Below are 144,179 nucleotides of genomic sequence, written 5' to 3'. Positions count from 1 at the left end.
GTAGACCATGATTTCCTATCAAGGGAAGTGGGGGGGGGGAGAGAACAAGCACTAATTTTAAATGTTCTCACTTGGTTTATGAAATGCAACACTATGAGAAGCACAATCCTGAAAATGCAAGAAATGCTTCTTTCCATGTTACCTGTGTAAGGACTGCTATGCTGATATCATGGCCACTGGCTTCATAGATGAGTTTTGTAAGCTCCTCAGGTGGCAGTGGGCTAAAAAGAAATGAACCAATAAATAAAGATTGCATGGGCAATGCTTTGGGCACTCAGGAACGAAGATCCAAAAGACACTGCAGAAACAATCCAGTTCGCTATCACTTTAACTGCCCTGGCTCAATGCTAGGGAATTCTGGGAATTGTAGTTTTGTGAGACATTTAGCCTTTCCTGTCAGAAAAAGTTCTGGTGCCACAAAAAAAACTACAATTCCCAGGATTCCCTAGAACTGAATCAAGGCAGTTAAAGCAGTCTCGAACTGGATTATTTCCAGATTGTGTTTTGGACCGAAGTCCAGCCAGCAATTCCAGCCACTCTACCTCAGCACAGACAACATTCCATGATTTAAACTATGATCAGGTAATGCCATCAAATACAATGTCCAAAAAGTGCTCATAATGATAGCTTCTAGAATATAATGTGGCTCAAAGATGAGCCCAGTCTAGAATTTACAGGTGTCAAATATATTCTGAGTGCATGCTATATAGTCTTGAAACTGTCTTCAGCTATTTCACCTCTGGCAAGGTGAAATTTGTGTATTAATTTCTCAAACAATGCAAGGGTCCAAAAACTTTCTAAACAACGATTAATGTCTAAACAAATGTCTGTCTAACTAACAAGCAATTTTCTATAATGTTTTTTATTGTAGTGTTGTCCTAAAGGACGAAGTTAGCAGTTTGGGAGTGCTCCTGGACTCGTCTCTACAGTTGTCATCTCATGTGGAGGCGGTGGCCAGGAGTGCTTGGTACCAACTTTGGTGGATACGCCAACTGCGTCGCTACCTGGCCCAGAGGGATCTTGAAGCAGTAGTACATGCTCTAGTAACCTCTCCCTTAGACTTCTGTAATGCGCACTACATGGGGCTACCTTTGTACTAAGTTTGGAAGCTTCAATTGATCCAAAATGCTGCAGCCAGATTGGTCACGGGAACATTTAGATCAGACCATATCACTCCAATATTAAAATCTTTACATTGGCTGCCAATCAGCTTCTGGGCATAATATAAAGTGTTGGTCATTACCTTTAAAGCCCTATATGGCTTGGGTCTGTGTTACTTAAGGGAACACCTCTCCCTACACAATCCGCCCCGCATGCTTAGAATATCAGGGAAGAAACTACTGGAATACACGAAAACCAGATGAGTTACAACTTCCCATAAAGCTTTCACAGCCGCAGCTCCTGAACTATGGAACACCTTGCCAGAAGAGATCTGCCTTATAACTACACTGGAAGCCTTTAAGAAGGCACTTAAGACAGATCTCTTCCGGCGGACCTATCCATTTGATCTGCTATTATTGATCCTAAAGAACACCCCCACTTCTGACTCAATAGTATGGGAACAGACGACAATTGGATATTTTAATGATTGGTAGCAATATTGCTGACCGTTTTATTGTTTGTAATTTTAAATAACATTGTACTGTATTTGCATTTTGTATTGTTGAATTTTTTTTGCTGTAATCCCACCTCGATCTGCAGGGAGAGGAGGGAAATATAAATTAAATTTATTATTATTATTATTATTATTATTATTATTATTATTATTATTATTGTCATTCGTCTTGGAAAATTATTTCATTGATCTCCTTGCAAAAAAGACCACCAAACTTTATTAGCCTGCCAAAATAATAATAGTAATAAACCAGCCTGCTAAGGGGCAAATAGCCTGTGTAATGTAATGTGGTGTTTGGATAAATATACGACTTCTATACGACAGCTGGGAACAGGGAAAGATGACTCTCCCCCACTGACATGGTGGCAGCAACAATTTTTCTTTAAAGTACTTCCTCAGTTTTCCTTTAAAGCAATGTGCACAAAAGTATATGCCTCATTTCCAACTCTGCAACTGCCAGAAGAGCTATAGCTTGAAATATGCTTCCCAAAGAGCTTGTCAGTTTGAAGCTATCCCATCTAAAAATTGGGATGGGGGGAGAATCACTGTGGCCATTCAGCAGAACCAGGAGGGGGGGCAATGTTTGCATCCCAGTAATGGCCCACCCCTATGTAAAAACAAAAAAAGGTGCTATAATTCCCAGAAAAGGCTGATTTATCCATAATGCATCTCAATCCAGTTACCCTGGATTAAATTGCAGTTACACAGCAGAAAGAATGGGAACCAATAGATCCATGTTATTCTTTGTGCACTAAATGATAACCATGCTGTTGCTAATAAAGTTTATTTTATTCTTCTTGCCTTGTGGCACTGTTCTTGCTTCCCAAGTGTTTAACAAACTTGCTGAGGTCTAATGTAATCCCTGTGCTGCACCCAGTATTGTAGAGACAATCCAAAACACTACTTTTACTACATCTCTGCCACAAAATCCTAAATACAGTGGACCCTTGTTATACCCTGGAGTTTGGTTCCAAGATCCCCCGTGGATAACAAAATCTGTGGACGCTCAAGTACCATTAAATATAATGACATAGCAAAATGGTATCCCTTATAATAAATGGAAAATCAAGGTGTGATATTTGAAATTTATACTTTTTTTGAACATTTTCAAACCGTGAATGCTTGAATCCGTGAATAAAAAAAATTGTGTATAAGAAGGGCCGACTGTATATCTTTGCCTCAAAATATCCTCCAGTATATAGGGTCATATCATGTATTCGGAATGTAATGTTTCAGCTTACTTTTTAGACAAAGAAAATCAAAACAAACTGAAAAGTAGGGTGAGAAGCAATGCCACAGTTTGAGAGCAATATGTTAACTATTGGGGTTTTTTGTGAATTTTTTGGGCTACGTGGCTGTGTTCTGGAAAAGTGATGTTTTGCCTGCATCTGTGGCTAGCATCTTCAGATGCAGGTGAAACGTCATTTTTCCAGACCATGGCCACATAGCCCCAAAAAACTGCAAAAAACTATGGATGCCGCCATGAAAGTTTTCAACTTTACAATATGTTCACTTACGCAATAATTGTTTTTTCGCGAGGTTCAGGAGGCAAACCAACAGTTAGTTGCTTCTGATGTGAAAGGAGGTCTGTGCAAGCCTAGTATGGGATAAAGAAGAGAGCAAGCAAAGCCAGTAGGTTCATTATACAGCAACCAAAACAGTCTATTAATTTGGATTACATTACATTTCAATAACATTTTTATAATAACAATAATATTTTTAATAACAATAACATTTCAATAATTTTTTAAAAAACAGAGTTTAGGAAAGTTATTTTTTCAGACTTCAACTCCCAGAACATCCCAGCAAGCATGGCTAATGCCATGCTTTTCCAAGTTTGCAAAACAACGGTTCTGTAGTTATTCCATGTAGTTATTTCTGGATGCACTCTTCTCTCTGTTTGGAAGAGCTTGGAATAATTACTTTTTGGACTACAACTGCCAGAATATGACTAGCTTAGCCAAATGCCATTGATATGGCTCTCCAGAGCAGGGGTAGGCAACCTTTTGGAGCCGGGGGCCGGGTTGCTGTCCCTCAGACAACTGGGGGGCCGAAGCCAAAAAATAAATAATTAAATAATTTTTTTTAAAAAAAATTAAATAAATAAATAAGCTGGGACAAATATAGGACAACATTTTCAAATGGAGGACACGCAAAAAAATTTGCTGATTTTTAAAAAAATGTTAATATAAATGCATGTTTCTTAGGCGTCTATAGACAATTGCCCCCCCTTGCTCCTGCGCGCGAGAGGCAAAAGGCCCCAGCGGCAATCGGCGGCAGGACCGGGCTGGGGCTGGTCCCAAGGCCTTGCCGGGCCGCATCCGGCCCATGGGCCGCAGGTTGCCTACCCCTGCTCCAGAGGTTGTTCGACTGCAATGCCCAGTAGTCCCAACCAGCACAGTCAATGGTGAGGAATGTTGAGAGCTAGAGAGCTGCCTCATACACATGATACTCTTACATTAGGCACAGGTATCTGTTAAAATACAGAAGTAATTTATATTAAAAAAATAAAATAAACAAAATGCCCATTATCAGTGGCATACTCACCTGTGGTATCACCTGGTGGGGTCCGCATCTCCTGATACCCTCTAGTGTTGCCACTGCCCATTATTTCAGTAACCTAGGAATGTTCCCTCCCCTGTTTCAGGCAGAGAGGAGAGGAACTGGAAAGGGCTATTGAGGTAGGCAACTGAGTGCTCTCAAGACATTTTTGACTACAAGTTCCATAATCCCTAACAGCTGGCCAGGCTAAATGTAGCCATTAGGATTTGTAGTCCAAAATCAGAAATGCACCAATTTGCCTAACCCTGGTCAAAGATATATACTTGTTTTGTACCTCAGCCAGGACCTCCACTCTTTTTTTTAGTATGCCAGAAATATAGCGAATCAATCCCCATTCTTGGTTCAGGCCTGCTTTGCTGTAGAGCTCATTGAGGAGGCAATGAACTGTGACTCCACCTTGACCATAGAGCTGTGTTTCCCAGTCAAGACCTCTTCAGACAGAGAGAGAGAGAGAGAGAGAGAGAGAGAGAGAGAGGTGACATTAGTGGTTACATATATTTTTCAGAAAAGCTGCAAACACATTGAGATATTTTCTTCAGAGAGACTAGGGAAATAGCTGAAAGCTCCTTCCTGAAATTTACAAAAACTGTATTTTTTGAAGTCTCTTGACAAATCAAGTCAGATTAAATATTAATAGGTTTTTGACATTTAACTTCCCACAGTCCCTTTGAAAACCCCAGCAAGCTGTTCTTGATTAGGCACATGAACAATTCAATGAAGCCGAGAGCATTACTCATTGCTCCAGTGTTGAACAGGCACTTGAACACTTTCTCCATTCATGTTCAAAAGATCTTTGCTTGAATGTAGCCCCAAATCCCAAAATAGCAACACAAGAGAACAGTAAGTAGCTGTAACACTTTAATTGTGTACTGTGCTGTCAGGTGGAATGGCCAGTTCCACAAATTAGCATGGAATATTTGAATAAAAACCAGGTGTCACTTCAAATTATTTTATAGTGGTGTTAAAAAGCAAAAGTTCTGGAACATGATTAATAGATAAATTAATTTGAAGGCTATAACGTCAGGGGCCAGCAGGCATTAAACTTTTTTACTGGCTGAGAAGAACGAAAAAGATCTCCACAAAGCCCCTGCAGGCACATATCTGCTCCCAACCATGAAAGGCCAGAGAAAAACAGTGTGGTTGCAGCTGTCAGGTTCATGTGTAAAAGCAATCTCACATTAAATAAACATGGTTTGGTTCTTTTACTTCCTGCAAACACCACAGTTAAAAAAATAAATGCAGAAATGTTTATGAAATATAAGAAGAAACATACTTTAATAGATACAAGATGTATAATATATCCGCCTGGTCATGTAAAGTAGAACATTCCTTTAGCTGCCCAACTAATTTCTCACAGTCCAAATCTCCATGTGCATCCCTGGGCAAATGAAGAATATTTGGAGAATGCTGAAGAGCATTCGCCCCTGGCTCCTGTTAATCAAAGACAAGCATCAAATGACTAAAAGTCAAAATGGCCTGAACATGAAAGCCTACTCCATAACTCATTAGCTCTGGTTGAACTCCAGAGAACGTGAGCGGCATAGAAATGTAGTTAAACACTAGAAAAAGATTTTTATCATATCAGCCAGCTATCTGGGAAGCTCAAAGTTGAGTTAAGATGTTGTGGTTTTCTTTTGCTCACCCTCTGATCCCTGACACTGTCCTCCCTCCTTCTACAGTCAAGTTGGGATGTGTAATATATTTTAAAAATTGATGCATTTACCAAAATAAAATAAAATAAAATAAAAATAAGAAAATGTCATAACCATTAACATTAAAAGAAGCCAGATACATCTCTAGAGTAAATAAACAAATAAATAAAAATTAATGTTTTTATAATTGGAAGGAGAGATGGAGTTTTGCGGGTTTTAATTGTATTTCTTAAATTGTATGTTATTTTATTACTGTAATCCATTTTGATTCCTTTTGAGAAAAAGCAGAATATAAATAAATACAGTACTATTATTATTATTAAAAAGATGGAAAATCTTATTCAAAGTGCTGATATTACCTATATACAGCCTAACTGTTATCTCTCTTTATGGACTTGCCCAAGTTATGAGAATGTCAGGGGAGGACTATCATTCCCACTACTGTCACAGGCAATATCAGTGAAGCACGTGAGAGGGCTTTTGTGGTGGCTGCTCCCAATCTGTGGAACTCCTTCCCATGGAAATATATGCTGCCTCCCTCTCTGCAGGCTAAGGGCTTTTTTATTTAGGTTACAGTGGTGCCTCGGGTTACGAAATTAATTCGTTCCGCGGCTAATTTCGTAACCCGAAAAACCTTCGTAAGCCGAATTGCCATAGGCGCTAATGGGGAAAAAAGCCGCGGCTCCGCCCAGCTCCATTTAAAACAGCGCCGGAGTTTTTTCGTAACCCAAAAAAACTTTCGTAACCCGAAACAATAAATCCCTATGGGATTTATTCGTATCCCGAAAAATTCGTAACCTGGGTATTTCGTATCCCGAGGTACCACTGTATTTGTAAGTACCCTTGGATCCCATAATGAAAGAAAAGCAGGATATACACGAAATAAACACAAATAAAATTGCATGTAAATTCTATTAAGTTGAAAACACAGGTAGTGCCTGCTTCCATTTCTTCATATTGCTATGAATTATTTCTTTCCAGAAAGTAACATTAAGAGCTTGGAATCAACTAGTTACATGTATTTCATTCATTTTTGTGTTACCTAAGGCAGAGTTATAGTGTACCTAAATAGAGTTATAATGTAACAAGAGATACTTGTAAATTAAAACATAGTTCTATGATTATATGTTTCTAATGTAATATAGCTAAAATAAAATATAAATAGTATCTTCCCTCTCAGACTAAATCTGAGCATGGCACTATTTTTCTAAACACACACACACACATATATATATATGAGAGATACTGTGATCATTGTAATGCTATACTACTAAAGAAAGATAGCTACATTGTTTATCCGTGAGCTGTGGTTTGATGTCCCTATGCTTTTTTCACCCAAGTGCAGTATTTACTGTGATAAAAACAGCCTCTACCTAATGAAGACTCAGTCTTAGTTGTGGCTTTTAAAGCCACCTATCCTGAACAGCTGTTTACAGTTTGGGGTTAAACACAAGAGAATGATAAACATATGTTTGTCACATGCTCTGAAATAGAACAGAGTGGATATGGCAAGGAAAGGTACATTGATGACTTATTCCAAAGAAGAAAACAAAAGATTGCAATGTATTTTTAGGGTGTGAGTCTGAATCATAGCTGCTTTTTTATACTGCACACCCCTTGAAAGTGAACTGTGTGCCAACTATTCAGTTTTACAGAAGTAATCTTTCTAGCCTTAAGGAATCATTATAGATCCTCACCAGAGTTCTTAGAATCTGAGTATCTGTCTTTAGTGGTTGGCTTGCCTGAAAGCAAGGAATGAATAGCTTGCACATGCATTGGTCCACCTTTTTATCATGAAGGAAACAGTGTTCTAAAAGCCATCACTGCTCCATTGATTGATTAATGGATTGGCTTTTTAGCAACAGACTAAGAGTGCAACTATTTTCTCACATCTTAGCATCAGAAGAAGTTTCATCTTCTTTTTATGCTTAACATCCAGACCTGGACCAAGACATTTTCCTGTGTGACACAAAGGGCAAGATGGTGCTATCCTCCAAGTTCACAGAAGCTGAATGAAATGGCAGATGAATAATATTTCAACACACTAGCAATGAAACAATGCCACCCACCAAGCCTGAGGGAGATGGATTGTTTAGGAGGCCAGGTCAGGTTGTACGGCATAGGCAACCCATTTCTCCAATAGGACTCCTAGAAAGTTTATGAGGAACATGTGGGAGATTGTCACTGTTTTCCCCCACATGTGCTGCTTGAGGTAAATGTCTCACTCTGTCTAATGGTAGGGCTGACCCTAATAAAAAGCCATATTGAGAACACATTTTGGCAAGAGCAATTCTAATTCAATAATAATTCTGAATCTTGCACAATTAAAATGAAGCTTAAAGCTTTTTAGGTACTTTTTTCTCTTTCAAGGCCAAAGCTTTCTAAAAAAGAATCACTACACTTTGCAAATCTAACTATTATAGCAAGTTACCTTGTCCACCAGTGGATGTGGAGAGTCAACTAGGTTTAGAGATTTCCGATGGGTGTTTAAAACCTTTGTAGGCAAAGACATTGAAACATCTGAAAAGGAAACAAACGAGACCATTCTGTGTCTACAGAAGCACTACAGTAAAAATCCAAAGTCTTCCAGAATTCAAAACATAAAATGATATTGAGGATCTAATAATATGACACAGTTAAATGTGTGTAACTGATTGCCACTGGACTTTTCCTCAAGAGAACCTAATTAAAGAGATTTTAAAAGCAGCTGCAAGAAGTGGGGTAATAGTCATGCATCACTTTTAAGTCTGCTCATAATCAAATATTTCTGTGTAGCATGCAGCTAGGCAAAGAAAGCAGTTTTTCCCACTTAAAATCAGATCACTGGTGTACACTCTGGAAAAATATAACATATTAATATATAACATTTTTGTAATGTCAGCTTACTTTCATTTGCCACTGGGAAAAATGCTAATCATCAGGTATATGTACTCCCAGATATGTCCATATAATTTCAATTTTCACCTTGGCCACATTCACACACAATGCTAAAATTCAGTTTAATATTACATGCAAGACCCAAAGAGATGAGTGGGACCCAATTTTAGGGATTCTGGCACCATTTTGTTTTGCTGTCCCAGAACTGTGGCTTATTGTGCTTTCTTGTCTAGGTAACATAGAGCCTGTACACACTGGCCTGAAAGGCCAGATGGGGGTCAGAGTCGGGGCGTAGCGTCTCCACAACACATGCCCAGGCTCCACTCTCAGCGTGCCATGATGCTGCGTGCCACACCACAAGGCACACGGCATTCCTCTGGCGCTGCATCCACACGAGGCAGCCCCAAAGGAGTGCCATATAGCCACACCGCTGTGGCTATTGTGCCTTTTTCAGGATGCAAAAAATAGCCACTTTCTGCAGCTCCTTTTCCTGCCCTGCACTGTTGCACTGGAGGACCTAGAGATTCCTAGAGAGGTGTCCTTTCAGGCAAAAACAGTGTTTTTGTTATTTGCGGTTTTCCCATATTCATGGGTGTCTTGTTCCACTAACCCCAGCGAATATGGAGGAACAACTGTATATGCATATTGTTGGCATTATCCATGAAATGTCATGCTCATTAGCAGTGATTATGGATTGCCAAAAAAAAAAAAAAAAAACCTGAAAGTAAATTGCCCAATCTGAATACTGTATATGCCTTACTATCAACTCCAATCACAGAACTTTGTTTGGTAGTGAGATATTATTTATACTATTATCAGAAAGCAGTATACTTTGTAAGAATAATACCATAATAGCACCTGACAAAAATAATTAGCGTGGGATAACTTTTCTTGGTCATAATAGCATTTGGCATTTATAGATGTCCCACCTGTGGAAAAAAATGGGAAATGGTGCAGAAACTTACTTGGAACATCCAGTCCCTTTGTCTTGGCCATGATTGACAGAATTTCTCTAGTAGAATGAGCAGCACTAAACACACAGGATGAGCCAGAGACTTTTGTGACCGGAGGCAAGTATGATTTGAGAGCAGTACTCTGTAACATGTTGTGTATATACTGGTCCAGTTCATCCTGGCTTTCTGTGAAGACATGCAAAGGAAGAAAGAGAGAAAAGGCATGAAAAAGAGAGTTGATCTTTGTTTTGTTCCAGTTGTCATTACCTTTTAGGTAACAAGAAGAATACAATAAAATGTAAACTGCTAAATAATAGTCACAAAGTTCTCTGCTCAAGAGAAAGGGTAATTTGACAGGGAAGCTGAAGGTGTAGCCCCCTGACACTGTTGGACTGCAACACTGATCAGATCACCTGGTGTAGCCAATAGTGAGGAATTCCAGCCCAACATCTGGATGGATGATTTTACCATCCCTGGTTTAGTCAGACCATAGTAGGATATTTTATTTAGTGACAAACTTGAAAGCCATATCATTTATATAATCTGAGTCAGGTAATAATAATAATACATGTACTGCATAGTAATCCAGGTTACTGAATTAGTGTTCAGACTATACACATACATATACCGTTCTAAAATTAGTTATTGTGTGTCTTTGAACAGCTGAAATAATTATGCAATATATTGGTGCCTATTGCCTTTGTACCACTTCTGCTGTGTTAAAGTGCCCCATTATCTTAAGCACCTACTGTATTTGTAGCCACCCCTGCAGAATATATTTGTCACCTATGTCTTACAGAGTATTGCCCTGCACGCTGAAGGATTCAGGTGGTTGTAGTCCAAAACAACTTTTCCAAGCACTGGACATGTAGAGCTAAATTTCATGCAGCAAAGCAGAAGAAGCAGTTGGCTTAAGTGATTAAAGAGTAGCACATTCATACTTCACTTTCCCAATGATTCAATATTTCCGCCTAAATTTATGTAATACAGTGGGCCCCCAGTATCCGCAGGTTCAACATTTGCAGATTTGAGCAACAACAGACTGAAATGAAGAAACATTTAATTGTTTTTAATGCAATGTCCAGGCTGAGAAGCAGTCCCAGGGCAATAGTGGAGGCTGCTGCAGCAAGACCTGGGCAAGCTAATACCTCCTTCCCCCAAGGAAGTCAATCCCACCACAAAGCTACAGTCTGAACTTAAACTTCTTCCTCACTCTCTTTCCTATCTTTACACCACAAGGCTGCTGCCAAATTTAAACCGTATTTCTTTACATTTCCCACCCTCTCACATAGAAGCCTCTGCCAGAATTTAAACTCCTGTCTCACTCTGTATCCCACCTTCCCACTGAGATGGATCAGTGGCAAAAGGGTATAAAATCTAGCAGAGGCTATGTGATGGGAAGGTCGAGAAGGCAGGAAACATAATCAGGAAAGGGTTTGAATTGTGGCAGAACCTTCATGGGAAACAGTGCAGGAAGAATGCCTTCCTGGTGCTCAGTAATTTTAAATGTTAAATACTGACTTGAGGATCCATGATTTTTTGTATCTGCAGGGGAATGCAGTTTCTGGAACCAAACCTCTGCAGATACTGAGGGCTCACTGCATTTCCTCACTCAGACATCTAAGTGACAATTCAAGAATAGCATGAAGCTCTCCACAAAACCAGCCATAACAATTATTTCACCATGTAATTCAAGGTATGTTATTCTGCTGTAGCTCTGAGATATACTTACTCAAGCAGTAATGTATATAAATTGAAACAACCCACTAATAAAGTAAAAAGCAAGTTATTACCTTTGTCGCAGAAGTCTGCATAATCTTCTAGTTCATAGCCACTTTCTGGGCTAGAATAACCTTCACTGTCATCATCAAATAGTTTGCCATCACAATCAGGATCTAGAAAGCTCAGGTTTGTGTAGAATGAAGTAGTCAGAAAGTCTGAGAGTTTGCCCAACTTCACTCTGAGGAAGAGTAAAAGAGAAATAGATTTCAGAATTTTATAGGCATGTTTATTAATCTTTTAAATAAATAGAAATAAATGCAGTGTTTACCCTAAAAGATAGGAAAACATTTTTAGATGGCAGATGCAAGATGGCAAGCAGTGTTTTTGACTGTTAAGAGATCATTCACAAGTAATTTTCATTTTAACATATGCTCTCTTTCTTGTCAGTTACTCAGGAACTTCTGAGTGGCTAAGTAGAGACAAAACAAAATCTGAGGAAGATCATAAGCCATCTAGTACACTACTGGCTTATCATAGGCAACTGTGGTTCTGTAGATATTGTTGTACTGCTGTTCTCTTACTATGATGGGCAATGCTGGATACAAATACTGGGGACTGCAGTCCAAAAATATCTAGAGAGCCATAATTGCCTGCTTCTGTCCTAACTGATTGGAAGCACCTCTCTATGGCTTTTCACAGCATTACCTGTAGACTCCTAGGACTCAACTTTTTGCTACTTTCTCTTCAAATAAAATGCAATTAAAAATACATCACTATAATGTTGTATTTAAAAATATAATTAATACACACTTTTGCAAATATAAAATGCACATATTTCAGTAATATTTTACTGTTTAAATTTTTTTTAAAAAGATCACTTACGAAACAGGAAAGTCTTGAGACCTTGTGCCAAAACCAGAGAAAGAGGAACAGTGTCACTCATCAACTAGTACTAACCTGGCCCCTCCAAAGTATCCATCCCCAAGTTTTCTCACAGTAGCAAGAATTGCTGGATCAATATCAGAGCCATCATCAACTAAAAAAAGAAGTAAAAATGCATCTTAATAAAAAGGATTCTTCATCAAGATGTTTAAAAAGCATAAGGTATCACATATGGCAGTGCAGGTTAAAAAATATACCTGTGCGTGTGTTGCATGTTTCCAACTTATGGCAACTCTAAGGCAAACCTATCATGGGGTTTTCTTGGCAAGATTTGTTCAGAGGTGATTTGCCATTGCCTTCCCCTTAGGCTGAGAGCATGTGACTTGCCCAAGATTCTCCCAATGGGTTTTATAGCCAAGCAGAGAATTAAACATACGTATCCCCAAATAAGTCAGCTATACTTGAAATATATCATTGACTAAAATAATTGCCCTGTTTTACCTGGTTTAATTTCTTGGAAACTCCACCAGACACTTCCCTAAAGTGGATTCTGTGTACATCACATAGGCTGTATTTTAAGTCAGGCCACCCAAACATACTAAAAAAAAAATGGCACTAATCCACATAGTTGCCTCTGATGAAGTTAATGGGTTGCCACATCAAGGACTTATAAAAACTGGATTTTGCAGATGCGACATAGCCTGCATGTAAATTACAACTTCCCATATACCCCTTAAATTTGTTACCAATCCCTCCAACTGTTTTTGATTAAAACTAGTGGGATAACCTGCCAGGAGCTCTCCTAAAGTGAATATGGTGTATGCCACATAGGTCCAAAACACATTGCAGAAATAATCACGTTTGAAACCTCTTTAACAGCCCTGGCTCAGTGCTAGGGAATCCTGGGAATTGTAGTTTGTTGTGGCACCAGAGCTCTCTGACAGAGAAGGCTAAGTGTCTCACAAAACTACAGTTCCCAGAATCCCCTAACATTGAGCCAGGGCAGTTAAAGCAGTCTCAAACTCTATTATTTCTGCAGTATGTTTTGGACTTAAAAATACACAGATGATTCAGCCACAAGTTCCCTAAGTAGGAGCACACAGTGGCCAAAGTAACTTTCAGCTTGAGAAAAGTAAAGTTCATTTCAAAAAGTTATGAAAAACCTGTTTCTTTGCTCTCTGATGTCTGAATTCAGCAAGGCACATAGCATAAAATAGGAGAAGCAGTTCTTGCATATCAAATGAATTTAAAGAAGGAGGGTCAATTCTTTGGTAGAAGGCAATGTGTTACTGACCAAGCATTGTGTTGGTGATCGGGAAAGTGAGGGTTGGTCTTCCTGTCATCCTCCAGCAGGAAGTGAGATAAGCCAACTCAGTTCGCAGCATCTCCACAATCATGCGATTGTCTAATGCCAGGTAGAAGTGATGCTGATCTGTAAACTGGAAGGCAGTAAATTAAAAGGTAGCCATTACAAGATTTCATTCTCAGTAATGGCTTTGGCACAGTGACTTTAAACATATCATCTAAACTAGGGGTGGGTAAAGCATGGCCCGTGAGCCACATACATTCCCTGGACACTACTTGGATATGAAGGGTCTACAGTATTAGAAGAAAATAGCAAGGCCTTGGAATGATTATTAATGAAAGTTAAAGAACAAAAGTGCAAAACTGGAGTTATGACTGAATATTAAGAAACCAAAAATAATGACCACAGAATATATTCATAACTTTAAAACAAGTGACGATGACACTGAAACTTAAAATTCCATCCCTTGGTTCAGTCATTAATAAAAATAGAGACCATAGTTAAGTAATATGAAAGAGACTAAAATTTGGAAAGGCAGCTATGAGGAGCCTAGACAAGATCGTCAAGTGTAAAGCTATATAACTGAATGCCAAAGTCAGGAACACCCATGCTATAGTAATAGTACCAATTTCTATGTATGGGCCTGAAAGCTGAACAGCAGAGAAAGCTGAGAGAGAAAAACTGAAATGTGGTGATGAAGGAAAGTTTATGGATACTACAGGCTGCCAAAATGACAACTAAATGTTGTCTATCAGTATTCCTGTTTTACTGCCATGTACTTCCATAAACAGTGAAAACAAAGTGCAGATTTATTCGACCTACATTAGGTCAAAAAATGATATAGGAGACAAAGGCAATTAGAAAAGAGGGCAGTTTTCCTCTTGGTTTTACACACTCACCTGAGGAGTAAAAGTAAATGTTTGATTTCTTATTACATATAGTTTGGATGTTCCTAGGACACCAATATGTCTGTAGGGTCTTCCACTCAATTTCAGGCTCTTATTGCGTCCTAGGAGAACAAAACAACACACTGTTTTCAATATTCACTCATCTCCAAAAATAGGGGGGAAATGCTCACTATTGTTATTTTATTTCTGTTACTGCCTCCTTCCTTTATCTAATTGTAATCAATAAATCTATAAACTGTATTATCAGTGGTGTCAGTGTGAACCTTAAATCTAAAGTAAGTAAAACATAAATGGATCAGGCCCTCTAGAACATTTTACAGCTTATTTCTTTATTTCAGAACAAACTTCTCCTCTACCATAGTATATGTTAGCAACTCTTCACCACTCCCAGTTGCCAATTAACCATTACCTGTTCATGCAATTTCATGATGAACTAATAAGGCAGTGCTATATTTTCACATATAGGTTTATCTGGGTAGCACAACATGAGACTCCAGAATGCCAGTGTTTGAATCTCTGCTTTGCTATGAAAACAGTAACACCCTCTCAGCCTCAAAGAAAGGCAATGGCACACCTTCTTGGAACAAATCTTGCAAACAAGATCCTCTGATAGGATCATCTTGGGATCACTATAATAAACTTGAAGGTATACAACAGCAGCAACACACTTCAGCTGTGTTTACTTTAGTGCTTTCTTTTGATATTACTTAGGTAGGGAAAAAAGCACAGAAATTAAAACTCAAGGCTTTTTGGTAGATGCTCAGTTATCTGCTTGATCGCCAAATTACAGTTGAGAAAAACGTATGTATACAAACCATTAAATGCTAGCTTACCCTTCAGGTCTTTGTTCAATGTGCACAGAATGAAGGAGCTAGAACTAGAAGGACAACCTCTTCATATGAGTAAACCATGAAGGAGAATTAAGCTAATGATGCTGAGTTCCCATCATGGTGCAAAAGAGACACATTCTTCACCACAAGGAATAGAAAGAACATGGAATTCTATTTGTATTTTGGAGCCCTGGGGAAATTTGGACTATGCCATTTATAATCTCCATGATTTCCATTCAAAGCATGACTGGAATTGAAACTTCCATAATACAAACAAAAGAGAGAGATGAAGGGAAACACTGGAAAAGCAAGTAAGGTGTTGCAGTGCCTACCAAGCTTGGCATAGAGGTTGCTTAGAATCCGTGCTGGCTGCACTCTAATAGGATTAATATCAGCAATGCTCTGGACATTGATTCCATGATGTTTCAGAAGTTTCTTAATTTCATTTGTCTCTGCTAGAACATTTACTACAAGAACAATGAAAAGAGCAATAGTTACTTTGAACAGAATTTCTCTTTGGGAATACAGTACATATACACTAACAACAACAACTTATTATAATCAGATTCATCTTCATCTTGTGATTGGACATCTGACTGCCTAATGCAAGCAACTTATATATAAAATTTACATTTCTGGACATTTTGTAATGGAAAAATGGAAAAGTAGAATTGGCAATGAAAATGGTCAGGGCAGGAGAATTTCCTATTTGACCAAAGCATACAGTCTTCGGGACTATTTACACGGGACAGGACAAATATAAAATTCTGTATAATATAGAAAAAGTGAACAGGGAGATTGTTTTTCTTCCTCTTTCCTAATACTAGAAATGGAAGTCTTTCTCCACAGTGTATTATGGACTTTGTGTATGAAGGAGTGGTGGTCAGTAAATCAGCCAGCTTTATTTAATAGGAAATAGACTTTTTTGAGGATAAGTCATCCATAGCTACCAGTCATTATGCTATGGACAGAAACAGAGTCAGCATGCCCCAAAATGCCAGTTACGGAGGAACTACAGAGGAAAAGATCTACTGCATTCATGACCTGCTTGTAGGGTTTCTTTTAGATACCTTATTGACCATTGTAGGAGACAGCCTGCTGAGTAAAGATAGGCCTTTGGTCTAATCCATCAGGGCTCTGCATATGTTCTTACTAATCTATTCACCTCACACAACACCCTAAATCATACACAGCAGTTGGGAGTTAGAGAAGCAAACCCTTCTCTTTTCTTTCCAAATACATATTACTATAGCAACCACACATACAATGCAGCTAAAGCCACTCAAGACTGAGTGCCCTTGACACCAATGCAACGTATCAGTTGCAACTAATGTCTACCTGGAATAGCACTGGGGCTTCTCTCTTTCCTTCATCTCAGCAGGTGCAATGCCAATGCAGGCATGTCACTCAAAAATACTGTAGATGCTTTTTTACCTCTAAACATGTTGCAAGATTCTGATACAGACACTTTTGAATAAGAATTCCCCAACAGGCCTTGTAGATATAGTAGACCCTGTGAATGTATCAGAAACCAGTTGCATTCAGTGCTAGGCTACTCAAAATTGTAAAACAACTGGCATTATTCCACTAGCAGTGTCAGACAGTTACACAGCTGGGACGGAGTCACTGCCTCTTACTCCAAGTCCTTTTGACCAGAGGATACTGCTGTACCTAGCAGACTCATCAGATTCAGAGAATGTTCTTTGATTTGTAATTATTAAAGAGGCAAAAATGCATAACAATAGCCACTAACCTTGAACAACTACGTCAGGCTTAAAAGCAGTTGAAAACCTTCTGTTTAAGGGATCAATTTCACCAGTTGCCAGAAATCCCTGAGAAAGGGGGAAGTAGGAGAAGAGAAAGAAAAATCAAGACAGATTTTATTGGCTACAATCTCACCTCCTGAGTAGCATGTAGAGGGAAATTTGTTTGCACTTAGGAAACAATTTAGGTGGAATTGCTCCTATATAGATCAAGAAGATCCCTTCCACAAAGCAATGGAATTTTCAACATTACAAGTTAGGATAATGGCAAAGAAACAGGTGAAAAGATGGTCACCAATGTGTAAATGGCAGAATTACCTCTGCTAAGAGGGCACTCAAAATGTATAATGACTGGCCCCACAGATGAGGAAGCTTTCCAGCTGGGACACGGTCCACTGTGTGAGGATTTTCATACTCTTCATTGACCTAGGTGAGATAAAGAATAACATCTGGACAAAAAACCATCTGCATTACTCAATGAGAGAGCCAGCATGGTGTAGTAGTTTGAGTGTTAGAGGGACTCTGGGACAACAGAGTTCAAATCCATGCTCAGCCATGGAATTCCCATGGCTACTTTCAATCAGAACAGACCAAGAGAATCAGCTGGTGAACAGTAAGTAAACACATAGGTAAAGCACATTAATTTAATGGGCCTCCCCTACTTGAAACTAAAAATTGTATTTAGGTTAGGGTGTCTATATTTTATATGAAATGAACCTTATCATCCTACTACTAAAAATAATTTTCTTCCCAGATTGGATTCATTTCTGGTATGAGAGAGGAAATATTCACTTCTGGAAGAAACCACATTGAAGCAAGAGTGAAGACGGGAAGGATGCATTCATTTTGTTTATTCAGTTTAATGTAAAAAGGCTTTCACTCTGTAAGTATGTCACTTTAATCAACACAGCTCCTTCTCAAATTTTCTTTGACCAATCAGGTAACTATGGCATATGAGGAGATATCCAATAAGTGGCAATGTATATATGTGCTGTACTCTATGAATTCTCTATGAAATAATCTCCAGCTCCAATTGTTCTTTTCAATAGTCCAACACATGTATTAGGCAATATTATTGTTAAAGCCAATATCCAAAAACAATCCCATATATAAATCATACACAATAAATAACAAAAATGTAAAAATACTCTTGCTACATATTTGGCCCACAACACATTATGACAGGCCTTTCAGGCATGTTTTACTTTACTGTCATACCTTATCTGATGGAACAGCATACAGTTCTGGCATAAGAAGAATTCCATTCTTTTTTCTAATAAGTATACCCTCCAAGGCCTCTCTGTATTCTTGCACCTGGAGAAATACAAAACAAGGGCTTAAAATCAATGTTTGCGTCCAATTGCAACAGGAGAAAAAGATCTATTAAAGGTATAAATAGTAATAGAATGTGAATCCTAGAAAATTCTGACAGTTGTAGTCCAAAAAGGCAACTTTACTAAGCTCTGACTACATGAGATCACAGACTGACATAATCAAATTCTTATTTATCCTAAGTATGAGCAGCTCTCCAAAATCATGAACAGATTTTTTTTTGTCTCTCATTTTAGTACTGTATACAAATTCCTTTAAGGCTACAATCATGTACCCATTTACCTGAGAATATGCTTCAGTGGAATAAATGGAACAAGCAGATAAGAATGAAAGGCTGTGATTTTAAATAGAGATTGAAAGGAATGCCCCAGTTGGCAACACAAGATAGGGAAACCATCCACTACAGCTTAGTTGATGTGTGGTTAATAGCCACAATCTTCCTAAAAGCCTCACTTATATTATTACCCTTATATTTCAGCCTTATTTATATTATTTCCCTTACCTGAATTCTGTCTCCGTTGAACACACCATCAATTAGGAAATAGGTCCAGAATACAGGCCACTCACATTCTATGTTCTCAAACAATTTGAGCTCAGCAGGATCATAGTGCAATCTATTTGGATCCTAGAAATACAAGTGTTCATTGTATGTTTTATTATTACTATTTCTCCCCATTGTACAAAGCATTCTATTGTGCAGGATATTATTACTGTTCCAAAATATTGCCCTTCCTGCTGATTCTTGAGGCAGTCTAGTATAAACAATATAAACCATAATTTTGTTGTACATAGCACCAAGATTTTAAGGAATTACATAAATTCCAACATCTGAAATAAGTCTAGAAATCCAAACATAATAATGTCCTTAGGGCACTTATTTTGTATATTTTTAATTAATATGTCCATTTTTAAAAGTGGTTCTAAGAGAGTCCAATAAGAGTTAGAACTGTCATGAGGCAGAAGATTTAAAAAAGCAAGATGGTCTGTTCAGTTGTGGTATCAGTATTCTGAACTGAAATAAAGACAGGTTTGTGTGGAAGCCCTGTGGAGAACAGAAAAAACAGCCCCAGTCAAAGGTGCTGGGCTATTTTTTTCTTTAAATTTGGATTTTGTATTCTATTAAAACACTTCACAGTGACTTTGAATTTGACATCCTGACTTCATTCCATTTACATTTAATTCAATCAATTAATTGTAATTAAATATTTTTATGATGTGAAATATTAGTATCTGGTATTTAATATGAGTCAGTTTAACAGTCAGTTCACTGTGGGAAAACTGTAGATAAAATTAAACAATAACATTTTAAATAGTTTCAGAAACATGACCTCTCTTGGTGTTTTATAGCCATCTCGAAGAAAACGACAGCAGCCATACCGTCCCTGAAAAGATGAACAACATTTTCAGATACAATCTTTCCTTCTTAATCACACAGAAAAACTCCATATCCTTCTTTAGTAACAGAATAACCCAAGATGGCCCATAAAATTAAACCCCAAATTAAAAAGTCTTACTTGAAGTTTGGTAATAATTTCATTTTTTGTTGCATTAACAATATTCATATCTTCTACGGCAAAGGCTGGATAGGAGATAATGGACAAGAGTCCAGCATCAATCTCTTTTGATGTAGATGCCCTTGGCAACATGGAGTATAAAATAGACTGAAAAGAACATATATAAGCACCCATGAGAAAAAAGACAGATCAAAGATAAAATAAAAATTAATCTTATTCCAAGATATTTCATCAGATATAGAAAGAATGTCTTGCTCAAAACCGAAACGCAAGTATTAACTACTTTACAATAAATTAACTTACATGAAAAGGGTAGTGTATTTACTATTCACAGATGTCTACATTATTCATTACTATAATCTATCTTGGTATCTGCTGGGGTTTGGTTTTGGGAGCCCTGTGGATACCAAAATCTGTAGATACAGTACTCAAGTCCCGTTAAATACAATAGCATAGGAAAATGGTGCTACTTATATAAAATGGAAATATTAAGTTTTGCTTTATTTATCTAATTTATCTATTTTTAAACCAAGGATGCTTGAAATATTTTCAAGCCATGGATGCTTGAATCCATGGATAAAAATGGAAATGTGGAAATGGAGGGCTGACTGTACTATCATCAATGCCTAACATACCTGTTAACAGAACTTGGTTATCTACCATAGCTACTGAAAACTATGAGCACTGCTAGGGTTTTCCTATTGTTAGATAATGAAGTGTTTGTATGCACTGATCTTTGCTTCCTATCATCAAAAATACCATCTGCTTGGATCTGATCTAGACCTGGGTGGTGGATTAGAAGCTAAACTTGATATATGTAGAGCTGGAAGACCTAAAGTTATGAAATATTAATACCTGCATGAACTGGTAACCTCAAGGCTGAACTTTTGCAATGTGCTCTACATTTGGCTACTGTTGTACCAGGTTTGGAAACCTCCATTAGTTCAAAACACTACAGTCAGATTAATTACTGGCTCATCTAGAAGTGATAGCATCACACCAAATCCACTGGCTGCCAGTTAATTTCCAGGTAAAATACAAAGTGTTGGTTATTACCTTTAAAGCCCTACATGGTTTGGGTCCAGGTTACCTATGGGATTGCCTCCTTCAGTACAATCTGTCCCATACACTCAGATCCTCTGGGAGACATTTACTTCAATTAGCCAGAACTAGACTGGCAACTGTTACTCAGAGAACTTTTTCATCTGCTGCCCCTAAACTATGGAATGACCTCCTGGGGGAGATCAACCGCTAAATATACTTCCACTATGCCTACCTAGTTCATTTTAAACTATGAATTTTAAATTATGCTAGATGATTTTAATGTGTCCTGTGCTCATGTGTTTTAATAGTAGTTTTTTGTGAGTTTTTTGGGCTATGTGGCCATGTTCTAGAAGAATTTATTCCTGATGTTTCGCCAGCATCTGTGGCTGGCATCTTTCTCTGAAGATGCCAGCCACAGCTGATGGCGAAACATCAGGAATAAACTCTTCTAGAACATGGCCTCATAGCCCAAAAAACCCCACAAAAAACTATGGTTGCCGACCATGAAAGCCTTCGACTTCACATGTTTTAACAGTATTTGAATTATTTTACGTGTTTTAATCTATGCTGTACCTGCCTTCAGCCTTGAAGACAGGTGGGTAAGAAATACAATTTATTATTGTAGTAGTAATATATAAAGATAAAGATAGACAGTCTGTTCAGAAACAGCAGCTCTCCCAAACCTAGTATCTTCCAGACTGTTGGACTACATATGTTTTCAGGCTAGGGATGATGGTAGTTGTAGTCCAACAAACCTCTGAAAGCCACAGGTTGGAGATTTAAATTCTTTAAGAACTGTGTATGATTTCTTGTAGTGTTTTGTGATTTCCTACCAAAACAATTTGAGATTTACCTGACAATGCTCAACTTCATCTGGAAGGACATGAATCACTGACTTATGTCCTCCTGCAGCTCCAAAAAGGTCCAATTCATCAATCGCTTCCAAAGCAGCCTTCAGAAACAAACATGCAAGTAGAGCCAACTTGTCATGTATCACATAAAACAATAACCATATACTACTACAGGGCACAAAAGCTTTTCCACTCTTTATCTCACTTTTTCTTGCAATCATCCTAAGAGACAAGTTTCTGTTTTTCCCTTTACAGGAGACTGACAGTTGTTCTTAATAACCTATCCTAAGGAAATTCAACCAGAAGCAGGTTAGACATGTTTTATATCTTGCCATCCTAGTCCACTGAGTCCTCTACATCAGAGACATTTTAGTGACAACGTAACAGATATTCAGTTTTCAATTCAACCTATTCTACCATTGTCACTTTTCAGTTTCATCTAATACTTCTTGTTCTTGTATGTTTCTAGTAAGACATGAATCTTTTTTTAACAACAACAAAAAGAACAGAAAGAGGAAGGAGAGAAAAGCAAGTGAGCTCTAGCAAGTTAGTTCTGCTAAGTCCATGGAATATTTAATGCCTTAATAACATTAAGTACTTTCACTTGTTCCTTCAGTTAAAATATATTCCACTTCCAGAATTCTATCCAACATAAACACATATGCAGTCAGCAATAAAGAAGGAACTTTGGTACCAATTTCCAACTGGTATAATTGTACTGATACGATGGTGCATTTAAATGGGGTGTATTAGTATCCCATCCCAAGATACAAGTTTGTGAGTTTGCATGTTTTTTCACTCTCATATCCTAGCACCCATTTATCACCACAATATTAGGCTGTGAATGCTTAAAATACACATAGGCACGTGTGTATTTATAGTCGGCCTTGAACTTTCATGGGTTTAACATCTGTGGATCTGATTGTTTTCAAGCTTGTAGTCACTGCTTAATTAGTTTACACAGCAGCTATCTGCCCTCCTTCCACAACAGTTAGTTCATACCATACATGCTGGCCTTGTTCTCCTGTTTCCTATGACTTGGTGACACTAATAATGGGAGTGACAGAAGGAGCTGCTCCCAGGGGCCACTGGCTCTGCCTTCCTCCCTTCTGCTCTTCATGATGCTGCTATTCCTCCACTTGCTTCATGGGACTCTGTTAAGCCTAAACTTCCAAGGCTTTGCAAGCGGCAAGAAAAAGAAGACGAAGACCTACTACCACCCCTGTCATAAGATCGAGATCTGGGAGACCTTGCAGGGTCAGACCAGCAGTGGCAGCTTGTCCTCATCCTCTTCCTCCAGATCTCCCTTCCTGCCAACAGCCCTGGCCCTACTTTTTGCCTTGATTTGGCACTATGATGTTGTCACTTCACTCTGAGGCCACTTCTGCTGGACCTCTGGCACTTTCACTTGTCTCCAGTCCTTCCCTTCTGTACTCCTCCATGGCATCTAGACAGTGGAAAGGCTGGTGCAAAATTCCCCTTCAGTGTTGTGGTTCTAGGAGGCAGAGGTGGGAACACTTGGAAACGAGGGAGGTAACAAGAGGTCTGGTGGTGTCGTGGTACCAAAGTGACATGACTGTTGGTAAGAAAGGAGATGGAGAGGAGAATGAGGTGCCATCAGCCCAACCCTACCACAGTTGCTGTGAAAATCTCCTTCATTGTCACTGTTGCCCTTCTCCTAGAAAATGATAATGCTGAAGAAGATTTTTGCAGCAGCAGCTGGGAACTGTAATCTGTAGCAAGCATGTTTTGGGATATTCATAGTTTATGCTTTCACAAGGGTCCTGCACCTCCAACCCCTGCAAATGTGGAGGTCTGATTTTATATAAGAAAAAAATGTACTGGGCAAAATGTTGATTAGTATCTTGTATACTTTATTGTTGAGAAAACAATCCAGATATTCTTGAAATCCATAATAAACCTAACTTTTACTGCAAAAGAGTGATCTGGAATCAACAGTGTGCATATTGAGTTCAATGGAATTTACTCCTTGGTATATGTGAATAGGATAACAGCCTAAGTATCACAGAAACTTGTACTTTTTTAGTAGAAGTACAGGAGTGCAACAAAGCAACCAAGTACATTACAAAACTATTAATCTATGTATAGACATAGTTTTTGGTGGGTTTTTCGGGCTATGAGGCCATGTTCTAAAAGAGTTTCTTCCTGACATTTTGCCATCTGAAGATGCCAGCCACAGCTGCTGGCAAAACATCAGGAAGAAACTCTTCTAGAACATGGCCTCATAGCCTGAAAAACCCACAAAAAACTAAGGATACCGTCCGTGAAAACCTTCGACTTCACATATGTATAGACACAAAACAAAAAAATCCTCACTTTGGCCATTCCTATAGAGCTTGCATTCAGTTCAGGGATACCCTGATTAGTCTTATCACCACGTTCCCACATGCCATAATCCTGAAACAAAAGAGAAAAGCAGAAATATTTTTAGAAGAGATATCTTTAGCTTTGAATCAGTAACAGGGACATGTCCATGCACTATTACAAACAGAAAGGAAAAGCTATGCAAGCAATACCTAACTTGGTTTGAAAATTAGAATTCTGTGCCTTAATCTGAAGACATTTCTTGGCTTCTTAAACTAATATGCATAACCCTGGAGCCCTCCTTCCTCATGCTTCCATTTTCCTGCTTGACACATCATGAATCAATAAATCCAGGGTCAATTAACTATACAGTAGTTCTTTTAAATTTGAGCCAGTTATCAGGAGCAGAAGAATCCAGAATCTTAAATTGCTTAAGATCCCAACTTCTTGTGCTCCAGGTCCCTGTAGTTTCCTGGTTCAGAAATAACAGGAAATTGTTAATTAACCCAAGAAGCTGAACCATGATATGCTGACGTAGGGAAGGAGCAACACAAGAAAGGAGTGTGCAAAGGCTTATGAAGCTTGTCTTAATAAGGCAATGTATATACTGTACTTCTCAAACAGGCTCGTGTATACTGATAGCAAAAGTACTGCCATTTGCAGCAATATCTTTTCCAACAAGTACCTTCATTCTGAAAAAAAAGTTTTAACGAATATCAATTTCAAATGATTTACCATTTCTTGGCTTGTTAAACTCTCAGGCTTTAAGAGGTTTACTTCCCCTTTTATCACATTTTATTAATGTACGTATTGTTTTATTTAAGTAAATTGTGCTGGAAGTTCCACTGAAGCATAAATCTAAACAAAGCACTAAACTGAATTACATTTTCTTTGACAAATTAGGAAATGATGAGTACTGTTATCTTCATTTTGATCATTTTTCATCACCGCCAGGATAAATAGCGAGCAATTTTAAAACCTTTTTCAGTATGGTAAAAATCACAGCACACATTACTGTCAGTGTCTTCAACTATTTATATAACAAAAAATAAATAAAACCCAAGAGACAAATTGTATTGTACGCCCTCAAGTTGTTTCCAACTTATGGAGATCCTATCACAGGGTTTTCTTGGCAAGGTTTGTTCAGATGGGGTTTGCCTTAGCCAACCTGTGAAGATGAGAGAATGTGACTTGTCCAAAGTCACCCAGTGGGTTTCCATAGTTGTGCAAGGATTCAAATCCTGGCCTCCAGAATTCTAGTCAACATTCAAAATTACTAGATACTAGACAATATTTTCTAGGAAGTGGTTGTAGATTCACAATGTGGGTAATAAAGTTTATGGATATAAATTATATATACTTACAGCAACTTTGTACGCTGCCTCTATGTAAAACACAAGATTCTGTATAAAGGCAACTTCATCAAGGGTGAAAATAATGCGCAATCCTAATTACAAAAGAAGGACCATCATTAGATTGCAGTATATCAGCTGTAGTTACAATAATAAGAGATTAATTTAAACAGGTCTACATTCCTGGTTCAGCCATGTAAAGTGAAATAAGGAAACATTTGCAAGGAGTTTCTGTTACCCTCCCCCCAAAAAATATTGTATCTAAAAAAGTACTGATTATCGTGTGTGTGTGTGTGTGTTTATATATGTATACACACACACACATACTTGACACTAAGGCTGGAATTCTGCTGGTGCCCAGTGACAACATGTCTGCAAAGGCCAAGCACTAACAGCAGAAATGGAAAAGCTAGGAGCCTAGTAACAGTGAAGGAAGTAAGGTATCAGAGACACAGACTGCATGGAGCAGGCAAATTTTATTCGCCTTCTCTCACAACTGATATGTAACCTTGTGACCATTGGAAAAGGGCAACTGGTATCCTAGGATGTATCCGCCCTGCAGAAATAATCCGTTTTTACACCACTTTAACTGCCATGGCTCAGTGTTATGGAATTCTGGGATTTGTAGCTCTGCTCTGGTGCCACAACCAACTACAATTCCCAGAGTTCAATTGCACTAAGCCTTGGTAGTTAAAGTAATGTCAAAACTGATTATTTCAATGGCTCCAATGTGTACCAATAGGATTCCATCCCAAAAACGCACCTGCAATGAGTGCCTTTTCAAACTCATGTAACACAATTCCAAAGCATATTATCTATTATGATTATTTGAGGCAAATTCTCTATTTCTCCATGCCTTTTCACCAACATTTATGCATTGCTAAACAAAAAGCAAAGAAAGAAGATTCCAGCATCAATATATGTTTTACACTGGGAACAGTGCAAATAAAATGTGTGTTCATTTCTTAGGCAGGAAATGATGTTTTGCCTGTAATTCTTTTCTGTTAACTTCAGGCCCTGGGGGATATAGCTGTATTTCCCCAGACCCTCTCCTTTACCCCCCACCCCCACCCCTGTGTTTGGTCAAAGGCCAGATAAGCATGTAACTAAGGCTATAAATATACTTAGGCAGTACAGAGGTTTTTTTAAAGGGCAGATAATCAAGTGCTGAAATGACTTTCTGCTTTGTGAGTAGTCAGTCAACCATCTGTTGGACAAGTGAAAGAAGTAATTGTTTGAACTACAACTCCCAGAAACCCCCCAACTAGCATGGTCAATATAGCAGCTTGCCTGCACACAATCAGATTGCTGTTGTGTCTTAAAGTCATTTTTATCTTATGGCAACCCTAAGGCAATCCTTTCACAGGGGTTTTTTTTTTGGGGGGGGGCAAAATATGTTCAGAGGGGCTTTACCTTTGCTTTCGTCTGAGGCTGAGGGAGTGCCACCCAATGGGTTTCCATGGCTGAGCAGGGTTTGAACCCTTATCTCAGAGTCATAGTCCAACAATGAAACCACTACACCATGCTGGCTCCTATAGTGCTGACAATGGTTATATTTGCAATCATAATATTTTATATTTTGCTGATTATAACAATGTTGGACTCTTCCTTGAAAGAACTACTGTGTGTTTCAAAGCAGCTTACCTGATGCTGTCATCTCAGCCAGGAAGAGAAGGTAAAGGGAAGTTGCATCTACTTGTAGATGTCCCCATTCATCATCACCAACTACTGTCCCACAAGTAGCCGTGTTATACTTGGCATGCAAGCAGTCCTTGGTACTTTGTGTGTGCTTGAACTTTTCCACCTTATCTACCTAAGAAAAACGTGCAAGATTTTGAAAGTGATTCCAGAAGCCTGGACATTTTGAAGAACACAATATTGTTTAAGTGTCCAGTTTGGGATACAATTAAAATTCATGGTTCCGAATTTAGCAAAACAATTGAAGTGAACAATGTTTTTACTTTTACAATGAAAAAGCAATTTTGACTGAGCAAATCTTTATACTAGTCTACATCTTGAATTCATTTAAAAGACAGCTAGGAACTGAGAAACAGAGTCACTCGATCAAGAGCAAAATGTGGCCCTGGAGCTGCATATGTTCCCCCAAGGCCCTTCGCAGCCCTTGACCCCTCCAGATCAATCCTTTTCGTGCCAAAAGAACAAGGGAGTCCTTGTCTTTCTTGAAAGCAAGTCACCTTTTAGATATTTTGCCACACCTTCTGAACTTTTTAACAGAAAAATACAAAATTTTCAAAACCAGATGTGAATCTCCAGCCATTTCCAGGATATTTTTTTTTTGGGGGGGGGGGGGATATTGGGCAGCCTCACGAACAAAAAATTGCCCCCTGGACATTTTAACTGCCCTGGCTCAATGGTATTGAATCCTGAGAGTTGTAGTTTGTTATGACACTACAACACTCTGACAGAGAAGTTTAAATGTCGCTCAAAACTACAATTTCCACAATTCCATAGCACAGCAGTAAAGCCATGTAAAACTGGATTATTTCTGCAGGGTGGATGCAGTCTACCTCACACAAGATCCTCAGGCATTCTTGGGAAACCTTATAATACATTGCAGAAATATTGCAGTCAATATCCAGGGCTAGAAGATCTATGTGGAACTCTCATTAACCACATAGGAGTCTATGGCCTGTTACAGACTGCCAAAATAAAGCTGCTTCAGGTCTCTTTGGAGGTATGCTATTTAAATGATGCATGGGTCCTGAGGTCACGCCAAAGCCACACTCCATTCCTAAGAACTTAGATTGTAAGTTAATGTTAGATTGTAAGCCTGAGGGCAGGGAACCATCTGACTAAAAGATTGTATGTACAGCGCTGTGTAAATTAACAGCGCTTTATAAATAAAGGTTAATAATAATAATAAGGCCTTCTCTGCTGTGAGACACCAGCTATGAAACCTACTACCCTTAGAAGCTTATCAGTGCCAACACTGCTGTCATTCCAGTGTCAAGTAAAAACATGGTTGTTTAGTAAAACCTCTAGGGCCTAACTAGTTTTATACAAATTAACACAATGTTGTTGTTGTCTATCCACTTATTAAATTGTTTAATATGTTTTTAGACTTTTAAAATCTTGTTATTGTTTACCTATTTTAAGTTAGCCACGTTGATTTTATTGTAAACTTTCTTGACATCTTTAGATAGAGGGGATCTTTTATTAGTATTTTCTGGATCTCAACTACCAGCGGAATCCCAGCAAGCACATGGGATCATGGAAGTTATGGTCTAAAAAGGATTTTTTCTAAGCTTTACTCCTCCTTCAGCCCCTTAAGCATTCTTATTCCTAGTAGAACAAGAACACATGCAATATCACACAAATATATAACTGCCCCCTCCCAAAAAAAGCATGTCATATACTCACTTCAAATAGTTTTTTTTATTAACAGCCATTTATGTCAGGCTGCTTTTAAAATTATTTTAGCAAGGCTCATTATTTATCATCATTTATGATTTATGTACAAGGTCCAAAATGTACTTTCTAACCTGAAATGGTTTCAGGGGAACTGCTGAGAAAGAATTTGACAGGCACAAGGACTGCTTGACATTATCCTGCTTCTTCTTATGTGTCACCCCACAAATTAGGTTTAGTTGTGCAACTGAAAATAATAATGATGTCAATCTGTTTATTATTACCTGTCTCATCATACACTGCAGAAGTCCTCGCATCAGTTTCACAACATTCTGTGAGAACGTAAGGAGGGGGAAAAATCAGTGATCAGTCAACTTTATACTTGTATCTTCCATATGGAGCCAATATGTAAAATAATTTTTAAGAACAGTGCATTTGCAGAACTAGAATTCTTTGTATATAAATAACACTTTGTTCATAGCTTGTGACCCTTAGTACAATGTGCTATTACCTTACATGACTCCTAGAAGTTAATGGGTTGTCACAGAATTAAACAAAACTGTGCTTTTAATATTGCACTGTGAAAAACATTTCCCCTCCAAGGACACACAGAGTGGTCATTAGGTAGAGAGATCTTATAGCACCTTTGAGACTAACTGAAATAAAGTAATTGGCAGCATGAGCTTTCGTAGACTTCAGTCTAATCTGAGGAAGTAAACTGAAGTCTACAAAAGCTCATGTTGCCAACTTATTTATTTCAGTTAGTCTCAAAGGTGCTACAAGATCTCTCTACATACTGATTCTAAAGCCTAAAACAGCTATATCTTTGAATCCAGAGCAGTCATGTGCTCTTTCTGTTTCACTGGTAAACATGTATGGAAAGTTAATGCTAAAAATTAGAAGCTGTAAGTATGAACATCTCCAATTGAGAACTTTTCACTAATTACAAGGCAAATGCTGAATGTTTCTGACTACTGGGTTCAATTTTCAATTAGTTCATTCCTAGTACCAATATTATTTCTTCCCATCATCCATGACATTCCCATGACAGGTTTCTTGCAGTATTTTCCTTTAGAGAAGAATCATCACACCCTGAGGCTTCTGGATGCAGTCATTTTCCACTGTAAACTGAGTATTTTTTCCTTGATGGGTAGAAGATCTGGGGTAGGCCATGCCAGTTTAAGAGAGGATTAACATCTGTTGCAAGTTAAGGGACTGCTTCCTAAATCCCACCCCTCAAATAATTTTTCCAGTGCCTCCCAATTAATCCATGGGTACTTGGGGCAATTTCCCCACATTGTGGAAGGCTGCAGTTTCCCCACCCCAATCTAAGACTAAGTAGTAAATAAATTTTCTATCATAATATTGCATTTCATCTCATCCATAGATTATATACAAGTAGGCTTGCCATATCCCATCTGTGGGCGGAACTTTCCCAGTTTTGGGCAGGTCCGCACGGTCCCGCGCTGGGTTGGCCCCGCCCCTGGGATTTCCCTGCCCCCAGGCTTTGTTGCAAAGTGTGCAACAGCGGTGGCGGGGGAAAGAAAGCTTCCCTGGGGACAGATTCCTTCTCCGCCTGGGCTGCATCCAACGGAGCCCAGGCGGAGAAGGAATCCTCCCCTCAGCGAGGATTCTTTTCCCCCTGGGCTCCGTTGGCAGAAACGGAGCCTAGGGGAGAAAGAAAGCCTCCCTGGGGGCGGATTCCCTCTCCGCCTGGGCTGCGTCCAAGGGAGCCCAGGCAGAGAAGGAATCCTCCCCTCAGCGAGGCTCTTTTTCAAATGTAGCCCCCCCAAAAAAGTCCTACATTTGAAAATTTTGTCCTACATTTGTCCCGGTTTCAAGGTCCTGACTAATGGCAACCCTATATACAAGGAAATAAATAAGGATATAAAGACATACCTGCTCCAATTCATATGCTTTGGCTTTATCTTCATCCCGATCTGCATTCTTCCTGTAGGCCATCCCCAGGCCCCACACAGCCAAAATGCTATATATATTATCTCGTACCCAAGCATCCTTTTGTTCTGTGCTGGCAGACAGCAGCCCTGTAACGGGGTTCTTAAAAACAAGCACTGTTTATCAAAAAAGAGAACAAAGGAATAAAAAGCAGAAACAAAATGCCTTTATCTTTATCAGAGGTTCCATAGTGATTAAGAGACTGAGCTGTAAATCAGGAAGTAGTCCACTTTCGAATCTCATCCCTATAATGAAATCAGATGGGTTTGCCCACACTGCTATTCTATAACTTCAGCACTATATACCCTGTCTTTATATGAAGATGATACTGGATAACATTTAGAGAGTAGATGTAGGGACTGTTAATACAAGTTTATACTTTATTTGAAATGCTTGAGACCAGAAGTGTTTAGGATTCTGGGAGTTTTCAGATGTTGGAATATACATATATAAAATGGCATAGGGCAGCAGTGCAGGTGGTGGCAAGCTCTAGATTCCAGGCTCCTCTGCCTCTGGGAAAAGGAGAGGAGTTGGAGGGAGGGAAAAGGCGTGGCTGAGTTTGCAGCTTTGCCCAAATTTTACACAAGTTTCAAGGCAGAAGTTGAAACACTCTCGCTCAATTTCCAGCATCCTTCTCCAGCTACATCACTCTCCAGTCTCACTGGAGAACAAGCAGGAACACTGTAGCTGTCTCTCTGAAAGCAGAAGTATACAGCCAGCAGCTCCACAGCCACCAGAGTTGGCTGCAGTTACTGGGTTCCCATCTGCAGTAGACCTGGGTAGGAAAGGCACTGAATGGACCCAGGCTCCAGCGGTAGAAACAGGGGTGGAGAGCAGAAGGGGGCTAGTTTTTGGCATTGAACTTTCTTCTGGTCCAAGGAGATGGTTGTCAGTAGCCATCACTCCATAACTCCCTTTGACTGGGTGGTGGTGGTAGAGGAGCAGCAGCAGTCACCATCACAGCTGCCATTTTTTCAAAGTTTGGCTGTGAACATAGCTGCATTATCTCCTTCCTTCTCACTCCTCTCTCCACTGGCAAGGGAGAAAGCACACCTGGAGGCCAGGGCTTGCTGCTGCCCTGTTATGTCAGCACTCAAAATGATACGGATTTTGGAGCATTTCAGATAAGGGATACTCTACCTGTATATGTGAAACACTCTGACCATTCTAAACAGAGCAACCCAAGGCACTTTGGCTGCATCCGCACTGCAGAATTACTCTGGTCTGATACAACTTTAACTGCCCGAGCTCTGCTCTGGTGCCACAACAAACTACAATTCCCAGAATCCTACAGCACTGAGCCATAGCAGTTAAAATGGTGTCAAACCAGATTATTGATGCAGTGCAGATGCACCCTTTATTCCCTCAAACAAACAACTCTGTCCTCCAATAGACAGCCAGGAGGCTTCCATACTGCTCCTTCCTGACCATCCCATATCTGCTGCCTGAGGCAACTATCCCACTTTGTCTAATGGTAGGACCATCCCTGATTCTTACCTCTGTATATGTTAAAGTATAAAATCACTCCTCTGTTGTCTTTGATCCTGGGGATGTTGAAACAATTTTTATTTTAATTTGTTAATATAGATGTAAAGTAAAGTAAAGTAAAAAATTTATTCGGTCATTGACCAATACAAAAATTAACAAGATGTAAAGTAAATTTAGACCCTTTGGCAATTTTTTGTTTTGTTTTATTGTTTCTATTTTGTATTTAGTGCCAAATGTTAATGTTATTCTGCCATTTGGCTTTTATTTAAAGCATATGGTATTATGACGGCATAGCTTTTATCAATAAATAAAGTTCAAGTACTAGAAATAGTCACTCCACCTCTATTGCTCCTCCACTGAGATCTGCAGCATTGTTTTAAAAGATGAACAGACCACACCTTTCCAGAAAAGAGAAAAGCTGCTTTGTGTCATGCTTATTTTGCCCAAAGGCAATCTTAGGTGTAGGTGTACCTCAATCAGAGCATTAATTTCTTGCTGTGGAGAGAAGGAGAAGGAGGGTTGGTTTTTTTATTATTATTATAGCAGTTTTGGCCTGGGCTGGGTGCCAGAGAAGCAAAGGAACATTCAAAGAACATTCTGGAGAATCGTCTCTGCAAAGGCTCCAAGGTTTAAAGAGAAGCATGTTGTGAAATCCTACAGAGCCACAACTGCTATTAGGAACTGTCTTACTGCATCAAGAACATTGCTACAGTGCATTTCAGTTTTTTCCTAGTACACTTTTTACATATAAAACAAACATAACCACTCATTTGGAGTAAGACAATATAATTTTGAAATGTTGAAGAATGGCTGTATTTATGTATAAAAACAATAGCTACATTCAGAACAATTTCAAACAATGTATTTAAAAATAGGGGGTAGTATAGGGAAATTAATAGAATTCTCTATTAAAGCCCCTTGCCCATCAGCTGGTCAGTTGTTCAAATACTGTACTGCACAAAATACATCAGCATAAATTAGCATCATATAGGCATACCATGCCCCTGACTCACACTATCTTGGTGGGAATGGCGCTATTCCAGCTGAACATAATTATGAATACACAATTACGCCCCTTTCTGTGCTATCAGGAGAGAAGGGCATGGGCATCTGAGGGAGCAAAGGTATGGAGTAGAATTTTTATAATTATTCAAATCTCATTGCCAACCTTTTTAGCAAAGTAGCTTTATACAGTCAGCCCTCCACATTTGCAGTTTTGACTTTTGCGGATTTGATTACTTGTTGGTTTGATTAATATGTTCTCTCTAGGAATCTCTAGGTCCTCCAGCATGACTTCTGCCAGAGAATCCTAGAGAGAACACTCAGCTAGGCATTTGTAGGTCCTCCAGCACATTTTCATCAATAACCTCTGGCAGATTTTGACCACAGAATTGCCCTGGAGGACCTAGAGCTTTCTAGAGAGGTGTTCTCTGAGATAAAAAAAGTGTTTTTTATTTACAGTTTTTCCACTTTCACAGGGGCCTGTGTCCCTAATCCCAGTGAATGTGGAAAGCCCACTGTACTGATATGCTCATTGAAATCAATAGCGAACATGCCCACAGCATCACAGCACAGTGAAAGAAATGATTTCAACTAAAACTCCAGCAGGTCTTGACAAACATCTATGGAAAAAGAATAATCAGCAAGGGAAAACCTAGCTCACAGATGTAGTATACAACTATCAGGACCAACCCAAGACATTTTGCTACCTGAAGCAGAGCAGCAAAAGTCAAGATGCATATAGCAACTAAAGCCAAGCAAGTTATTTTAGTACATGGAACAGAAAATCCCACAAGCACCTCTCTCCACCCTCAGGACTAAAAATAAAATAATTAAACAACCAATCTGTTGCCCTTGAATCATGACACCCTGAATCGTCTACCTGAGGAAGCTACCTAGTTTGAGTGAACGGGACTGGTCTAGACGATCTCTTACTTGCTTCAGGACAGCAGAATGCCTTGGACCAGCCCTAACTCCCAGTATGTACCAGTTCAAGCAATGGGAAGCCTCTGTTGGTGAACAGTGGACAGCATATCTACTAGCACAGTTGGCCAGCAGCCAAAACAAACCAGTTTTAGCTCACCGTGGAGATTGTAACTTGACATCAATAAAGAGGCTGTTATCAAAGTGGCAGTGCCTATACCGTTTAGGGTTCTGTGGCACAAAAATATTTCCTATTGGGAACAATGTGATCCTTCAAGCTGCTGAGTGAGTCTAGTCAGTCATGAACAGAACAGCTTTCTAGTTCTGTGCAGTTTCCCCCGTGGGACATGTGCTATAATATAGACAGTTTGCTGGCCACAGAACTGGAGCTTTTAAAAAAAAGTTGAATAACAAACAGATCTGCAAGATAGTGGGTGGAATGCAATGTGAGGATATATAGACCAGAACAGATGGGTGCAAGGCTGGCACTTTGTCCAAAAATGCCAACTCACCATATGGCTTATTGACCTGTTAGGTAATGACAGCATGGTTACAAAACTCACATTCAGCTGTTACGGTTCCAGAACTGAAACTGATTTTGCAATGCCTATGGTAGGTTTTACTTCAAAAACAATCCTAGCAAAATCCTTAGGGCTCTCCCTGTTGCAATGATCTTACTGAGACCGTACAGCAACAGAGATTATTAAAACAGTGTTTCCCCCACTATATTCTGTGGGAAGCAGCTAAAATCTTTCCAGATGCTCATACACAGAAAGAGAAAGTTACAGACCAGAAGATTACAGAGAATAGTATGGCCATTATCTTTATCCACTGAAATTCCTTTCAGATTCAAAAGACATTCAGATTACAGAAACACTAATGGTATTGACTTGGCTCCCAGTTAAACCTGTGTAATGATTCAGTATTTCTAATGCTTTTGGTGGAATCCTTAATGACTAAATAAACTGTGTTGGAGTCAGAGTCCAGCCCTCCTGTACAGTTCTGGTAAACACAAGAGCTTACATAATAACAGATTTTTGTAGCTCTGCAGTGATGCTAGAGCAAGCTCTGCACTGAAATAAAGAATGTCTGTTCTTTTTTAACTTAAAATGCAGATAATTTGGGACCACTGAGTGTCTTGTTAAACATGCACACACTCTTATCCCCCCCCAACTCCTGTATATGTGCAAACAATACAATGGGGCATTAATGGAATAAGATGTCCAGATGCATACCATCAGCTCCCCTCTCCAGCTGCAAGCTAACCATGTCTAGAGCACAAGTAACTTGCAAGACACAGAGATGTCAGAGTGAGCACAGATACTGGGGGTGCACATAAAGCAGCCTCTTTTCTCTAAGATCATGTTGCAATAACATTCATTTAAGCAAGGAAAAAGGAAAGGGCAAGGTATTTATGAAATAACTCAGTCTTGGAAGGAGGATAGGATTGAAGTGAAAAGAGAAAAGCAGACAGCACTCTCAACAACAAACTTGTATATGCAAGTGCATGACTGTAAACTTATGGTGACCCCATTAATTTCATAGTGTTTTCTTAGGCAAGGAATAAACTCAGAGGTGGTTTTGCTAGTTCCATCCTCCAAAATATACCCTACAGCACCTGGTAAAGTATTTATTGGCAGTTTTCCGTTCAAGTGCTAAACAGAGTTGACACTGCTTACCTTTCAGATTATCAGATGGGATCTGCTGCCTTTAGGACAGTGATGTCCAAACTTGGGTCCTCCAGGTGTTTTGGACTTCAGCTCCCAGAATCCCAGACCACTGGCCAAGGTGGCTGAGACTACTGGGAGCTGAAGTCCAAAACACCTGGAGGGCCAGAGTTTGGACATCACTGCTTTAAGATATTTAGGCTGAACAAGCTTGAACATACTGTGTCTAATCTTCATGAAACCCTAATTACTTCAAAGAGCAAATATCACACAGTGGATCTCTGCTATGTAAGATGTGGGATCCAACAGATTTTAATAATTCTGTGTTTTAAAGTTTCCTCCCAAATTAAGTAAAGCATAAATAAATCCAATTTTACACTTGTAGTGCATGTCTAAAATATGTTTTTCTTTGCTGCAGAATATTCTACTTAGGTTCCCATGACTGTTTGATTTTATTCATAAAGATGCTGTTTGTAAAGAGTTATATTGTGAAATCTCATTCTGAGACATTATTATGGTGTGAATTACTAATTGTCAGCTATTCTTTTGATAATTATACTCCTGATCCAATTATCATTTGCAGCAAAATTTACGCTCTGAAATTTCAGTCTAAAATGCATTATGTCCTTTCTACTTTTCAATTCCAGCTTGCATTGCTTTGTATTTGGAAAGTGAGTAATGGCAAATATTCCTTCCTCCTATCACTATAATATTAGTTTATTTGAATTGAAGACCAAGCCAAAAGACATTTCAACAATAGGAGGTCTTTAAGTCAATGATAAAATTATCACTTTGGCCTAAATCCTATTGCTAGATCTAACTTGAGTGGATTCACTGAATAAACACAATTTAACATAAGCATTGATTTACCAAGTTTTCATTGATTCAGTAGGTCTGTTCTGGTTAGGACTAAGAATTGGATCTAGGCCAATGCTCTAATTCTGTCAGTTCATTAAGCTTGAAGACATTCTACTATAGACAATTATGTTTATTTACTAACTCAATGGGTCTAGCTCTTTTTTGCCCATGAGTTTTTGCATTGTCTAGATTGCTGTTGTTTTTACAAGTAAGATATGTGGACAACTCAATATTTATACATTTACTGAGATTAGTGTCCATTCTAGGGACTCCTAGATGTAAATCTACCATTTCTGTTCATGTAAATGTGTATATACATCATGTACCTTTGTATTTGTCAATATCTTTTTTATGCAGGTTCATACATTGAACCATCTGTGTATTTTGTCCCTTAAGATAATATATGTGACTTCTGTAGGTATCAAAATTATATGTAAGCAGCCATACCATCTATAGTATATTTGTTATAAATGGGCTAAAATACTACTAATTACACTAACACTAAGGGTACCTGCAATAGGAATATGCCAAAACTGAGTTCTGCTACTCAGGATTCAATGCTTGAATGCCAACTATTCCTCTTCCCCATTAGTTTTCCGTCTCCACTCTCAAAAATCAGGTACCATTTTGCAGTCTTGGGTGGGTTACAAATGGCCCTCAAGGTGCCGTTTTCCCGCCGTCGCCATTCGCTGCGTAGGGAAGCCCCAGCGACCAGACCGCGAGGCTTCCCCACGCAGCAAAAAAGGAGCGTCGAAATGGCGCTCCTTTTCAAAACGCGGAAGTGGCACCGCGAGGGGCAGAGCGCGCCCTCGTGGCGTCACTTCCACCATGACACGTCTGGACGCACGGCGTCCAAGACGTCAAAATGGCGGCGCCCATGTGGATGGGCACCGCCATTTACGACGCGCTCCGTGCGTACTGGGAGGAAGGGCCGTGAGGAAGGTAAGAACCTTCCTAACCCTAATACAGCCCTTCCTAACCCTAGTACGCACAGAGCGCGTACTTTATGGCAGTTTGTAACCCGCCTTGGGCAGATTTATAATCATTAGGCTATCCTAGGAATTCCCCTCACACAGAGTTCTTTTATCCTAGCATTGTTATATGCTTTACTATGTCTGCAAACCCTGATGTTCCCCAAATCTACTGATACCTCCTTCTAGCTCCACAGTCTTAAAAAGGTCCCACCATGCTTAGTGACAGCCACATTAGACTATGCCCACTTGAACCAAATGATCAGATTTCTCATCTGAGAAACAGGTAGGTTGGGAGGGATATAGGTAGGAGTGAGAAAACAGACTACTGGAAAGGCATAAAAGAAATGCAGGACTAGTGCAAAGGAGATCCCAGCGGAGGCAAAACGTTCCACATCAGCTCCTCATCTCACCAAAAATGTCATAGTAAGTGGAGGATACAGGCCCAGCTTGTAATCAGGAGCCAGAAGCAGCAGATTTCTGCATAACAGGAGGTGAAGATCACAGAGGACTGTAGCTGAGAGGGTGTTCAACACCATGTTACCTCAAAGAGGGGTCATCATCTCCTGCTGTTTATTGGAATCTGTCAGCTATTTAAAGCCCGACAGCTCCCACAAAGAACTTTGGTACAGAGCAGTATGATTACTGTACTTGGGAACCACTAGAGTTTGGAAACATCACTTTTTGGGACTATAGCTCCCAGAATCCCTCAGCTAGCAGGATGTTCTGCACTGTCTGAAAAAATATATAGTTTTCCCAGCTGTAGGCATTTTGGAATATCTGGAAATACATACAAATGCTTTCTTGGAAATGGTTCTGATTATATTTCTCTACCATATTTTGGCACCCAACAGCAAAAATCTGCCCCACAGAAATAAAAAAACTCGTGTAAATGATCCCGAATAGTCTAAACATTTAGGTCCAAAACACACTGCAGAAATAATCCACTTCATGACCACTTTAACTGCCCCGGTTCAATGCTAGGGAATTCTGGGAACTGTAGTTTTGTGAGATGTTTAGCTTTCTCTATCAGAGAGAGAGAGAGAGAGAGAGAGAGCTCTGATGCCACAACAAACTACTACTCTCAGGATTCCCTAGCACTGAGCCACGGCAGTTAAAGAGGTCACAAATTAAATTATTTCTGCAGTGTGTTTTGGACCTTAGCTAATTTAAAAACTTCACAGATCAGCAGGCAGACATGAATAAAACAATGGCTGCTAAAAAATAACTTAAAGACAAAGAAAAGCTTTTTTGAATGAGAATAGACGATTCTAACAGTCCACATTGCACTGACCTGGTGGTTCAAAATGGTCTGCTGAACAAGCCGAGCATAGCTATCCAAGCGGACTCCTGAATTGCTTCTGCTCCTCATCTCAAAGGCGCTCAAAATTCTTCCAGGGGAAAAGCGTGGCCAGCTGCAGCAGATTTCAGCATTTGCATTCATTCATCTATCAGCAAGCTGAGCTGTAACTCTTGCAGGCAGCAGGCATCCTTATTCCAAAATAAACAGAGCAGCTGTCAACAAAAATGCATTTGGACGTTCCCCGTACATGGAAGAAAGCTCTTCTGTTGTATATGCTCAATGACAACTACGACTACATACAATAACCGATTGGTTTATCATCATCATCACAAGCAGCAGAAGCAGCAGCAACCTTTATTGCGGCTAACAAACAGTTAGGGGGGGAAAACCCAAAAACATTAAAATACATTATACATTATTGAAACAAAATTACATGGCTTTGCGGTTATTAATAGCTAGTACAAATTTTTTTGCTACTTCTTCAGTTACTTCGTCAGAGTCATCTAATAAAAAATTTAAAGACCAATCCCAAGTTCTTCCTGGATATTTTAAAAGGGTGCTTATGATTGGTTTACAATGTCTTTACATTATACAGTAGTGCACTGTATAAATATTTACAGGGGAAATAAATGTTCTTTACCATACACGTCTCACCTTCGCACTAGGGAAGTTAGGACAGTCCATGTGTGGTGTCTTCCCATTTCATCCTCACAACGATCTTGCTAGGAAGACGGAGTAGAGATTAGCCCCAAGAAATTCCCTAGATCTCCTAGATGGACAGAGGTTTGTATCAAGATCTTAAAACCTGGTTCTTCCAAGTCCAAATTAATGTATCACTTACTGATGTAATTACACCTAAGTACAGAAACTACTATGGTTTCTATACAATGACAAGAACAGAACTACTGTTCTACCAAGGTGTAGCCACACTGCAGAAATTAAGTAGTTTGACACCACTTTAACTACCATGCCCCATCCTGTGGGACCCTGGGATTTGTAGTCTGGTGTGGCACTGATCCACAGCAAACTACAAATCCCAGGACTCCACAGGATGGACCCATAGCAGTTAAAGTGGTGTCAAACTGCTTTATTTTTGGAGTGTGGTTCCATCTTAGACCCAGGGGAATCCTCTGTGTCTTAATGTGTGTATTATTCCCTATATATATATTATTAATTTTGAAAAATATAGCAGATGTTATGCTTGCACACATCTGAGGGAATCTTTAAAAAAAGGACTATACTGTATAGGAGAATATCACACTACTACACTGTTACAGCACAATTATTCCACCTTATCCGTGATGCCTGCCTCTGGTGGCATTCTGGGATTTGTAGTTGAGGGAAGCCTCAAGGCTAAACTACAAATCCAAGAATCCCGCAACAGGCAGCCATAACAGTTAAAGTGGAATAACAATGGTGCCATAACAGTGTAGTGTGATATTATGCTCCCAGGAACCCTGGGATTTGGTGAGCTATTCAACTGCCGCAAACTACAAATCCCAGGAGCGGTGTCAAACTGCTTTATTTCTGCAGCGTGCATACGTCCCTAGATTAACATATCATATTTTTCTAAAAATGTTCAAGTTCTAATCATATAGAAATCCCACAAAGCAGGTCAATACACACACACACACACACACTCAATTTCTAATCATAGAAAAGTTCCAGAAAGCAGATCGATCGATCGATCTATCTAATTTCAGTTCTAATAATAGAAAAGTCCAACAAAGCAGATCTCTCTCTCTCTCTCTCTCTCTCTCTCTCTCTATCTATTGATCTGCTTTCTCTGATTAGAGCATGAACATTTTTAGAAAAATATGTGTTTTACAGGGTAGCTACATTATAAATGCAGTATATACACACACACATACATAACACTGTTTCAAAACATATTTAAATTTATGTCTTCCCTCTTTCCTCTAATAGTCCTCTCCCATCTATAAACCAACAATTACAGGTGTACCCCCTTCTTCTTTTAAATAACTGATCAGTGTTTCCCAATTTATCGTCAAACTGTCCATTGATTTCTTCTTGTGTCAGTTTCTTTCTTTCTCTCCATATAGCCATATAATTTTAACATCCATTCATTTGCCCTCCAAGGAATCAATCAATCTATTCTCCCAGAATATCCTGGGAATCCCAGCTTCTGCAGAATGCTCTCCTCCTCCTCTGCCATTGCAAACAATTTGCCTCCGTTTGGGAACTTTTAAGTACCAAATTCTTGGGATTGGTAGGTTCCAAGGGGGGCTCCCCAAAAATAATCCCAGACACACTTTTCCCAATGGTTCAAAAGCACCATAAGCAATGCAAAAAGCACCATGAGCAATGCAAGGGAGGGAGAATAAACTGAGACTCAAAGTGCATACCTGCATAGTGTCTCCTCCTCCAGCTCCCATTCTCCAGGAAGGAAGAACTGGGTGGGCAATGAATGAGGGACCCCAGGAGGCTATCTAGAAGGAAGCAGCCCCGTTGCTTTGCTTCTCAGAGGAGGCTGCAAACACCAGGGCAGTTTGCCCTTGGGGTCCAAAAGAATTCCAATTCCTCTTTATTAGGTTCATTACGGTTCCAGCAAATAGGCCTGCCGCCGTAAATACCTGAAACCACCGCCTCTTTTTTTCTTCTCCCTCCTCCTTTAGGCAGGTCTTGAAAGAGTGGTTTAAAAAAAAGGTTTAAAAATTGAGGTCATCCCCTGACCCTAAAAAAAAGGGAAAGGGAGGGGAGAGTATTGACTACTAGCATACATTACTTTAAGGGAATTAATTTACCTAGTTTGTTATTACGCCTCTGGGTTAAACAGGTCTGTTTATGGAGCTGCCAGGACCCTGGTTTGCCAGCCCGCCTCTCATAAGCGAGAGCAGGAGGAGGCGGCTGAGGTTGTGTACCTAATAAAATGGGAAGGGGGAGAGCGCGCATGCGCTGTCTTGCTCTCTCTATAGGGGTTCCTCAGCTGTTAAAGGGGAAGCTGCCTTTGTGCCTTGTTTTAAAAAGTGGGTTAGGAAAATGAGTGTGAGATGCATCATAAATTACACTGTAGCATCACTATAATGCAGAGTTCATTCACTGAGGGGTTCATTCATCCACACTGTAGAAATAATGCAGTTTGGAACCACTTTAATTGCCATGCCTCCATTCTACAGAAGCTTGGGATTTGTAGTTTTTTCCTAGGGGGATCAAATAAGTTGTAAAACTACAAATCCCATGGTTCCATAGAATTGAGCCCAATTGGGAGCTTACTGACAGTTTCTCCCAGCAATGGAAAGGAATTCCCAGTGGTTTGAGTGTTGGGACTATGACTATGGAGACCAGGGTTCAAATCCTGGCTTGGCCATGGAAACTGGTGACCCACTGAGAGTCACACTCTCTCAGCCTCAGAGGATGGCAATGGCAAAACCTCCTCCGAAGAAATTTGCCAAGAAAACCTCATGATAGGTTCACTTTGAGTTCGCCATAAGTTGGAAAAGACTTTAAGTGCATCTACATTGTAGGGAAAAAAATTCAGTCTGAAACCATTTTAACTGCCATGGCTTCATACTACAGAATCCTGGGATGTGTAGTTTTGTGAGGAAGAAAAAAGATTCTGCATGGATGTCCAGGAGGAAATTGATCACACACCAAAATATCATATATTAACAATCAGAGATAATTGGAATGCAATGTTAAAAACAGTCCAGAACCAAATATTGTAGGTGAATTTGGCCTAGGGTCACGAAATGAAGACTGGGAGCGACAGACTGAATTTTGGGAAATCAATCGCAAACACATTCTTCAAACAATCAAAGGGGATGACTATCAGCACTTTTGGGCAGAGAAAGCTAAAGACCTTGTAAAAGTACAAATCCCAGGGTGTCGTGGGAAAATGGGAGTCACAGGATTTAAAAGTGGTATCAAACTGGATTATTTCTGCAGTGTAGACACACTCTGGGTTAAGTGGCTTAAGTCAAAACACTAGTGCCATCTGGAGCAAGCCCATAGGATGATTCTGGGAACTTGAATCAAAACGTTCAAACAAATTTGCTTGATTCAGTGGTTCTGCTCTGGACTAGCAATGGATTTAGGCTGATGCCCTTATTGATGCCACTCTCTGTGGCCTAGTGGTTTGAGCATTTGGGCTATGACTCTGGAGACCAGGGTTTGAATCCACATTTGGCTATGGACCCCCCCCTCCCCAGGCAGGGTGAGCAGATGTCCTCTCTTCCCAGGACATGTCCTACATTTTAACCTTCTGTCCAAGAAGAATGCCAAAATGTCTTCCATTTTGAGCATGGCTAAGCAGCATGAATGTTTTAGCTTTGAATATGCAATGTCCTACATTTTCCCTGAATGCCCTACATTTTGTGGTGTGCCTTGTCCGCCTTTGCAATTTATGACATCTGGTCATCCTACTCCCAGGTGACTTTGTGCTAGTCACACTCTCTCAGCTTCAGAGGACAGCAACGACAAACCCCCTCTGAACAAATCTTGCCAAAAATGAGTCATGATCCTTAGGGTTACCAAAGGCAAAAATGACTTGAAGGTACACAACAACAATAACATCCAATTCGCCATCTTGTCACTGCCTTTTCATGGTGGGTTGCATGCTTCTGGGAGTCAAGTGGTTGTGCTGATGGAGGTCTACCACCTTAGACAAGCGTTTGCTGAGTTTGATACTAAATGTACCAAACAGCTACTGGGCAGCAGCATCATTTTATGTGTCTCTGGAGGGAGGACACTGATGGAGGATCTTTCAGTGACAAAGGCAATGGCACTTTCCCTAATTCTTGTCAGTACTGTGCCGAAGAGGGCACCAGTAAAACACTTCATTGTTGTTAATTGCCTTCTAGTTGACTTCGATCCATGGTGACTCTACCTATGAGAGGCTTTCAAGTCACCATATCCTCAACTGCCCTGCTCAGCTCCTACAGACTCATGGCTGTGGCTTCTCTGATTGAGGTGGTCTTCCTCTTTTCCTATTGCCCTCCACTCTGCCAAGCATTCTAGTCTTTTCTAGTGAGTTCTTTCTTCTCATGGGATGGCCAAAATATGACAACCTGTTTAGTCATTTTTGTTTCTAGGGAGAGTTTGGGTCTGATCTGCTCTGGGACCCATCCATTGGACTTTTCAGTGGCCCACGGTATTCTCAGAATTCTTCTCCAGCACATCTCAAATGAGTTGACTTTTTCCCCTATCAGCTTTCTTCACTGTCCAGCTTTCACAACCATACATAGAAAAGGGAAATACAATAGCATGGAAAATCCTGACTTTGGTATTGAATGATATAGCTTTATACTTCCGGATCTTGTCTAGTTTCTTCAGAGCTGCCCTTCCAAGTCCTTGTCTTCTTCTGATTTCTTGACTGCAGTCTCCATTCTGATTGATGATTGAGCCCAAGTATGGAAAAGCTTGGAACATTTCAATCTCTTCATTGTCTACTTTAAAATTGTGTATATCATCTGCGTTCATAATTTTTGCTTTTTTATGTCCAACTGTAAACTTGCCTTTGCCCTTTTTCAATAATCTTTCCATATGAATATTTTCTGCTAATGTGGTGTCATCTGCATATCTGAGATTGTTTATGTTCCTTCCTTCAGTTTTCACAACCCTCTCCTCTGAGTCCAGTTCTGCTTTTCATATGATTTTCTCAGCATACAAATTAAACAGAAAGGGTGGCAAAATATAGCTTTGCCTGACCTTGAAAACCATCCCATTTCTCTGTATTCTGTCCTAACAGGAGCTTCTTGTCTTGAATACAGGACAAATGTTGTGGCACACCCATTTCTTTAAGGATATTTTGACAACCTGGAATGTTTCCAGAGGAGTGCAACCAAAATGGTGAAAGATCTGGAACAACGCCCTTTGAGAAGCAGCTTAGGGAGCTGGGTATGTTTAGTCTGGAGAAGAGGTTAAGATAGCCATGTTTAAATATTTGAAAGGATGTCGGAGAAAGTTTGTTTTCTGCTGCTCAAGGGACTAGGACACAAAGTAATGAATTCAAACTACAGGAAAGGAGATTCCATCTAAACATTAGGAAGAACTTCCTGACAGTGAAGAGCTGTTTGACAGTGGAACAAACTCCCTCAGAGAGGTAGCGTCTCCTTCTTTGGAGGATTTTAAATAGGCTGGATGGCCATCTGTTGGGAGTGCTTTGATGGTGTATTCCTGCATGGCAGGAGGTTGGAATGGATGGCCCCTGAGGTTTCTTCCGACTCTGTGATTCCAGGGTTGAAAGGTAGTGCAGGAGAAAACCTGGTGTTTTATATTTATGATCCTGAGGAATATGTACTCTAAGATTCGTGATTTTATTTTAACGAGAAATAAAATCTTGTTTGATTTCATCTTTGTACATCACCTAGGTAATATTAGGTGCTTATGATAACTAACAATAACAGCAATTTAGGTGGATGCTTACTTATTAAGCAACTCACATTATTTAACAGGTACATTTCTACCTAGGTTGTTTGTAATTTTAAAGCCACTGAGGTACAATGTAAATACTGTATTGAAATGAACAAGACAGTTCTATGTTACACAAGCAGTACGTAGATAAAATGAGTCTGACACACACAGATGTACTGAAAGCCAGATCTGCGAATGGGTGGATACTTGATTATCAAAATGATGCTTCATCTCCCCGCTGCATCCTGATTCCATTCCTGGACAGCTCATGTGCATGGCTGTCTGCTGAGTGGATAGACTGTTTTCTTCTCAGCCTTGCATATGCTATGGAATGCATGACTGTTGACAATAAACATAATCAACCTTCAAGGAGTTAGAGCTTCTTTGGTGACAGGAGTTATATTTACATTTTGATCTTCTTCCCAAGGTGTAGGGGAACTGTTTAATATCATTTTGCATACAAGGCAAACGTTCTATGTAAACACCAATAAGTTAACTGGAATAATTAACTTTGTACACACGTATAATTAAAATAAAGCTTCAAGAGTCCAGACAACTATTTTTTTTCTATACAAAGAAATATTAAATTTAATTTACAAGAAATAAATATAAAATTATCAGATAACTGAGGGTAGATGTTGTTTAGACTATATACAATACTATGATGTCTGTTACTGTGTCCTATTAAAAGGAAGACATAGGCATCACATTATTTTGAAAGGCAATTTAAGTATCACTTTCAATATTTAGCTTTTCTATGTTAATACAACATTACTGCATAAAGTTCTGAGTTATTCCTAGTTTTCAGCCACAAGTTCAAATTGTAAAAGGGTTTTCTAAAACTCAAATTATGCTGGTCATGTTTTCCAACCATAATGCTATATCCAAAGTACCTTTTCAATTAATACCAATGACATTAAAAGAAAGAATAATACAAACTATTTGACAAACTGATGTTGCCTTAAAGCTTTGCTATTGTATATTAAATGTCTTTTTTAGTCTTTTCACAATTTGGTCTTCTCACATTATATTAAACAGTTAAAATAAACCTGCATGCCACTTTGTGAAACAATAGGAATATTTTATTTTATTTTTTAAATGTCACATAGGTTCAATGAAGTGCAGGCTCCCCCTCTTTGAAGTCCTTCGCAATGAAATGCAAGATTTTTTGTGTCCTGTGTCATTGTTCTCTTGAAATGTAAGCTGTTTTGCTGAGAAGTCAGGAAGTCGCACATCGCCATTCTGTACATTGAAAGAAACACCGTTCTTTTCACTAGACACATTACCTGAAATGGTTTTTTAGAAGTTTGTTAGAACTTCACCATGGTAGGTCACTGCTACACAGGATCATCTCCCCAACCCCACCATATGACCAAAGGCCCAATTCAGATACTATATTTTCTGTATGGTAGAGTTCAGCACCCCTGCATACCCCCATGCTATATTTTGGGGTCCTCATATTTTGATATCTCCTATCTGAAGATAGCATGTTTTGAGAGATCAATGACCTTCCAGAAACACTAGCTTAAGTTCCCAGAAAAAGAGGATTGTTTCCCCGAGGCATGTGTACACCCAAGTAAACAAATTTCTCAAATCTAAAGTGCTTCTTCCCCTGCTTTTCTAAGTAATCCGCATTTCCTCTCCAAACCTGAGACAAAGGATTTTTTCCCTGTACAAAAAGCAATAAGTCTGCCTCTCTCTCTATCTGCTCCCTGTTGTGATCACAGCCAAATCTCTCTATCCACCCATCTCAGGGCCATCCTGATCCAATCACTGTTTTTGTTAAAACCATCAACCAGTCTGGAATACCATTGTTAATTCCTGAGACAAGTCATTCAGCCTTTGCTGCATGGCCTAATACCCCATTGCCTAGGGCCAGTTTAAAGGGATAAATATGGTTTCAAAAGCTATGTGCACACAGCCCACACTCTGTGTATGTTCTGTGTCACCCTCAGGCCCAGTCTGAGCTACTCCAGCTTTCCAAGGTCTTCTCTTTGGACAGGTAATTATAATCCCACTACAGCCCTTAAAACACCACTATTCTCTTCCTATATTTCAATTAGCTCTGTACGCTGTGTTTGTTTGGATTGCTCTCTTGCGTGTGTGCTTGCACTCTGCATATTTTTCTAAGTGAAAGCCCTCTTCATTAACTAGAACAAAGAGTCATCCCAGTTTGTACTGGTATATATTGGTGAACAAAGTTTACCCAAGCTTTCCACAAAGCTAATTTTCCCAACATTTGAAAAATTGCTGACTGCTGGTGGGGACACCCAAGCCCCCCACCTCTTCTTTGGGTAACAGTAGATGCCAAGAAATGGAATCAGAAAGATGATTCCACATCTAATTTCTACTGACCAATAACCATGTGGAATACAATCACATAGAATCAGCTCAAGCAACATATATATTCATCCTGAGAAATGGTTCCACATATGGGTGTGTTCATTTTAACCACATTAGCAAATCCCTTGTAGATGAGGGTTGTTTCATAAACAACTTCCCATCTTCAGCAACTATCCTACAATGGATATAACACCTGACAAAAGTCCTCAGAAATCAATGAGCAATATTTCAATAAATCTTACTTTTGCATGCAAATAGTGAAAAATCATATGGAAAGATATAGAATTATTCTGTTTGCTTTTTTCTGGTGAGTAAGCTAAACAGATGTGTGCTGATATATATTATTATATAGTGAAAAAGGAAACCACATGAAGTAATGCTTCAGAATAAATAGGTCACATTTAATTGGACTACTATGCTCTCTAGGTATGATGCCAGTACAGTATAGCCAGTGCTTTATAGTGGGATAGGAAACTTGAGCTAGAATTTGGGAGATCCAGATTTTAATCCCACATCTATGAAGCAAATAGGGTATCCTTAGGCCCATCACTATATTTCAGCCTAATCTACCTTGCAGGGTTGTTATAAAATGGAGGGGAAAGATATGTATACAGGATAGAATTTTTAGGATAAAATGTACTTGAATGTATGTAACAAAATAAAGAGCTGCTTTTAATAAATATGTTGATTGATCCATTTTTTTCCATTTTACTTCTTATATATAGTCACTTTAAATATAATAATAACAGCTCAAAAGATTGAATGTTTTAGCATACGTACCATTCCCATTTGCATGCACTGAATAATCATTATTCATTAGCATTGAGGTGGAATTGGTAGAGTTACTATTTGATTGTAAGGAATGGGAAGAACTGGACACACCCTGGTTAACATTCTGCTTTTTTAAACCATTAGTAGCCGTTCTACTCCAGTCTACAGAACAAAGAGAACAGAATTAATGTTGTATTTTAAAGCCCCATGCAAAAAATAAATTTTATTACTACGTACTTATACAACTTTATTTTACGTGGCATTTTATTACTCTAAATTTTGCCACTTTTTCAAAATTCACAATATTTATTATTATTTTAAAATTTAAAGTTATAGCGGACTGAAAATCTACATAATCTCTATGCAGCGAAGCTCAATTTAACCCTCATCTATCCATGCCTGGAATGCTAGGGTTTTCTGACTTTACTAATTAAATCTATTTTTTTTTAAACCCCCAGGCCAACTAACTACTACTCATGTTGATAAAAGCTGTAGGATGGTTTCTGTCATTTTTGCATGCAAAGTTAGCAACTTTATCCAAATGCATATTTCAACCATAAATGTAATCACAAAAATCAGAATTTGGTGTCTACCAGAAAATTTACTTGATGACAATAAATAATGTAAACTGAATGGGACCACAAAATATGAGCAAAACTCTGTTTGTGCCAGCATTCATTCTAAGACCCTTCCTCCCCACCTTCACCCCTGAAAAGCTGAAGAGGGGGCTCTGGAATATCTTCACACGAGGTCACAGAAAGACACAATGAGAGGCTGAACTTAAGGACCTTGAAGAAACAATACATTTTGGGATCCAGCTCTCTGTGTTGGGTGTTGCTGCTGTTGTTGTTGTGTGCCTTCAAGTCATTTCCAACTTATGGCGACTCTAAGATGAATCCTATCATGGGGTTTTCATGGCAAGATATGTTCAGAGCAGGTTTGCTATTGCCTTCCCCTGAGGCTGAGAGCCTGTGAATTGCCCAAGGTCACCCAGTGGGCTTCACGGCTGAGTGGGAAATTGAACCCTGGTGTCCAGAGTCATAGTCCAACACTCAAACCACTATGCCACACTGGACACTACATAATTTTAAATAACAATCTATTCATATTTACCAGAATTTTCAGCCAGCCTATATTTCCCGCAACACAGATACCTTCTCCATTGTTTCCGAACGTTCTCCTTTGCAACACAGTAGAAAATAAAAATGAAGAATCCTAAAAAAAATGTTAGAAGTTTAAGATGTGTTTTATCCTGTTCTGTTTTAAACAAAACGGCTATATCATTTCTCCCCCTCCCCTACCTGTGGCTAGTTGTCCTTAGTGAGGAAACCTTAAGCAATTATCACAGGGAGCCTTACTATCCCTGAAACGTGGCAAAATCATCCGTAAAGCACGTGGAGTGATAGCCAATCACGCTTGCCTCTCGTGATTTAATCGTTATTGAGGTGTCTCGCTCCTCTCCCGTCATCAAAGCATTTGCAGAACAGCCATTTCTCCAATAACGGGAACTTCTGTTATTGGAGAAATGGCTGCTCCACGAATGCTTTGATGAGGGGAAACGAACGGGATGCTTCAATGACAAGTAATCACGGGAGGCAATTGCGATTGGCTATCACACCCACAGGCTTTACAGACGATTTAGCCACATTTCAGGGACGGTAAGGCTCCCTGTGATAATCCCCTATTCACATGGTGAAAAGTCGCTTATGACTGCATGAGAGCTCACAGCCATTTCACACAACCAATCTTTCACTGACATTTATCATATTGAGATATGTAATCATGTAGATAATATTTTTATTAAAAAAGGCATACTTATTTGGTATGTAATAGTTAAATGTGTGTTTGTTTCTTTGTACTTTATGTGTGCATGTATACATGTTTTGAAATATTTGTGTGAAACATTAATACATTTTAAAATTCACAGAACAACATAAATTAAAGGACAGCATTAGAGATGGGGGTGTTCCCATTGTAAAACTGTCCATATCACTATAGATATAGAGATGTTTCAGATTCTCTCCCATGTGTTTCACCTCAGGTTTTTTTGTATCCTTCATACTTTTATCATGTTTAATAAAAGGAATTTTCTGATAGGATCTGAATATGGGAGACCAAAATACTTTTGGGAGACCAAACATATGGGAGACCAAAATACGTCAGCTTTTGTTCTTCTCTGTGGACAAATGATTCACTCTAATAAAGTACTGATATCAGTACAGTGAAGCAATGTTTTCATATACATTCGTAAATGTATTTAAATATGTTAAATGTGTTAAATGTTGAATTCGTGGAATTAGAGTAAGTGCTTGGTTCTTTGAATGTGTTTGTTGTTTGAGATTTAGAGTGCTTCTGTATATTGTTAAACCTGTTCTGGTCATTAAAGATCAATATAAGATACTGTTTGAAAAAGGAACACAGAAAGCTATATTTGTATGTGTGTGTGTTTGTGTTTTGTGTCTGATATCTTATGACCAATACACACAGAGACCCACACATACACAAAGTATTTTCCACATATGAAAAAGCCCACTACATACCTTGCAAGGTGTTAAAGATGGCAAAGAGATACATAAATACAAGATTTACAGGACCCCATGCGAAAAAGGCAAATCCCCAAGTAATTCCCAGTAAGAAAGTAAGGCCAGCAACACTCCTGAGATCTTGAATACTGGTTTTCCGCTGGGCACCAAGTTGCTTCTTCTTTTTGATTCGGCAAAGCTGAATCAGCACTACTATAAACATGCTGATATTCAGCAAGAATATCATGCAGAAGTATCCCACCACAGTGATGTAAAAGACAATATTGTTGTTAATCCAGCAGCTGAAAATGCAGAAAAGAAAAATGGAAAAGAAAATATTAATCAGTATTATATACATTTTGAAATGAAAAGACTGAGGATGAAATGCAGAAAGCTATCACATTTTGCTATTTATATACCATTATCTTCATGCAATGTGGCAAAAACGCCTTTTAAATCAATAATGGCCTCAAACTGTGATTTTCACTTAGTAACGAAGGAAAAATTGCAATCACTGATTTAAAAGTAACTTTCTTGCTTAATGAGATTTTCATTTAATTTTCTGCCTCATTCATAACTATACTGAGGTGCATACAGAAAAGGATAGAAGTTAGGAAGGAAGGAAGGAAGGAAGGAAGGAAGGAAGGAAGAGTGTAGTGATTTTGTTGTACTACCCAAATTTATTTTTTAGTTTTATGCAAGCATATTTTATAATGTTTCTTCTTTTCCTTCTATCAGTTTTTTCTGTCTAAACTTTAGAGCCCAAAGTTATATTTCACACAACTCATAAGGCATAGGGCTGTTGTTGCTTATTAATGCAGTTCCAGGAACAAAAATTATTCATACACTACCATTTTAATATTCTTAATCTCTGCCTAATTTTGACTTACAATTCATCAGGTGAGCCATTGGGAAACTTTCCATATGATCCAAGTCCATAGTTATCTGGAGATATTGCCAATACAATAGCTATCACTACTGCTGGTACCCCTGAAAGATAAAAAGCAATCATAAAGGTTGGAAAGAATATTGGAAATGCACAAACAAGAATTTAAGCAACAGGGGACACTGGCTTGGGATCAGACTTGTTTCATGGCAATTGGCAAGAGAATAATATTTTAACTTGTGGGAAGCTGAATTCTTACAGTTTTCCCCACCCTGCTTCACAAGTGTACACACATTGCCATGTGATTTTCCATGCTATTCAAAAAAGCTCTGTCAACTCTCAAGAATAATTTTGTAAGGAAAAGCTGTAGTGGTTGCCATGGGGAGTGAGGGGAAGCCATGAAAGCCCAATGGTACAAGTAAAATTCAAAGGAGGAGAGAAGGAGTTCTGAGTTCTCCCCAGTCCAGAACTCAGAGAGACTTTGCCGAGAGGTTTGTGTATTTTGTATGCAAAATAGCATGTTCCCTGTTTTCTACTCCTTGGCTCCTCTTGCAAAAAGGAGCAACTAAACTAACCAGAAGCTTATCTGAGTGGAAAAACTTAGCATTAGTAATCCAGATTCTTGACCTCTCTTTCTCTAATACACTTGAATCTGCAAACCAAAGGCTGGCTGTTAAACATTTGTACTGTATATAGTTTTTAAAATTAATTTTAATATTTTTAATGTCTACATTTCTACATGTATGAATACTTTTGTATAGTTTGTAATTTTTTTGTTTTAAATATGTTGTTAGCTGCTTTGAGTCCCATTATTGGAGGAATAAGAACAATAACTGTTGTTGTTGCTGATATTGGAAGAAGACTGTGAAGCCAGGAATCCAGGTTAAGACATACTACTAAGCTTTTAAGCTTTGGTAAGCTTATGATTACTTTAGCTACTCCTGATAGCAGGAAAAGCCAAACAGAAGTAACTGAACAATATGCTACACATTACTGATAATGTGTAGCATTATCTCAGCAATTCTGGCTGAGTGTTTCTGTGCAAACGTGGCCATTATTAGAGTGGCCTTTACATTACAACAATCTTATAGATTTCTAGATACGGGTGTTTTGAATCCTACAAATGAGAACTATTGTACCTTCTGATAGCATGTCATTAACAATAACTGTGTATTTTTGACAGTGTGTATTTTGGAGCTGAGACCACCTGTTAGTGGCTCAGCAGTAACTCTGAAAACTATTCGTCCAAGCAGCAGGGTTAGGAAGGTTGAGCCAAAATGTAGCTGGGAAGGAAGGACTATGGAATAATTAAGTTCTAAGCATCTGAGGCACCAGATCCCTAATCTTATGAAGTCACCACAAATTGACAGGCATACACGCACACAAGCATTTACCAAAAGTGCCTTTTGGCCTAAGCTGATCACTGTTGAGTATCCAGCCCATTACCAACCCAAGGCAGACATCCAGAGGAGAGATGCCATCCTTAGTCATTGCAGCAATCGGAGACATAGAGAAATAAATTTGGGTGTCATCAGCGTACTGATAACACTGAGCCCCATGTCTCAGTGGATGATCTCTCCAAGTGGCTAGACAATATCTGAAGGTAAAAAAAAAAACCCAGGTACTGTATTTCAGAGGAAGGAGCTGTCAAAACTACTCTAGAGTATTCCTTGCTTAAGAAAACCCTATGAAATTCATGGGATCCTCTAACTCATACTTACAGAGATAATATATTTTCCAAACAAAAATACAAACAAGATAGACATACCCCATCCAACAATGCAGAACTTTAGGATGTATTTCCTGACATAGGTGTTGAATACTTTGACAAGAGCAAGATACATGTGAAAAGCTTCAAGTCCCATCCAGGTGAAAGAAACCAAAAGGAAATAGTGAAGAAACACAGCAACTGAAATGCACAATCCTCGGATATTATATAGTGCAATCCAGGAATCCAGAAGAAACACTAGGTTCAGTAAAAGTAATGCAACACAGAGTTGAATAAGGATTTTAGAAGGATAATCTCTTCGGATTTTCCTGTAAAAATAAAAAATAAAATAAAAAATGAAATGCTATAAACTGCCAGATTTATTTAATATTATCTTTGAAATGGTACACGTCATGCAAGTAATTTTAATTGTGTATTTATTTTATCAAAGAGCAACTTGGGACACTAGTTGCACCAATTCTCAAACGCAGTTCAAAATCACATGTACAGAAGAAACCTAATGATGAAATAGCAATAACACTATTTTATGTCTGAGGTGCTAATCTGCATAAGTGTGTTTTTTTCAATTATATGAAAATTTTACATATTATTAAAATTTGCATTTTAAACAGAACACTGCCAAATCATAAAAGATAATAGATACTTTGATTCTAAATGTGGTGACTTTTCTTGTTTTATCCTAGGTGACATGTGCCTTACATTGGCCAAGTTGATACCTAATAACCTTACAGTCTTCGCTGTGATACCTCTGCATGGATATGATGTGTACATAAAAGAACATCCAAAATATAATTTGTTTAAGATGGTACTTACTCAAACGCAATATATGTAACAAGAGTAACAGAAAGAAAAATGGCGGAAAGGCCACAGCCTATGTATGTGATGAAGGTTAGAATTAGCACTTGGATAGGAGATGGAGGGGCACTTCTAGATAAATCCTGAAAATGAAAAAATAAATATTTTAAAATATTGGGGGGGGGGACCTTTTTTAAAAAATGTGCATTCTGTATAAGTAACAAGAACATAATATAGCATTTGTATGCAGTTTTTGGTCATGTAGTACAGGTATTACCAGTAAAACGCCAAAACTAGTGAGGTGGTTGCAGCTACAGACTGTTTCATTTGTTCTTCTCTCTTTAACTGTGCACCCATCATAGGCCCAGCCTCCATTCCCACCTGCCAAAAATCAGAAGCTTCCATTATCAAAATAGAAGTGGTACAGTTTTGAACTACTATAAAATTAGTGCAAATACAAAATCATGGCTGCACAGACATACCATTTTTACTGAAGTCCCAAAAGGCACATCTGACAGTTGAATTCTCCTATTTTGAGATAAGTAATAAAACAATGTATTAACCCTTCAAAGTACTTTGATACATTCTTGTATGAGAAGAATATTAAAAATAACTATAATGTTCTGCTTGCATATGGCGGATTCTGTTCCTTATATGTTATACACACCATACCATCTCCTTGTCTACCCCATTATATCCACAGGGGTTTGGTTCCAAGAACCCCGTACCCCCACCCGTGGATACCCAAATCCATGGATGCTCAAGTCCCATTATAGACAACAGCATAGTAACATGATTTCCCTTATATAAAAAGGCAACATCATGGTTTTCCTTTTGGAATTATTATTATTATTTTGAATATTTTCAAGCAGTGGATTGAATCCATGGATGGAGAATCTGTGGATATAGAGGGTCCACTGTATATCTTTTTAATATGAAAATGTAGTATATTTTCTATATTTTAAAATGTCAAGCACTAAACCTTTGTTGAATAATAATAGGCAATCCCAAAACTATGCAGAACTGTGTAAATTATCTTTATGTATGTAAAAATATTCCTAAATCACTTATTATTCAAAACAATCTCTAAGAGGTGAAGAATAGTAAATATAAAACTTAACAAAAACAGCAAATTAAGAACTGATCAAACTTGTCAAAGGTCCTCCCTATTTATCCAGGGCAGGGGAATGGAAAAGCAATGCTGCCAAGAAGTCACCTTTGACTACACATCCACCATCTCTGGGGGCTGGAGGAAACTGACACACACACATAATGTTTATTTACAACAAAAGAAACCTCTATCAGCAGAAACTTGTATAAATAATGTCACTTTGCTGTTTGGAACATGTAGTCCCAATTGATAGAATTCAAAGACATAGTTGTGTTACTCTGGATCAGTATGCAAAGGGATTTTGCAGCACCTTTGAGACCAAGAGAAAGAGTTGGTAGCATAAGCTTTTGTACACTTAAGTTTACTTCATCAGATGCATAGAGTGAAGTTGCTAGGAACAGACCTTTATAGCTAAGAATGAGCTGACTGTATGTGTGAACAGATGTGCAAAACCTGTGAGTATGGTGATGAGCTGACAAGTTTAGTTTTAATAATGGTCAGGAGGAAAGATGTTGCCTAAAGCCAGGTGAGTGGATAACCATATAAATGGTGGAGAAAATTATTAGAATGGAATACTGTATTATGGCTGGGAATCAGAAAGGAGGTGTGATAAGCTGGCCAAGACAGACCTCATGAGGCCTTTTATAACTAGTGATATAATATGTGCCAAGAAACCATTGCTTCTGTTCAATCCACTGTCAATGGACTTGACTTTGTGGATAACTCCAGTTCTGCAGTTTCTTACAAATTGATAGCATGCAAAAGCTTATCCTACCAACTTTTTTCTTAGGCCCAAAACGCACGGGCCAAATAGTGCAGATTCTGGCCACAATTGGGGCGTAGTGTTCAGTTGACACACACCCTGAATGAGGCCAGAAGCCATGCTGTGTCCGTGTCATCCAAAAAGAACTGAGCCAAGAAAGAGTGGAAAGAAACTGCTCTTTCCCATGGCCCAGTTCAGATTGGACTGGGTGTATACGGTTGCCGCAGTCCCAGCGTGAATGGCGCTGGCACTGCCTCATGCCGGTCTATTTGGCCTGTCTGATTTGGGCCTTAGTTAGTGTCAAAGGTGCTACAAGATTCCTTTGTATTCCAAATGTATTTGTCAAACAGAAAATAAGCTCCACTAAGTCACCTCTCCATTTTTTCCACCTGGGATAAGTTGGAAGGTGCATTTACATGTCACAACACTTGAAAAACACTGGTCTTGTGAGCACTTCTGAATTGGGAATATGCCCTAAGCATCAATCCCCTTTCACAGTAAATGCAGGGATGCACTCAAATGCCTTGTGCATGTGGTTTTTGTAGGTCTCCCTTTTGCACTGCACCATCAATAGCACCGCAATAAGAACACTCAAACAGAGTAACAACAAAGAATCTCCAGGTATTCAGAGAGGCAAGGAACAACACATCAAATGAAGCAGTAATAGAATGGTATCTGATTAGTCTGAACACCTTTTTAATATATGGGTTTTATCTGCTTGCCTAAGGAAACCCTTTGAAATTCATGGTGCTGTCATAAGACAACAGGCAACTTGGAGGCACAAACACAGAGACACACCTGACTGGGTCCAGCATTTTGCAGGGTGACTGTAACATTTTTCTTCAAGTTGGTAATTGAGAGGTTAGCAACACTTGATGATATAACATGGCTGATCAGTGACACATTTTTCAGTGAAGGATCCTGGAAAAAAAAAAACAGAGAGAGAGAGAGATTAATATATTAAAATCATTGCTAGAAAAATGACACTAAAGTAAAACATTCATGCATATATTTGAATGCTAAGAAATTACCTGGAAGAGAGTTGTCTTCTCAAAGAAGTTAAAGGTAATTCTAGAAGCCTGATGCTTATCTCCAGGAGACAAATTTGTTATCACTGATGATGGAACTCTTATGGCTCCAACACTGTTTCTAGGTACTTGAGTTCCAAGAACAACCTTGAAAGACAGACAGAAAATACTTTTGCCTATAAAATAATCACATGGATCTTTGTACATGCTTCATAACACATAGTCTAATCATGGGTTTCCCAGTGCAGCACCCACTTATGCCACTGTGCCCACAAAAATCTTGTTGTACCTACAAGATATCAAGTAGTTTTTCCTCTTTGTAAGTGGACTGAGTACCCTGCTGAAAAACAATTGCAAGGTATGGCAGTCTACTTCTTGGTAAGACTCCACCTGACCTTACCCTCACTTATTCAGGTCAATAAAGAAATCTCTCCATTCATTTGGAGATAGAAGGAATAACAGGCACTTGCTCTCTTGAAAAATGGTGGGAGAGGGGTCAATTCCAGATCACATCCTGTTGGAAAGAGGACCTCTTCTGGGATTAAGATGACCTTGGCAGGACCAACAATGTTGTAAAATTGACTCACTGGGGATCATTTTGGAATAAAAAATTCCCTCTGATAATGGTTTATATAAAAGATGTCATATGACTGGACACATTCTATTAGCATTAGAACTAATGCATTTTTTTAAAAAAATAGAAATTAATTTGAATATTTATAAGAGAGGATCCCAATTGTGCAGCTTTGTTTGGGAATTAACAACATTCCACATGTTTGAGTTCCCATTTTAGAGATTTTTATCAATATAGACAGAAACAAAAACAACCCCCCCCCCCAAAAAAAAACCCAAAACCTTGAATATGCAAATAAAATGAGTTTACCTGAAGGTCTGAGGAATCTTCTACAGCAAAAGAAACACCGTGAAAGGAGGTGCTGTTGACTTTCATGACTGCCAGTGCCAAGGAAGGGGAAGTCAAACTAATTGATTCTGTCGAGAAGTTCAGTTTTAAGCCAATTGCATCCACTATTTGTATTATTCTATAGGAGAAAATATATAAGATTACATTGCACTGTTCAGTCTGTAACCGCTTAATGTAAATTATGATAAGTGCAATGACTGAAAATTGAGGACAATGCAGAAATACCAGAAAAAAATTGTATAAATAAAATCCAGAAGCCCTTAGACTTCAGTTCAATTCACAGAGTTTTTTAAACAAGTGTGTTTGTGTATGTTTTTTTTTAATTACTGTTAGTCATCTTGAATGCCATATTTGGAGAAAAGGTAAAATATAATTCTCACAAATGATATTATAATTTGCTGTAATAATTAATATCTATGTGTGGTCACTTTAACATTGGAAATCTGATATCCCTAAAATGTGGTGGGTACACTTGAGGGAATCTGATGGTGTGCATTTTGGGGTTATTTTATTTTAAAAACTGTTTAATTATAATTAATTAAAATCTGTCTGTAGATCACAGTACCAGGCCGAGTCACTGCATGGCAGTGAATCACTTGACTACTAGATGGTAGACACCAAGCCCCACAAGAGTACAAGAAGGCTGGCCCAGTTCCATCAGGGGCTAGCCTGAAGAAAGAGGCCCCTCTCTCCATAATTGTCATCCTTCAGCCTGTGAGGGAGAGAATAGGCTGGCCCAGCTCCATCAGGGCTAGCCTGAAGAAGAAGAGCCCTCCCTCCGGTCCATCTGCTTTGGTCCAGGCCTCAGAGGGAGAGAAGAATACTGGACCTGATTCCCTCCCCCCCTCACCATTCCCTTCTCCTTTTGTGTCGTGTCTTTTAGATTGTAAGCCTGAGGGCAGGGAACTGTCTATTATCCCCTCTGTTGTAAACCGCTCGGATTCCCAGTGATTGGGCGGTATATAAATAAAACTTATTATTATTATTATTATTATTATTATTATTATTATTATTATTATTAGCAGTACTTCTGGCATTTAGTCCAAATGCTTGCAGCTGGTTCAGGTGGAGCCAGAAGACCAAGCTATTCACACTTCTGGCTTTTTGTCACTGCTGGAACAGCACCAGTCTTACTTTTACATAACACAGCTGCCTGGTGAAACTTGCCTGTGCGAAAAGAGAGAAGGAGAGTTTGTGGTGCTTGGTAGGTAGACAGAGATGAAGGGAACACTAAATGAGCCAGAGAGTTGAAGCAAGAGAAAGCACAGTAAGAAAGAAAGAGTGGAAGATATAGCTGTCATATGGTTTAGTTAGCTGAATTTTATTTGTATGCCAACCATACTACAAAGCATAATTCAACTCCCAATGCTTTTTAACATTTACATGAAACCTCTGAAAAATATTATCCAGAGGCATTGGCTGGGTGCTACCAGTATAACAAATATATTTCTCTGTGCCTTCAAAAATAGCCTTAGCTAAGATGATGGGTTGGATGAGGAAAAACAAACGGAAGCTGAATTCATACAAGACAGAGGTGCTTATTGTTAAAAGAGTCCTAACCTAACCTGGGTTTGGAGGTGTGTCAACCAATCCTGCATGGAATTACTTTTCTTGCGTGTCTTCAAGTTGTTTCCAACTGATGGCAACCCTATGATGACACTATCGAGGGGCTTTCTGGGGCTGATAATGTGTGACTCACCCAAGGTCACAGTGGGGAATTGGACCATGGCCTCCAGTCATAATCCAGCACTGGAACTACTACACCAAGCTGTCTCAGAGGATGAGGTTAAACTCACCCTTAAAGACTGTTCACAGCCTAGTAGTGCTTCTGGATCTGTCACTCCAAATGACTTCAGATGATAGCTAACATAGATGTGATGGCCAGGAATGCCTGCTATCAGCTTAAGCCAGTGATGGCGAACCTGTGGCACGCGTGCCAGAGGTGGCACTCAGAGCCCTCTCTGTAGGCACATGTGCCATCGCCCCAGCACAGATTTTGCCAGAGTTTGTTACTAGAAAGCCAGAGGGACATGGCACTTTGCAATAAATAAGTGGGTTTTGGGTTGCAGTTTGGGCACTCAGCCTCTAAAAGGTTCACCATCATTGGCTTAAGCTGTTATGCCAGCTGCACCCCTTCCTAGAGCTGGAGAACTACCTAGAACTACCTGCCAGAAGCAATTCGACCAATGAGGATGCTGTCTGAATTTAAAAAGAGGATTAAAGACCAGTCTCTTCTGGAAGGCCTATCCCAGTCGTTTTTAAATGATCAATTTTAAATTATGCATTTTAAAGTATGGGCTGATTTCTTTTATATTGTTCTTATATGTTCTTTTAAAAGGAAGTTACATGTTTTTAACTGTTATGTATTGGATTTTAATCTGTTGTTCCCTGCCTCACTCCACAGAAAGAAACAGGTATGAAATTATTATTGTTGTTATTGCCATTATTATCACTATCATTATTAGTATTTTATTATACTGTCTGGTACCTCTTTATACCTATGACTGGCACGGATTTCCAAATCTTAAGTAAAGGTATATCTGTATTATATACTTGTATCAATTTCATATTCTTTTAATTGTCAGGGTTCCATCTTAGGTTGGAAATTATAAGGATTCTTTGGATCTGTAGTTTGGTGAAATTTGTATACAGTACCAAGGCACGTTGAGAAGAATGAGGATTAATTATGTTGTTAATTATTGGATTAATTCCATAGTGAATACAGTATTTATTGTATCTGGATTTAATCCAACTCATTGGGCTAAACCTCTCTAGCAGAGAATTATAATTACCTTACCAAATGAAAAATCCCAGGGTTCTTTAGAATAGGATAGTAATGAAATTAAAGTGTATGAAACTGATAACTTTATAATGCAGATACTTGTATATCTTATTTCTCTAGCCTTTGTTAAAGCTGAGCTACAAAACAAAAGGTGCAGTCATTATTCTGCCCATTGTTGAAAGAAGCAAACCTTCCCTACTGCCTTTCAGTGTGTTTAACCAATGTGTGAAGGCACACCTGGATTCTTATCACATTAAAGGCCTTAGATATTTAAAACAGTAGAGTGACCCGCTGATATCTCTACTGCAGTGTCCATGCTGGCTGGCAGATTCTGCAAGTTCTGGATTGTGGTGCATGTACAAAAGTACATTGGTTTAGTGGTCTGAGTGTTGGACTAGGACTCAGGAGACCAAGGTTTGAATGCCTGCTCAGCCATTGAGACCCACTGGGGAACCATGGGCAAATCACACTCTCTCAGCCTCAGAGGAAGGGAAAGGCAAACACTCCCTGCACAAATCTTGACAAGAAAATCCCATGATAGGCTCATTTTAGGATTGCCATAAATCAGAAATGACTTAATGCCACACAACAACAACAACGCACTTTTCCTACATTCCCTAAGGAATCCTTACAGTAGTCCTGACTCAAGTCAGTATGATTTTTCCCATTTTGCAGACAGGAAATGGGAAGGAGGCTGAGCACAGGCACAGTTATGTAACTTTAGATGTCTCAAACAGGATTGTGGAATCCCTGCCATGGTAAAACTGTTGCCACTGAATATCTGTAGATCTTAAATGAACAGGAAGGAGTCGAATGAAGAGAAAAGAAAAGAGATCATGGGCACAGGTTGTGGGGCCCTGTATTACATCCAATGTAACTAAGAAAGTCGAGCTTCCTAATAAGGTTAAAATGTTTCTGAATAAGAAAGAACTGTGCATGATAGATATTATTAACCCTTTCATAACTCATCAGGTGATCTGCATAGTGACCAAATACTATGTAAATGAGCTTGTTGCATTTGGAGAACTAAAATATGGCAATCCTTAGAGTGAAAACAAGAGAGAGTACCTGGTAAAGCTGGGAAAAGGAGTTAAAAAGATGTGAAGGTTGATTGAGTGGAGCAGAGGAGGAACTGAAAGCCAGCAAGGAAGAACTGGAGTTTGAGTGAAGTAGAATTTAAAAAGCAAATGGGAAAAGGAAAGGCAAATTAAGGGCATTAAGAAGTCTAATGAGTACACAAGTGAAGAAATGGTACTGGAGTGAGGGTGGCAAAGTTGTTATGTATTCAAGAATGCATCTGCACTATACAAATAATGCAGTTTGATACCATAGAGCCATGGTAGTTAAAGTCCTATGAAAATGCATTATTTTTACAGCATCCCAAGTGAAGCTGGCTGTTTTAGCTATTAATATAACAACTTCATCTACTCCCCCGCCATTTAAACCTTCTTTAAAAGGTTCTATTGATCTGAGTACAAAATTCCCAGCTTGGTAAAGTGATTCTTTATAGATAGATGAAATATAAAATTATGGCTGATAGTGTATCTTTATCTGTCATATGCAATATATAAAGCTGTATCATGATGAAAATGACAAATGCTCCTTAAATTACAAAAAGACATACCTTTTAGACATTGAGGAGATCTGTAAATGATGCTTATCCAGGAGAAAACTAACACTATCCACCATTGATTTTGCAAAAGATGGAGCTATACTTTCAGCAGTCAAGTTGTTCTCCAGCTGAGAAACTATTTTCTCAAAATCTGTAGCATTACTAGGATCAGTATCATTCAAGCGATTTTGTGATACATGTTCTACAAGAGACAGAAATGGGCGGAAAGAAGTATGTTTCTAAGCACAAAGGTGAACAACACACATACACAAAATGAATATTTACACACTGAAAGCAGTTTATTTTGTTTTGTGTTAGTTTTTGGCTTTTGGAAGGAGTTCACTTAGTTGTAGTGGATTAAAAAAATCTCATGGTGGCTACTGCAAAGCATTTTCTCCACTTCTATACTCTGAAGATAGGAGTAAGCAAAAATGACATGTCAGTTGCATGCTGTTTCTTTTTAATAACCTTCCAGTATTCTTCATAATTTTAATTTTTTTAATTTAAAAAAAAGACATTTTGGTGTCAAACTAAGATGAACTATAATAAATGGAAAAGAGAACTGATTAAGCTACCATACCATGATTAGCAGCAATACCATAGATGAAAATGCAAATACAAAAATACATTTCAAGTGCATTTCACACACATCCCTTAAATGTATTTCTGTACTTGCACTGAACATTAAATTTGTTTATGTATTGTACTGAATACAGTACAATAACGAAGTAAATGAAACTAATTCAACTATGATATTGCTGCTAACGATTGTATGGTAGCTTGATCACCTGTAGTATGTTCAGTTCTCTTTTTCATTGATTACAATTAGCCTTAGTGTATGTGTGTTTACATAGATACCTCTGTCTGTCTGTCTGTCTGTCAATGTAGATTTATATAAATGAAATACAAGTGTTAATTAGAAAGACTTAAAGATTGTAGTGCATGTGCTGGCAACCTCAAGCCTGGACTCAATGTGTTGTACATTCCAAGTTTGGAAATTTCAGTTAGTTCAAAACATGGCAGGCAGATTGGCTACTGGGACACCTAGGAGCGAGCATATCACACCAATATAAAAATCAGACCACTGGTAGCCAGCTAATTTCCCAGAAAGTACAAAGTGCTGGTTATTATATTTAAAGGCCTACAAACATGGATTGGATCTAGGTTACCAATGGGATCGCTTCCTCCCTTAAAATCCCTCCCATACATCATTAAAGACCTATCTCTTCCAGCTGGCCTACCCAGTAAATTGTAAACTATGAATATTAAGTTGGTATATTTAAAAAAAATTTTGTCTGGGTGTTTTTTAATGTGTAATGTATTAATTCAATGGATTAACACACTGATGGTCCCCTTTATTACTGGTGGCAATAGAGAGGGAAAGAGAAATATCACTTTTACCTTGTGGTAATTGGAGACAGAAAAGGTCCCTGCTGAAGTCACAATTGGCGATTACAAAGTTCCCTTGCAAATGTCAACAGTTTATGTCCATGCCAGAACTACTATCTACTCAGCAACTGTACACTGTGCATAGTACTATTGGAGCTGCAGATAACAGTGGGATCCCTATCACTATGCAATGGCCTTCATATTTTTCACATAATAAATGACCTCACTAGTCATCACAGAATGATAAGGCATTCAGGCATTCAGATTGCAGTTTTCCACATAGAACCAGTTCTACAAGGTTTTATTTCCATATTACACTTCAAACTGCGAGCATACATCAGATCTATTAGCAAGACCACATTCCAATCCATTTAAAATCAAGTTTACCTGTGTTGGGTTTATTAAGACTTCCATTTTTGTCAGGGGTCAAAGGCACATCAACAGAAATGTTCATTGTAGACACTGCAGTGAGTGGTGTGCTAGAATACTCTACAGAAGTAGTAGTAGATTTGATAGATGATGTTGTTGAAGAGAATGAGTTAGTTGTTTCAAAAGAAGTGGTAGAAGTAACTGCATCATCAGACTTTGTAGGTGGTGCAGATGTAGGCAGAAATGTATTTGTACTCTGAGTAGCAGGTCCACTAGAAATATCTGCCGTTGTCATCTCTGTCAGGGGAGTGGGAGAGACGGAGTCTTGTTCATAGGAAGGAGCATTATACTGAGTTACAACAGTGGAAGGAGTCGCAGGTGAAACTGGTACGTATTGAGTACTAGAGCCACTGCAGGCAACTGTTTCATGCATACCACTATTGGAAAAAAAACACACATGAAGTGTTGGTGCTGGCTGAGCAGCGACTTGAAGTAAAAAAAATACACTTAAAAAGTGTTTTGAAGAAGTGTTAATTTATACATGTTTCTGATTAAATTTTTAAAAATTACATTTTCTGCTAATTATCTTAATTTTTGTCATGCCTCCAGGGGTGTTATTTACTACAGTCAGCCCTCTGAATCGGGGGGCTGGCCATTCATGGATTGGAGCATCCATGGATGGCCCTGCCCCATTATCATCAATGATGGTATGTGCACGCAACTGCGTCAATGTGGCCATGTGTACATCATGGGACTTTAGGTGCCATAGTATTTGGTATCTGAGGGTGGTGGGGAGGAGGTATGGAACCAAACTCCCACTGATATGAAGGGCAGACTGTAGATACAATTGTTAAAATTGCAGCAGGAATATGAGCTAAATACGCAATCCCTCTCAGTTTAACTATATTGACTGTCATTTAGAACATGTTGCTTCCTCAGAGCACACACATGGACACATTTACATATTCTGTCATATCAGGCCATCATGAAAAGGTCTGAGCATGTGCTAGTGAGCATAAAGGAAGCATGCTTAGCCTTCTCAGTCTTCATAATGCTCTGGAGTGATCCTTTTACATTAGCCCATGTATGTTCAAAGATGGGAGGAAAGTGTTCTATGCCTCCACCACCACCCTGTAACACACTTAGACAGATTCTTTTTTTTTTTTTTTTTGAATTTTCCATTTTTTCCTCTGCCTGTACAATACAGTGGGCCCTTGCTATACACAGGGGATCCATTCCACCGCCACACACACCCATTTTGTCCTCCCGGGCTTGCCATACGTGTCAGATCAAATCCATGTATGGCAAGCCTGCGTATGGCATGGATACACTGTATATTTTCCTATTCCCTATCATTTATTCATTGCCTTTTGTTTGGATGGTAAAAAGCTAGAACTTGCAAACCGCTGTGAGATATAAACCTGTCATCATACTGTCTATGAACTTGCATGGCTACAAAGGGCCAGACTACACATTGCATGAAGAGTGGTTCTTGTGTGCTTCATTTTATTTACTAAACAGCAGCCAGGAAGTTCCAGTATAGACTGAGATTGTGCCATCTAGGGAGAAGCTAAGCTAACCCTTTGCCCGACCACATTCCCAAACTGAAACTCAAAATATGTATAGGAAATCAGGTTCTGTTCTAACCCCTAAATTAAGCAGAGTATTTTTAAGTCACAATTACCACTGCAGTAGTCTCAGCTCTTCAACCGTTGAAGGACAAAAGTGACGATCCAAAGATGAACAACAGCATGACTCTGTAATAAAAATGTTTTACAATATGTGTCATTTCAATTTACTTCAGCAATGAATTAGTGCAAACATCACTACACCTCAAAAAAGAAGAGCACTTCAGCATGTTTCAGCAAACCTTTGATTTAAAACTAACAATATGCACATGTGAAATGAAACAACCAGGTCAAGTAATAAATAACTAGGCCAACAAAAAACTTGTTGAATCCTCTGGAAACTACATGAAGGCTTCTTTCAGAATGCATCCAGGGATTTTTCTTTCTTTCTTTCATCAGCCTCCACTTTTCTTATGATTCCCATTTTGGTTACCACATTCTTTTTATTATTTATTTTTTAAAATATACAACTAAACAAATTTCTCAAAATAATATCTAGAAGATACAAAGAATCATCATCTTCAACATTATATTAATTTCGATAAAATAATAAAAATAACAAAATGGTCTATATCATGAACATATCTAGTACAAGTTAACCACGACAGACACCCATTTTTGTGCAAAGATGAACCATGTTGCTATTTGGTGACTACAATTTTTCTTTAACATGCTAGTGGTGAGCTGCTGAGGCAGGCCTATCTGCTTTTCCTTTTCAAGCTGGTTTTCAATTTGCAGGTGCTCAGTGGACAGAGCTACTGTTTACCTTGCTTGTTGTAAACAGGCACACACAGCAACAGTAAGATCACCTAGAGGTCAACCAATCTCTTTTTCAAGCTTTGTTTATTGCATTGTTCACTGTTTACTATGCTGCTGCAATAAAAAGCCAAAAGTCTGTATTCCTCCAGCCCTCCTTTGCCATCTTCTCAGTGTCAGTGCCAATAAAATATTTCCAACAGTCAGAGCAATAAAAGGAAGGAGGGTCTGTGTAAAAGGACTTTGTAAAAAGGAATGTTTTTGTCAAAGATTTTGTTAAGTAATATATGCCTGTATTTTAGCAAGAAGGGAATAATTTAACAATTTATTTCTCCACGGCCACAGAATCCTACAAAACTGAGCAGTTTATGATCCTGTGTAATTACCAGAAGACGTTCAAAACAAAATTGTATGCTCAGTATGACTTGGTCCACGCTAGGTGATATCTACTATTCTGTATGCTTTCTGCTAATGTTTCAGTGCTATGTAGACTCAGTCAACCACCTTTACGCCAATATTACGTAGTAGTAACCTCTGACAGGAATATGAGCTTCTTCCACACCCCACTACTTGGAGGCAGTGGCTAAGTACAGTCCTCCCTCTGTTCTCGCGGTTTTGGAACCCGCATCCCTAGCTTATGCTTGAGGGATGAATGGAGGGAGAAATAATGGGGCTCATGTCCAAGTGCTGCGTGCCTATATTCAAGCCAATGGGGCTTGAATATATGTGAAACTCCATTTTGGCAAGGGGGTCTGGAAAGCATCCCCTGTGAAAAAGGAGCGGCAACTGTAATGTATTCTTTCCACTCCCCCCTCCATGCCACAGCTTCCAAAATGCATTGGAAATGCTCTTCATTGCAAAGACCATCCTTTAGTAAATATTGACAGGAAAATGCTGTGTCCTTGCTTACCTAGTATGTCTAAAATGAAAGGATATTTATGACTACTTACCAGCTTGGCCAATTTCTGCTTTTTCTTTCAAATAGGACAAGATGGCACTAATATTCATATTTTTCTGCAGCTTTATTATGAAACTGCATTCTGATGTACTACTAGAAGATGTAGGGGAAAGAAATGTAAAAGCTATATTACTGACAGTTTAGTATATATTTTATTTATAAATAGTGAAATAGGGTCGCTGCTCACTTTCTCATCAATTACATAACAACTAAGTAGTATCATTTGTTTTAAAAATTGTATAATTAACAGCAGTAAGAGCTTTAAGCTAAAATACTTTTCTGGTATCAGCCACCACTGGAATACACCCCATACCCCAAGAATGTCTCTGAAATTGACTTTGACTCTTGGACTAGAAAATATTCTGCACACATTCCACAGGACCTTAGGATACAGTCCTGTACATACTTATCTAGAAATCAGTCCTGTGCAATAGGGGCTTACTTCTTTCTGAATAGACATGCACGGGACTGGAAAGTTAACATTTCTATTAAAGCACTGAAGTCATACTGCTTCCATTTGAAAGTGGTAGTGCTTCTTACTACACTTGTACCCACTTGTAGAATCAGAAATAATAAAACAATTATGTAAAATAACATACCTCTGGTCCACTTTATTACATTGCAGAAGATATGACTACAAGAGAATAAAAACAAAACATATATGCATTTAAAATTGAGATTCAGTCCACAATAATTAATTATGGTAGTAAGCTTTATTACTCACCTGACTTAACCTCTGAAGTGTTTTGTTGAATTCTGAAATTCTGAAATAAATTATCAATAGTTTAATCATAAATTTTATGAATGATTCCTCACTAGTAAATTATCCTTAAGCCAGTCGCTGGGGGTGGGTTGTGGGGGTTGGGCTTGTAGTGGATGACACCCCAGAAAAGGATCTTGCAAATTTCACTTGCAAGATAACTGGATCCAAGCCAATGGTAAATGTGTTTATGAAGAAGATTTAGAGGGCTATTGCCATTTGTAACCACTGTTATTTGTTTGAATTCTTGGATATACATATAACAATAATGTCCTTAGAATGCATGTAAATATATGGTGGGCTGTTTTATTATGAACATAATTGTGACTGTAACATTAATCCAGTTGACTCCAATCCAAGTATTAGCACATCTGAGCTTTAATACTTTTACCCACTGATGTGGCAATAAATCCAACTGAACTCAATGAACATCTGAATAGAGTTATATAAGTTTGAATTGACCTGTAACAAATCTAAAACGATGCAAAAGGGTATACTTTTTTTGGCATCTGAGTAAAACAATATTAAAAATGACATGTGATATGAATGCACAATTAGGTAAGAAGAAAAGATTTATATTCTGTAAAAAAATTACTTACTTCATTTCTGGCAGTGCAGTTGAAGAAGCTTTTAATTGGTACTGACTGGTGTCATGATAATGCTAGAAAAATGAAGAATTCATAAATATATTGCATCCTTCTATATATTCCCAGCATCCCAAGATAGTGGCAGTTTATAACAATGTATATCAGATCTTTCTCATCATAGTGATATAATAATAAATAATAAATTGTTTATTTATAGACCGCTTTTCCTACGATCAAAGCGGTGTACAGCATATAAAATAGGTACAATAGAATAAAAAGGGACATTAAGACAATTTCACAAACATTAATACAAGTTACAGTCCAATATCAATTATCTAAAAAGCATACAATTCAAATTATTAAAATCCTAGGTATGTATACATCGTGATCAATCAGGGAAGACTTTTATTACAAGGAATTGGGAGGGTAGGCTTGTAGGAAGAGGTAGGTTTTTAATGCCTTTTTAAAGGCCTCCGCCGTTCCACTAAGGCGGATCTCTTCTGGTAGAGCATTCTAAAGAGAAGGCGCTACTGCTGTAAAAGCCCTTTGATGGGTAGTCGCCAATCTCATCTTAGGATGGTTGAGTAATAATATACCTGTTGTTCTGAGAGTGCGGGGTGGATTATGCAGGGAGAGGCGTTCCCTCAAGTAACCCAGGCCCAAGCCATTTAGGGCTTTATCACTATTCAGGTATATTACTGACTCTCCCAAAGCTGCAAATTGCACGATGTTGCCATGGCAGTTAAAGTGGCATTACAGTATTCTATGTTTGTAGTGTGAAAGGGATCTGTATGTTCACATTCGTTTGAATGTAATTAAAATTTCAGTCAGCTGGGATCATGATAAAGAGTGGCCCTGAGTCACATTCTGCTCATGTTCAAGAGAATATGACTGGGGGCATTCTGGCCATGATTAGCGATGGTGGGGTACAGTCAGCAGGTACGAGCCCATCTCTCAATCCATTTAAAGTCTTCATGTATTCAGGCACACATAGTAACTAAATCGTAACTAAACAAGGATATTATGCATTAGTATAATAGAAATAAGGCAAATACTGTGAATGAAAAACTGGTACAACTTTACTGTTTTTTTAAAGTAAAGTAAATTACTGAAGTTAATACTAAATCATTTACTTTAGTAATTACTTAGTATTTCTTCTACACGTTGAGTGTCCCTTATCTGAAATACTTGGGACCAGACATACTTTGAATTTTGGATTTTTTTCAATTTTTCAATATTTGCATATACATAATGAGATAAACATTCATCTGTGTTTCATATATACTTTGTACACATAACCTGGAAGTAATTTTATATACAATATTTTCAACAATTTTGTGCATGAAACACAGTTTGTGTACACGGAACCATCAGAAAGAAAAAGTATCACTATCTCAGGCACCCATGTGGACAATTTTGGATTCTGGAGTACTGTATTTTAGAATTCAGAATTTTGGATAAGGGAGGTTCAACCTGTACCACACTGGAATGCTTATCTGATTGAAGGGGTACTCCTTGATAATAACTGAGCTGTTAGTCACTTGCAGTTAATTACTGGTAAGAAAAATGAACTACCTGTAGTTGTTTCAGTGTGGTACATATTGAGTTCAAGTTCAGATAAGCATTAACTCAGTGGCTCTTTCCTGGAATAAGCATATAATTTTTTCAAAACTTTGAAAAGGTGTAATTACTAAAGAATCCAACTTAAGTACAGAATAAAGCTAATGATAACAATAAAAAGTCTTACTACTTTTAGGTTGTATGAAGTATCGGAGTTGTTGTCATTGGTCTGAAAGTTTTTAGTGCCCATGTAGAAGACTAAAAGGAAATAAAAATTCAAAGGGAAAAGGCATTATTAGGAATGGTTTTGTTTAGAAATATCTTGACAAAAGGGAAACTGATGATTTCCTTTTATAAATTTAATCTTATCTTTGTACAGATACTAGGCTTGCCGATCTATAGATATGTTACTACAAGACACATAACACAGTTATATAACTATAAGAAAATATATAATAAACCATGGGGTCTTTCTTGCATGAGAAATGGAGATCAAAAGTTTCCTTTTCAACTTTAGAACACTCTATAGTTCAAAATCTAGTAAGAGGGATTGTGAACTCAAAATATCTTCCTAAAATCAAAAATGAAAATATTACTAACCTGTGTCATTACAGAGGGCCGATAAGTTACAAACATTATTATCTAAACCCTTTGTTCCTGCAAAAATAACAGAAGAAATTAAATGAAGAGTTGGTAAAGGAAGTTTGTATTTTAAAGTAATGATTTTCTTACATTTTCCCACCTAATTTTAAGACACCATGTATCATAGGATTAAATGTGAGTGACACAGTTTTGAAAATGAGAAGCTACATGTTAATTTATCAGAACTGGTGGAATAAAACATCTGCATTCCCAGAACCTTTGAAAGGAATGCAGCTAGCTAAACAAAAAAAGGAGTTATAAATCCCCCATTTTGTTTCCTTATTGATGCATCCAATCTAGGAAAACAAGCCATAGAACCCAACTACTTAGACATGCTATCTTAAAAAGAAACCTAAATCCAGAAATTAGTATTTTGAAGGAAAAGTGTCCAAATTCAAGGCATCTAATCCCTGTCTGAAAAGGGTTCTTGTCTGCACTGGTGTGGGGCAGCCCAGAGTATCCTTACTCTGGAGAAAAGAAGATTAAGAGGTGATATGATAGCCCTGTTTAAATATTTGAAGGGGTGTCACATTGAGGCAGGAACCAGCTTGTTTTCTGCTGCTCCAGAGAACAGGACCAGGAACAATGGATCCATGCTCCAGGAAGAGATTCCACCTCAACATTAGGAGGAACTTCCTGACTGTAAGGGCTGTTCGACAGTGGAACAAACTCCCTTGGAGTGTAGTGGAGTCTCCTTCCTTAGAGGTCTTTAAACAGAGGCTGGATGGCCATCTGTCGGGATGCTTTGATTTGGATTTCCTGCATGGCAGGGGGTTGGACTGGATGGCCCTTGTGGTCTCTTCCAACTCTACGATTCTATGATTCTAGAGCTGCCTCGACCCTCCACTGTTGTAAAGGCCCTCTATTCCAAGGCTGGATGGCTGATCACATGTGTGTCCTGTTCAGCCTCCTGGTACATCTGTGGCAGTGGTAGGTCACTTCACTTTGAGGTCAGAATAAGGCTCCCAGCCTCAAACACGTGTCTGGATGCCTTGTTCTGACCTCAGAGCAAGCAACTAGTGGCAGTGATGGATATATCAGTGGCAGAGCGTGACGTGTTTCAAATACCTGCCCAGAGGGAGCAAAGAATAGGAGCTGAAATAGACTGGTGAAAGGCAGACTGGGGTTGCAGAAACCACATGCCATGACCTCAATCTGCCTTGAAGCTGCCCAAAAAAGGAGCAGCAAAGAACTGCTCCTTTTTCGGGTGGCAAAAAGCCAGCTTTGTACTCATGTTGCATCTGAAAGCCGGCTTCATGACGCTCTGACAACATGCAGTGTATAAACACCACATCACCGGATCGTCATGAAGCCACCCCGATGTAAATGGCCAGGCAGCTTCCGGGCAGTTTAGGAGTGTGCAGTGTGTAAGCACCATGCTACCAAGCCACCCGAAAGTCAGCTTAGCTTGCTGGTTTGTTCCGGCTACTATACTTTACTTTAATATGTTAAGGGCATTATACCCCATTTCTGATGCTGAACAGGCCAGCTGTCATCTGGTCTATTCACACTAGAACTGAGGGTTGGGCCATGCATCATCTTGTCTCCCTGCCAGGTAGATGGGGGTAGGCCATTTTATTTGGCTGAAGCAGACAGGGCTGAGAGGGCCTGTACTGGTTTCCCATTCAAAATTTCCCCAGCTGCTATTTATCCTGGATACAGCAATCAGCAAATAGTTTTCCCTTCAGAAAAGAATTGGCCAGATTAAGAACACTTTAAAAAAAAGTAGAATGCAGCATTCACTTTGGCCTACAACATTCAAATGTACAGCATAATTGAATGAAAATGGAAAGAAAGAACATTTGTTTCCATTACCATCATTCCCTAGCAGAAAGATCACATTAGCTCCATTCTCTGTATGTCTGTGATCCTAGACACTAACATCCTAATAAGAATCTAATAATAATAACAATAATAATAATAGGATTTATTTATACTGCTTTGTCAGGGCACCTGTATTTGGTGTCATTCTCCCGTTTCATCTGGTAAAGACAATTACCCTTTAAATATTTGTGTCATTTATTATAAGAAGCCCTTGGAATAGCAGACACTTGTAATCCTTAATGGATCCCATTTTCGGAAGCAGGTGGGATATAAGTGCAACAAACAAACAAACAAACAAATAAAGTGATGCTAAAACTCCTCAGTTTCAAGTGAAGTGAAGTGATATTTATTTAATGGCAACCATTCACTACCTCCTCCTCTCCTGGTGTCAATAACCATGTTGGCTGGGGAGGGTAGGGTTATAGTACAGAACAGTTTCAGGGCACCATCTGGGGAAGACTAGGTGAATGTTTGTCACATAGTTCAGAAATTGTGGTCATACCCAACTGCACAATCAGTACACAGGAAAATGTGAGAATCAGATACAGATAGATTTTAGGTTTCAAATCATTTAAGTATATGCCCAGCTCAATCAAGAACTATATAAGTAGAAGAAAATACAGATCACAAAATCCTACTATATAATAAGTTTTAATTTTATATCTTACCAACCACATTAGTAGAAGCTGATGAACCACCTTCTCCTGTATTCATTATTGTGTCTATAGCTGTTATTCCAAAAGAAATATTTTCTTAATTAATATTTCTCAGGTTCCTTTCTTGTAGTTGCTTATATAATAGCGTAGAAAAAAGGACTAAAGATTCAGTTCCATCATGCCACTGATGTCTGGGCTTTAATATTGTTAGCTAAGAAATAGTATGTTGTTTGCTAATACTTATTGTCAAAAGCCAACAATAGAATGAAATTATACATGTGTATATCTGTGACTGTGTCAATAGTGATGGCTGGTGGCTTTCATGTCAATACGGCAGTCAATCCTCTCTGGGTTTTAGTTTGAATTTAAAGGAACTATTAAACCTCAAATAGGTTTAGCACATTGGATAACTCTTTTAAAGCTCAGATTAGAACCTGGAGTGGATTCATACACTGACATAGAAACCACAGCTTGTTGTAGTTCCAATGGATGTGTAATTGGCACAATTTAGCCAAAATAACTGGGTAGAAACTCCCAACTGATATCAATTTGGCTTGGTTTAACTACTGCTTAAATTTGATTTATTAAAGTGCTTTAATATTTTTTGAAACATTCTTTTTATTGCACTCAAAATACAAATCATTAACCAAGCCTAATGTTTACTAGGCCAGCAAATAAAGAGTGGAGCACAACAACAATTACATCAGGATTCAAAGACATAGACATGTTAGTCTGGAAAATCAGTAGGCAAATGATCTAGTAGACCTTGAGGACTAACTGAAAGAAAAAAGCTGATCATATGAGATTTCGTAGACTTTAGTCTATTTCCTCAGATGGATACTGCAGGCTCAAGTCTATGAAAGTTCATGCTTCCTCAGATGCATGCATGTAGGTTCAAGTGTACAAAAGTGCATGCTGCCAGCTTCGTTCTTTCAGTTAGTCTCAAAAGTGTTACAAGATCCCTTTGCATACTGAGTTACATCAGGATAATATCACAAAATTAATTTAACAGCACTGTACAGAATAATATGAAAACTGCAAATAGATAAAGACACAAAAGTTAACAATTTTGCACCCACATTTTTTAAAAACATACCAGTTGTTTCTGGGAAAGTTTCTGTCCCAGTTGTTGCTAAGAAATGTTTAGTCCCACTAGTTGTATCTGAAAAAAAACAAAAACAAATTATAAACTTAAAATCAATAATTTCTTGCAACCCATAAAAACCAGACGAATGGCAACCTCCCAGATGATGTTTTCTGCTGCCGCTCCCAGACTATGGAACGCCTTGCCGGAAGAGATCCGTCAAATAACCAGCCTAGACAGCTTCAAAAAACCCGTTGAGACGGATCTCTTCTGGCAGGCGTTCCCAGAATAGTTCAATCTGATTTCTGTACTCTCCCTACTTTATGTAACCACTGCCTCTACTAGAAAATTGCTATCATTTTAACAGGTTGAATTTTTAAACTGTATTGTATTTGATCCTGTTTTAAAGGAGGAGTAAATTTATTTATTGAGAGTATGTATTATTCCAGTATATTCTAGTCATGTAAGCCACCTTGTTTGTTGCAGCAGAAAGACGGGATGTAAGAATAAAGTTTAATTATTATTTATTAATAATATATACTAATAAATTAAAATAAATGATAAATTGCTATGATCTGTTGGAAGATTTTTCGTATTCTCTTCCCCCCCCTCCTTAGATAGGGAATTCCTGCATGAAAACTTCCCCCCCTCTCTCTCATTCAAACTAACCATGTGACTTAGGTCACTTCCCCTAACTAACATTCTTGCAAAATATTTTCAGCTGAATAGTTGTGTTTCTTTCTTCCTGCTCTCTCAGCTTTCTTTGGAAAGATGCTGAGATAAATATTTCTTTTACTTGAACTATTCACTAGCTAGATTAGGATATAGCTTCTATGTAAATATAGAGTAAATCCATTAGTAAACTTTTGTTTTAAACTACAAACTACATGTTTGTTGTTTACCCCACGTGATCAATGGGAAATTTCCACATAAAAATATATAAAATACTATTTAGTTGACAATAGCAATGAAAACAGAAAAACCACCTCAGACGTTTACACTTTGGATCCCACACTGGTAAAAAGACATACCAGCTGAGTCTGAGAAACTTTTCATCCTAATAGTCATTGAGGAATGTTGTAGTCCACTAGTTGTACCTAAAGAAAAAAAATTATAAAGACAAAATGAGTATTTAAATGCAAACATCCGGATACTAGTAGGCAGACATCAATACTGAAAACAAATAAAGAAACACTTTCCACTTCCCAGTGATAGAAGAAATATACCTTCTGTTACTGATAATGGTACCGGCCCACTAGATGCTCCTATGGAAAAATAAAGAAATTATAGTTAAATATAATAATATACAGTACATTTTGCAACCATCATTGCTATCATCATGATCATAATCACCACCATCATCTATTTACAATCTGCAGGCTGTAAAATCATCAAGATAGATATAAAATTGAAATTGAAATAAAAGCATATCCATTCCATTCATACAAGAAAGGCACATTATGATTCTGTTATATTTATTTTGTTAAACCTAAACTAAACAAAACAACTAAGTTTCAAATAGCACCTTTGAGACTAAATGAAAGAGGTGCTACAAGATCTCTCTACATACTGATTCGACAGACTAACACAACTATATCTCTATGTTTCAAATATTATGTGTGACAACCGCAGCAATAAAGTTGGTTACATTATCAGCAACTTTTCAGTCAGTATCTGGTGTTAAAATAGAGATATAGAACTTATCAGAACCTCCTGGGTATGAATAAACAGTAAGAAAGTCAAATGGGATTTTACATCCCTGTTAAACCAGTCTTCCATGAGTGCTGATGGTAAAGAATTCAGCACGGCCATAAAAAACCCCTTCTGCCTAAAGGAGGCAGTTACTTGTCCGCTGCTGAGAAAGCCCACCGTTGATCGCATTGTAGTTCCCAACACCCCTTTCTTTGGCAAGGTACTGGGGGTTTGTGGTGTTCTCCCAGCTTCAAGATTCTTGGATGAGATGTGTTATCTTGATCAGTGATTCTCAAACTATGGGGTGAGACCCTTGTGCGGGAAGGCATGGAAGTTGCTCAAGGGGAGTGCAAGACTTGGAGGCTCTGATCCCTCCTACTCCTCCTCTTCCCAAATCTTTTAAGTGCAAAATTTTTAGATGCGTTGACTTAAATACTGAATTTATTTAAATAAAATTGTTCTAATTTCAACGATACTATTTCCTTATAAAATGTTAAAGTATGAATATACAGTGGAACCTTATTATACGCGGGGGATCCATTCCGGATCCCTCCGCATATAAAAAATCCGCCTATGCTCGAGCCCCATTGTTTCCAATGGGGCTTGTGCATGGCGGTGTGGCAGCACGGCGGCGCGCGAGGCGCAACAGGTGCGCGCACCCATTCAATTGAATGGGACGCCCCACCCCTTCCGCCCCACGCGCGCCGGCAGCTTTGAGCGCCTATGCTCAAAGCCGCCGATAAAAAGACCGCATATGCGGAGGCGCCACTGTACATGAATGCGTGATTTAAAATATACACACTAATATATTTTTATTCATGTACTACATTGAGGGAGGAGTGCAATATCTGCATGTAGATATAAAGAGAGCCCGGGGAAAAAAGTTTGACTACCACCAGTCTAGATCTATTTCAGCCTGGTTTCAGGCAGCTTTCATTGCTGCCACACTGCAGAAATAAATAGCAATAGCATGTACAGTTGGCCCTTGGAACTCACAGAGGATCTGTTTCACACACCCTGCGAATTCCAAGTATCTTAGGTATTCAAGGCCCATAGGCTTGAATGGGGTGCATGCATGCAGCGCACCATGCCGTTAATGTGCAAGTAAGCACTCCCTAAGTGGTTTACAAAGTGTAAGCTAATTGCCCCAACAAGCTGGGTACTCATTTTAGTGGCCTCAGAAGGATGCCAGGCTGAGTCGACCCTGAGCCCCTGGCAGGTATTGAACTCACAACCTTGTGATTTGTGAGTGAGTGGCTAATATTTTAAGTTTTGTATGTTATAGTAATATGAGTTTTTATTTGTATTATAATATATTATAACAACAACAACAACACCTATTATTATTATTATTATTATGTATTTGAGGCAATAATGTTTGGGAAGTTTTGTTCTAATAAATTTAGCTCTAATAATCTTTGCTTAATAAAACCATTTTCTTCTGTCCAAATGGAAGCCATTGGTTTAACTTTATATTTGTCTATAGACAACTTTCAGTCATGGGCAATTTTCAGTTAAAATCAGTGATAAATAATCAGGACAAATGGAGGATAACTAAAGACATAAGTAGTATCCAAGTACAAATATCTGAATACTAGCTGAATAACAACAATGTTGTAAACAGTGAAACAGACAGGAAAAAATTACAGGTTCATTTCCACAGTGATAAAAAAACATACCAGTAATTGATGAGAGCTGTTGGATCCCTGTTGTAGTTATTTCTAAAGAAAAAGAAATACATTGTAAAATCAAGAATTGTAACATATAGTGGATTTTTCTGTATATTATCTTTACCATAGTCAGATAAGGGAAGTTCTATCATCTTGTTAGTTGTTCCCAAATAGCAGGGCTCAGAAAAGTTCCATTTTGCCTGCTAAGATAAACTAAAAAGGGTGTTGGCTTCTATAATCCAAACTGGATAGTCTTTACCACTAGAAGCTTCTCCTTTTGTGTCATGTCTTTTTAGATTGTAAACCTGAGAGCAGGGAACAATTTGTAAGCCACTCTAAAGAGTGGGATATCAATACAATAATAAATAAATATATCAGGTATTGACATGGGGAGGAAAGTCATGTCGTGGATCTGCCATATACTCTTAAAAAGAAATATATGTGCAAAGCATCCTGAAGTTTATATATGTCTCATGTCCACAAAGAGACAAAAAACAGGTGGGACTGATGGTACAACCTGAACACTTCCTGGCACAATTAGGAGAGAGAAATGGCCTATCAGGAAAATACACTGAAGATGCTAAAAGGTACCTGATAAGAAACCGAACAACATCTGCAGACACTTTGACAAGCAAAGAGTTAATGAGTACATAAAGCTGAATGTATCTATGGGTTAGGCCTAATATTACTACTACAGTGGGCCCTTCCCTTACATGGGGGATCCGTTCTGGAGCCCCTCCCATGTAAGGGAAAATCCTCATATGCTTGCGCCCCATAGGAAACAATGGGGCACGTGCATGCAGCGGTGTGTGCCATTGTGTACATTGTCGCACAGCTTCCACATAAGCTGGAAGCCACGTATAGTGTGCCCGCATATGGTGCGGGTGCACTGTACTGCTATTACAACTAATATTTATTGCACTACTGTATGGAACTGTGTGAATCACTTATTACCATGCATTTGATTAAGATTTATTTATACTACTGGCACCATGAAAACAATGTAAAATAGTATTGGTATGATGAAAACATTTGAACCATCAGCCAGTTGCTCCTATACAAAGAACATGTTATTTCATGTTGACATAAAACAGCATTTGTTTTCAAGGAACTAGATCTAACAACGTTTGTTATACCTACAAACACAGCCACTTTCAATTGTCATTGGCTGAGTTTTCCCAGAGATAAGATGTTACATTTCTGATATCAGCCATAACATCATTTTATCAAAAATATTAGCCAGCCATTTCTAGAGAATGTCTTAATCCAGAAAGAAAGAAGGAAAGAAAGAAAAAGAAAAAAAAGAAAATTGATGAATGATTTGTGCAGCTAACCAGAAATGTTTTTTTTCTCATATCTGAAACTGGTAAACCAGATGTTTTTCATCCAGAAGGTTTCAACTTCAGTCTTAGCAGTGATAAAAAGACATACCAGAGAAATGTTCCATCCCAGTTGTCACTGAGAAAAGTCCCTGTTGATTAGTTGTTCCTAAAGAAAAACAAATTATAAAATTAAGTAGAATGTTGTATAGTGAACATAATAAAATAATAAATGAAATAATGAAATAAAAGTATAACCAATGAGGGGGGAAATCTAAGATAACAAAAAGGACAATAAAACAGACTTGAAATGACTCAGTTTTGTATCTGTGTTCTTTTACTTGCAGCAAACAAACTGGCAACATTTTTATTAATCTTAATATTTGTGATTAATACATATATGTTACTCAGCAAATTTCCATAGGAATAAACAAGGCAAAGGAGAAATCAAATCAGCTGTTACATCTCTGTAAAAATTACAGCACAATTATAGTATGTCCACAAATTGGACAAATTGTCAAGTGACAAAGAAAGTCCGTAACTGGTGATGGCTGCTCACAGATGTCTAGCACTGCTAGATACCTTACAAAGTGCAGATTAATCTTATGCTGCAAGCAAAGAACCACTCTGGTTTATTGCAAGTCCTTTCTCCTGTCCATCTGAAAGCAGTTTAATCAGTAGCTTTTATTGAACAGTGAGAAAATATATCAAATCAAGGCTAAATAACCAAAGTCTATTTAATTATAAATATCGTAATATTAACAAGCTGACAACAATGTTGCAAATAGAGAAATTTACAATCTGGTTTCCATAATGAGAAAAAGACATACCAGCTGTTGCTGATGAGAGTGGTATCCCACTAGTTGCTTCTAAAGAAAAATAATTTATAAATTTAAGTTCTATGAAATATGGTCAGTTTTTCTATTGAAGTTCTGGAATTAAGCAAATTAACTTGATAATCTGTGCCATTGTTTCTTGTCACACAATATATTCTGTCTGTTGGGGTATGGCAGGTACCACCCCATGTTTCTCTAGAATCAAAAGTTTCTCTGTAATAAAGGTCACTTATTTTGCCTTATAGGCATTTTGTATTCACTGACTACTCGTGTGCTTGATGTTACTTGATCTATATTGTTTCATGTAATACCTTTTTAATGGAATGTGACCACTAGGTTAGATTGCTGCCACTAACTTTACGGTTTACCAAGGTTGATATGGTTTCCTTGTTATAGATTTTAAAAAGTTTGTCTTTGGGACTGGAGTAAAAAACTTTAGTGAGGTGTATGCTGCTTCTCTGAGAAGACCAAAAAGGACAAAACTAACCCCAATTTATTAAAGTCAACAAAAACAACAATTTAAAAATCTCTGCAGATATGACACCATAAATGGAAACTGTCAGTGACAATGTTAACGATAACAATGTTCAGCCATGGCCCAGGAATCTGCACCCCGAAAATGCCATTATTTCAGTAAAATTTCAAGTTCTGGTAAGGGCAAGTACCACTGTCTTTACTATGAACTAGCTTCATGATATCATCAAATTGTTACATGATCCCTGATTAACTGGGACGATTATGCTTTTTAAAAAAAAAAGAAAAAGAAAAATGCCAGGTCACCTGTAATTCAGCAGCCCTTCAGCAAAAAAGAAGTGAATGGGGAAGGAGAGTGTTTCGGTACAGGATCCCCCCTAATTGTGCAAGATAACATTCTGACGTAACCGTAATAAATTACTATGGTCACTAGATAAGGACCATAGTTAGTTCCCACCACAGCTGTGTGCGTAAGTATCCCTCTTTCCCTCTCCAACTATAATACTGAATGGCTGCCATTCACATAGAGGAACATATGAACATATGAATTTGGAGACCCTATAGCACCAAGGGAGGAAACTGTAATCTATCCCTCTTTAGTGGGCCTTCATTGACAGGGTTCCCATGAGGGGATGGGAGGGGATATGCTCCATATACTCTAGGATCTCTGGTCCTCCACTCTGCACATGTTCTATAACCTATAATTATTGACATTTTGCCAGTTTGCATAAAATAGTTATTGTAATTGAATCTAAACCAGGAATGGCCAACACATGGCCCTGTTGACATTGTTAGACAACATCTGTATCTCACATCATCACTCACTGCTATCTATGCAGGTCTGTGCTGATGAGAACAAGTCCAACAAGATCTGGAACTTCATAAGCATTTCAGCTTTTAATAAAAGACAAGTCCCATTTCCACTGTAATTAAAAATACTATATAAGCCTTTACATAAATAAATCCTCTGTGAAAATAATTCTTACCTGCAGGATTAACGGTTTCATCTGAAGATGAATCTAAGAACACAAAATCATAAAAAGTAAAATTAAAGAGGAAAAGTGATTTCAAAACTAAACCTACTCAAAACCTACTCTATGGTAAAAAATATGAATGATGTCTTGCCTGAAGCACCATTAGGGTAGGTGACAAAAGTGACAATGGAGGAGTCTGCTGTAAATAAAGAAATGTTTTTATATTAAAAACTGCAAATGAAATATAAACAAGTTATTATGCTCTCTGTTGCAAAGGTGGGACTTATATGGCTGGTGTGCAGACCCCTCCTCTGGGCTCCCTCAAAACCCCACTCCCTAATTTTCTGGGACCATGTTTCTTTCCAGGAGGCACAGTTCTCTGTTAAAACCAGGAGTGCACCCATTCCTTGTTTATTGTTTGTTTGAGTAGAAAATCCATTTCTTCCCCAAGCCAGAAGTGTTTCACATGGAAGCTAGGCTGTAGCCGCTAGGATTGTAAGAATGGCCCCAGACCTCTGAAGCCTCACTTGCTCTAGAGGGCAAGACTATTATCAATGAGTGGAAACATACAGAAAATAGATTTTGCCTAAGCAGTAGGATAAATTCCCTAACAGTAAAGATTATTTAATAATAACCATTATTTGTCTAAGGAGATGGTAAGCTCTCCACTGTGTTTTTATGTGTCTTTAAGTCAAACCTAACTTAATGGTGACCCTATCCTAGGGTTTTCTGGTAAGATTTATGCATTGGAAAATTTCTATTGCTTCCCCTAGCATTGAGAGTGTGTGGCTTGTTCACCCAGTGTGTTTCCATGGCTGAGTGTTTATATGATCCTACCTATACAGAGCTCTATATGTTCCTATACAGCAGTGGCCCTTCAGATGTTGGAAAGGCCATTGGCTATGTACAGGTGATAGAAGTTGGAGTACAGCTTCATCTGGAGGTCATACAATCAATATTCCTTGGGCACACCATGTTTAGAGGACATCTTGACTCAAGATGGCTTCCAGTGTTACAAACCTTTTCATTTCATCTCCAGTTTAAGAGCTATATAGATTCTATACATTAGAGAAGAGTACACACATTTTGGGACCTAAATGTTTTGTGAGACATTTAACCTTTTCTATCAGAGAGCTCTGGTGCCACAATAAGCTGCAATTCCCAGGATTCCGCAGCACTGGGCCAGGGTAGTTAAAGTGGTCTAAAACTGGATTATTTCTGCAGTATGTTTTGGACCTTTGTTAGCAATAATTCCAGATTTCAAATTTAATTAAATAATGTTGCCAGATTTTAGCCCAGATCCTAGAAATGCTGACAAACATACACAAGTGTGCCTTCATCTGTGGAATGTGGATGCAAGAGGGGAGAGGCTGGCATTCAGTTGAGGCAGAGTCAGTAGTCAGCAGTTCTGGCCAGCCTTTCAACAGAATGAGCAGGAACAAAAGAAATGCAGAGAGCATGGAGGCAGTTCAGAGGGAAAGTGAAGAGCACATTGTCTCTGGTCCACTGTGTGGGTAAGGAGAAATGAAGCTGAGCAAAATGGAGAAGAGGCAGCAAGAAAGCACACAAGGCAGACAGTAGTAAACTGAGGGAAAGAGGTAGCAGAAGGAAAACTGAGCCAGCTAGCCACCACACACTGCCAAAGGGCTGGGTCAGAGAAAGGAGAGACAGGGGGGAAAGAGAGAAAGAGAGAAAGAGAGTACAGGAGTATGAGAGATGGATAGAAGTAGAGGCAAGGGAGACAAGAGACAAAACTGACTGAAGATAAGAGGACAGGAATTGTGAGGAGTGCTGCTGAAGAAATACAGAGAGTGAAAGGAGGTCTCTGAAGAGCACAGAAGGAAAAGCAGCAAGACTGAGCAGCATGGCAGGTTGTGGGAAACCGGTGGAGGAGGCAATCAGAGCTTCATAGGAGAGAGAAGTTCCAAGAAAAGCATGGTGACTGGAGGGGGGGGAGGGAGCGAAGGGGGCAGGTGGATCTGGTCAAGCAGTGATCAAAGTGAGGTGTTCAGGTAGTGGATGTCTTCCAGCCCAGGAGAGGAAGAAGAGGTGGAAGTGAAGGTGAAGGTGGAGGCATTGACCATGACTTCCAGGAAACGAGGCATTGTGTGATAACAGCATTCTCCTCTGCAGCCTTCAACTACATTCAGATATGCTCATTCAAAGTAAAGCCCTCACTTCACTCCACTTTGATTCCTATAGAAACCATCATTGACCCAATGGATAAGTTGACCCAGGTTTTCAGAGTAAATTTTTAGACTAAAATGTTTTGACTTATAGTTGAGTATATCATATATGATATATATTTGGTATGTGTAAGATATGTATTGCCCACAATCATACTTTTAATCAACTTCTAAATGGATTGATACCTGTCAGTACAATAATTAGTATATAAGGATCAGTCCCAGTGCTTGGAAAGGTACTTTAAGAAGTATGATATAATGACTTGCTGAAGCTATTCATGACTGAGCAGTGATAGGAGGAGGATGCCCTGCGATGCCAACCACCATCCTACCACTACTCAAGTATGAATCTCTCCAGCATGTCATTATACTATTCTTCAAAGTAGCTATTGTGATTTGTTTCTTTTATAAATTGTAAAGTGGGTATTATATTACATGATAATTTCATTAAAATAACATTGAAAAAAATAAACATACCTGGTGTGCTTGAAGTTTTTCTACTTCTTAATGAAAGATCAACAGCATTGGCTGTAAGAAAAAGTTTTATTTTTTAAATTCTTTCTTGTCCAGCAACTTACACTATCTACCTCAAGAGGGCACCGCAGAACTGTGTAAAATGTAACGGCATAAAAATATCCTGCAGAGCCGCACAACTTGCTGATAAAAGTTGGGCTTGCACTTATACCGGGTGGAATGTGCAAAGGAATAAAGAAAAGTTGCTGAAAGAGATTTGTACTGTATTTTAAAAGCCAAATGTCTCCCCCAGCCATAAATCTTCACATACAAAACTCTAGAAAATGAATGGCCATATCAAAATGTTTTCTACAACTTTACAGGAATAAAATTACCTTCCATTAATGAAAGGAAAAACTATAAATTAGAGCAACAACCCCCTCCCACCGCAACATTTGTGCCCAGATGCCATGGATTTTGAGCAAAATTCACTGTTTTCAGTGCATTTTTGTGGGTTTTGCACAAACCCTTTGTTTTATATTAAAACATTTTTTTCTTCCAAAATAAAAAAACCCTTGTAGCAACTGGTCATTTTCTTGATAGTGGTAGCTGCGTCAAGATAATATACTTTCTTGTCAAGAATGTGACAATCTGCTAGTATTCTTTAACCCCTATACTCTCTCTTCTTGCTATGTGACCAAAATGAGAAAACTGGGAACATAATTCAAGTAACTAAGATCAGAGTAGAGTGAAATTGCAATTATTTGTCTGAATAGGTTCTAGGTGTTTAGATAAAATGTAGTTAAAATTAACTGTAATTCGTGCAACTGCTTCTGCTCTCATCTTGGCCACAACAGACAAAGAAAAGGAACATACAATGTTCATTATTTCATCCCCATTGTACTAAACTATGGTTTAGAATTACATCTGAACAAGACTACTGTTACCTAAATAAAAGTGGGAGGGACTGGGGGCTCCCCACTAACTGTACCACATTCTCATAAAAGTTAGGCAATTTAGCTATGAGATGTTGGGTAATATAAGGATCATTTCTACCTGTGTCTACCAGTACTAGCTGAGGAGAACTCCAAGTTTGGGTGAATTCAGATGGATTTTACTCAGAAATATGCAAGAGTGCAATCAAACACACAAAGTAATTCAAACAGAGACAGCATTCAGAGCTAATCAAAATGGAGGCATGGAAATTAGATAGAGAAGTTTGAGGGGTGTAAAGACAGTGATATTTACCTGTCTGGAGAGTAAACCATGGACAGTGGGAAGTGGCTCAGACTGGAGTCTGAGGGCAACACAGTTCATAGATGGAACACAGGCTGGTGGCCAACAGCATGCGTATTGTGTGGACACATGCTAGGTACCAGCTGTGTGTACATGGAAGCTAGATTTTGGGGCCAATATTTATATCTGAGATCCTCAAGGGGTGTGCTATCTTGCAAGGTAACAAAGATCTGATGATCTTCCTAGGAACTGACAGTGGGGTTCTGGACTAACTGATGGCTCTAATTTTAAAGTTACAAAAACAGTGACTGGATTAGGACAATTCCAGAATGGAGAGATAGGGAAGTTGGATTTTAGCATGGCAGGGGATCAATAGGAAACATTGGCTTACTTCTTTCAGTGTAATGAGACAAAGGAGGCTTTGTCTCTTGATACAAGAAGAAATACAAAGGGACTGGTGAAGGAAGGAGTAATAAGCAGACCTATTTAGCTTTGATTGAAGCATTACCTGGGTCTTACACATATCTTCGTGTTTCCTTGTCCTTCCCATGGGAAATTCACCTAGTTTTCCAAAGGTCATTGTGACCTTTTAAGAACATGCTGGCTCCAGATATGAAAATATAGAGACCCCAAATACAACATGGGGTAGGAAGGATGAATAACACTACTGACTATTTTACATACAGTGGGCCTTTACCTTATGTGGGGGATCTGTTCTGGATGGCGTATGGCAAAAAGCACGTATGCTCAATCCCCATTGGATATAATGGGGCTCATGCTCACAGCACAGCCATGTGTGCACTGTGGGTGCACGCGCCATGCTGCCTTTTGCAGCACAGCTTCAGTGTAATCTGAAAGGCGTGTATGTGGGTGCACTGTACAATGATCTTATATTACAAAAGTAATGATTTAAAATGTTTCTTGATTCTCCCCCACACACACACACACACCTAACAGTCTTATTAAGGTTGCAACTGAATAAACACTGAGACTAACCTCTACTAAATATAGTGGGGTTTACTTCACTATTAAGAACTGTTTATAGTACCATTGTTGGCTGATATGTTTTATTGGGGGTGAGTCTGATCCTGTTTGGCTGAATGTTTCCAGAAATTGGACTGGCCATTGGTGTTTCAAAAGGCTCAGTACTGTCCTTTGTATTTTTTACCATCTATAGTACAACCTCCGTATCTGTGGTGGATACATTCCTGGAATTACCACGGAAATGTGAAAACACTAATAATGGTGAACCCTATTGAAATGAATGACATCCAGAGAAAGTTGACTATACAGTCACATTGGAAGACTTAGTAATTCCTAGAGGGAACACCTCTGTAGGTATTTCTAGGTCCTCTGGTGCAACTCTACGGTTACTTTCCACCAGAAGGTTATCACAGAATTGTGCTGAAGGACATAAAAATGACTAGAGAGAACATTTTTTTTTCAGATATGAATAAGTGAAACTGTGGGTCCTGGTCTTGTGGATAAAGGGTTTGTACTGTATATGAACTTTCTAGGTTACGTGGCATTTTGGGGCTGGGTTTCATTATTAAGTTGATGATACTCAGATCACAATCAATGTCAAGAAATCTGTAGAATTCCTGAAACATTGCAGTGAAGGACTGAATAAGGAGGCTGAACCAGATGCAATGAGTGAATAAACTGAGTATCTGACCAGACAAGACAGAAACAACCTGGAATGGTAGCAGGAAAAACAAGCTGGAATTCGGATTCAAAACTGTACTGGATGGGGCTGCACTCCCTCTGAAAGACTAACTTACACCTTTGAGGTCACTCTTGAAGCCAGCATATGTCCTGGAAGGTCACATGCTGTGGTCAGATACACTTTTATCCAGCTTTGGCTAAGGCACCAACTGTGCCCCTACCTAGAGAAAGCAGATTAATTCACAGTGGTTCATGCTTTAATTACATTCCATTTAGACAACTGTAATATACCTTGCATGTGTGCACTTGAAAAAAATATTTTGGAGGCTATAGCTAGGGCAAAACATGGTGCACAGATTGTCTGGTCTTCTATCGACTGTAATGATTTCCAATCTGCTTCTGAGCTAAATTCAAGATGCTGATCTACAGAATCATAAATGTCTGGAGCAGGATATCTTGAAGACCTCTCCCACCCACACACTCCATAGAAGCCTGTCCATTATTAGATATCTTCAGGGGAGGCAGTATTACATATTCCACCAGCCCAAAAGTTCAGTAGATTGGTGAGTTTATAAGACTGGGCTTTCTCGGTAGTATCAACTCCATTGTGGAACTCCTTCCCCAAGAGACATCAAGCTAGTCCCATTACTATAGAGCTTCTTGAAGGCAGTCAAGACTGCATAGTCTTTGGCCTTAAATGGGGTTGACTTTTAGTACTATTTTAGTACTATTTTAATTGTGTATTGTTGTTGAAGCTGATTGTTTAGATTGGTTTTGAAATCTGCTTCTAAATAATGTTTTTATCTGCACAAATTTCATTGGGGGCCCTAGAAGGCTGGGAGGTTTACTTTCATTAACTATCATGCAATGGAATGCTGATTCTCAGAAGAAATATGTGGTGAAAAACTTGAGGATTTTGCCAATCAAAAATTAATTATCCACAAATAAGGACACACTGCTGACCATGCTCTCTCTATGCATTTTCCTGTTCACTGTATTGACATGTCATCAAATTTCTAGTCTTTTTAACTTTACTGTGAAGAGGAGTGGCCAGCGGGCTTAGTTTGGAGATATAATCCTTTAATGCACACAAACAAGGCAGTGATCATTCCCCTGTGAGGTCCAAATACACCGTATAGCAAAAGCATACCAGTGGTGGGGGGGAGGGCAACCTTAGAGGATCACTACTATCTATCTGACAGCAGTTTTTTCATCCTATTGCTTTAGTCAACTCCACCCAACTATTTTATTTTTAATTAGTGAATAGATATAAATGACTAATGGATATAAATGTTTCTAGACTAGTTCCTGTTGCTTGATTTAAAAAAAAAAAGATGTAATTCCAAAATATTACAACCAAATTCTGATAGCTGGCAAATAAATGTTGTTGTTGTGTGCCTTCAAGTCATTTCCAACGTATGGCAACCCTATATTGAGGTTTTCTTGGCAAGTTCCTTCAGAGGAGGTTTTTCCTTTGTCTTCCTCTGAGGCTGAGAGAGTGCAACTTGCCCAAGGTCACCCAGTGGGTTTCCATGGCCAAGCCAGGATTTGAACCCTGGTCTCCAGAGTCGTAGTCCATTGCTCAAACTACTACATCACACTAGTTTCTGCAAATAAATGAAAAATAAAATGAAATAAACAAACAATTGGGTGTAAATTCTAGAAGAGGAAGTACTCAAGGCAAGTTTTATCTTGCTCTGTTTGAACAAGCTTTACAAGCGCAGTCCAAGTTTCCCTTCACTGTTAAGATATAAAGAGTCTGATAACATAATTGGAGCCACTCAGCAGGGCACTTTTTCAGGCTCTTGTGGCACTTAAGGAATACTAGTGAGTCTTTCACAGGTATTTCTTTTCCTCCAGAGATGAATTACTGTATATTATGACCCACTGCATTCTGCAATTGGGGTTTGTTTCCAGTGGCTACAGTGAAAGGGGAAAAAGTAACATGGTAGTAATGGAAATAAAGCTTGTAATGTCGCTCTTTGAAAAGGGCTAGTTACTTGACACTTTACTCTGCTTATCCAACAAGTCAAAAATTGTCACTGCAGTCCAGAAAAGTTACAGAGTTACTATTTATTAGCAAGTTAACAGTTAACTGTTACAATTGCACCTTTGTAAAATATGAGGAACATTTTCTGGTTCTCTCAAGAAGTCAATTCCTTTTATGGCACCCTGGAAATTCTAGAATAATGTAAAAAGATATTACAAAATAATATTTCCTGAGTTCAGCACAAGATAATAATCCATGTGACTTTTCTTCCTCCCATTTCCATGGCTCAGACTGAATACACACACACACACACACACACACACACACACACACACACCGCCCCAGCAACACATCCTCAGTACACATACATGCCCTGAAAAGATGTGTAATGGTTACAACAGGCAAAAAGCAACCCCATTTGAGCTTGAAAGTAATTTGTTAGAAAAACAAGTTACATCTTTCTTCTGAAAATAAATCATTTCTGGTTCATACACAGAAATATATTGAGGGCAAACTCAGAAGACAAACTGAGCATCTGAACCATCTCTAACGCAGCTCCTTCAGGCCTGTAAATCACACTTGTTGTGTGCCTTTAAGTCATTTCTGACTTATGGAGATCCTCTGAAATTTGTTCAGAGAAGGTTTCCCTTTGCCTTCCTCTGAGGTTGAGAGCATCTGACTTGCCCAAGGTCACCCAATGGGTTTTTCCATGGCTGAGCAGGGATTTGAACCTTAGAGTTGTAGCCCATCCACTGCACCACATTGGCTTTCAAGACTCACTACTCCAATAAAAGAAGAACTCTGAAATAGACAGATATCAGTGATCACCTTCTGTAACTCTAATTAAGAAATCCAGGTCTTTATGTTACACAGACTGAGCTACATCCACCATATGAATAGCATTCCACCAGTATTTCATCAAATCTTTTGTGCTCAACTGATATATAAAAATGGTAGGGGTGGTAGGGGGAGCATGGTTAGGCAACAAAGCATGTGTTTAATATAGTATATCACAAACTGTTGAAACTTGTTAATGTTGTTGTTGTTGTTGTTGTGTACCTTCAAGTTGTTTCTAGCTTATGGTGACCCTAAAATGAACCTATCGTGTGTTTTTTCTGGGTTCAAGAGTGTGTGACTCATCCAAGGCGACTCAATACATTAATGGGGCCAAGCAAGGAATCGAATCCTGATCTCTAGAGTCATAATCCAATGCTCAAACCACTACACCATGCTAGCTCACTGAGGCATGTAGTAATTTTTTTATAAGTCTCACCAATTTAAATATTACATGTTTACACTAGGGGTGTCTCACAAATGCAGTGAATTTTATCAACTGCTTTTAAAATAATTTGTTGTAAAAACTGAGTCAGTGACCAGTGAATGGTGTATGTTCAGTCGTGGATATGGTGATATATCTATATCTACAAATGTGCACTCAGCAATTTTAATAAAGACAGAAAAGTAGATTACCACTTGCTGCAAAACTGAATTCTCTGTGGATAAAATCAAGTTTCTCTATCATTAAGGCATTTAAGCAATAGCCAGTGCAATGCTTGCGAAAATGTTCTGCTTTAATAAATGTTTTTTATTTAAAAAGACATCACAACTTCCAAAAGTTCCAAGAGGAGTGAATATTTCTGGTGGCTTCCAATGAAAGCCTGAATCCTACACATTCCAAAGGACTTGTGTATTTCATCCAAGACAACTCAGCACCTTGAAGGATCCCGCCCTTAGGCACAGCAAATACAGGATGAGGAATGTCTTCCCAATTGCTCATAACTCCCACAAAAACAACAAAAAGAAGTTCTACTTTCATTCTAGACAGAAACGGTTACTGTAACAAAAGGAGGAGAAAACTAAAATCTAATTCTAACTGAGGTTCAAATGCACACTAAATAGTGAGGATATCATTATAATCACTGCACTTAGTCTTTGGAGATAAAAATTAGTAATATAATTCTATTTTCTACTTAATTCCAATGCCTAAAATTACTGCAAAACAAGGGAGAGAGGATTTCCATGACTAGGGGGCAGGGGGATCTGAAGGTTAAACATAGAGAAAATATATATAACTGGATCCAGATGAATGTTTGTTTTATTATCTCCTTGGGACTTAATTTGCGGAATTTAAATAACAAATAGTTCCTCACATTGGTTTCAACAGTGTGGATCAAACCCACAGTTCTGCAAAACTGAGCAGAAAATACGCAGCTCTCTGCAGCCCCCACACTTGATTTTTCAATTTTTTCAATATTTCAGAGTGATATATTTCTGACTTTAACAGTCGATGAATGTGCAGAAATGTAGGAGGTGTTAGTCTTCTATTGGGGAGGATAGAAAACAAGGCAGTGGGTGGTATGTGATATCTATAAAAAGCTGTCTTAACACATCAGACTACTGGTCTTCTAGTTCAGCTTTTTCTTTACTGAACAGCAGAGATTTTCCAAGGTTTTCACCAGGGGTCATTCCTAGCCATACCTGAAGATGCCAGGAGTTGAGCCTGAAACCTTCTGCATCCAAAGTACTTGGTGCCCCAATAAATTACACACTCTTTTTCTCATTTGCTACTGCTAACTTTACCTTAGAGATAGTTCTTTGAAATGGAGGTAGTACCAGAAAACAATATTGGTGAGGACAAAGGACAAAAGTGCATCTTTAGGGATGAGGAAATTTCACATTTCCTCATCCCTAAAGATGCACTTTTGTCCTTTGTCCTCACCAAAGAGTCTTTCCTTTAACTAATGAAGAGTTCCAGATAATGGAAGAACTATCTGCAAGGGGACTCTACCCCTCACCAACTTTGATATGGCCTAGGTTCTGCAAACTTCTTGGTGAATATGGGGGCAAGCTTCATCCTTATCCTCATCCTCATCCTCATAATACTCTAGTCCAAGGACTTTTAGAGCAGCTTATCACAATATGAGAAAAATGTCAATAAAATCACAAAAACGCCAGCATTAAAATAGATTTTAAATATTTCACAGTCAGGTGAATTAAAAAAAAAGATCTTGACATTAAGGAGACTATTGCAACTGAGGACAGAAAGACTCTCTGGGAACATGCATTCCACACTAGAGAAAGCACAAAAAACGGGGCTTTTTATGTGGTCACCCCCTGCCTCATTTCAGAAAGCTGTGGGAAATCAGAGAAGGACTCTTAAGACTGCATTTAGCATTTGCCCATAGATCTCACTGTGAGGGATAGGAATCTCAGCATGTGTATATATATTTGAAAAGTGTGTGTGCATGTGAAAGTGTATTTTTATTTGAATGGCACACTCTGCAACTGTGGTTGATATTTAAAATATTGTGCATAATGACATCCTGAAAGGCTGCTCATTGTAAGATCATCCTTGTGATATCACCAGGGCCTGTCCCTATAGGTCATCTAGGATAATCCTGACCTGGCAACTCTACTTGTCAAAATTCATTCTTGAGAAGGTTGTTCTTCTAGTATCTGTGCTATTTAGGCTTTTAAAAGGCAGGGACACAGTAGTGCCCGTGTGTTGTTGTATTTGTAAGTGTGATGTCACAGTAACCTGATGGAGAATGGTGTCAATGTATTGAAATAAAATAGCATGTCTTGGTTTCTAAGCCTGTCAACTTGAAACAAGATTGGAGAATTCTGAAGTAAGAGAACACACAGTCCTAAAGACAAGGGACATTTTAGGCCCTAAAACCTAACCCGGGGAAATAATCAGTCATCTTATCTTCAGGAACAACATCACCACCAGACCACTCAAAGTTGTCTACATTTCTGGAGAATTATGGAGACAAGGCTACTTCAATAATCTAGTTATCTGGTTAAGTTTATGAATTTGTGGGAGCACACATATTCTCAGAACTATCAGACAAAGACAAACAGTGTACTTTAAGAGGCTCCACCTCCTTCCATGCTTTTCATGAAAGTTTCAGCTTCCTTTGGACACAGAATAGTAAGCAGGTTTGTAGCTACATACATAGCTACAACAGTTCTGACTACATGCAAGTGATGCCTTCCCTTCCAGTGCTACTTTTCAGAACAGATCTGATTTATCAATGAAACACACAATTAAGAGGCAAACACCCCAACAATCCCAAAACATCACTTAATATCTACTATATGGGCAGATACATAATTCAGGTGTCACTTTGGATATAATGATAAACCATGGTTTAGTGTAGTAATCTCCAGATAGGCAATATCTTAGATGTGTTGTTTTTACAGTCATGCTGCATGGATTAGGGATATCCAGATGGTACCAAGTTGGAGAACACTGGTTTAATGCTATAAAAACAATCCTCTCTTCTCCAGGCCTGTGTTCTCTTCCTCCCATCTCTTTCTTGTGGTTATGCTAGAGATCAGAACTGATTATGGTTTAGATTAACTGCAGTTTAGTATAGTACCTGAAATCTAAACTGTGGTTAATCTAAATGATGGTTAGTGAAAACAAGCCAGCTTCATGAAGATGTGATTAAAATTTGGCTTTTTGTGCTGACTTTAGCAAAGACAATCACTGCTTATCCAGGGGCAGGGAACTGCAGCTAATCAAAACTAGAAGCAAAGGCTTCTGAACCTCCTCTTCACAATGCATGAGAAAATGTGGAAAGAGTCTGTGACCTGCATAGGCTCATCTTCATAACTTTAAACTAAAGTTTAGAATGGAAGACAATGAGACTGCATTGGCCACAGGTTTAGCCTTACAGTGTTCAGTCTTGGGAAGAAAAGAATAGGAGCAGGATCAAAGCATTTCCCCACCCCTGGCCTCTTTTTGTTGCTCTTGGCTTGCTCACAAAACTATTGAGATGAAGGAGTCTGCAAAAGTTATGATGAAAGAATATATTTTTCAGGCACCATCATCTTAGAAACAGCAAGATGTCAACAAGAAAGGACTAAATGTACCTTTTCTAACATAAAAGTCTTACTGCACATGGGTGGACTGCACTGGAACCCGAGGCCTCACTCTCTGGCAGAATGGCTTTAAGACAGCAAATCCCCCACAACAACATAACAAAATAAAACAATGAAAAGGAAAAAGGTCACATTATTTGAACTCTTTCTTTTGATAGCTGACAAAGAAGTAGGTATGTGAACTGGCAAGTAGGGTTTCTAGTATTACAGCATTTTTCCCATGTTAGTCATCCTTTGAATGCATACAACTTTCTGAATTTCTACATTAGGGAAGGCAGCGTTGTGGGTAGAGTAGAATACATTCAATGTTGTGTATGCCTACCATCCAGCTGCTTCTACCAGACAAAAATAATAACAGGAACCCTTTGCCATAAGTACATGGTAATTGTGACAAAGATCCCCACTGCCATTATTCACCATTTGTCGTGCGCCAGGGAGAATTAGCTTATGCTTCCACAATACCTACAGCATAAACAGATCACAAAGCAATACAAACACATACATACACACAACCGTGCAAGCCCTTGTCCTTGCCACCTTCAATAAAGGGTGGAATTGAGAATCCATCAATTTCTTAACTGGGTTCAAATTTGGAGTTCCAGACCATTCAAGAAACTTAAGCAGGAATTAAAATGGCACATTAATTGTAAGACTGCGTGTGTCTGTGTGTGTTGCTCCCAGCACAACATAAAGTGCACAGTTTCTGAAAACTATGCAAGAGTTTGAGATATTGTGAAGCTTTGCAGTCAAAACTTACACTCACAGTCTTTTTTTACTATGCACAGAAAACCACACGTCTTTCCAAGGAAAAACACCTTACCCACTTAACATTGTTTTTCACTATATCCTTCAGAAAAGTGCAGAAAATGCAAAACTAAATTGTACATTATACTCCTATACAAACAACATGGTGAAGTAGTCCATATTGTGGCTGCCGCCATTGCTGGTTTTAAGGATGCACAACCCAAATTTTAGGAAGCAGCAAAAGAAATCGAATACATGGGGATCAGATCTGAATTCCAATGGGAACGAAATCAGCACAATGAGAATCAAATGAGCGCTTGAATGGGAATGATGCACCCATAATTCAATTCTTGATCCACGTTATAAGCCAGTGGGAATGGGGTCTCAGACTTTCAAGACCAGGGTTCGATTCGTTTGACCATGGAAATCTGCTGAGTGACCTTGGATGAATCATACACTCTCATCCACTGAAAACCTGTGATAGGTTCACCTTAGCATCACTGTCATAAGCCTGAAACAACTTGAAACAACAACGAACAACATACTGAGATCCATCTATGCTTCACATTCACATGAGTATTTCTCAGGCTTCTGTGAATTCATTCATTTTAAAAAAGCAAACATAAAGCTGAATCGGAACTCCAGTATGGAGCAGGGAGAGCCCTATTCCCCTGCCCTCACCCCACTGTGAGTCTAAGCCAGATCAGGAGACCTGCACCTGAAACTTGTAGAGGAGAAGAAAAAGAACTCTACCCATTTCAACTGAGGCACTCACCTCCATGGAAATTGCTGGCATGCTTAATTTTGAATTTGGAAATCTGTAAGAAAATGACTAAGATAGCAGCTTGCTATGTGCACTTGATTCTCAGTGCATGTAACTTTGTCTTAGACACTAGTACTGTATCTGTATGGCATATGTTTGTCTGTGTCTTGAAGATACTTTTATTCTCATTAACAAAGTGGAAGAACCTTCAACAGGATCAAACAAGTGTGCTAAACATAAGATGTTTAAACAAAATATTTTATAAATATTTGGAATGTTTCATTTTTAGGTGTATTTCCAGGCAGCTTTCCTAGACATAAATAAGGATGTTGTAATGTGTGATCCATCTCATTAATCTCCTATAACAGGTCTTCAAAGAATGCAACAGTTTCCAACTTCTCTAAATCTGTTTCCATGGGTGGAGGATTTTAGACTGTGCTACTGACGCACCCATTTACACAGCAGAATGAGATGTTGGAGAAAGCAATACAATGCATGCCAACTTCCTTTAATTAGTGGTACCAGTGTTAACATGCCCATCTGGTTGTATACCAGGATGCAGAGTCTCTGACATGCTGTTGAACTCTGCATTTCATAAATTTTCATATGAACTTTAAGGAAAAAAATGGCAACGCTGCCAAAGTAAGTTTAGATTTCCTGTTATCCTAGGCATGCCAGGCTTTTTGCAGATGTACAAAGCAAAGTGTTGCCCTTGTAACTGAGTTGCTGTGATGGCTCTGTAGTCATAAGCATGTTTGGGGGGAATATTATGAACCCGCATGCTGGATCACATTCAACAGAATCTGAGAAATGTCACAGCATTTTGAGAATAATTGTGTGTGTGTTTTAAGTAATTAATTACTTTAGCTCTCATGGCTGCAGAGATATGTTTGAAAACATACCATGTAAGTTCCATAAATGAGCTACAAATTATAGTTTTTGTGGGTTTTTCGGGCTATGTGGCCATGTTCTAGAAGAGTTTATTCCTGACGTTTCACCAGCATCTGTGGCTGGCATCTTCTGAGAAGATCTACAAATTGATCCATAGGATGGACAGCTTTGCCTACCAGGATTATATCTTAATGGCTTCCTGTTTCTTTCCCTAAATACAGAGCATTACTTTTTGTAATTTTCTACATCTTTTCTCTTCTTGACATCTCATTGATGTCAGTTGGGAAATATGTTTTAAAAATTACCCATGGATACTGCAAACACAAACATAACTAAGAAATACAGAAATATCAGACCGATTTGATAGCAAGACAGGGCAGCAAATTTGATTGGCTGTTCTACACCATCTAACTGGCCTACATGAAAGTGACAGTGTGTTGTGAAAAGAGTCTTCCACAAAACAACTAATCTATTTAATACCGGCTACTTCATTTAGAGTGACTTGTTTTCTATCCACATTAAGCCAAAAGATAACCATGATCTGAAATAAGGATGCAGTATTACTTACCACAAGGCAAAGATCTGCTGTATTCTGCTGTCTTATTAAAGACCCAGTTGTCCTTCCTCCAGCGTATAATGGTGCCATCTCGGCAGTCTTGTGTATAATTTATACCTCCATTTGCCCACATTCTGAACATGTAAAGTTCACCAACCATCCCTTCTGGAGAAGATGACGACGTTCCAGGAATTTGTGAACAACCAAGTAAAAGCTGCCCATCTGCAAGGAGGTGCCTAGATTTAGATATTTTTTCAGTTTTCTTTCTTTCATCATTTATATATACACTAACTTCTTGTTCATCATTTTTCCATCTTATGCATATTTGGTACCAGGTGTTTTCATCCAGTTTTTCTGACCAGGTTATTTCTTTACCAAATATCCATACTGTCAATTTGTCATGTCCCCCTGTAAGTCCAAGTTCATAGTGGTTTGATGCTGATGCATTGCCATCAGGTACCTTATTGTAGATGAAGGCTGTCCAAGAATGTTTTAGACTGTACAGTTTAAGATAAACACAGGCTGTGAAGTTAGTAAGTGCAGGCACAGAAATTCCAGGTGACAAAGTCCAGACATCATCACATGAAGTATTAAACACAGCTCTGTATCGTCCTAAGGAACCATTTTCAGCTGTAAGGAGAAAATAAATGTTTAAAATCAAAAGAGTACACATCACAATGATTCCATAGATCTGTGACATTAATCTTGTGACAAAACTTTTTTGTCACAAGATTTTTTTTAAAATTGCAAGATTTTGCAGCAATATGATTCTATACATCTGTTTTCATTTAAACCTGTGACAAAATAAAACTGTGTTTAAAATTTGCAAAATCTCTGAAATAATCCCTTGTCACATAAAAAAAAGGTAACCATTACAGGTAACTGCATTATTTTTACATCCAAGGGACAAGGAAAGAACAGTACTAAAATAAAAACCTAGTTTAAGTAATGCCAGGCCCAGCCCAAGACATTTTGCTACTTGAAGTGAAGGAGCAAATGGTACTCCAACCATCACCCAAGTTAAGATGCCTTTTACCAAAAGTCAGACAGAAAATTACACTACCATCTGCTCCCATTTCTGGTAGTAAACATACAAAAATAACAAATTCGGTAATAAGTTATTTCCTGCTGAACATGAAAAACTATAGAAAGTAATAGGTTTCTACAACATCCTGAGACATAATCAAGAAAAGAGGCCATTGGCAAGACAGAACATGGAGAAACAGAATGATCTTCAATTGGTAAAGATGGCAGACAAGCCTGCATTTTATCACTCTATCTGTTTAATATATTTGCAGGACATATCATAAGGAAAGATAAAGAATTAGACTCAGAGGAAGAAGGCATGAAAATCAAGGAAAAAGAAAATAATTTTAGATATACAGTTGTCCCTCCATATTCGCTAGGGTTAGGGGAACAAGACCCCTGTGAATATGGAAAGACTGCAAATAACAAAAACACTGTTTTTAACCTGAGAGGACACCTCTCTAGGAATCTCTAGGTTCTCCAGTGCAACTCTGTCGTCAATGTCCAACATACACTGATCATAGAATGGCACTGGAGTAGCTACAAATGGTCTTTCAGTGCAACTTTTAGTTAAGGATGACCACAGAGTTGCACTGGAGGACCTAGACAGTCCTAGAGAGAACATATTAATGAAATCCGTGAATAATCAAAGCCGCAAATATGGAGGGATGACTGTATAGAAGATACCATATTAGCAAAATCTTGGAACTACCATATATTCTCAACTATAAGTCGACCTCATGTATAAGTCAATGGCAAGTTTTGGAGCCAAAATAATGGATTTTGCAATGATTCGTGCATAAATTGAAGGTAAAATTTAGGGGCATCTAGCAAAGGATCTAAAAGATGAATCAAAGCAAAATAATGTCAAAGACAAAATTCCAGCAGATATAACTCTATGTGCTTACTCATAAGGCTGGATGAATGAGAGAGTAGAGGGGGTCGGTGCCTCACATATTAAACTCTTGCTTTTCACCAGGAGATGGTTCCTTCTTTTAAAAACGGGTTAAGATACAGTACTTACATTGACCCGTGGATAAGTCAACTCAGGTTTTTTGGATCAATTTTTGACCTAAATTTCTAGACTTATACAGTACTACTGATGAAAATTTAGAAAGAAAGTGCTATAGCAGAGTTAGATCTGAATAAGATAAAACATACTGTTTTAAAACATCTGGATTATATCAGGTACTGTATACAACTATTCTGTGTAACAGTTACAGCTTTATTTCTGTGAAAATATAATTCATTCAGAATATTTTTTTTAAAATGTAACTAAAAGTAACATATTTAGAGAGACAATGTTTTACTTCACATGGAACATAAAATCTTACCTCTACCTGAAGAAGCCAGACACAAATGAAGCAAAATGAGAGATAAAGAAACCTTATGTTTTAGCAGGACTTCCCATAGTTTGTCAGCACTGCTGCTCCTGGCAAACATCCTAGAACACAAAAGACAAATACTAAATACAAATACTAAATTGTCTAAATACAACTAAATAAAATAAGTAGTAACTCTTTTAAATGGGATGGATTCCTTCTACACTTATATAATTGCAGTTACCATTGTTGAGAAAATATCCTTGCATCCTGCTTATTCTTCCAAAAGGAAGCCCAAACAACTAACAACTTCATACAAGAAAATAGATAATTAAAAATATCCTAGAAACACAAAAGAAATAGCCATAAATATTAATCAGTCTAAATAGGGAGCACTTTTCTTATTTCATTTGTATTAGTGATCTTCAATGTGTGGTTTGAGCGTGTCCAAAGGTTTCTTGAAACTTCATGTGAAGACCCTTAACAGTGGACACACTCCCCTGAATATCCTGCCATGTTCAGATCACAGTATGCAGGCACAAGGGAGTATCTGCTGTTCTTGGTCACATACACAGTCTCTGTAGGACAGAACAGGCCTATCAATCCAAACCCTCACATGAAATGGACATATGACCTGGAATAGCCCTGCCCAATCTAGGGCCTTTCAGGAGTACTTGGCGTGATTGACTGAATGTGATAATGAATAGCTGCAGTGCAGTATGTTGCCATTTTATTTTTTCTTGCATGACTGTGGTGAGAACGGGTCAGGTGTGAGAACATCCCTAGTCTCTGGAGCTGCAGAAAACAAGTTTGCTCCATCCTCCATATGACATCCCTTCAGGGCTATCATGTCACTTTTTAACTTTCTCTTCCCCAGGCTAAACATACCCTAAGTCCAGGGGTAGGCAACCTGCGGCCCGCGGGCCAGATGCGGCCCGGCGAGGCCTTGGAACTGGCCCCAGCCCGGTCCTGCCACCGATTGCCGCTGGGGCCTTTGGCCTCTCGCGCGCAGGGGCAAGGAGGGCAATTGTCTATAGATGCCTCAGAAACATGCATTTATATTAACATTTTTTTAAAAATCAGCAATTTTTTTTGCGTGTCTTCCACTTTTTTTAAAAAAAAGTGTCCACCATTTGAAAATGTTGTCCTACATTTGTCCCGGTTTATTAATTAATTTATTTTTTTAAAAAAAATATATTTAATTATTTATTTTTTGGCTTCGGCCCCCCAGTTGTCTGAGGGACAGCAACCCGGCCCCCGGCTCAAAAAGGTTGCCTACCCCTGCCCTAAGTCACTCCTCATAGGGCATGGTTTCCAGACCCTTCACCATTTTGTTTGGCCTCCTCTGGAAAACCTATGAGTAATCACTGTAGAATATTAAGATTTGTTGCTCTTTGCACTTCTTGCTGTTATGTGGCATCAAGTTGACTCTGACATATGGTAACTCTATTAAATTAGAACCCTCCAAGACATTCTGTTAGTAGCAGTCCGGCTCAGGTCTTGTAAATTCAGGTTCATGACTTTTTTGACTGATTCAGTTTGAGCCACGTTTTTTGAAACCTAGTACAGAAGGGGAGATTACTCCCAAAAGATTCTAATGCAACAGTTAATTGACATATCCGACTCCATACTCTCACTTCCTCCTTTACTTCTGGAAGGTCTCACTCATGACGTGTTGATCTTCCTTCCTTCATTACATTTCCAAGGAGGGGAAGAAAACCCATTCACACCACACTTCAAGTTTTCACAAATGAAAAGGACAAAATCTTGGTATATATTTGAGCATGGATGAACCCTGAGCAGGGGTGGGAACAATCACTACAAGTTGTGCAACCCAGAAACATAATAGCCCAAAATTTACTGGGTCATTGACCCACCTAGAGGAATCCTTAGCCTTCTTCTGATTTCATAACTACAGTCTCCATTTTCATTTATTAAATTAGTGTTGACGACTTCAGAATCCATTTTATAGTTGTGCAAATACTCTTGTCACTGTTTTTGCCTTCCTAATATTCAGCTATAACTCCCCCATCATACTTTCTTGCATAAGTTTCACCAGCAGTCATTCCAAGACTTTCCTATTTTGTGATTGGGATTACAGCTGTTCTAGATGGGTTTTCTCTCCCTCTGAAAGATCAGGTTTATAGCTTGGAAGTGCTCTTGGACCCAGGACTGCTCCTGAAAAGCTAGGTTGCTGCAGTGCCCAGGAGTGCCTTTGTCCAGCTGTACCCTTTATTGGGGAGATCAAGTCTGGCTACAGTGGGTCGTGGCTAAGTAATGTCTGAGTTTAACTACTGTAAATGAACTCTACTTGGGACTGCCCTTGAAAAGTGTTTGGAAGTTGCAACTAGTGCTAAATGCAGCAGCCAGACTGATGTCAGGTACGCATTTTATAGATTATATAGCACCAGTCCTGTAAAAACTGCACTGGCTTCCAGTTTGTTTCCAAATTCAATTCAAAATGCTGGTGTTGACCTACAAAGCCCTAAATGACTTCAGGCCAAGATATCTGAAAGACCTCCTCATCCCATATGAGCCTGACATAATTTTTTTAATCTTCAAAGAAGGCCCTGTTGTGTGTCCTAATACCTTGTGAAGTTGGGGGACATGTAGCAGTGCCTCAACTGCAGAACTCCTACCCAAGGAAATTAGACTGACCCCATCCTTTTAAGCCTCCAGCAGACAGCCAAAACAATGCTATTCCACATGGTATTCAGTGCTTGAAATTGCTGTTATAATTGTTTCAAAACCGGATTCCAAGATTGTTTTTCAATTGCTTTTAGGAATTTTTAAAGAGTATTTTAATTTGTTTTTAAAATGTTCTTATCTTTGCATTGTTTTAATTGGTTTTTATTTGTTCATTGCCTCAGGCACCCCTGTTGGCTAGGAGATGATATAGAAATACTATAATATCATCATCATAATCATTTCAGACAATAATATAGTAACATTTGTTTCTCTTAAATTATGGATTCTTTTTCATTCAATGTTATACTTACAATTACCCAGATAAATAAATTAAACCTACACTTATAATAACCCAAAATAAATACCTACATTGATGGCATACTGAAGGCTTGGGAAAAATCCCAAAAGGTTCCAGAGTTTCTTCTGTCTTGCCCAGAAGTATCATGTATGCTCTACTGTGCAAATCCTCCCTCAGAAGCAAGGCAGCTGTCTTTGGAGAGTGGGTGGTAAGAAAACAGGTATTGGTTCGGTTACCACTGTTTCACAGGTCGCACAGCTGAGCAATGTAGGCAATGAACAGGTGCTACAAAAGGTGATCCTAGGTCTGCTCTGCAGTAGGTTGCCTTTCCAACCTGTTGCAAAATAGAACTGATATCATAAATGCTAGACAGGAAGGAAGGGTCACTGCAGCAGGAATGCTGAAAATTAATTTCCAGGAACTCTTTCCTTCCTCAGTGCTACACCAGAAAGAACAAGCCCTCGGGATGAGAACTGGCAATTTTTGCCAAGCCTGAATTGCACCTTGATTGAACTGTGAAGGTTAATATGCAAAATGAACTCACAGTTCAATTATTTTCTTAGCTCTTTTGTGCTGAAATATTTTATTTATGTTTGAAAACTTAAAAAAAAACACCCACCCTTCCCCACTATATCAAGTCATATTCTGTTTCAGCTGGTACTCTCTTTTCACCAGTTGCTGTGTGCTTTTAAGTTGATTCTGACTTATAGTGACTTTAAATTGACCCTGTCATTACAGGGTTTTCTTGGCAAGATTTGTCCAGAGGAAGTTTGCTTTTGCCTTTCTACTGAGACAGTGTGTGACTTGAACAAGGTCACCTCGTGTGATTCCAGTCAATCGCATATCTCTTGGAAGCTCACAAACAAGACATAAAACAACAGCAATAACATTCTTGTGTGGTTTGTATCAAGTAGAGGTTCTTCAGACACCTATACAGTGGGCCATCCACATTCTCTGGGGTTAGGGGTGCAGGACCCCATTAAAAGTGGTAAAACCACAAATAAAAAAGCACTATTTTTTAATGTAAGAACAAATCTCTAGAATTCTCTAGGTCCTCTAGCACAACTCTATGGTTCACAATCACCAGAAGTTGACTATAAATCGTGCTAGAGGTACTATAAATGCCTTGAGAAGTGTTTTTTTCTTTGAATCTCTAGGGTCCCCAGTGTAACTCTATGGTTCTAGCAGAGTCATGCTGGAAGACCTAGAGATTCCTAAATAGAACATATTAATCAAATCTGCAAAAATCAGAACTGCAAATATAGAGTGGACTGTATATTCTGGAAAGTGTAAGTGGGATGATTCCTTTTTTTAATGCTAGTACATAACAGTAGCATTTGTAATCTTATTATATGTGACAGAAAATTTACCATAATTAGAGTAATATGATTTTAAACAAAGCAGGATCAGAAGACAGAAGTGATTTAAAATTATTCCAGAATAGTGTCCTAATATATTCCATTACCAGGCTAGTAATGAAGAGGAAGACTTGGGACAAAATATTGCATTCATTCTTGCATAAAATGCTGAAATGGCCATATCTTTATTGGTTACAGCTGTTTTAGCATTGATGTAGCATAGAGTATGGATCCAAGCATCAGATGACATGTGTGCCATCTAATTCCTGAGTACCAATGCCTGGGTGCCATGGAAGGATCTATGAGTGGAAGCTACTATGTAACTCCCACAGCCACCTGGGGACTAGGCAGTAATATGCCCCCAAGCTGTCTGCCTGATTCTCCCCCCCTCCCCCCCCCCCCATCATCAAAGAAGATAATTAAAGTGGTGAAGCGGCAACAAAGGTTTTAATTCAATGTATATGCTCCTCAGGAGGACTGGCAAAAAGACTTCCATCTGACTTGGAGAATCCCACCTCTAGCCAGCAACCATCCTCCAAACTGGCCTTTTTGGCTATTTGTAGAAAGCTTCTGCATGCCACAGAGCTCCCTGAGAAGATGAGCTGCCAGACACAGAAAATGGCAGCCCACTTCATCTTTGCCATTTTGCAGTTCTTAGTAGGTTGGGAGCCCATGCTTGCTGAAGAAATTTTTTTTTAACTGGCTTGAGTTTAGGATATCTGAGAAACCACATTCTCCTATAAGAACCTATCCAGAACTTACATTGTTCTTCTAAGGCCTATTACATTTTCCACCTCTGAGAAAGATAATATTAATGGCAAATGGAATAATTTAATTTCATGAGAACACCCCCACCCCCCAATATTAACAGAATAACGTGTTTTAACTGCCATTCTTTATTCAAATCTAAGTCAAGACATGGGCAAAAACCACAAAAACTATTCCAACAATTGATATTGCACTACAAGAGTCTCTGTCTGTTCTTCTCATTACTTTCTGTATTTATTAGACTGTGAATCTGCTTATATGTTTCCAGACTGGCACACAAAAATAGTCAAACTTATTTTTAAAAGGAGTTTGGCCCAAGAAAGTGGATGTAATGGAGAAGGTACAAACACTGGAAAGTGTTATGTCACTGTGAAAACTGGCACTGGTTTAATAGCAAAAGAAGCAACTTCTTTATAAAATGTTGCCCTATTTTTTTTTCTGTAGGTTTTTCCAGGAGGGACTAAGAAAGCAAGCCGCATCTCAGTGAAGTCAAGAGCACTGTTCCCACTCCCATTTAGTACGGAAATGAGGGCGGCAGAGGCAGCTTCTTCTTCATCTTCTTCTGTTTTAAAGTTGCTTTTTGGGTTGTTGGGAGTACACTGTGCAGAATTATAGCAAATATGAAGACAAAATACATTGCTTCTTTGAAACTCCAAGGCCCAGTACAGTACATGTCTCTGGCACATAGGTCATAAAATTCTATTACATACTGCACATTCATGGAAATGGGTGGACTTGGGAATAGTAGTCTTAATGATGGAATAAATAAGACTTTGAAAAAGAAATTAACTAATTAACTGTTATTAAAATAGTCACATTCCCATTTGAGTCTGGAAAAAGCCACCAACAAGTCAAACAACAGTCTATATGCCAAAACTAGGGTGAAAGGGACTAAAAATAATCAGATTTGTCCAAGACTGACTGTCAATGACCACTCCCAACTCTAGGGCTTAGTTCAAGAAAGGAATGTAAGGAAAAGTGGATGTTTATTATATTCAATTATAGAGCCTTAAGGGACATAACATAAGCTTTGGAACCCAGGGAACCAGGAGCCCCCATCTCTCTTGTTTTTCCACCAGCAGGCAAACAATTTTTTTTTATTCATGCAGGCTTTTGGCATGTATGTTGATCTGCCATTGAAGGGGATCTAACGTATTTGGTGTTGGCTAACCCTGGACACCAGTGTTCGAATCACCACTCGGCCATGGAAACCCACTGGGTTGTGTTGGGCAGAGGAAGGCAAAGGCAGCTCCCTCTGAAGAGTTCTTGCCAGGAAATCCCCATGATAGGGTCACCATGAGTCAGAAATGGCTTTAAGGAACACAATATATATTTCATTGTGATATTTTTAACTTAATTGCTCCAAATCCAATTGTTAGTCCCAACTAAACTAGACCCATAGAATCAATATCAGATATCTGTGACAACTTGATACAATGTGTCTTCTCTAGTAGAGACTAACAATTGGATTACTATAATATAATATTTTGCAATTTAATTCACTTTTAGTCTGTATTATTGTTTCATCACCTTTGAGAAACTTTACAGACATGATTTTGTTTTAATACAGCACAAACTGCTCACTTTTAAAAAGTAGATTTTGTCACTCTCTGGAACCACTTGGTCAGCACCCTCTGCTTGATGTTATCATCCATGTGGGCTAGGTGGCAATTAAATAAGCAGTATGTTGTGCCACTCCAATGAGAACAGCTGGAACCCTTGCTCATTTAAATTAGATGTCTTGGGAGACATTAGAAAATATTTCAGTCTTAAGCAAACATGTAGGTCCCACAGGCAGAAAAAATTGCATAATTGTACATAATGCACACTTGCAGATGGGCTTTCAACTGTGTAAATACGCATAGACTTCTACTACACATTCCATTAACCACTGATAAAGTGGTAAATTCTAAACACAGTCATTCATCATGATAGTGTCGATTGCCATGCCCACAAGGAGAATTTGAAAGTTCAGGATGTTGTTGTGATCCATATCTGTATGTCTCTGTGGTTCATACATACACATACCCTCCAACATTTCACAGATGGAAAATGGGGCAAGTATGGCCAAGCAACATCAGAGTGTGCTCCAGATGGTAAAAATTAGTAACAAGGAAGGGCAAGTTAGGGGAGGCTGCAACAGTTTGATTTTGCCTGAACCTACTGGGAGGGTTAGGTTTCTGGCCCTTCTTTTCTCTCCCCACACCAAGTTAATTGAGAACAAACTATTCTTGCAGTTTGAACTGAGTTTTTACCAACTGAAGTAAATCAAGGGGGAAAGCAAAAGGAACAGAGAACGACTGGGACGTTTGAAAAGCAACTGAAAAAGTGAGACAACAGAGGATTACTTGGGACTACCTTTTTCAAAACAGGACAGTGGGAAAGAGAGAGAGAGACTGGAGATTCCACCTAAAGGGAACAGAATGCCAGAGTAGCATGTCAGGTGTGATGTTACCCAAAGCTGTGGGTGTATTCCACTAATAGCTCAGACAGATTGGCAACCAGGCAAGGAATTGTTCATTAACTATCTTTACAAAGCAGCTACCAAGCCCTCTCAGTCTTGACTCCTCCACCTGGCCTTTTCCTTTTCCCCCTGAACCAGGAACTTCTCTCACAGCAGGTGATATCACCTTCTCAGCTCATCAAAATGTTCTGGCACTTTGCCTTAGAGCCCTACAACATTGCTGCAAAATCCTTCTGTTTCTGGACCAAATGGTGTTAAGGAAGGACCAGCTAAGTCTAGCCTATTTCCATTCTGTATGAACTTCACAAATATGTACTCATATGTTCAGTCCATCTCATTTCCCCATTAATCTGTGATTTATCAGTGAGCTACAACAGTGTTCCTAGCCCTCTAATCATCCTGCCCACTGTCCCTTGGTGACTGGGGCCCCTGGGTTATTCAGACACTGAAAATAATCCTGCTAGGGTTGAATCTGTGTTGTTCACAGGAATTTCAAATGCATCTGATTAAGTGGGGAGGGTGCTGCCAAAACCCTCCCAAGATACTCAAACTCAAGTTTTCCCCCCAAGTTTTCCTGAAAAATCACCTTGTTAGCTGTGTGAATAACTGATACAGACCCAGGATAGAACTCTGCATGTCCTGAACATGTTTCAAAAACGTCACAGTGCTGACATATATGAGCAACGTAAATCACAGAGATGCACATAAATATGGTTCTGATTTTAAAAAACAGTGTGAACAACAAATCGGGAATGCATGAGTGAGATTATCTGCAAAGTCACATTACAAAACAAAATGTGTCAATAACCCCCTGGCCAAATCCTGTGGCTATTAGTGTCCAGGCACCTGGGTACTTATGACATTCATCCAGCTGTTTTACTTAGGAATTTTGTTCTATAGAAATAGCCATTAATAGCCACAGAATTTGACCACCTCTTCAGCTTTCTCTTTGATATTTCCTCTTGTATGGTTCATCATTATTCCATACTCAATATGTTTGAGTCAGTCTGTCTGTCTGTCTGTCTCTCTCTCTCTCTCTCTCATATACTCACTCACACACGTACCAATAAGCCTTGGCTTTAAACTCTTGATTCCTCTCTCTTCTGTACTCCTCATATTCAGAACAATATCTATCTGTTTGCTTAAAATATTTTCAGCTACTTTTCAGAGTCGTTGGATATCAGCCAATTGGTTATAGACACATTAAATCAGAAGACCACAATTCAATTAGAGATACAATTTAAAGCAACCGGATAAAAACATCAAAATAGCTGAACCATATAAACCATAAAACTTTTTCTAATCATAACTCATAAAAAGCAGAACACAGAAATCAATAGCAAGCAATCTAAAACTAGTCTGAAACAAATAATTGAAAACCCTGGAATGTACAAAATCAATAATCTCAAAGCCAGAGAATTTGAAAATCTATAGTGTTGTAGAGATATACATTGTATTTCACTGAGAAATACTGCTGTTGATTAAAAACAACTCTTCTTAGCTACTAGAACGTTTTCTCCCTGACACTGTGCGGCATACCTCAGTTAGAAAAGCCTCTGACCTAAAGAAGCTCTATTTTTTAACAAAAGTCTTTTTTATGGGACCCCCCCCCCTTGTGATCTGGCTGGCTGGAGGTTTGTTTGTCTGTTTGTTTTGAAGCACTGGCATTGGAGGATAGTGAATGAGGGATACAGAAAGACAGACTTTCAGGGTTGAGTTGCAGCAGCATGTTTGTAATAAACAATGCAATGAAGCTTGACCTGGAGATGAATGGGAATCTCCTCTACTCTAGGTTATTTTACTGTAGCTGTTCAAACTGAACTTGTCACCTCATCACCATACCCACATATTCTGCATTGCTATGGCTAACCATACAGATTATAAAGGTCTTCCCTATGCACCACTCCATGCATCTAAGGAAGTAGACCAAGTCTATGAAAGCATATGCTATAATTTCTTTCACACAGGCTCAAAAGTGCTACAACAAGATCCCTTTGCATACAACAATGGCTATGCCTCTGAATTCTGCTGTTAACTGTATGTGATTATGTACCACAGGAAAGATGAACAGCTGCCTGTAGAATCACTGAGTATGTGTGAAGAACAAAACAGAAAGAAAAGGGGAAAGCAGATTAAGCTGCCTTACTAGCTACCTAAACATTTAAAACACACACACACACAAATCTGAAAGTTTTGCCACCAAAAGAGAAATTACAGTTGTCCCTCCATATTCGCTAGGGTTAGGGGCACAAGACCCCCGTGAATATGGAAAAACCGCAAATAACAAAAACACTGTTTTTACCTGAAATGACACCTCTCTAGGAATCTCTAGGTCCTCCAGTGCAACTCTGTGGTCAATGTCCAACATACACTGACCATAGAATGGCACTAGAGTAGCTACAAATGGTCTTTCAGTGCAACTTTTAGTTAAAGTTGACCACAGAGTTGCACAGGACCTAGACAGTCCTAGAGAGAACATATTAATGAAATCCGTGAATAATCAAATCCGCAAATATCAAATCTGCAAATATGGAGGGATGACTGTATAAGACAAGTGAAAGCTGTTAAAAGTTTTTTTAAAAATCATCCCAGGATGCATTTTTGAAGAAGGCTTTAAATGTTTTCTAAAAGATTCAAAATGTTCCTGTTTACTTATGCAGGGCTTATCTGACTAGGTCATATAATTTTGCATGTGCACATTATTAGTTTTAAATAAAATGTTTCCTTGAAATGAACTCTTTTCTTTTTTGTGATATCAGAATCTATCCCTAATTTTTCCATATTATTTCTACCTCTGGTACCAAAGTTTCTGTTAAAGTAGTAAGATCCAGGAACACATCTGCTTCATTAACTGAGGTATACCTCTATTTGATATCAAGCAAAAATATCTGTGATGTTTACCACAAAATATCTTTCACTGACACACATGGCAAGTCCTTCCTTAAATCCCTACACTGTCTTTCTGAAAGACCCAGGTCCAACCAAATTCTTTATCCTTATGTTACCTTCATGTCACTCTAGCATTCAATATTTTCATATTACACGGTATTTCCCTGCCCATGACATTTGCTCCATAACCCTGAGCTCCAAGTCTATCACCCTTAGTCACAGTAAGATTTCCTGCTTCCTTGAAGAAGTCCATTCTTACTCCATTGCTGACCTTATGTTTAGACTTATTCCTTAGAAATCTGAATAATGCCACTGCTCATTTTCCCTTCAAGTCCCTTTAAAATGACCCAAACTAACATTTTCTTTAAAACTGTTCACTCACCTCTTTGGTTCCCATACCCTACCCTGGATCTCCATATTTTGTTCAGCTATATCGTCAGCTCTCTGTATCCATGGTTTTTTTATCCAGGGATTGAAGCATCCACAGTTTGAAAATATTTTTAAACTGTATAAATTCCCAAAAGCAAGCCTTGATCTTGCCATTTTATATAAGGGACACTATTTTACTATGCCATTGTATTCAATGGGACTTGAGCATCCATGGATTTTGTTATCCATAGTGAGCTCCTGAAACCTAACCCAAGCAGATACTGTACTGTCTAACATCCTGAGCACTCGCCATTGGCAGGGAGTCCTCTCCTATAGCCCCACCCTTATTAACTGGACAAACATCATACAGAACTAAAACTGTGGAAATGCTCAGCAGTGAAGTCTTTCATTTACATCTTATTGATTCCAGCTTCAGCTGTAGGTGTACTATAGCAGAAATAAAAAGAAAATAAAGCAGGACCAAGGAAATTACTCCTTAGAAATAGAAAGGAAGTATCAGATGACACACTGTGTGTAATTCAATCCCAAACCACATAAGAGAGAATTTTATGCCTGATGTGACATCAAAGACACAACTATATAATCAGGATATAATTCTGCTAATGCTGAGCACTTAAACAGAGATATTTAATAAACATGTTCTTAAATCTCCCATTGACATCAACAGTACTTCAGGGTTCTTGCTTAGTTTTTGCTCAACTATGGCCTGTAACATTCACACCTTCCAAGAAAACATAATATGCGGAAAGATACACATCACAACCTTTTGTCTTATTCATGATGCATCTGTCTGTCTACTGCATTAAACTCTGCCACAGAAGATTCTGGGAGAAAACAGATGTGGAAGGAATGCTGCTTCTTGCTATTGGAAATATTGTTCTATCATTTATTGTTGTTGTTATTGTTATCTGCCCTTGAGTCGACTTTGACTCATGGTAACCCTGTGAATTAGACATCTCCAAGTCTTCCTGTCCTCCTCTGTTCTGCTCATTTCCTGCAGACTCATGCCTGTGTCTTCCCTAATTGAGTCTAGCCACCGAGTGTGTCTACCTCTCCTTTGCCTACTCTCAACCTTTGCCAGCATTATTGTCTCTTCCAATGAGCCATGCTTTCTCATGATGTGATCAAAGTACGAGAGCCTCAGTTCAATCATCTTGGTCTCCAGGGGTATTTCCTGCTTGATTTGCTCAAGGACCCACTTGTTTGTCATTTTGGCTGTCCATATTATCCTTAGCAAGAGTTGATTTTCTTTTTATCTGCTTTTTTCACAGTCCAACTGTCACATCCATACATAGTGATTGGGAATACTATGGCTTGGACAATTCTAACTTTGGTGCTTAGTTGTATATGTTTACTCTTTATATCTTCTCCAGCTCTTTCATGGTTGTCCTTCCCATTCCTAGTCTCCCTTTTATCTCTGGACTGCAGTTACATTCTGGGCAATGTTTGACCCTAGGTACAAGAAATCTTTGGGAACGTTCCCACTGGCCTAAAACGCTATTTCAATTTCCTCATTGCCTAATTCAAATCTATCACACAGTTAATATTACAGTAGCATTCTGATAGTGTAGTTCAACATGCATCCTCTTTTTTTGTAACTCACTACTTATACTGAAGCAAACCCCACTAATTCAATAAAACTTGCATCTGAATAAGCATGCTCAGCTGCAAATATACTTATTATCTTCTCCACTAACATGTATTTTCCATGAACTATATGGGATTTACTGTACTTCCATTTATCCATAGGCCTCACCTCTATAGACTGCACTGTTTTTAATAAGCTAGAATTAGTGATGAAATCTTGCTTGCTTGCACCCTGACATTTTGTTGGAATAGTAACAAGCTATACACTTGAGCCATTATAGGGTTAATAACCATTACAGGGTTAATGGAGAGCTACTGAGAACACAGATGACCTACAGCTGTATATGCATAGCTCTAATCAACTTTTGAGCCTTAATAAGGCTAGCTTTGTGGTGAGCCTTTCTCTTGTGCTCATTCTATTCTGTTGCATTATTCTTGCGTTTTTTGCTTATGTTATATAGTTTGTATTATTTGCTATTTGTTATTGTTATGTTTGCCATTACTACTATGGTTTATTTTGTATCTTTTGTATATATGGGTTTTGTATGATTCTGTTGCATATATTGTTTGTTACCCCCTTTTAAACATTTATAGATAAAGCCTTTTTATAGTACCTTGTCTCAATTAGTCTCTTTTCAAATCCACTGTTCCAACACTTTTGTGCTTTGATATTTCTGCATGGTATGTTGAGCCAGTGCGGTAAAGTGGTTTGAGTACTGGACTATGATTCTGGAGACCAAGGTTTGATTTTCCACTCAACCATGAAACCCACTGAGTGACCTTGAGCAAATCACATATTCTCAGCCTCAGGGGAAGCTTCCTCTGAACAAATCTTGCCAAGAAAACTCCATGATAGAGTCGCCTAGTAGCTGCCAATTGGTTTCCAGGCAAGGTAAAAAGTGTTGCTTATTACCTTTAAAACACAACATGGTTTGGGTCCAGGCAACCTACAGAATTGCCTCCTCTCATATAATCTGCCCCATATGCTCATGTCCTCTAGAGGACGTTTACTACTGTCATGCAGGACTCTAGATTGGCAATTGTCAGACAGCCAGATGATTTTTAAATTGTGAATTTTAAATGATGAATTTTAAATGTGGATTGTTTTAAAATGTGTACATCTTATTTGTCCTTTTAAATTGATATGTATAGTCATCCCTACATATTTGCGACTTTGATATTTGCGGATTTGATTATTCACGGATGCAACTCTGTAGTCAACTTTAACTAAAAGTTGCACTGAAAGACCTAGAGATTACTAGAGAGAATATTCTATTAGGTATTTGTAGCTACTCCAGTGCCATTCTATGGTCATTGTATGTTGGACATTGACCACAGAGTTGCACTGGATGACCTAGAGATTCCTAGAGAGGTGTCCTTTCAGGTAAAAACAGTGTTTTTGTTATTTGCGATTTTTCCATATTCACAGGGGTCTTGTGCCCCTAACCCTAGTGAATATGGAGGGACAAGTGTATATTAATATCTTGTTAACTGATATTTTTTGTCTGATGATTGCTGTTATTTTCCCCCTTGATTCATAGGGAGTGGCAGGTAAGAAATCATCATCATCATCATCATCATCATCATCATCATCATCACCATTATTATTATTATTATTATTATTATTATTATTATTATTAAGCTTTATTTATAAAGCTCTATAAATTTACACAGCACTGTACATAGAACCAAATAAAATAGATAAAATAAATCTGCCTATGGCATACATTCTAATAATTAAACATAAGTCATATTAAAACATCTTAACATTCAAACAATAGACTATAGCAGAAAACAAATTAAAATAACATTGAATGACAATCAGGTAATGTCTGGGAATGCTTCCCTGAACAGTATTGTCTTTAACTCCATTTTGAAGCTAGTTAAAGAGATGATGAACTGGGTCCATGGGGGAAGGAGGTTCCAGGAGTGAGGGGCAGCAAGTGAAAAGAGGCAGATCTGGGACAGAGCAATTAAAATCCTTGGCTGGGCCAGCAGTCCTTGACTACCAGAACGGAGAGCATGAGTGGGAAGGTAAGGAGAAAGAAGCTCTGATAAATAAGGAGAGGCCAGCCCATGCAGGGCTTTAAATGTAATCAATAATAACAATAAACATAACACTAATCTCCCACACAAGCAACATAGACTCCAATCATACATGGAGAGAAATCCCAGAGGTCCAAACAGGGTTCAGGAATGAAAGAAAGCACTAGAGATCACAATGCAGACATATGATGGATAATGGAGAGTACCAGAACTGACCCTGCTTAGGTTCCAAGATCAGACAGGATCTGGCACCTTTGGGATATTTAGGTCCTTAGTCAACGTTTAGCACATGGGTATTTCATTGATTTTAAAGATAGAGTTAAGCATTTAGTTCTTTCACAGCGAAACTACTAGGCATTAAAACATCTAATTTTCAAGGTGCTCATTCTGTGGGTTGCACTTGCACTGTTTTTGCTAGTAAATCATTTCTTCTCCTTTCATAAGAAGTGAAGTTGCAATGCATTTCATTAAAATGAGAAACTCTCCCACCTTATCCTTAAACATACTGAAAAACCTGTTTCACCACCCATGCTATCTGTATTATTTACTACTTAGTACTACTCATTATCTACTTATGTATTGAGATTGGGCAATGTGCTGCCTTCTTCAGAGTTTTAAAAGACAAACATTATGGGTCTTTTTACTGTAGCCTCTCAGACATCCTGTGGAAATTGCAATGTAAGCCACTCAGATTTCAGTAGACTTTTACCACTTTTTAAAGAGGCAGGATGAAGCAACTGCCTTGTTATGACAATTTCAGTGGCTCCCTATTTTCAGCCCTAACTAAAAAGCACAGAAACCTTATAGAACTTAGTACTAGATTATTTCAAGGATTGCATTGTTCCTCATGAGGCACATCTGGACTTAGGGATCTTCAAGGGAGGCCTTCTTTTGGTCCAACCATCCTCAGAGCCCCATCTAATGACAACACAAGATGTGTTGATCTTGGTGGCTCTGAACCACTAGTAAGGAGCAAGGGTGTGCATATATTCAAGTCATCTGTTGACTTCTGGATACCCCATGGTTTTCACAGGGCTTTCTTAGACAAAGAATACTCAGAGATGATTTGCCATTACCTTTCCCTGAAATTTAGCCTACAGCACCTCGTATTTGTTGGTGGTCTCCAGTCCAGCAACTAACCAGGCCTGATTCTGCTTATTTATTTTATTTATTTACTTCATTTGAATGCCGCCTTTCTCCCAGAAGGGACCAAAGGTGGCTCACAAACAAACAAAATGTTAAAAATATCACATTAAAATTTAAACCAATTAAAATCATCTAAAACATTAGCTTCCAACATCAGACAGGATCTTCAGGGTGACAGTCTCCCAGCTCTCCTTCCACTAGTAGGCAAACAAACTCTAGAGACACTTTCGGCAACTAACAATTTGCCAAAAGGAAGAATTCTGGACATTGCAATCCAACATCTGGAAGGCCACATGATTCCTGAACTGGCAAAGCACACATACCTGGGAACAGGCTTACTGAAATGATGTGGGACTAATTTTTGCGTACAGATGCACAACCTACTAGATTACATGGCTCATTCATGTCAAGTGGAGATGACAGCTCCTCTCAGCTCTTCAAGTGAAATCAACAGGACACAACAAGGGCTTTTGTTTTGTTTGACTGTCCTTTTTCAACAGAAAGCTCTTATTCGGTATGTCACACAGAAATAAGTTCTGCTTATTAATTCTATGAGACTAATTTCCTAGCAAAGAGAGCTTAGGACTGCAATCTTAATATGTTTAATTATGCCCCACTGAAATTAATGGCATCTATTGTTGTCCATACATATACTATGTTTAATGGGTACAAGGTGACCTATTAGAATCCACAATGAAAAGCGCTTCCACAGATACCCTCAAACAGTTAGACACTTCTTATTTACCTAGGTTTATTAAATAGTGCGAAGAAGGCATCTGTCATCCCAAGCCTTTTTGAAGCATAATGTTGAGTGGTGGGGGTGAAAGCTACCATCTAGTTTACTCTGTTTATTCTTCTTTAATTTTATCTGGCATGTTCTCAAAAATCAGTAACACAGATTAGATCGACTAATCCATTGGCTTTATTTCCGGAAGAGTGGAAAGTCCATACCTTCAGCAATCATCACACAAACTTTTCCAGTACTTCTCAAGAACAAAGAGGGATGAGGCATGAAATTAAATTGGCATCAAAAAAAGACGGCAACAGAATCCTCCCAACTGGGCATCATCCACTTCAATTTCCTGAGATTTCTTGCCTATAAATTCCAGTGCTTTGCGGTGAAAGAAACCAGCTTGTTTTAATAGACTAAAAACAACCCTTACACCTGTTGATCATCTCATGCCCACAGCAGAACCACTTTTTGCTTCTGAGCCAAAACAACTCAGTCTGTGAAACATTATTTTGTTCGGCAAAGGGATCTTGTTGCACCTTGGAAACTAACTAAAACAGAAAAATTCATAAGCTTTCATAGAAGTTTATCACGAGAAGGAGATTGGGAGTTTATCCCGTGAATATCCTGGAAAAATCATGTAATTATGCATAATGATTTCACACAACTTCGCACAAAACCCACCATTAAAGTGGTCACAAAGAAGCATTAATGTGCATCTTTTTGCTTTCGGGATTTCAGCGACCATGCATTCCCGATATTGCTTTATTTGTGCAATTACATGTGATAATCATTTGCGCAATTACTTGCCATTTGCAGGATGCTTTAATGCGCTTTAATCTCTCTTTAATGTCGAAATCAGCCCCAGTGTGATAAACTCCCTAGGCTTGCTCAGAGGTGTACTAGAAAAACCACGCTCCCAACTTCTCTCTTCCATTTAGTCTCAAAGGTGCTCCAAGATCCTTTTTCCTACTGATTATTGTAGAAATAATCCAGTTGGAGACTGCTTTGACTGCCCTGGCTCAATACTAGGGGATTCTGAGACCTGTCCAGAAAGCTCTAGGGATACAATCAACTCCAATCCCCGGGATCCCCTAGCACTGAGCCAGGGCAGCTAAAGTGGTCTCAAACTGGCTTCTTTCCACAGTGTGTTTTGGCCCTAACCTGCCTTTGAGGGAGGAGGAGGTTTGTTGGGTTGTTAGAAAAAGAAAGAGGTTGATTCCCGGCCAGGCTCCCATTTGTGTTCTTTGATTTTCCCTCCCCTCCTCATTCCATCACTATGGGACTGGTGGAAAAACTGAGGCAGGATTTCCAAGAAAGAAAAAAGGGAGGAAAAGGAAGCTTCCCAAAAGCCTCTTTGGACAAATCTGGACCCACTCCTCATCCCTTGAAAACGCTGAGTGCTGAGGGAAGCTTTCCCCCACTTTGGTTGCGTCCGCACTGGAGGAAGAATAACCCGGTTTGATAGCACTTTAAATGCTCTGGCTCCATGTTCTAGAATTCTGGGCATGGAAGTCTGTTGTGGCTCCCACAACAGACTCCCATGCCCAGAATTCCAGAGCTTGGAGCCAGAGCATTTAAAGTGCTATCAAACCGGGTTATTCTTCCTCCAGTGCGGACGCATCCTGTACCCTCCCATTCATCCTCTCTTAAGGCTGATGTGATGTTGCTTTGTAAGGGGAATAAGCAGGAATGGCTCCTCCCAAGCAGACACAACAGACATTTCCCTGCCTCCCAAGAACCCTCTCTCACCTGAGTCCGGGGTCTGGAGAGAGAGAGCGAGAGCCCTCCTTGGCCTTCCTCCTCCTGCTCCTTGGAGACCCCAAAGAAGGTCTCCCTCCTCCTCCTCCTCCTCCTGAGGGGAACCTGCTGAAGGCGCAGCTGAGCAGCTCATGCCACTGCCTCCAAGGCAGAGGAGGAGGAGGAGGAGGAGGAAGGCGGGAAGAAGCAGCAGCAGCAGGAGAGAGGAGGGAAAAGCTGGCCAGCCCCACCGAGAGGCCCTGCTGCCAGGGCCTGGGAATGTGTGGGCGGAGGTGGGGAAGGGGCCAAGGGGTGTTCCCCCACAACAACCTCCAGAAAGGCGGGAAGCACAAGAGAAAGGCATCTGGAGTGGGGGGGGAGGGACAGGGTCCCCTTCTTCTCCCTTTCAGATGGAGTCTTAGCATGGCTAAGCACCAGGGGTTCACCTTCAGAGGAGAGTGGTTTCAAGCTCTTCTTGTGGAGTGTCTCCCACATGTTTTTTTCCCCTTGGAGGTCCTCCTGCCTTTCCTGGTGCCTCCTCCTCCTCCTCTGTGGGCCCCCTGTCCAGGGAGGACTAGCAAAGCCATGTTGGCTTTGCAGCCTGAGGAGATTGGCCAGAGGGCCTCCTTTTCAGCCTTCTGTCCAGGAAGAATCCCAAAACGCCCTCCACTTGGAGCAAGGCGAAGAAGCAGGGATTCAGATTCATAGGAGGGTTTTTTAGCTTCTATTTATTAATAACGTCCTACCTGAGCCGGGTAGCCAGAGGTCCTCCTTTTTCCCAGGACCTGTCCTCCAGCCTTCAGTCCAGGAAGGATCCCAAAACATCCTCCATTTGGAGCAAGGCGAAGAAGCAGGGATTGACATATATAGGGGTGTTTGGAGCTTTGATTTGGCCAGGTCCTCCATTCTCCAGTGACTTGTCCTCTTTGTTGGTTATGATATCTGCTCACCCTGCCCAGAGAGGACTAGGAAAGCCACCGAAGTTTTGCAACCAGAGGTCCAGGACATGTCCTATATTTCATCTGTCCTGGAATGATACCAAAATGTCCTCCATTTGGAGCATGGCTAAGGACTTTATCACACGGGAGGAATTTCTCTTAATTTCGAATGAAAAGAAAGTGGGGCCAGAACGCATCTACATGAATTCGCTAGTTCAGCAAATTTACGTGAATCTGAATTGCGTTCAAACTGGCTTCCCATTGCCCAAAAATAGCTTGCCATTGCCCAAAATTGCGTGTGGTAGTTTATCACACAATAACGTGAAACCCCATGATTGCGTTGCAGGGTGGCCAGAGGTCCAGGACATGCCCTACATTTCATTTGTCCAGGAGGAATCCCAAAACGTCCTCCTTCTGGAGCAGGGCTAAGAAGCATGAATTTATATTTATCGGAGCGTTTGTAAGCATTGGTTTCGGTCACGTCCTCCATTTTTCTTGAAGGGGCCTACAATTTGCAGTGCCTTGTCCTCCTTGGCAGTGAGGACCTCTGGTCACCTTGTCTCTTAGGTAGTAGAGGAACCACAAGATCTGGAAGGCCCCAGTTTCCCTACTCTTCTTTGGAAGGGGAATGGAAGGCTAATGTTGCCAAGAATGGAAGGCCAATGTTTCTGTGTAGGAAACCACTAAGAAGTAATTATTGCAAGGGAAAGCCCCAGTTCTGTCACTTCCAAGGAGACATCTTCCCTTTTTGGAGTTTATCAGATGGGACGGGAGGCTCTCAATTCGAAAATTCATGCAATTACGTGATTACTTATCACACCTTAAATTCGCTGTAATGGCCTCCCCGAACGCGACCCAGATTCCGTGCAAAGTAAGCCATCACATCGGCAGATTCTTAATTGCGAATTGGCACCCTTGTGCATGCTCAGTGAGACTCCAGATGACTGGAGCATAGCATATTTAGGTGAGTGAGAGGGAGCAACCAAGGAACCCCACAATTTACAAAAGAGGTTGGGGGGGGGCGGGAAGAATGAAAGAACATGCTCTATTCGTTTTAAAACGAGCATATATTCACTCTTGTCACGTTAAAACGTGAATATAATGGTTATCCAATAACTCCCGGTCCATTAGCAGGCAGCAGCCCCTCCCCCCCACTCCCCAGCAATGCTGAAGGACAAGCGGAAGCAAAATTGAAGCGGAATTGCAATGTGGTTTCATGGGAAAACCCCCCTCCCAGATTGGGGGGGGGGGGATGAAACCAGGACCTAAGGAGACATGCACATTACGCCAGACAACAGCACACTGAGTGCAAAGTTGCCTAGGAATAAGGTTTGTGACTTTGCTAGTTCACCAAATTTACTTAACTGTGGATTGACATGTGATTGTGTTCGGAGTGCGTTCGGACTGCCAGAGGTCACATGTGGTAACCTTTCGTGCAATAACATGAATACGCATGATTCCATTCAGGATGACACTGGCTTATACTTCCAATTTCAGTCATGTGATATCGTCCTGGGTTTATTTCCCCTTGGATCCACTCTTAAGCGGCAACCAGGGGCTTCCATGGGGCCAGTGAATCTGTTCTTGTTTTAGCTCAAGGAGCTGTCCAAGCTGCTGAACCTATAGCTCCTTTTAAGTTTCTCAACAAAATGTGGCCCTGAAGCAGATTCACTGCCTCACTGACATGGAAGCCAATAGCACCATTTTTATTTGATTTCTATGCTGCTCCCAAGAAAGGGACCCAAGGACCCAAAAAAACCCCACTTTAAAAATTTATTACAATAAAACAAAATATCACATAAAAACAATATAAAATTACCAACATTAAAACCACAATAAAAACCATGATACCCACCCCATATAACAAATAGCCCATATATATATAAAAAAGTCATCCCATGCTTACTCATTAAATGCTTAAATAAAATGTTTGAGCAGGTTGAGTTTCTTATTGCTTTCCGTGCATCAAAATTTGAGAGCTTCTTTCTATGCTGGGGCGAGGAAGATACAGTCCCCCCCCCCCCCAAAAAAAGTGTTCCTTCCATTACATTCTGGATTATGCACCCAGTTTATCTATCTGAAGGATGCTAGTAGACTGGATGAAATGCAATAAAGTAGTATGCCTTTTGGAAATTAACCTGTGCTTTTGTGTTGCTTATCCTGATAGATAAGCATATCCACGGATTCTATATCTACAGGGTCAACCATCCATGGCCTGAAAAATATTTTAAAAATATATACATTTCAAAAAGCAAAGGGACACCATTTTACTATGCCATTGTATATAATGGGACTTGAGTATCCACAGATGTTGGTACCCACAGGGGCTCCTGGAACTAAACCCCAGCAGATACCAAGGGCCCACTGTATATTTAAAGGCAGGCTATGGGATAATTTCAGTTATTAAATAGATCTCTTTTTAGCCTCAGAATGAACAAAATGGAAACAGTATTGTGAGAGCTATAGCTTCCAAGCTACTGGAAGACTCTGACAAATGACTTCGACAGGGATCTGCCAGTGCTGTATGCAACGATATGCACGGTATGTTAAAGTACAACATCTATTAAATCAATCCACATCATTAATTTAAGGTCTATTATTTATACTATTTGAAATTCTGATTACATATTATAAAATGTAATTGATTGTTGTTGTTGTTGTTGTGTGCACATATATTTATAATGCTTATATAATTATATGTATATTATGAGAGTGAGTGTGATGTAGTGGTTTGAGTGGTTTGATTACTTCGGAGACCAGGATTCAGTTCCCCATTTTGGCCATGGAAACTCACTAGATGACCGTGGGTGGCTTTCAACCCCAGAAAACCATATGATAGGTTTGCCTTAGGGTCTCTATAAGTAGGAAATGACTGCAAGGCACAAAACAACAACAATCAATCAATTATATTATATTGCAGTCCACATTCATTCAAAGCATTTTAAAAAATTTCTCTTGAATCTGAGAATGAATAATCTTTAAGTAAAAAGTACTAGTTGGTATGAAATACAGCTGAAAACTCATCATATATAAGAATAACTGAACCCTGTGTGAGTCTATGTAACTTGTCTTTAAGAGGAGTTTGATACAGTTTTCTTGTTCACTGTGCCTCTTTGCTTTCTTACCCAGCCTGGCCTATTATTATTATCCATTCTACTATTAAAGCTTTGTTATTTTTCTGGATGCTATAGTCCTATGCACCTGAGAGAAATCCCTTTTGAACACAATGAAACTTTCTCTTGGGTATGTATATATAGGATTTGCGTTTTAAATCATTTGTATGCCCTCCTAATTCCTGAAAGAAAGGTTAGCCTCCTGGCAGAGCTGTCACACATGTGTGTTCTGTGGTTTACAAGTAAGTTAAAGAAACCATAGCAACCTGTGTTTGTGTCTGTGCATACATGTATACATTTCCTAATCTCTTTTAAGATTTGTTCTGGGAGAGCTGGGTGAACTGCAGGTGAAGTCTTTTTAAGAATAAGTTACAAAGATGGAAAAATTATATAAAAGTTTTATGTTTTGTTTTGTTTTTAAGTGAGGGGACAGAATTCTATTGTATTCCCTAACTCTAATTTCTTTGATTTTCCCAGATGAAATGCAAAGCAGTAATGATCAAACAAGCTCCATGGGATACTTTGGAGTAAACCATCAAGGACAAAGAAGTAAGGCTGGCCAGTTCAAATTTCTACAGTATATTCCTGGTGATCCTAAAAATTCCAGACCCTTCACCATTTTAGTCACCCTCCTTTGGACACGCTAAAGACCCTTGTAAAACTACAAATGCCAGGATTCCTTAGGATGGAGCTACAGCATTTAAAGTGGTGTCAAAATGTATTATTTCTACAGTGTAGATGCATCCTAAGATCTCTTTGTTCAACTTAAATTTCAAGGCATTTGATGAATGAGGCTGCTCAAGACTTGGCAGTAATACTAAACTGCTTGATAAATTAACCTCTTCAAACTTTCCACTTGCAGCCTTATCATCTATTGTGTTGGGGTAGATGAAGAGGAATAGATCAATAAATGACCACAATAGTCATTTACTGTTGCATGACAAGTGTGAAAATAAGCTCTTATAAGCTAATGCAGCATGCAGGTTTGCAGAGGGCTTCAAGCAATCCAAAAAGCACTAAGATGAAACCCCAGCAATTCCGGGTCTACATAGTGAATTCATCTTTCTACCTCCGGTGCAGCCACAAACTTCCTCTTTGACATTAACCACAGTTTATTATTACACTGAAAAGCAATAGTGTGGTAAGCAAATTGCCAAAGGTAGACAGGCCATACCATCATCCCACCCATGCTTTGCTGCCATGGAATTAACCAGCACACTACCAAATACTGGAAATGGAAGTACAGGAACAATAATCTATGTGGGTAGGCAATTTGGCATGAAAACAAGGTAGCACTCCCTGTGTATTTCATTATCAAGTAAATCAATGTGTATTACCATCACAGTTTCAAACAAAAATCTGGTGCTTCCCATGCTGTGGGACACACTCAGGACCTCGTTTTCTGTGCAGGTCAGCATGTTGATGATCTGGGTGTGGAGGAAATTTCAGTAGTTCTCTAGTTGTGGATAGATCAATATCTAATGGAATTTAGACTCACTGAAACTCAAAGCCTCTGCGGGGGGGGGGGGGGGGGGGGGGAGATTAAGATGGTCTGCCCAAGGAGGTTTATCGGTGTAGAAAGATTCCTGATAATTCTTGGGGAGTTTCATGTTGCTTTGGCAGGTGATCCTGTTGAAGCCTTGGCTGATCTCTGTAATAGAGACATGGCCAGAGCAATCTCCTAAGTATCTCCACCCACGGAATGGAACCAAGCAAGCACCTTTTATACCAAGGAGCTAATGCTGATAAAACTAGTGGGACAGAGACTACAGTGACAATGATTAAAGACACAGAGTGAGTCTGACCAAACACGGGCTAGAGCTCATTGGAAAGTCTATGCTGTGGCAGTGGTGGCAGCAAAGAAATCCTTCTTCACTGCAACCATTGCACTGTCACCATTTCAGTGTCACCCAGTGGTGCCATTTTGAGTGGGCAGGGGCCTTTTACATTCTGTCCTGCAAGAGGAGTATACAAACCACTCAGTAGCCCATTGCAAAGAGTTTGTATAACACTTTGCGGATAAAATCGCTTGGATCCACTCTGACTTGTATGCTATAGCTGATACAGGCCTGGTGACCCATGTTACTGGCTGTGTTTCAATGTGTGCATCCTGAGGACATGGACAGAATCCTTGGAGAGATGAGAGCTACCATGTGCATACTGGACCCATGCCCATCTTGGCTGTTGAAAGCAGCTAGAGGAGAACTGGCCAATTGGGTAAGAGAAGTAGTGAATGCCTCATTATAGCTAGGCAGGCTCCCAGCTTGTCTAAAAGAAGTTGTGGTGAGGCCACTACTGAAAAAAAATATCATCTCTAGATTCCATCAGTTTGGAGAACTATTGGCTAGTCTCAAATATGCCCTTTTTGGACAAGGTACTGGAGCGTGTGGTGGCTTCCCAGTTCCAGCGTACTGGACAGGGAGAGGTTGTCCCTGTTGGTTCTGCTGGACCTCTCAGTGGCTTTAAGTAACCACGACATTCCTCTGGGTCACATCTCTGGGATGGGGATTGGAGGCACTGTCTTACAGTGTCTTTCTTGGAGGGGTCAACCTAGAAGATTGTACTGGAGGATGCCTGTTCAATACACTGGCCACTGAGCCCAGGTTTGTCCCTCATGCTGTTCAAACTCTACATGAAACTGCTGGGAGAGGTAATCTGGAGTATTGGGGTGTGGTGTCACCAGCATGCAGATGACACCCAATTTATCTGTCTTTTCCATCTGTTCCCAAAGAAGCTGCCTTTAAACCAATGTCCGCTGTCTTTTCTGGATTGGATGAGTGTGAACAATCTGAAACTTAATCCAGACAAGACAGAGATGCTCCTGGTCTGTCAAAAGGCAGATCAGAGAAAGGGATTCAGCTTGTGTTGGATGGGGTTACACTCTCCCTGAAATCTCAGCTTGGATGTGCTCCCAGATTTGGATTTAAGCCTGGATACTCAGGTGTCAGCTGTGGCCAGAAGTGCATTTGCACAATTAAAACTAGTGCACCATCTAGACTCGTTCATTGAGAAGTTGCATCTGGCTAAGGAGACACATGCCTTGATTATATCCTATTTGGTCTATTGTAATGCACTCTACATGAGGCTGCCCTTGGAAACTGTTCAGAAACTGCAGTGGGTCTAAAATGTTGCAACCAAACTGTTGACTGGAGCTGGCTACAGGGATCATGTCACTCCCCTGCTGAAACAGCTGCACTGGCTACCAGTCCGTTTCTGGGCAGAATTCAAGGTGCTGATTTTGACCTTTAATGCCCCGAACAGCTTGGAACCAGATTACCTAAAGGACTGTATCTCCCTATAAAAGCCAGTTTGAGTGCTAAAATTGGCAGAAGAGGGCTTTCTCTGAGTCCCACCACCTTCACAGGCATTTAACCCTCTTGTACTGTGATTTAAAAAACCAACAACCCCGCACAGTGTGAATTGCTAGTTATTTTCTAATCTCCATAAGGATTCTTGTACAGTATGACATATAAAAATGCACTATGTTCAAAGGAATGTGTGCTTGCAGAATCAGATGTATTCCACTCAATTACACACAGTCAGAAACACAACAGAAAAAAACCTTCAGATCATATGTGTTTAGATAACTTGTTTTTGTATTTGTATTTTTTAATATTTGTATTTGTCCCTTTCTTCCCATCTATTTTCCTTCAAAAAAAATTGTTTACCTTTGGCTGTCTATAGTTTCATTTTTATGCAGCACCCTATAATTAATGATGCTTTATAAAATAATAATAAAAACCACAGCAATATCACAGTCCATCCTGAGGAGTTTAAAAAAAATTATACCATTATATGTTACATAGTTGGATTCTTTTTAGGAAACTTCAAAGATTTTCACATGGGGGTGTAAATGTTATAATAGTGTTAGTATATTGGAATTGGCAAGAACTATATAAAAACGATTTCAAAAACTTACTTTTCACACGCGGAATGCAATAACACTTCATTGACAATTCAAGAATGGAAAAAAGCACATTTGTTTTCCACATGTCAACAGCCTTTAGTGTTTGCTAAACAGGTCATTAAAAATACTTAAATAAATAATAATAATGGCCTCTATTCTGAAAAACAAAAACAAAATGTTTACCTACATTTATTTGTTTTGCTGGAATTCATGACCTTCAAAAGACATTTTGATGTAATTGAGAGGGGGTTAAAACCTAGTTAATCTCTCGCGGTTTACTTAACCCTCTTGTGTGACACAGAAAGCGTTTCAGCCAAACTGCACTCAGGGAATAGCTGGATGGAATGGAATGGTGAAATGTCTGTATATTGTCATGGAATTGTACTTGCTTTTCAGACATTCTGCAAATGCACAAACAAATCGCATTCGCCAAGCTATTCACGCTTTTAAAGCATTAATGGCTTATTCCACTAGCACAACACTTCAATGATGTTTCAAGAATGATAGGAGGATGATGTTGTATGGAAATCTTTTCCCCAATCGTGCAAGAATGATGATATAAATACATTTCCTTAACGCTTTTTTCTCTGTGTGAAAATGTCCTTCGTAAAGTCAGACCATGGGTTCATCTAGCTTGGTCTATACCTGGTGTCTCCCAGTTGTTATGGACTACAAATTCCATCTTTCTCAAGCATCATGAACACTGAAAATTGTATTTCATCACATCTGAAGAGCACCAAGTTGCAGAAGGCTGGTCTACACTGACTGACAGTCACTCTCCAGGTTTTCAGTCTTTCCTCTGACAAGCTAAAAACTGTTTTGTTATTCACAGATTAATTACCAGGAAAATAACACTTCAGTTGTAACTCCAGCCAACCTTCATAACTAAATAAGCATTTAAATTATTATTATTATTATTATTATTATTATTATTATTATCCTTTATTTATGAAGCGCTGTAAATTTACACAGCGCTGTACATACAATCTTTTAGTTAGACGATTCCCTGCCCTCGGGCTTACAATCTAAAAAGACAAGACACAGAAGGAGAAGGGAGTGGTGGAGGGAAAGGGTAAGAGGTCCAGCAGTTCCTCTCTGCCTCCGAGGCCTGGACCAAGGCAGATGGACTGGAGGGAGGGCTTGGCTTCAAAATGGAAGGTTAATCATTTTCCAGGGAAAATACATACTCTCAAGTAGGATAATGCATATACAGTACATAGCAATACAGGAAATGGTTCAATAAACAGGCACCACAAGAACATCAAATAGTAAGCGACAATTATGCAATGCCTGGGAAGGCTTTTCTGAACAGGATGGTTTTCAACTCCGTTTTGAAGCTGGTTAAAGAAGTGATGGCTCTTGCTTGTGGGGGAAGAAGGTTCCAGGAGTGAGGGACAGCGAGTGAAAAGGGGCGAATCCGAGATGGGGCAGAGGAAATCTTGGGCTGGGACAGCAGACCTTGACTACCAGAACGGAGGGCCCGAGTGGAAAGGTGAGGAGAAAGAAGGTCTGATAAGTACGGAGGGGCCAGTCCATGGAGGGTTTTAAACGTGGACAGCAGGAGCTTATACTGAATGCAGAAAGGGAGGGGGAGCCAGTGAAGGGATGCCAACACAGGAGAGATGTGGTCAGAGCGGTGGGTGGAAGTGATAATGCGTGCAGCTGAATGCTGGACAGAGATTAAAGGACGGAGGTGAGAAAAAGGAAGCCCAGCCAGGAGGACATTACAGTAATCAAGTCATGAGATCACTAGGGCATGAACCAGGATCTTGGCAGTAGAGGCGGAGAGATATGGTCGGATTTTGGCAATATTGTACAAAAAGAATCTACAAGCCTTGGCTGTGGTCTGAATCTGAGGGATACACGACAGAGAAGAATCAAAGATAAAACCAAGACTGCGGGCTTGCTGGACTGGTTGAATAGAAATGTCCACAGAGACAGAAAAGGAGTGTTGAAGGGTGGGCTTAGGAGGAAATACAAGATGCTCCGTCTTGGACATGTTGAGCTTCAAACGCCGATGGCACATCCACTGTGAGACTATCTATATTTATATTCTGTTCTGAAAGTTTTGTTGAAAATATGAATTACAGCTAGCCCTCCATATCCATGGATTTCTTATCAATGGATCCAACTATACATGGCTTGAAAAATATTCAAACAAATATAAATTCTAAAAAGCAAAGCTTGATTTTGCCATTTTATTTAAGAGACACCATTTTACTATACCATTGTATTTAATGAGATGTGTACATTCATGGATTTTGGAATCCACAGGAGATCTTGGAACCTAAAACCAGTGGGTACCAAGGGCCGACTGTACACTCTTTTGCTGAAAACCTTAAAACCTCCACTGACTTGGACACTGCAACTGGTACAGTCCCAGTGGATGTAATTTCATTGCTGTTTTGTTCAACAGTAATAGCTAAAGAATGTAGACAACAATGATTTTCACAGCGGCACTTACCATGAATTAAGCACCGGTAAAGCGCCAGTAAAATGTCCCTAAAGCATGAGGGTGTGCAAGCTGGTCATGCTTCTGAAATGTCAGTTAAGCATCCCCTTGCCTCTACCATCCTTGAATCATTTGCAGGGCAGCTATTTCCTATTAACGGTAACTTTGTGTTAATAAGAAATGGTTGCTCTGCGAACAATTCAAGGATGGTAGAGGCAAGGAGATACTTCACTGACATTTCAGAAGTGTGACTGCCTTTCACACCCTTGCATTTCAGGGACATTTTACCAGCACTTTACTGGCGCTTAACCCGTGGTAAGCGCCAGTGTGAAAATCTTCATTATCCTTGGAGAGGTGAATTCCATATGAGTGCTACGTCCCTGTCCTTTCTCACAAGAGAAGGAGAATTGCTGACTGAAGAAAGGGAATGGTAAATGCTACTCTTCAAAAGGTAAGATTCTATTGTGGCTAAAAGGCAGCTGTAAGACCTTTGTTTTTAAAAGGCCATCCTTGAATTCTACCACACTAGATAGTGTGGTAGAATTCAAGGAGGGCCTTTTAAATTCTACCACACTAGATAATTTCTGAGCTGCCTCCAATGTCCAGTTTGGAGGGGCAAGCTCCTGAGGTGTTTTCTGGTCTTTCAGTTCCAGAGACTCTTGATTATCTAAACCAGGGGTAGGCAACCTTTTTGAGCCAGGGGCCGGGTTGCTGTCCCTAAGACAACTGGGGGGCCGAAGCCAAAAAATAAATGATTAAATAATTTTTTAAAAATTAATTAAATAAATAAACCGGGACAAATGTAGGAAAAAATTTTTCAAATGGAGGACACTTTTTTAAAAAATGGAGGACACGCAAAAAAAATTGCTGATTTTTAAAAAAATGTTAATATAAATGCATGTTTCGGAGGCTTCTATAGACAATTGCCCCCCTTGCCCGCCGCTTGCCCCCCTTGCCCGCCTCCTGATAGGCCAAAGGCCCCACGCCCTCACGCGAGAGGCCAAAGGCTCTGGCGGCAATCGGCGGCAGGACCGGGCTGGGGCCGGTCCCAAGGCCTTGCCGGGCCGCATCCGGCCCATGGGCCGCAGGTTGCCTACCCCTGATCTAGACTCTTTTCAATTTACTTCAGGCATGATGGAGATATCTTTTATTGTCTTGGTGTTCAATATACACCAGGAACTAAACAGGGGAAGAAAGCAATTTACACTACGTTGGTGAGAAACCTATACCAGGAATTGAGGTCTGCCAAATCTCTTTCAATCATGCTATTCTACTGGACCACCTCTGTGGGATAGGACTTGGAGCACTGTTTTGCAGTAGCTTTAGTCCCTCCTAGAAGGACAGAGTAAAATGGTGCTGAAGGATTCCTTGACCTATGGGGTCCCTCTGTCTTCTCTCCAAAATATGAAATTACTGAGGAAAAGTTGCCAGATAATGGAGGTTTTGTGTCACTTCCATGAAAGCAGTGTAATTCTAAACCAGCATCTGGTGCCAGTAATAGACTGACTGGATGAGGTAAACATATTGAAGCTTAATCCAGATGAGACAGAGATTTCCTGGTTCTGTTGAAAAGCAATCAGGGTAAGTCAACCTGTGCAGAAAGGAGTTTCAGCATACCTGAAGACAAAGGTATGCAATTTGGTTTGCAACTTCTGGATTCAAGCCTGAACATGAATTCCCATGGCTCAGCAGTGGTCAGGAATGCAATTGCACAGTGGCATCTAGTATCATGAGGTCCCACAAAAGTCTACCCATGCTTTGAGATCTGTGGGACAAGTCCGTCTCTCCCTTCTGCTACCTTCAGAGGTACGTCATATGCAGATACATAAGAAGGTCTACTTAGTGGCTGTTTTCAGAGTATAGAACTCCCTTCCAGGGGAAGGGCTAGCTTCCTTTTACTGACAAGTAAAAACCTTCTCTTCAGACAGGCCTACAGCAGCTGACTAACAGTTACAGTTAGGGATTTTAGATGGATGTGCTAGACTTTTAATATTTTAATTCATATTTATTATTAGTGTAGAGCTTCAAGCTTTTTTAATTTATTTAATTTATTTTAATTATTTTAATTTAATTCTATTTTAACAGTGTGGTTCATTTTATTTGTATTTTAGTATGCATAAATCATTACATATTTACTAGACTTTAAAAAATTATATTGAAGGCTGTCTGAGCATTTGTATCCTAAAAGTATAAATTATATAAATCAATCAACAGCTACCCATTCACTACTCCCTCCCAACCCACAATGCAGCTTTATCTGAGCCTGACCTCAAAGGGATAGAAGAAATACGCACAGCTCCACCATGCCTAGCCCCAGAGGCAGATGAATGGTCCTCCCTGCATTCTTCCTGCCATTGCCTTGGCCTTGGAAGGAGAGAAAAACCAGCAGTATCCACTGGACTTGATCCCTTTCCTGATTGCTATTCCCTTTTCCTTTTGTGTCACGTTTCTTTAGACTGTAAGACTGAGGGCAGGGAACTGTTAAATTAACAATTTATAAGCTGCTTTGAAAGCATTGCTGAAGAGCAGGATATACATTAAAAAATAAAAATAAATAACCTCAGGAAACTTTACAGATGTCTTCTCACTATGGGATCCTCAATTTCTGTGAGTTCTTTACTGCAGTCTATCATTATTTGGTGCATTTACAATGTAGAAATAATGCAGTCTGACACCACTTAAAGGTCTATAGTTCTATCATATGGAATTCTGGCATTTATAATTTTACAAGGTCATTAGCCTTCTCTGCCAAAGAGTGCTACAAATCCCAGGTTTCTGTAGGATGGAACCATGGTAGTTAAAGTGGTATCAAATTGCACTACTTCTACAATGTAGATGCACTTTTTCCTGCCTCTAGTCCTGTGTTGTTTTTTTTAAGTGTCACTGATAGCAGGAGCAATTCTGGTTTTGAACCTCCTTCAGAACTCTACAGGAGAACACTTCTAATGCAGTGGTTCTCAAACTCTGCTCCTCTATGTGTTTGGGACTTCAGCCTCCAGAAGCCCCAGCAATCAAAGGGGTGGTGTCAAGCCACCCCTTTGGGGCTGTCTATTTTGGCCCTTAATTAAATATATTGATGGGCAACTGTTCCATATTCACGGTCACTGCTTAGTCATGACTGTGACTGTATTGCCATGATTGTAACTTCCCCATCTCCAACCTACTTTACAGCCGTCAGCTGCATGGGCAATTCTGCTGATGCTTGGCACATGGGTGATTGACATTTCCATCAGGTTTAGTGGGTCAGGCCAGGAGATGTTACTTATACTTAACTAAGTAGCTCATGTAGAATACTGCCTGTTACTCTTTGAGCAAGCAGCACGTACAATGAGGATTAATAAAGTAGAACAATAGTAGTAAAATATTTTGGCAGGTATGCTACAAGTCAAGTCCAAACTATGAGAAAAGGCCATTAATGCCACAACTACTCATCTCTGAGTCTAGGACAAGCTCCAGATTCTATGCACACACACTCATCTGAGACCCTGCATCACATAAGTCAGGAGGGGGGAAATTCTGGAAGAGTATAAAGCCTGGGCAAAAGATATATATATATATATATATATATATATATATAATCAGCAGAATACTTACTAAACATTTGGTCAACTGTCTAGGGGCTTTAGGAGTGCTGTGGTGATGCCTACACAATTCCAGTCCATATCTTTTGCCTGCTCCAAAACATATACAACTATGGGTTTATGACCACTGGCCTACCTCCACAGGGATCATAGAGTAAGGGTTGGGAATGGGTGGCTTGCAAGTCATACTCAATGCCAGGCAAAACATTTTAATGTTTGAATTTTAATCTTAGAACGGTTTAATTCCTTTTTAAGGGGTGTGTGTGTATATATTTGTATTATTGTTATCTCTGTACATCTGTATTATTTTAATTGTTGGTAGCTGCTTTGATTGTTTCTTACAAATAAGAGGGATATAGATAAAAGTGTTATTATTTATTATTATTTTTAACCATTGTGTGGACCCTGAATCTCCTTCAGGAGACCTCCAAAGCCCCCAACTTCCCCACTTTTTTAAAATAAAAAATTGTCTGAACATCCAGCCAAAAATGTCCCCAAACAACAATAAAAATTTGGCAGTTTTTGTACCTCAGCCCTTCTACCCCAACTAGTGCAGAAGAGCTTTTAAAATCAGCAATTTGTAAGGCAATTCTCAGAACCACAGTGACATGATGTTATTTCTGCCTGTGTCTGGAACAATGGTGTGGCCCACGGTGAAGGTGGAATACACCTGGCAACTGTATTGGTGGCTCACCTGGTAATTTTTAAAAATGTCATTTAGGATGGACACCTTGCAGTTGCATATTTGTTACACCAAGCTGCCACTTGTAAATGTTTCATGTTTTCTTCTCTTTAATTAAAAGCCATGTATTCTCGTCTTTCAATACAGTAGATTCTTTTCACTTTTAAAATTCTATCCTGTGTCACCTCCTTCACTACTATTTTTGCTAAGGTTACCAAGATTTCCCCCAACAGATCACAGATTCCACAAAAGCCAGGAAAAGAAATAAGGCAAGAGAATGTTGCTCAGGAAGTTAAAAGATCTGAAGAAACATTGCTGATAAAATTATACATACAGTATTAACACCTCAGGTAGACTGTTGTTGCTGTTGTCTGACAAAAAGAGAAGTTTAAAGCAGTGGACAAAGGCCCAAATCCTTTTGGTGGCTTACATTTAAGTTTTCCATATTCCATTTATTCAAATTTGGGCATTTAATTTGAATGTCATGTAAATTATTTTAATTATGCATATTATTTTAATTTGTATTCTAACTATGTGAATTCAGTACATTAATTGTTGCATTTTTTATACCACTGTGTTTTCAACCTTGGTTACCACCACCACCCCACCGCACCCCACCCAGTAACCTCTGTTAAAACCATTGTTCTAACAGTAGCATTTATAATGCTGAAACAGGAACCCAAGTTCAAATTTCTGCTTGGCTGTGGAATTTACCGTATGACTTTGGGCTACCACAGTCTCTCAGTAATGCTACTTTATGGGTGATTTGTAGGATTTATAGGGAGAGTGTAACTATGCAAAGAGAACATGCAGATTTCTAATGCAATGAGAAGGAAACTATGAGTGCAGACAATAAAAAAGAAGTGGGTAGTAATTCTGCCATTGCTAGTGTAATGTATCTTCTTGTTTATTAATGCCACAGATTCCTGCTAGCTATGCCACAAGTAGGCTGACTATATAATTGTTATGACAGAACATAGTACTTACAAGAATTCTTGATAAAGTCATTCCTTGCTATCTGTGGGGGATCTGTTCTGGACCTTCCCCAATAGCAAAAAAGCAGGACCTTAAGTCTCATTCTTTTCAATGGGCACATATGTACGCTTGCAGCTGTGTGTGCAGCCACATGCTTGTGTGCCCATTGAAAAAGCCAGGGCTAGCTCTTCGCAGAAGCTCAGATCCACTGATGGCAAGTCCATAGTTGGCATCACCATGCTGTACTAGCAATAGCATTTACATTTATGTACTGCTTAATAGTGAAGTCAGCACTCTCTAAACAGTTTACAATCTGTACTAGTACTCTGAAACAAATACCAACTGATAAAGTGATATGCAGTGGAGTACTGGGCAATCACAATGTGGAGGGGTAAAGTGAGCAATGTCCCTTGAATTAAAAGCCAGTTCCCAAGAAGAAGAAGAAATCCATGCTTTCCAAGACAAAAGATAAAATGTAGTAATTTCTCTTGGCTGCAGAAAAATAATTCTCTAGAACTGGGCAGTAGCCAGTCAAATGACTGGAGTTAATCCAGCATTAGTTTCTCATCAGAGTCTAGATTTTGAAAGTGAGCATTTTCATACAGCATATTTCTCTGTGGGGGACACCTCTGCATGAAGTGATAAAGATTTCCTAGAATCACAACTATTCTATGTCTAAATCCAAATACTTTTTTGAACTACAACTCCCAGAAACTGTGTCTAAAAAGTCTCATTCTGAATGCCATGAAACCTTATGTAAAAATGTACAATTTGCAAATATCATAGGTTGTAAATGGAAGGCTTCAAAGGTTTTCCAGAAAGTACCAAAATAATATCAAAATAAGTTCAATAAGTTTTATTATATAAAACACATTGGCTATGGAGTGTCCAAAAAGGTCTACCATTATAAAAATGTATTTTCCCTTATTTGACACACTAAAACACATAGAACTCAGAAGGCCATCAAACTGAGTGATTGTCAAATTTGTCAGAAAATCATTTGCTTTCTAAAATGATGTGCTGATTCTAGGTTGTCATTACTGTTTCAGTATTTAGCAAATGAATGAACAGAATGACGGTCTGTTATCTTCAGTACACCCAGGAGGAGGATGTGGTGTAGTGGAATGATGATGTAGTCGCATCAGATATTCTGTGCTATGAATATTTTTGGATGTTATTTGTTTATTTAAAGTTATTAGGTAGGCTGCCTTTAAGTGCAGAGCCATCCAAGGGCAGCATGCAAGATAAAAACAAAAAGTGCTATAGATGTTCAATAATAATAAAACAGTTGTTTCCAATAAAATGGTTCAAGAACTAAAGAAAAGCTAGTGAAAACTGAAGAGCCTGTCTATAGAACGTTCTTAAAGAGGTGCAAAGAAGAGGCTTTGAGAGTTGACTAATGCCATTTAGGTGACCGTAGGTCAATCATTCTCTCTTAAACCTATGCTACTGAGTTGTTGTGAGGATAAAAAGGGGTGGGGGACAGTATTATTGCCTGCGTTTCTGGAGGGAGAGAAGGATGGTAGTATGACAACAGCAGCAGCAACAACAACAACAACAACAAACCTTGCAATAACAGCAAAGGTGCAAAACATAATGTAGGAAACAAAGATGAGTATGTTTCATTCCCTTTAAACAGGGTGGTACCTCATCTCTTCCTGAAGCCAAGATTTTATTTAGTCCAGGGGTCACCTGTGTTCAGTTTCAGATTATCTTTTTAATAGCAGGACATGTAAAAAAAAAAAGTACCCCAAAAATGCTTCTGCACTCACAGAGTCATTTTTTCCTTGTCAGTGAGCAATCAATGACTTGTCACCCTCTATCTGGCTTTGAGGCAAAGCTTTCATTTAAGGTCAGATGATTCCTAGAAGGTTTGACCCTTACCATTTTATATAACTGGATGAATTGGAGTTGTTTTATTTGTTTTATATGGCACCCCTTCCACAAGCTTCAAAGTATTAAGAAGATGGGCTGTAACAAATACAGATAAAATCAAATAAAATATAGATTACTAATAAACAAAGGCTCATTGAAACACCATTAAAAGAAGAAATGGAGCAGCAAAAGGTAGATGAATATAATCATAAATACGGCACTGGAAGAAAACTCTTGAACTGAAGGTCACTAAAACTGAGTCCATTTAATAAGCAAAGGTCTTCTTTCAAGAAAATGTCTCTACATTGTTGTGGAAGACCATCTGGGACGGGGCGAGGTAGATCTCTCTGTAGAGCAGGGAATTGCATAGTCTGGGTGTGACCATTGAAAAGGCCCTCTCTCTGGTCCCAGTCAAATGCAATTTTGGACAACATAAGAGGGACTATGCTGAGTTCATGACTTCAGTTTAAGTGATAACAGTCATTTAACCATATTTAACATATTCATCATACACATGAGATTATCAAGTGTGAATCTGCCTGCAGCATGCCTGTCTGATATGATTTTTGAACAGAACCTCATTCAATGCAGAAACTATCCAACATGTTGCCAAACAGAAAGGTCCCTGCAAAATTAATTCACATAGCATATTACAGAATGTGAATGAACTGTAACTGGCAGAGAAGACCTCCAGAATTGTAGAATTACCATGTAATCATTCTTGAAAAAGTAAGAACACTTTGTCAAATAGAGTGGAACACATTACATAATAGCTAATATTGTAATAGCTACATATCATCTCGACAGCTTGCCGTCCATTTTTGTAAGAAACATTGGCATATAAATGCTTCCACATCTAGGATTGCCAGGAGTTCACTGACTCACACACATATTCAGTTACCTTTGGGGGGGAAATAGATTTTTAAAGCATGAAGAGAAATGGAGGAGAAAATTAGAAAAAAAGAAAGAAGGGAAAGAGGCAGGGAAGGAAGGAAAGGGAAACACATATGATACGAACAAGAGCTAGGCATAGGTATTAAGGCTAACCATAAGCTAGCCATATTTCCAAAGATAATTTTTATTGAAGTTGATATCTATAAAATACATATTCGTGTGTAGATAAAGCAGTAAAATATCTTGACCGTTAAACAATAGTTGGTGATTATCTTTCCTACCCTGGAGTATAAGTATTTTTGCAACAGAAAAAATATCCAGAATCCAACAAAGCTGATTCTTAGTTAAATTGCATATTCACAGGAATATAATTTAAATGAACAAGTACATCTACCGATGACAAAGGATTTTCTTACACAAATTAATTTGCTTAACACATTCAACCAAAAAGTAGTAAGCATTAAACATATCTGGAGAACCAGTGTGGTGTAGTAGTTTGAGCATTGGACTATGACTCTGGAGACCAGAGCTTGAATCCCTGCTCAGACATGAAAACCCACTGGGTGACCTTGGGCAAGTCACACTTTCACAGCCTCAAAGGAAGGTAGAGCAAATCTTGTTAAAAATAACCCATGATAGGTTTGCCTGAGTATTTGCATAAGATCTAAACGATTTGAAGGCACACAACAACAACATTGAACATGCCCTCATTTATATGCTACAAGGAAGCATTATGAGCATTATATTGCCAACGTTTAGGCCCAATGGGATCCAATTCACTTGAAGCATCCATTTTTGCTGAACCTAATATAGATTTAGTTCTAGAGAGATTTTAGCTAGGACAATTTTCCATTGCTTAACTTGCAGTGGACAAGCTGCTTCTTTATTTTGCTCAGCTCTTGTTAACATCAAACAGTGCTTTCCAACAAACATTTATAAAGCAAACTTGTTTTTTGAGAATATGAATAACATTTCTAACACAGCAGGGGTGACTGAAAAACTCAGAACTGACTGTCCATATACAGATACTAAAAGATGTTGAAATTGTAAATGTTGCCTAAGTGTTTGTGGGGGTTACTGATAAGTAGACTGCAATATTGAAAATGGCAAAAATAAAAATATAAATCTGGACCAAGCAACTGATCAAAACCATAAATCACACAATCAGTCCATTTCTAAATGGGTTCTCTTTCAATCCTCAAAATTAGGATTGTCCCATGATGCAGTTAATTTATCATGACTATATGGATCAAATTGTGCCTAACAGGACAATGTATGCCAAACCACCCAGATAGGGAGCACCATCCCTTTCTCCCTGAATGAACTGAACCTAAGCTCATCCATCCTAAAAGAGGTGACAAGTACACTGTTTCCAAGATTGCTCAAGAAGCATTGTCTGAATTGGGTCATATTTGCCAGTTATTTGTATGTATGATTTTCACCTTCTGAAAATGACAGTTGTGTTCCTTTGACAGATGCAGTGCTAATATAAATTTCTTTAAAATGGTGGCTGCCATCCTATTCAGCAGTCACGAGACTCTAAACTGAAGTTATAATCTCATAATTCCTGGGGATTCGTGTTTTACGGTTGTTAACAACCAAACATGACTGCCAGAACCTTTCAGCTTGGAAGCACCCAGCCAAAGGGTTTCTGAAGCACTGCAGATCAGTGCTAGGAAATGACACCTGCAACACTTTCCCAGTCGTGGGGTTCATTGAGCCAAGCAGTTATGGCAGGACCTCAAAAGATATCTCCATTTGCCTCTTCTCAGTATGCCCAGCAACAGGGAGAACTGTCATGTACTGTCTGATCTTCGTTCAGAAATCCAAGCCTCAGTGAGAAAACAGGAAACTTTATAAAAACAAAAATTGTGCACAGCATAGCATGTGTTAGGACTAAAGCATTTCAATTACACATTATATTAAAAGCACAAAGCAATTCAAAATTTTTTGCATGCTCAGACCCATTTTTTCCCAAACTAAAGCATCCTTTCCCAGGGACTGCCCATTGTCTCTCTCTGTACCAGGCATTCCATGGAACGGACCTTGACTGCTTGCAATGCAATATTTCCTTCCCTTCACAAACTGCCCATACCCAACTCCAGAAAATAGGAACCCTTCACCCACAACAGCAAAGTTAAGACACATTCCATCATTCAAATATACACAGCAAAGCAAGTACAGCATAACAACTAGCAAGCATGGCAGGAACTCTGAGGGACAACCGATCCTGATAAGAGCACTGCAGGCTTCATTTCCTAGCACCCTGATCTGCAGCACCTAGATACTTTCCATTCAGGTGCTGCCAGGCTGAAAAGGAAGGGTTTTGGAGGGGGCCATCATCAGGTGTAACTATAACAATAGAGCTTCATTGCTGTGGTTGCAGGATTTCTTCCGGTTTGTGATTTTCTGAAAGTAAACTAGACTTGCATTTATTTCAGCTTACAAATTTTACTTCAACTCTGGTGCTGGGATAGCATCCAAATGTATCTCATACTTGAGGCAGCAGATCAGTTTAGGAGCCCAGGACAGGTTGTTTGGCACAGGCAGCTGTGATCTCCATCAGAAGAGAACATTCCGAGAGTTCATAAGGAACATCTAGGAGGCTGGCACTGGTGCCCTTTCAGCATCTCCTGCTGGAGCGCATTGCCCTCCCTTTCCCTGATAGTAGGATTAATCCAAGTCTTCAGCATGAGATGTTAATCACAGCTGAAAGCAACAACAAACCCCCACCTATAATTGGTCTGGTGATGGTCATGCCTCAGGGGAATTGTAAGTTCTAGCAGCGTGAAACCAAGTACTCTCAGTCTATACAACATTATCAGTACAGATTAGGTAGAGAAATAAATGTCAGAAGTCAGGTCATCATCCCCAACGTTACATTCATTTAACACAAGTAATTCCATTACATATAGTATGAAGAGTATGACTCCCCCTATTACAAGTTAGCACTTTTTGGACAAGGTCTGCTTTAAGTGGTGGTCAATGACTACCCACCAGGCAGTGAATCCATTCCAGTTTATGTCTAACATTTTAAGGACTATGCAAGGTGGTGAACTTTATCGATAAAGAGTTTCAACATCTCAAATGCTTCCTTTCACGTTCAATATAAAACTCAGAGTAGATTCATCACTCCACAACACAGAAGCCAATGTGGCTTGGAACCCTAGTACAACTGTGGGTGTGCAGTCTTTAACTTCAGTGCTACTGAAAATGGAACCAGACCTAGCTATATCTGTAGAAAATTTCCTCTAACACAGAGTGAGTCAGTTAGCTGATGGTGTCAGTATAGTTCACATAAATTCAATGAAATGAAGTAAAACTGAGCATTCCTTTTGAAAGACTTATGTTAGATAATGACCGAATAGTTTAAGAATGCCCCCAGAATCATATAATCTCCGGTATAAGTATCATGTATAATCTGTATCATGTATAATAAATAGAGGCCAACTCAAAACATTCTCATGTCTGGAGGTGGGGCTTTGTTTATTTATATTTATTTCATTGGTATGTCACCTTCTCTGGGTTGAGGCTCCAAGGTGACTCACAAAAGGAACCTATAAACTACAATAAAGTTTTTTTTAAAGATAGTTTTAAATCTTTACATTAAAATAGTACAAAATTATTCAAAACATTAAAAGTAAGTCTCTGTGTCTCTGTGTGGATTTATATAGGGCACATACTCCAAAATAATAATAAGAAAATAAAATAATAATATAAGCCTCCTGGCACAGTTACATATTAAAGCCTGTCTAAACATAAACGTTTTTACCTTTAGCAGAAAAGAAAGCACAGAGAGGCCAGCCTAACCTGTGGAAGGGAGTTCCCGAGGGTGGAAGCAGCTACTGGAGAGGCTATCTCTCATTTTCCCACCAAGAGCACCTTTGGTGAGACCAAGGGAAAGCTTCCCCTAAAGATCTTAAGAGTTCTGGGAGTTAGTATAGCGAATACGGTCTTTCAGATACTTTGAACCTAGACTGTGTAGGCTTTAATGTCATGACCAGCACTTTGAATTCTCTGGAAACCAACCAGTGAAGCTGTTTTAACAAGGAATTGCTAGCATATCGTAACACCTGTCAAGATAGAATTTTAGGGTCTAGACTTTAGTGTTAAAAAGAAAGAATGACAACTCCCCTTTTCACTGGCATCTAGGAAAGATTTCAGCCTCAAAATGAAGACATTTCTACAAGGTTACTGCCAATAGACTGCAATATTCAATGCAACCACCAAAGTGTTGAAAGGTTGACATCATCCAAAGACCAGTGGATGGTACAGCCAAATAGAAATGAAGTGTGGAGGGGAGTAAGGGTTGCCAAAAGCAGTTGGTAGCTACAGAAGACAGCACCTGAGATCTCAAAGTCTTGGATGCTTCTGGTTACAATACTTCATAGCATAGTAGTTTATAGACACTTTGTAAACATTTGATTACCAAACATTTTTCAAGTAGTTTGTAACTTGGCGATAAATATCCATATAGGGTGGAACTTGGCAAGTAACTTTCACCCGTGAACACTCAGCAATTCGAAGTTTCAGTTTTTAAAGACCAATTGCAATTAATTCAGATCTAATAAGTCCTAAATCTGGTTTGCTATAATATAGTTTTTAATCTTATGGTTAGATATAAATGCTACGTAAATAATGCTATGAGTCCTTCGAACATCTATGAAATCCAACTACTTATGTGGGTGGACAGCAATTTCAATGATAAACTTTGGTGTGATTGCCACATATACTCCTATAGATACCCATTCTGTTGTCTCTTGTCACAGTGCTATGAACTAGATGCTATCCAGAGCTTGGAAGATCACTTTTTAAAAGTAACTTGTTCCCATTGCTCATACTACTTGTTGCAATATGAAGTAATAAAATATATAATAATAAAATAATAATAATAATAATAATAATTTATATCCCACCTCTCAATTGGATCAAAGCACCTTACAACATTAAGACAGCTTTACAATACATTAAAATTCAAAAATAATATTAATACATTAAAACCCTAACTACTCAAAGACCCACCCCACCTCAAAATTTAAAAGACATTCAAGACAAATGCCAATATCCAAAATCAAGCAGATGGGCCATTGATGGAGCAGTCAAGTTAATCTGGGAAGGCCTGGTGGAAGAGAATCTGTCTTGACCACCTTGAACTGGGTTCAATTTCCTACTCATAGCCATTAGAGCCCTCTGGGTGCTGGAGCAGTCACATTTTCTCACCCTAAAGCAATGCCAAACCACCTCTGAACATTATGGCCAAGAAAACCCCAGGATACTTTACCTTAGGGTCGCCATAAGGCGGAAGTGATTTGAAAGCACACAACACAACAAAAACTGGTATATTTAATAGGAAAGAACTTGCAAAACCATCTCTAAGTAATCCTTGCCTAAGAAAACCCTATGAAACTTCATAGGGTCACCATAAGTCAAAAGGTGACTTGAATCATGTTCATGTGAACACACACACAAACTATTAACCTTGTGTACTCTACGCCATTGCTTTTCTGCTTCTTTCGGCTACGTTTACAGATAGAAAACAAAGAACTGATAAATAATACCATAAACTCAAAATTTCCTGTTCAAATAAGCTCCTAAAAAGTATCATTTGAAAGTAGCTAGAAACCATTGTTCTACATAGTGAAAGTACTGTAGTTCCTTTTAACTCATTAGCTATTTTTAAAAACAGTTGACTCCCTGAGTGTTATTACCTCCAAAATAACTGGTAACAGTAACTATGTTACTCACAACTTATTATTTCAAGCTCTGGTGGTACCCGTGCTTACGTTACTTGCGCTTCTGCTTCGGCCTTTCTATTTTGGTACATAGATTACCAAAAGGGCAATCAAACTTACTGTTGACTCATTGCCACTTTTAAGGATGGTACCCCAGTCCTGATGGAAATATAGGATACTAAGAGATCTGTGTAATTTATTCAGAGCATGAAGGTTGGTTTTCAAAGGTAATTCATTACTCGTTAAGAGTGTTTAAAATGTAACAGTTACATTACTCATTACACGCTTGTTATCTTCTATACTGCTTGTAATTTTTGAGGCAAAAGCCCTGAGAATTGCTAAGAGAATAATATAAAACTTTAAAGTCCTGTTAGAAAAATAATCTAAAAATGACCTTTAAAAATAACTTTTGAAAATATCCAGAAAGACGTTACTCCTTACACAAGGAAAACAATTTTACTCTTACATATTTCATTGTTTTAAGATATGACTTGGCTTTGTACACGTGGTCAGAATACTCGGAGGCACCCCAGAGTTTCTGCCCCCATCCCACGTGCCCTGACCTCCCCGGATGCCTGGCCCTCTGTTACGTTACTGCCTAGCTGTCTTAACACATCCTGCTGAGCCCCTGACACATAGGCCACCGGCATGGATCATTCATTTCTGAGGTCAGAATGAGGCACCCAGTGACAGAGCTGACTTCAGTATATGATTCCACAGCAGCGCTGGACACACTGGGCAGCTCGGAAGGTTACCTAGGAAGATCTGGAGGAAGATTACAGGAAGATCTGGAACCCTCTGTTTCCCATCCTCTGTGGCTGCCTCCACAGGTGACTGCTGAGCTGCCCAGTGTGTCCCTACTGCTGTGGATCACTTGTTCTGAAGTCAGGTGCCCAGCGATGTCTCTGGCACCTCATCTGATCTCAGAATAAGTGATCCATGGTGGCGTACATGCCCTGAAATAGTTCAGAAAAATTTAGGAGATCTTCCATCCCCTGCCCCCCCCAAAAAAATCTAGGTAAAGCTAGTCCAAAAAAGTAACTTTTTTCAAGCCTGATCTTGGATACCTTCCAGTTTATCCAAGATGGATTTGGGAGAACTAACCTCAGCTTTAATTCCGTGTGACTCATTTCATTTCAGGCAGAAAGCCTAAATATAATGCTCCTGGCATTTTAAAAGAATAATACTTTACACTGTATACTGTTCTCTCATCTGTCTTCCTCGGGCCATTCTTCTACAGCAATCTGCAGAGATAATACACAGCATCCAAAAGCTCCAGAGGGTGCATCCCATGACTTTAGCATGCCAAAGGGGATTCTGGAACGTTCTCCTTTGAACAGCAGAACTCAGTTCCATGCAAAACCAAAACTGTCTTTGAAACTCTACCTTCTCTGTCAAAGGGGATTTCCACTGTTTTGGCAATGTCAAAATCTTCCTGTGTGACAATAGAGTATGTCACTCCTTGAGATCAGCTGTACAGTAAATACCCAGGACAAATTTCAAATTAAAATTACTTCCCATCCTAGGATTTCATTTTCACGACAGTCACTGCCTCGGAAAAGAAAATATCTGATTGTTTTAAAATTTGGAGGGATAAATGCATGGTTAAATCCTAGGTGGACTACTGTTGGCAAAACCAGTTCTTAATATTTCTTGCCTAAGAAAACCCTATGAAATTCATTCGGTCACCATCAGTCAACAGGGATTTAATGGCACATAAAGATATAATTAATCTATATCCCACCTTTTCAATAATAACAACAACAAAAGATGCTAAAGGCATGTAACAATACTAAACATTCAAATTCAAATAATGAGAAAAGAATAACAGTAACAGCAATGAATGGGGGATTTAAAATGGATGTTAAACAGTAAAAGTGATATTATTAAAATCTAAAATGGAAGGTTTTTTAAAGTTTCTAATTTTCCATGAAATATTATTTTGCCAGCCTATTGAATTTTTTCCAATAGAAATGACTCGGTATGAGGAAAGATTTTTTTTAGTTGAAGACAAGATAAATAATGCTAGTGAGATAAACAAACTAGAGTACAGTCAACTGGCAAAAAAGAAATAAACGATGCTATCTCAATTTAAAAAATACTCTGTGTGTATGTATGCATTTATTCATTTTTTTTTGGCCTTATGTTATTGATTTCTATCAAGCCTTGGCATCTTTTTGTTACAAATGTTCATATATGATGAAAGTTGTGGTAAATGCCATCAAGTTGAATTCAGTTTACAACAACCAATGAATGAGAGACCTCTAAGTCACCTTATCCTCAACAGCTATGCTCAGATATTGCAGACATAGGGCTGTGGTTTCCTTGATTGAGTCTATCCATCTGCAATGTGGTCTTCTTCTTTTC

The 144,179-nt window shown here is 39.0% G+C and overlaps 2 protein-coding genes across 11 annotated transcripts in view; both read right to left on the bottom strand.

The window, feature by feature from the left end:
* Nucleotides 1–41,612, bottom strand: part of PHKA2 (phosphorylase kinase regulatory subunit alpha 2) — a 65,526-nt gene extending 23,914 nt beyond the window's left edge. For 5 of the 8 annotated variants that reach the window (XM_042457169.1, XM_042457173.1, XM_042457174.1 and 2 more), the window contains exons 1-27: nt 41,390–41,612; nt 39,678–39,792; nt 39,015–39,211; nt 30,757–30,915; nt 29,142–29,189; nt 27,133–27,301; nt 25,501–25,583; nt 24,149–24,229; nt 21,814–21,912; nt 19,917–20,063; nt 19,731–19,784; nt 18,905–19,027; nt 18,289–18,384; nt 17,389–17,496; nt 17,061–17,139; nt 15,640–15,774; nt 14,469–14,578; nt 13,558–13,702; nt 12,339–12,417; nt 11,453–11,619; nt 9,672–9,845; nt 8,261–8,349; nt 5,451–5,608; nt 4,452–4,608; nt 3,133–3,212; nt 143–221; nt 1–15 (exon numbers count right to left, since the gene is read on the bottom strand). The exon at nt 1–15 is cut by the window's left edge and continues 115 nt beyond it. In XM_042457169.1, coding sequence (XP_042313103.1) covers nt 1–15; nt 143–221; nt 3,133–3,212; nt 4,452–4,608; nt 5,451–5,608; nt 8,261–8,349; nt 9,672–9,845; nt 11,453–11,619; nt 12,339–12,417; nt 13,558–13,702; nt 14,469–14,578; nt 15,640–15,774; nt 17,061–17,139; nt 17,389–17,496; nt 18,289–18,384; nt 18,905–19,027; nt 19,731–19,784; nt 19,917–20,063; nt 21,814–21,912; nt 24,149–24,229; nt 25,501–25,583; nt 27,133–27,301; nt 29,142–29,189; nt 30,757–30,915; nt 39,015–39,164 — 2,784 coding nt within the window. In that variant the 5' untranslated portion in view covers nt 39,165–39,211; nt 39,678–39,792; nt 41,390–41,612. The remainder of the gene's footprint in view (nt 16–142; nt 222–3,132; nt 3,213–4,451; nt 4,609–5,450; nt 5,609–8,260; nt 8,350–9,671; nt 9,846–11,452; nt 11,620–12,338; nt 12,418–13,557; nt 13,703–14,468; nt 14,579–15,639; nt 15,775–17,060; nt 17,140–17,388; nt 17,497–18,288; nt 18,385–18,904; nt 19,028–19,730; nt 19,785–19,916; nt 20,064–21,813; nt 21,913–24,148; nt 24,230–25,500; nt 25,584–27,132; nt 27,302–29,141; nt 29,190–30,756; nt 30,916–39,014; nt 39,212–39,677; nt 39,793–41,389) is intronic. The other 3 variants (XM_042457171.1, XM_042457172.1, XM_042457170.1) reach the window with 3 other exon arrangements.
* A 3,701-nt stretch (nt 41,613–45,313) lies between these two features.
* ADGRG2 (adhesion G protein-coupled receptor G2) lies at nt 45,314–143,017 on the bottom strand. 3 transcript variants are annotated; one of them, XM_042460773.1, is made up of 34 exons: nt 142,917–143,017; nt 99,572–99,681; nt 97,224–97,841; nt 84,501–84,551; nt 81,989–82,036; nt 81,850–81,882; nt 80,384–80,422; nt 79,666–79,722; nt 78,244–78,285; nt 76,099–76,137; nt 75,904–75,969; nt 74,885–74,950; nt 73,801–73,860; nt 71,267–71,323; nt 70,854–70,924; nt 69,119–69,180; nt 68,484–68,523; nt 68,359–68,393; nt 67,752–67,852; nt 66,102–66,174; nt 64,436–64,854; nt 62,672–62,861; nt 58,227–58,383; nt 57,347–57,490; nt 57,114–57,236; nt 54,924–54,969; nt 54,719–54,822; nt 54,460–54,584; nt 53,686–53,954; nt 51,922–52,021; nt 51,050–51,333; nt 49,623–49,724; nt 48,519–48,671; nt 45,314–46,681 (listed from the first exon to the last, which is right to left on the bottom strand). In XM_042460773.1, the coding sequence occupies exons 1-34, from the start codon at nt 142,940–142,942 to the stop codon at nt 46,497–46,499; spliced, it is 4,095 nt and encodes a 1,364-aa protein (XP_042316707.1). In that variant the 5' UTR covers nt 142,943–143,017; the 3' UTR covers nt 45,314–46,496. The 3 variants fall into 3 exon arrangements, with proteins under 3 accessions (XP_042316707.1, XP_042316709.1, XP_042316708.1); XM_042460775.1 differs by lacking the exon at nt 142,917–143,017 and adding an exon at nt 117,676–117,705; XM_042460774.1 differs by lacking the exon at nt 142,917–143,017 and adding an exon at nt 102,617–102,740.
* Between the last annotated feature and the right edge of the window lie 1,162 nt (nt 143,018–144,179).

The sequence above is a fragment of the Sceloporus undulatus genome, chromosome 3 (assembly GCF_019175285.1).
Source record: "Sceloporus undulatus isolate JIND9_A2432 ecotype Alabama chromosome 3, SceUnd_v1.1, whole genome shotgun sequence".
NCBI lineage: Eukaryota > Metazoa > Chordata > Lepidosauria > Squamata > Phrynosomatidae > Sceloporus > Sceloporus undulatus.
This window is presented reverse-complemented; position numbering and strand designations above follow the sequence as displayed.

Coding starts and splice junctions, on each gene's coding strand:
- ADGRG2 (XM_042460773.1), bottom strand. CDS start 142,942: ATGAGTCACACGGAATTAAAGCTGAG. Junction 68,524..69,118: donor ACTGCACTGCCAGAAATGAA/GTAAGTAATTTT, acceptor AATTTATTTCAG/AATTTCAGAATTCAACAAAA. Junction 53,955..54,459: donor GTTACATATATTGCGTTTGA/GTAAGTACCATC, acceptor TTATTTTTACAG/GAAAATCCGAAGAGATTATC.